Source organism: Micromys minutus (genome assembly GCF_963924665.1).
Source record: "Micromys minutus genome assembly, chromosome: 25".
Lineage (NCBI taxonomy): Eukaryota > Metazoa > Chordata > Mammalia > Rodentia > Muridae > Micromys > Micromys minutus.
In genome coordinates, this window is record NC_137960.1 from 45,664,276 (window position 1) to 45,808,454 (window position 144,179).

The window sequence follows — 144,179 nt, forward strand, 5'->3', positions numbered from 1 at the left end:
CATTAATTTATAATCTTAATGTTGAGTACATAATAAAACACAGATTAACTGATTTTTGGCTTCCTAAAAATACCACTGTAATTTAGATGTGCTAAAAGTATTAGCACAAAATCAATACTTTCCATATAAATATTTAAATTGTATGCAGAAAACGCATTAAGTATTTAGTGGGAGAAAATAAAATTGTTCTAAAGTTTCAAATTAAGTAGAGTTAATACCACAAGCAGCATGTCAGTTCTCCCTTACCTGATCTAAACATCCTAAAGCACAACAGAAAACTGGTAAAATTTTCATTAGTATAATAATTCAATAATAATTTAAGTTTCCTGTGATTGAAGAGCATAAACTGTACGTTATTGGCTTATGCTAGCATTAAAAATGTTTTTCCTTAGGTATTAACAGTTATCCCAGTGCCTGTGGTTTTAATTACATACTAATTTCACAGAGATCTATTTATAATTACTGCCTAAATGAGTAAATAAGACTGTGAGCAAAGGTATATAAAAAGTATTTCATTTAAAATATAGTTAAACATGTGAGAATCTATTCAGGATGCATCATAAAATACACATAAAAGTTCTCATAAAGGTGATATGCTATAAGCTCTTTTGGTGAGGAGAACTCAAATCTATTTTAATATCCAAAGTCTACAAGAATTGCTTTTGTCTTTCTCTAAAATGTGAACATAGTAGGGATGTTATAACATCCAGTTCTTCACAGAAGGTCTGAGGACTTAATAACAGAAGACCTTCCCTCTGTAATACTTAATACTAACTGAATGTGATATAAGAATTTCTACATTGGTTTTCCTCTTCTTTGCTAGGCAATCTGGGCCTCCATCTGCTGGTCATTTTGAGTACTCATAAACAGCTTGTCCTGCTTTTTTTTTTTTTTTCCTGTTCCTTGTTGCTCAATATTGCACAACCTACATGCTTTGTGGTTTTAATGCACAAACACAAAATAAAGCCATCAGTTTACACTTCTCTTTTTAAATACTGTGGGCTTCTCTAAAATACTGGTGTAGGGGGGACAATAGCACAGCTCACTATTTTCATCTGATCTTTCTGTGATGTTGTATAATTCTGCAAGGAGGTAGAGTCCACAGAGCAGTTTCATTTGAAGAAAAATGTCTCCAACATGGCTATAGATCCTTTGTTCTTTATTATTTTCGCCCCTGAGTTTCCTTCTAACAAAAGGGAAGATAGCCTGAGAGACTGACTACAGGACCTCAGGGGTTCCTCTCAGTTTGTAAAATCTACAGCACTATAAAACTAAGGTGAAGACAATTCCCAAGAAATATTCTACAAAACCTCTTTGTCTGATTCAGGTCCTGAAACTTCAAGCTGCAACTACGCATATTCAATAACCAAATAAGAACATTTCTGTATTATTTGTAACCAGTCTACACCAGATAAAGGAAGGAACATTTTCTCAGAGATTTGATGATATTCTGAAGATAACCTCACCATCCCTTGTTCTCAATCTTTTCCTTTTTCTCTTTGCTTATAGTTTTATTCTTTGAATAGCTTAAATCTTCCCCCTCAGATATTAAATCTCAAATCTCCTATCACTCCTTGACCCTATTTTAACATACTCTAAAATGGATTTCATAAGTTATCTGCAATGAACCATATTGTTTCATTTTGAATAATTAGATCTGACATCCATAGCCAAGGGAAATGAATAGATATTTCACTTGGAATTACTTAATTTTTTTCTTCTTTTATTTTTTGATTCTTCTCTAAGCTAGGTGAAAACTTCTATTTTTAAAGAAAATCAATCCACTTATTCTAAGGTTAAGAAAATAGATCAGTCTTGGAAAAATAGTGAGAACATGGCAATATAAGTCTTTCCTTAGAACAAACTAAATGGTCATTCTGGAATAAAGGTATACCAGTTCAATATGTATCTTTATTATATTCCAGGTTTAAATCACCAAAAAAGAACAAAGAAACATGTTGTAGAATCTACTCAAATTTAATGGCCAGGATAGTGATGTTACTCTTTCAGACTCATTAGAGTAAAAGAGTGTTCATACTCTGTACTGCTTAGCAACTTCCTGGTGATATTCCCTCTGGTAACCCTACTTAAGCTACCAAACAAATCTAGTTTCTCCTGTGTGCAGATACACATGCATCCCTGTGAACTCTTGAGTTACAGTTAGTTGCTATCTATCTCTCTTCACATCTATGTATCAGAAAAGTTGTCTATGCAATATGTGTGGTCTCAAACCTCTCTCACTTGACTTTAGCTTCTGGCTGTTAGATTTTGAGCATTCTTCTCAGGTGAACACATTTTTCCTCAGGATATCAGGGTGCTAAAGATGAATAGAAAGTTCTGTGTTCTTTAGCTTTTCAAGATCATAAAATTGGCCACCTTTTTAATTCTAATTTCAAATCCATGTCTCTAGCATTTCTACTCAATTTGAAATCCCCTTCCCTTTTGGTTTTCCTCTGGTGCTCTCCATAATCTGGCTTCATTCTCTTTCCAGGGTTGTACCTAACTTGGGTCCATGCTTTTTCATTCCCACACTGTAGTGGACTCTTAAGTTTCTTTCAGCTCTTTACCAAAATTTCCTGTGCAGAATCTATGTGTTTGCCATGTCTGCTGACTCCTGACATATGATGACATTTTTCTCTTCCTTCAGATCATATATAAGCACCATTTCCTGCATTTCTTCTCCAACCACAGGTCTACTTGTTGGATTGTATTATACAGTCCCATAGCATTCATATTTCTTCTTTGTCATACTCAGGACAACTGTACTTACTTTCTGCATACCTTTCTTTTTTTCCATACATGCCAGGAACTTGTTTTAAAACATTTACACGTCTTTAATGCTTTGTTTTTCATGCTCAGGTTGCCCCTCCACAATCTAATAGATTACAAGAAAACTGATATCTGAAGGAAGATCATTATAGTTGAAAAATAAGAAAACAGAAGTCAAAATCTTGTCTTTGGAGTTTTAAACCTAAGGCCATTAAAGTGACCTTCAGTCTTTGAGTTCACTCAACCTAATCCCAACTTCCTAAAAAACTGAAGATTTCAAGGACACAAGGAAAAGGTGAGTCAATGGAACTCACAGGTTCTGAAACATTAAAAGTACAAATGTGAAGCCTTTTATATACAGCTCTCTATTACTGGAAAAGAGATTTCCTGGTTAGTTCTAACTTGGGTCCATTATCCTCTGTGAGGATATTTGAGTACAGGGGCACCTTTATCACCAATAAGAGGTATCAGAGGAAGAATGTTCCAGAAGGTTCCCTCACAGTAGAAATATTGTGGAGGAGAGCCACTTTGGGCTGTGTAAAACGTACAGAGAGAGAGAGAGAGAGAGAGAGAGAGAGAGAGAGAGAGAGAGAGAGAGAGAGACCAGTTTCATAACATCATTTTTATAAAAATGCAGCATTAGATGGGGGAAGATCCAAAGTAAAGATTTCTTCCAGTGGGAGTTATATATCTAAGCAAGTTGATACAAGATCAGGGAAATGAACTCAAGTGTCACAAAAACCTCTCCTCTATACCTTTAACCTATCACAAACACTTATAACATAGGGGAGAAAATCGAGATTCAACTAAGACTTCTTTTAAAATAATGTCAAAACACAGGTTTGAAGCAGACAAGACACTGTAGAAAAGGGCAGTGGCGATCCTAATCAGCAGAGGTTAGAAGTAACAGCAGGAGCAATGCGTTTCTGCTTTGCTACAATTAGCTCAGGGTTCCATGGTGGCCTTACCTACTTCCTCTCATCAAAAAGAAGTGATTTCCATTCCCAAGCTTTCTTACTGGTTTTTAGATGAATATTTAATTTCATGCTTCAAGAGTACAGAAAGTGTAGGGGGAACCAATGTTGTCTTTCTGTCCCTTCTAAAGTTTGTCCGGGAAGATGTCACAATATCCCCAAGTATTTTTCATCAATAAAAAAACCTTAAGATGTAATGTTTCTGTGTTTAATTATTTTGGTTAAATGAGGTAGGTTGGGAAGTGGGTACTGCATGACTGATTACAAATCACAATTTATCTTTTAGAAGAAAAACCAGAGGCGAATTGCATATACAGGATTGTGAGCTGAGATTTACTTATCCCATTCAGACTCCATGGCAGGGACAATGTCACTGCTGTGCAGCTTTTCACATTGAGCCAACTGTTGGCTATTCAAGTCAATCAGTAAATATTTGTTGAAAGAATAATAAAATTATTAATGAGAAAGCAATTGATGACAAGAGTCAGAGAGATGCTCAATGGATAAAGGGCTTGCTGCACAAGTGTAAGGAAATAAGCTCAATCTCCCATGTCAAAACCTGAGCACTCTTAATAGGAGTCAAAAATCCCAAAGGCAGAAAAGCAAAGACATGGGGAATCATTGTGGATTTCTAGCCAATCAGTATAAACAAAACAGGGATCTTCAGATTCAGTGAGAGATGCCATCTAAAAATAAGCAATGAAGGATGACATCCATGGTCAACTTTTGTCCTCCACAGATACACATGCCAGCATTCCAACCCCCCCCCCCCACACACACACACAGAGGCACATATGCACACACTCATAACCAACCAAGCAAGAAATTAATGGATATGTATGCACAGCAGTAGACAAGTTGGTATCACATTAATGTAACATCATGACAGACTCTTGTGTTACTCACTGCGTGTTGCTGAAGCTTAGATCCTGACACACAGTGAGACAGCAAAGTCAGATTTTCTTGTATGTGCAGAGAGGCGCATGAATGTAACTAATAAACGGGAACAAAAGTAGGGTAGACGTCTTCCAACCCAAAGACTTTAACTGCTGGTGTGAGATAAAGCAAAGCTCTCATGCCTATCACGAGAGCAAAGCATGGGTGGTGGTTTCCCCATCAGTCTGGATCCACAAAATGCAGTGTGTATTTGGCAAAGGCAACACCACAGATCCTGAATTATTTGGTTTGGTTTGTGGAGATTATTTGTTTATTGGTTGCTATGTTTTTGGAGGGAGAGGGTTGGGGTTTAGATGGAAGCTGTTTGTTTTTAGTTTTGTTTGGCTTTTCCACAAGACCGTTAGTGTCCTGGAATTGGTCTTGACTCACAGAGATCTACCCACCTGCCTTCCTTCTTTCCCAAACTTAATAGTTTCTCTTCTACTTTCAGCTAATTTTTTTAAGTTTCTATATAATGGGGAAAAAAACATTTGACACTGTCTTTCTGTGCCTGGCTTATTTGACATGCTGTCATCCAATTCCATTCATGTTTCTGCAGTGGCATAATTTCATTCCTCACTATAATTAAATAACATCTTCTATCTTTATCCTCTACTTTACTGCCTAATGAAATAAGTAAATTCGAGGTATCAGCCAGCACACTTTAAAGTGAAAAGAGGACTCTGGTTTTGGTGATGTATTGCTGCGGTGAATATCAAAAGGGTGGCTACCGGTTCTCGTGTTCTTACTCTGCGCAAAGCCTCATGGGTCGGGAACCACCAAGCCGGGAGCCATGCTTTCACACACTCTCCTCTTGGGACGTAGTTACCACTCATGGCACTATAGGTATTAAGACATTGCCGTGCTCAAGGGTTTAAAATATTTATAGGTTTTCTCTGCCAACTTTCCCAGCACTGTTTTCCTATAAGACTGAGTTTTTGAACAATGCTGCTGATTATAGCCAACATTTCCGTTTAGTGATGCCAGGAATACAAGAATCAACCATTTTCAGATAAGTCCACTGGTCTGTGAGCACTCTTGGTATATGTTTCCAGGTATAGAAAATTTATCTTCTTCAACAATGGTGAGAGATGGTGATGCAATTGAGTAAGGTGTTAATTCATTACAATTCCATTTCCTATCCGGTGGACCCCTGAAAACAATCCTAAAATGTCACCATAAACACCCTTCCAGCAAGGCATTTTGACTCAAATAGTTTATGTTCAACTATACCAAGAAGAACATGATTTTAGGTACAACATACACATGACATTCCACATAGTAACATCTGGGTCTCTCTTGCTCTTTGAAATTATATCTGGGCTAAATAGTAAGTTTTCCAAATGTTTTGTTCTTTCAAACAATTAGACAAAAAAGTTGGTGTTTCTCATGGTAGCCTAGATCCAAATGGCTATAATACAGAAACATGTATGTAGCTGTTGTGTGTGTGGTAGTATCTCCTTGCAGTCTTTTTCACTGATGTGCTTTCAGACTACCCACTAGGATAGCATGGATGTGCATTCCTGATCACCATGGATTTGACTCTGTGTTTGATGACCAAATATTCAGCTCTGTACTACTTCAGCTCCACTCTGTGTCCCTTTGACCTTGGGTAATATAAACTTATTTTATTCCTTATTTCTTAAAAGGAGGCTTAATGGAACTATCAATTTTCCTATCACAAAACTTAAGGTTTTTGTCAAAAATGATTTGAAATACCACATAAAATGATATACTCATATTCCACACTACCATCTCCAAATAACTGAATTACATAAATAAAACATTACACAAAAAGTGCTTGGTTACAATTTATGGGAGGTAACTTCAACAAGAGCAGGCTCATTGTAGGAAATTCATCCTATCTCTTTTCTGATCCTCTTATTGTATACAGGTGGAGAAATTTATGTCAGTTTAAAAAAATCTATCATTGCTTCTCATAACTGAATCCATTACCCCCCCCCCACAATCCATCAGGGTAAAAACAAGAATAATAGATTACTTTGTCAGAGCCTTGAACATAAATGTCTCCAAGAATCAAACACAGTGAGTTAAACAAGTTTCAGGTGGTATTAAAGCAGAAATGGATAACCATTTTATATTTCAAAGCCAGGTCTTACTTGAAATTTATTATCAGCTACCACATAAAAGTATAGAGCATTTGAATTTGTACAATGAAGTTGGAACATTGCCCCTCATTCCTACATATCCCCCAAGCCAAATTTGTCCTGAAAAAATGAACTCAGAAAAAAGAGTTCTTTTTATTATTATTATTATTATTATTATTTCATTTTAACCAAATAGTTGTTGAATGTCTTCTTCTTGGTTACATTGGGTCAGATAATCTGAGACAAACAATTGAAGCTACCCCATGCTCTGTCAACTGATTAAAAATATTAATGGTGGTTTTGTCTTACAAATGCTTTACCTTTTTTGAGCATGTCTACAGTCTTTGAACATGATTCAGATTAAAGTCTTCAGAAATTTTGAGATGATAAATGAATGCATACATGTACATAAATTAATTCCAACAATTAATTCATCTTAAATAGTTCTGTTAATGAACACCTACCCAGGAACTAATCTCTAATTTTATTCGAATAAGCAACTTGTCCTGGAGGAGTTCCTATTTCCAGCTTCAGTGCAAACTTTCTTCTAAGCCAATCAAATTAGAACTCACATTCACTGGGCTGATTGTTGTCCACTGGCTACAAGACTGGCCACCTGTTTCTCCCCCAAAATGGGAATGTGTGTGTGTGTGTGTGTGTGTGTGTGTGTGTGTGTGTGTGTGTGTGTGTACTTGGGAAAATGCCTAAGAGTGAAGTTACCCATTTTGTCTTCTTGAATATAAGAACAAAGAGCCTCACTTACCACTGGTGGCCACCTGTGACCAGTGAAACTCAAACAATGCTTGCAGTTGATGGGAAAGTTTGATAAGATTTGAGTCTTAAGTGGTCTAATGACTAGCTACAACTGACAATTTGTCAGCACCTAGAATCACCCAGAAAGAGAGTAGTAATGAGTTTTAAATGATTCTCTATATTAGACTGGCCTGTGGGCATGTCTGTAGAGAATTGTCTTAATTAAGTTATTTGATTCTGCGCGATCCAGCCCATTGTGTGCCATTGTATTTTTCTAGGCAAAGGTGTTGCAAACTTTTTAAGAGTGTAGAAATTGACCTGAACACAAGTAAGCAAGCACGCCATGTGTGCATGTAGTTATGGCTCTCTCCCTCTCTCCTCTTAGACTGTGGATGTGATGTAGTCAGCTTCAAGCTCCTGTCATGGTGACATTCTGCTTTCATTCAATGACCCAGAATTGTAAAGTAAAATAAACCTTGTCTCCTCTAAGCTGCTTTTTGTCAGGATTTTTACCATGACAATAAAAATGAAAGTAGGCTAGTGACCACCAAACTGCTAATGGTTAGTCCCAGACATGTTTTTTAATTTCGAGGGGATCCTTGTGATCATCTAGATATTCTCTTCTTTCTTAAAGAAGGACAAAAGGTAAACTTGATTGACTCTGTTTCCTTTTGGAATGTTCATTCAGTGCTGCATATTAGAAGATCCTGGAATGTATGAAGCTGACTTTGGAGAAGTCCAATGACGCAGAACATTGCCTAAAAAAACAGGGATGCTCTTGCTTAGGTTAGAAAAAAATTAAGATACAAAAATGCATCCAGTCTCAACAGACAAAAGCTACCATTCATACCATGCCCAGACAGTATTCCCAATCTCAAGACCTGAAGCATGGCTTGTCCTGCTTTGCAGCCAATTTAAAATGGGCTTGTGTGCCAAAGGAACTTTTTATTATTACTTAGAAAGCTACAGCAATCTTCCAGCTCTCTGCTAACTTCCATAATCTACTTTAATATCTGTTTCTCAGAACTGATAGGCAAAGTGCTAGTTCCCTTACACTCCCATAAACAGCAGTTCCTCAGCTTTGCGACCTGATTTCTGACATTAAGAGATTAAAGCTAATGCAGACGATTCTCTGATGACACATACTGAGGTATAGAGAAAACTCCACCACTCCCTTCTCCAAAATGAGAATGATTCTCCTTCTTTTTCTCAACAGCTGCTTCATTTTCTTATGCATAGGAAAATATGTGCAATTACTTCAAGTACAATCAAGTCATTTAACATGGCTTTGCTATCATTGTAGTTACAGGATATTTTAAAAGAGAGAAAAAAAATAACTCAAAGCACAGGTCCTGCTGTGCAGCAAAGCAATCAAATTCCTTCATAATAACAGCCTGATGGGATTCAGCAATTTGAGGAATAATGAATAACCAGTCTGATCAGGAAACAGGAAAATGCCACAACAGTAACTGAGTAAACACTGGAATCTGTTGATTCTCTTGATCGGCATTTCAAACAATAAATAGAAACGTGAGGAGTTCTTAAAAGGAAAAAACATAACTTCATTTAGTGTGATTGATTTTACCAGGCAGTGAGGGAAAATAACACATCATCTTATACTGTCCTGCAGTGTTTCCTAGTCAATAAAATACACAGATTATCTTTTTGAAATGAAATGCATGGCCGAGTTAATCCTACCACCTGAATGTGTCAAAATAAGCTGATTTCACAGTTGGTCGAGAAGACAGTGTTTCTGGACTGATGAGTCCCATGTTTTCACATCTTCATTATATATTTTTTCTTTTTCCTGGCTGTTTAGTTTATGAAGTTATTTGTATCTGAATAGTCTGTTTCAAAGTAGTCTTCAAGTTTCCAATGCAGGGTCTCAAATGTGGGCCGTTGCTTAGGCTCAGCATTCCAGCACTCCAGCATGATGCTATAAAATTGCTGTGGACAGTTAGATGGCTGTGGTAGTCTGTAGTTTTGACTCAACATCTGAATTACTTGAGCACCTGTCATACCTAAGACATACAGAATAGAACCAGAAAAAAGTGAATAATCAGAGTCTTCAAAATATAGTTGACACTGAACTCAGGATTATAAAGAAAAAAATTTCCCTTGATGAAGCCCATCATGAGACCCACCATTTCAGGTTGTAGACATTAAACTAAAACCTGCAGCAAGGCCCATCTGTAAGACTGCAATTCAAGAGCAAAGGAGAAGTAATAAACCACTTTATTAATGCAAATTATTATCATCAAATTTTATCTATCGGGCTCCTCCAGGCACATGGTATGGTCAGCCTCATAACTCTGTCCTCTAAGTCTATGCAAAGCAGTTAAAGTCACATCGAAACAAGTGACCTGCAACAGAAAGGCCCACTTCTGAATTAATCACTCACCGCTGTAAGGCATTTTGCCATAAGTAATAATTTCATAGAGCAGGATTCCAAAAGACCACACATCAGACTTAATGCTGAATTTATTAGTTCGAATTGCTTCAGGTGCAGTCCACTTTACTGGAAGCTTTATTTCGTGTTTAGATTCATAGATGTCTTCATTATCCACCTGTTAATATACCAAGGATTCAAGCCAACATCCTGATTTGTTGCACTGCACTTGTTTATTTGTAACTTGTATCTCATGAGAGTGTTGAGGCCAGTACTCAATATGGCCTAGGTTGATTTGCATTATAATATCAAATATTGGAAACCAAACATACAAGACTGGAAAACCAGCAAAAGGTCATTAGCAAGATGTGTCTTGAGAGCCTGAGGAGCATCTTTCTTTTATATGCAGGAGAGTTTGTGATAACTTAGATTTACATAAGTCCTTTCCAAACTGAAGAAAAAGAAAGAGGAGAAGCAAAGGATGCCTGGTTTTATTTGCTCCCAGAGTGAAGAGCTATGGACTGATATTAAAACGAGAGAGATAAGTCAGTAGTGAAGAGCATTTGCTGCTCTTGACAAGAACACAGGTTTGACCCCAGCACCCAAATGGTAGCACCCAACCATATGTAACTCCACCTCCTGAAGATCTGGTACTTTCTGGCTTCTGCAGTGACATAAATGCACAGACATAAATGCATGGAAAACACATATACATAAAATAAAAATAAATAATTTTAAAGAAAAGCTGGCATTGATTATCATCTAAAGCACTTGTTAATGCCAAAAAGTGGTATGTATATAATTTAAATTAGTTTATCAGCATAGTGGCTTTCTAATTAATTTATAAAATAAAAACAGGAGAGTCTTTACCTGTTATATTTAATGTTCTACATTCATATTTTTCGTGAACAATGTGAAAATCTAAACTTAAGTTCAGATTTAAACACCTCAAATGATGTATAATTATTAGTCTCTTTGGATTAATGTTACAAAACAGGGTGAGTATGGATAAATGAAGACCCAGTGGTTTCGTGTTGGAGAGATGGCTCAGTGGACAATGTGCATTCTGAGCAAGATGAGAACATGAGTTCAGGTCAGCAGCACCCACATGAAAGTCGGGTGATGTAATACATGTGTGTAACACGGGACTAAGGATGAAGATAAAGGTGGATCCTGGAGACATGCTGGCCAGCCATTCTAGCCAAAGTGATAACTACAGGTTCAGTGAGAAATTTGCCCTATAGCAGGTGTAAGTTGGTCTCAGGAGACAGAGGGAGAGGGAGAGGGAGAGGGAGAGGGAGAGGAGGGAGAGGGAGAGGGAGAGGGAGAGGGAGAGGGGGAAGGGGGAAGGGAAGGAGGAGAGGGGAGGGGAGGGAGAGAAAGAGAGAATGAATATGAGAACAAGAAGTTGGGTGGGTAGGGAGGTGAGAGCTAGAGCTGAGAGAAGTTAGTGGGAGGTAATAAATATAATCAATATACATTATATGAAATTTTCAGAGAATTACTCAAACCATTTTATCAAGGTGTAGAAAGGATTGAAAAAGACATCTCAATATCAACTTCTGGCCTCTCCATGTACTCACACAGACAAGAGTATACATATATTATAAAACATTGTTATACCCACATATATACAAGTACACACAAAGCTGATGATTGTTGTGGAATCATGGTAGCACAGCCTTAGCCTGTTGTCAAATGAGCAAAGCTAGACACAGTCTACTGCTTTCTGTAGGAGGAATGTGGGAAAGCAAATGGATGGTGCTGGTAGCATCTGACATGTAGGACACAAATTCAACTACAAATGTAATTGCATATTTATTCATCTACATAATCACTGTTTTCTCTTGATTGCCTGCTTCCTATAAGTAGAAAGGCACTCTGTAAGATCCTACACTACTACTTGTTTTTATCAATGAACCATAGATAGACAATGTGAAAGTTTTATTTGTTTCTTTTGTGTGTGTGGCTTTGTTACTCTTACTGAAATTATTTGGAGACAAGAGCTTACTGGGGTTCAAACTGACCTCAAACCCCAAATCCTCGTGCCTCACCCTCTTGAGCATTGGGACTCTACATGTTTGGTACCACACCTAGCTGAGAAATAGTTTTAAATAATGCTCATAAACGTATCATTGTATTAACCTTTTTGCTGTTTAACCTAGTGTAAGAACTAATTAAAACAAAATTAAATCTACCTTAAAAACTCTTGCAAGTCCAAAATCTGCTACTTTATAGATATTATGTTCACCGACAAGGACATTTCTCGCAGCCAGATCTCTGTGGATATAGTTCTGGGACTCCAAATAGGCCATTCCAGAAGCCACCTGTGCTGCCATGTCTACCTGTTGAATCAAATGAATTTTTGATCCACCATCATCTAAAAGAGAGAGAAAGAATATTGAACTAACAAAACGAATTCTAAGAAATCTGATAAATCAATCATATGTATTATGATACCAATCTACAAAGAATATGGCAAAAGCATCCCAGCATCTCAACACATGTGCTAGTCTGTTTGTTTTCAGAATCACACACCATTGACGTGACTCCTCATGGAAACTGTCAATTGGGGGACATCTGTCTTTTTTAAGTATTTCCAGCATATGGAGATGGCTCAGTGATGAAAACCTGAATTTTAGATCCTCAGCACCTTTAAAAATTCTGTTCACCGTAATATGTGCCTGTAATCCCAGTACTGTGGAGGCAGAGACAAGAAGACCCCAGAGCTTCATGGCTAGTCAGTCTCACCAGTCACTGAGCAACAGACTCTATCCCAGATGATAAAGCAAACAGTTATGGAGGAAATTACTCAATGTTAACCTCTAACACAAACACACACACACGGGGGGTGGATAGGGAAGGAGAGAGAATGAGAGAGAGGCAGACACACACACACACACACACACACACACAGAGAGAGAGAGAGAGAGAGAGAGAGAGAGAGAGAGAGAGAGAGAGCGAGAGAGAGAGAGAGAGAGAGGCAGACAGACAGAGGAAAACAGAGAGATACAGAGACAGAGATCTTACAATCTGGCTCAACCAAAGAAAAATTTTGATTCTTTCTTCAGATTTTTCTTTAAAATGAGGTCATGGACAAATTTTTAAGGTTACACCACTTATCAAATATATACATTACATTTATAGTCACATGCATACTGCATTTTTAATTTCCCTCTTGGCTTAATATTCTCAGAGCATATCTCTAGGCACAGACATACCTTAAATGGCTCATTCTATGTAGCTAGGTAGAGAAATTTACATAGTATGATAGGTTTGATCATTAGTAGAAGCAGATAGTGCTACCTTTGGAAACACTGAAGTTTTATGTAATCTTTAGGTTAAACTACTATACTGTTGGCAATTATATTCAGAGATCTAGAACACTGGGGTTATTTCACAAAAGTGTAAACTCCTGTTCTCCTTGACTTCCTAAATCAAATAGTAGTTCATATAGTCATTATGCTTAGAAACAAGCCCTGACATCAGAGGAAGCTATAGCACATGAGTTAGGAAGATTACAATAACATCAGAGTATCAGACTTGAGATTAAGGCTATTCTTTATATTGTTTTGTGAATTTGAGCAATACGATTAATAGCCCTGTGCTTGAGTGTCTCCATCTACATAGTGATAACAGAAATTATCTAAGAGTATCCATCGTTAAAAAAAATTTCAAATAAATTAACACATGTAAAGCACTTGACACAATGCCAGGTACCCAAGAAGAGCCCAATAGATCCCATATGTTAATATTATCATTACACCTGTGCAAAAGTAAAGCAATTTTAATTGCCTAATGATATGTATATATATATATATATATATATATATATATATATATATATATATAGGTGATATGTGTGTGTGTGTGTGTGTGTGTGTGTGTGTGAGTGTGTGTGTAGGTAGGTGTTGCACCAACACAATATTAGTGGGAGACTATAACACCGCACTTTTATCAATGGACAGATCACAGAAACAGAAACTAAGCAGAAACACAGAAAAATTAGCAAAGGTTGAGAACCAAATGGATTTAACAGACATTTATAGCACAGTTCATCCTAAAACAAAAGAATATACCTTATTCTCAGCACCTCATGGTACCTTCTCCAAAACTGACCATATAGTCGGTCACAAAACAGACCTCAACAGGTATAAATACTGAAGTACTCCCATGCATTTAATGAGATCACCATGGACTAAGGCTGGTGGTCTTAAATGACAAAAACAAAAAACAAAAACCCCACATTAACATAAAAAACTGAACAATGTTCTACTCAAGAATAACATAGTCAAGGAAGAAATAAAGAAAGAAATTAGGGATTTTTTAAAATTTAATGAAAATGAAGGAACAACATACCTAAACTTATGGGATGCAATGAAAAACTAACAGGAAAACTTATAGCTCTGAGTGCCTCCAAAAAAGAAGAAGGAGGAGGAGTGGGAGGAGAAGAAAAAGGAGAAGGAGGAAAAGAAAACCGGAGAGAGCATATACTAGTAGCTTGACAGCACACATGAAAGCTCTAAACATAAAAGGAGCAGATACTCAAAAGAGGAATAGACAACAGGAAATAATCAAATTCAGAGCTTAAATCAACCAAATAGAAACAAAAATAACTATACAAAAAATCAACAAGAATAGGAGATGGTTCTTTGAGAAAATCAGCAAGATCGATAAACCCTTAGCCAGACTAACTAGAGGGCACAGAGAGTATTCAAATTAATAAAATCAGAAATGAAAGGGGAGAAATAACAACAGAAAATGAGGAAATTTAAGAAATCATCAGATCCTACTACAAAAGCTTATACTCAACAATACTGGAAAATCTATAGGAAATGGACATTTTCTAAACAGATACCAGGTACCAAAGTTAAACCAGGATCAAATAAACCATCTAAACAGTCCCATAACACCAAAACCTAGAAACAGTCATCAAAAACCTCCAAACTGAAAAAATTTCAGAACCAGATGGGTTCATTGCAGAATTCTATCAGACATCCATTGATGACCTAATACCAATACTCTCCAAACTATTCCACAAAATAGAAACAGAAGGATCACTATCCAACTCATTCTTCAAAGACACAATTACACTCATATCTAAACCACACAAAGATCCTACAAAGAAAGAAAAATTTAGACCAATTTCCCTTATGGACATCAATGCAGAAATACTCAATAAAATTTGTGAAACAGAATCTAAGAACACATCAAAATGATCATTCTCCATGATCAAGTAGGCTTCACCCCTGGGATACAGAGATAGTTCAACATACAGAAATCCATCAATGTAATCCACCATATAAACGAACTCAAAGATAAAAACCACAAGATCATCTCACTAGATGCTAAGAAAGCACTTGACAAAATTCAATACCCCTTCATGTTAAAAGTTTCGAAAAGATCAGAAATTCAGGGCTCATACTTAAACATAGTAAAAGAATATAAAAAACCCAGTAGCCAACAAGAAACTGAATGGTGAGAAACTTGAAAGAATCACAGTAAAACAGAGACTAGATCAGGCGGCTGACTTTCTTCCTACCTATTAAATCTAGTACTGGAAGTCCTAGCCAGAGAACTTAGCAAGAAGAAGTCAAAGAGATACAAGTCAAAAAGGAAGAAGTCAAATTATAACTATTTGCAGATGACATGATAGTATACTTAAGTAACCCAAAAATTCCACCAGAGAACTCTTACAGCTGATAAAGAACTACAGCAAAGTGGCTGGTTATAAAATTAACTCAATCAAATCAGTAGCCTTCCTCTACTAAAATGATAAACATGCTGAGAAGGAAATTTGGGAAAAGACACCCTTTACAATAGTCACAAACAATACAAAATACCTTGGTGGGACCCTAACTAAGCATGTGAATAATATCTATGACAAGAACTTCAAATCTCTGAATAAGGAAATTGAAGAAGATATCAGAAGATGGAAAGATCTCCCATGCTCATGGATTGGTAGGATCAACATTTTAAAATGACTATCTTGCTGAAAGCAAGCTACAGATTCAATGCAATCCCCATCAAAATTCCAACTCAATTCTTCATAGAGTTCGAAAGAGCAATTTTCAAATTCATTTGGAATAACAAAAAACCCAGGATAATGAAAACTATTCTCAAAAATAAAAGAACTTCTGTGAAAATCAGCATCCCTGACCTCAAGAAATATTACAGATCAAGCATCACAGATAAAAACCATGTGGTCTTGTTACAGAGACAGAAAGGGAGATCAATGGAACAAAGTTGAAGACCTAGAAATGACCCCACACACCTTAGGTCACTTGAATTTGACAAAGGAGCTAAAAACATTCAATGGACAAAGGACAGCCTCTTCAGCAAATGGTGCTGGTTCAACTGGAAGTCAGCATGCAAAGAAAGCAAATCAATCCATTCTTATTTTCTTGTACAAATCTAAAGCTGTAGTGGAGCAAAGACCTCCACATAAAACCAGGTACGCTGAAAGTATTGTAAGAGAAAGTGGGGAAGAGCTTAGGACACATAGGCACAAAGGAAATTTCCTGAACAGAACACCAATGGCTTATGCGCTAAGATCAAGAATCAACAAATGGGACCTCATGAAATTGCAAAGCTTCTGTAAGGCTACAGATACTGTCAAGAAGACAAAACAGCAGCCAAGAAATTGGGAAAGGATCTTTACCAATTCTACATCTGATAGAGGGCTAGTATCCAATATATATAAAGAACTCAAGAAGTTAGACTTCAGAGAACGAAATAACCCTATTAAAAATTGGGTACAGAGCTAAAGACAGAATTCTAAACTGAGGAATACCAAATGATCGAGAAGCACCTAAAGAAATGTTCAACATTCCTAGTCATTAGGAAAATACAAATCAAAAGAACCCTAAGATTCTACCTCACACCAATCAAAATTGCTAAGATCAAAAATTCAGGTGACAGCAGATACTGACCAGGATGTGGAGAAAAAGGAACACTCCTCCATTGTTGGTGGAATTGCAAGCTGGGACATCTACTCTGGAAATCAGTTCAGTAGCTCCTCAGAAAATTGGACAGAGTACTACCTGACAACCCAGCTATTGCACTCTTGGGCATATACCCAAAAGACGCTCTAACATATAACAAGGACACGTGCCCTATCATGTTTATGACAGCCTTATATATAATAGCCAGAAGCTGGAAAGAACTCAGACATCCTTCAACAGAGTAATGGTTACAGAAATAATGGTATATTTACACAATGGAGTACTACTCAGCTATTAGAAACAACAGCTTTATGAAATTTCTAAGCAAATGCATGGAACTAGAAACTATCATCTTGAGTGAGGCAATCTAGTCACCAAAGAATGCACACACACGTGGTATGCACTCACTGATACGTGAATACTAGTCCCAGAAAGTTCTGAATACCCAAGAAACAATTCATAGATCTTATGAAGCTAAAAAAAATAAATAATTTGAAGGCCAAAATGTGGATGCCTCAGTCCTTCTTATAAGGGAGAGCAAAACACTCTTAGGAGGAAATATAAGGTCAAATAGAGAAGCAGGGACTGAAGCAAAGATCATTCAGAGGCTGCCTCACCTGAGATCCACTCCATATAAAGCCACCAAACCCAAGCACTATTGCTGATGCCAAGGAGTACTTACTGGCAGGAACCAGATATGGATGCCTCCTCAGGGGCTCTGCAGAGTCATACAGATACAGCTGAGCATGCTTGCAGCTCACCATTGGACTGAGCACAAGAACCTCAATGAAGGAGCTGAAGAAAGGTCTGAGAAGCTGAAAGCAGATGCAACCTCATGGGAAGAACAACCTTATTCCCCAAACAACCCCCCCACAACTCTCATGGACTAAAACACCAACCACTGAACACACATGGAGAGACCCATGGCTCCAGCTGCATATGTAGCAGATGATAGTAATGTCTGGCATCAATGTGGGAAGAAGCCTTTGGTCCAGTGAGAGTGCATTTTCCTAAATTACGGGAATGCCAAGTCACTGAGGTGGAGATTGTTATTGTGAGAGGATGGACCTCTGTGGAGACAAGTGGAAACAATGAGGGGAAGGGGGGAAAGAAGGAGGGAGGGGACAGCATTTGAAATGTAAAAGAGTATCTAATTTAAAAAAGGAAAAAAAAGAAACAACAACAACAACAACAAAAATTAGCCAGCACACCAACTACAGCAACAGACATATCAAATTTTTAGATTAACAACAGACAACTGACAAAGGCTAGGAAAACAATGTCAGTACTATAGGTGGCATTAAAGCAGAAACATAGTCTCAGATTTAAGGACATGCACCTTAAATGAGTTGCTAACCTTTTCCAGTAAATTTAAAATGAAAATATTTGTTTGCCTAATGGTAAAATTAGTTAAGTTCATGTGTTAGTAATCTAGAAAAACACCTTCTAAATTGTAAGTACTAAAGCATTTTCTCTCTTTTAAAGAAATATGTGCCCCCTCCTATTGCTAGCTCATATATTTGATCTTCAATTAATCACCCAATTTAATGCACAGACCAATATGTGAACTGTTGTTTTCTATTATTTCTACTTCACTGGGCTTCTGACTACCCATAGGAACTGGCTGTAGGACAAAGATTCTAATTCAGGCATGTTTGAAACTGAAATGCTATGCTTTCTTAAAAGCTAGTCTGTGCTATCTGCCTAGACATGCCTTTTCTGTGACTCTTAAGCTCACACCAGTGACATCCCATGTTTCTGAAGAGCAACTGCTATGCAGTTATATTTGACTAAAGGGGACATTAATGAAAATAATATACCTCCCTGCTTCAGTCCTCTTAAGCAAACTTTGCATGAAAATCATAAACTATGTGTCAGGACATAATGTATCAAAACAGAAAGTGTTTGCTACTCCTTAAAGGGTACATCAATGTTTGATATTTGTAAGTATTCACTAAGCAAAAAAAAAAAAAAAAAAAAATACTGATACTTACTTTCTTTTAAGTTTCGGTAAGATGTTATTAGTGAAATTTGTGTGTAGGTACACGTATTCCATTATATTCATTTAATTACAACAGTTTTCTTAAAGGCTATATATTAAAGGGTCAATAAGTGAGCAATTAAGTCTTTATTTTGCTAGTGAAATATAGCATTTTTTCAATTTGTAGGTATTCAATACGTAAAGATTCTTTTACAAATATTAATTATAGATGAGCAATATTTGCTTTTGACCTGACTCCTCTTACATGCTTGCAGCCTAACATTGGAAAGGACATCCCACTCACAACAGTATTATCCTGTTTGTTCCATAAAGAAACTTGCATAACTTAGAGTATGCTTCTCAAATATCTTCCGTAGGAAGCAATGTAGAACTAACATCCAGCATATTTTATTTTTATAGCTCTGTGTAAACTGTCCATGTTTGTTTAAGGCTTGCATTGCTTAGACAGAGTGAGTGCAAGATAGCATTTCCCTGAGTTTTATCTGCTTCTCCGTCTTCCTCTGTCTCAATAGCACTGCCATGCAGCAGAAATGTGGTCACTTCATCATGGTGTGAACACATAGTTTACATCTTTACCTTTTTGATTAAACATTCATGTTGAGAATGAGGAATCCATGTGTTTAGACATTCTTTTTTTAAAAAAAAAAAGCACGTAAAATGTGGAATTCTAAAATATATTCTTCCACAAGATGATTTCTCTGCCTTTTACATGTTGATTCCTGTTTTCTCACATGAACATGTAAGCATGTCTTTAACCTCTTTCTAAATTATTTAAATCTTTTATTTCTTGCATCATTATCTCTATTAATATACCCAATTGACATGAAATTTGGTACTTTAAGATTTTTTTCTCAAAAAGTATATTTAATAAAATTGGTATAAATGTAAAAAATAATAAATTTCAGTAATGTATGTTTGTCATCAAATATTCTCAATGCTAAAGTACTGTAATGGGCTTCTACATTTTGAAGTTGTTACCAAAGCAAATTAGCTAAGATTAGAGAGTATAAAAGGTTTTATATAGAAAAAGAAGTCTATATTCTTTCAAATATGTTTTACATTACAATCCTACTATAAAGGGTATGGAAGGTGTTCACCAACAGGCCTAATATGAGAGGACTGGAAAGTAAGCTTTGTTATTCTGAAGAGCTCACTGGCCTAAGAACCACTTAACGTCACAGGACTTCTACGACCACCATGCACCAAAGCTACTGCAAAGTTCACCGAACTGCAGCAGTTTGTATCTTCAGAATGAAATTTATTACATCCTACCACTGAAGACTCTCTTAACATAGTGTCATGTGATCTAATGGGCTACATACAGGTAGCAGAATCCTTTTGAGATTAATTACCTCTTTGTTGATAAAGAATTAGATGTAATAAATATAAGTACATCATTCCTCTGTCTGTGATGTATTTTTGAAGATGAAGGTCTTAGTGAATATGCACCCTGTGGCCTATTCCAGAAAGTTTGTATCCCTGAGAAAAGTGCATCAACATGCCAAGTACATTCTCAAAGTTGGAGGTTTTTGATGTACCAACTACGTCTTTTCCTGCTCCTACCTCAATCTCAAAACGAGTTGCCTCCAAATCCCAATTTTATTAGTTTATAGGTGATCTTGGCTTAAATATTCAGTTAGTCACCAGGTATTAGTACACAGCCCTGTGCATCAGAGGATGCTCAAGCACTGAAACCAACAGTTTCCTATTCTTCCTATCCAACCAAGTACTCAGATGGAAATGTCTGTGCAGACTCTCAGGAACTGAGAAGTAAGCAGAGCCCAGTCTCATCTACAGGCAGAGCCTTCCACGGACTGCTGAGAATGGGTAGCAAGCACCTGTTAACTCTTTAAAAGGTCTGTTGCTATCATCAGAATCTTCACTTAGGCCTGCCTAGCTAAGCTTACACTACTTCAGATACCTCATTTGTACGTTGACACCTGAGTGGCCCCAGGACTGAATCTTGAACACCATTCAGCTGGCCCACAATCAGACAAGTGGCAGCAAACAAAGACAGCCACTCTACACAAGTGGGACAAATAAACATACCATAAATCACTACCAACAACCTAACTCCAGATGCCTAGGCTCTTTACAAAAATATATAAGAAAATCTAATGATACATCTTCTCCAAAAATTAGTATTTCCAGATTGCTAATGTTCTCTGGGAAAACAACTTAGATGATACACAGGACAATGGCTTAGAAATAACAATGATAAATATGTTCAAGAACACTAAAGAGGATAGGAGTAAACACTGTGAATAGATGAAATTAACAATACAATGAATTACATTAGGAAAGCATCTTAGATGGAAGAGCTATCAGTTGCTGAGAAATTTGAAGATGGAAATTAGACTGAGAAAACCCAAAGACAAGTGAGAGAAATCAATTGTTTCAGTGCTCATGATAGGCCTAAATATTGGGAATCACAGTTCTACATAATGTGGCTGTTATAAGTGACATTTGCAAAGTACTTTATTAGATATGACAGAAACTTTTTTTCTGCTTTGCCCTGGAATAAAATAGGAAGTGTCAGTGGATGAAGCTTACTCTTCTGTGGAGGGTCACTATTTTGAGGCTGCTAAATTTGGTGACCACATGCAAAGGAGCTAAGCACACTTCAGCTCTTCACAGCACTATGTAGGACACATCTTTGTCTCATTCTTTTTCTGTTTTGCAATTTAGAATTACCAGAGTCACAAGTCCCCTTCAAAAGCAAAGACTGCTCTCCTTGTCCTAAACCCTTCCCCCACTGTTCTCACCTGCTGGAAGGTCTATCAGCCTGGCTCTGGTAGTGAAAACCTCAGAGGGAATCTCTATTTGTCAAGTACAAATTATTCTCCTGATACTTTATCTCAACACTGAGCATCTTGTCTCACTGCTTAGTATTTTTTTGAATTATTCCTTTGTGATAAATATTGCAGAGCCCTTACTGTGACGTCAGAATCAAATGCAGGAATACAACAATATTATATTTCTGCTTTTTATCTGAAATTCTTAAGTTTGACTAGCCATAGAAGTAGCTTCAAGTAATACACACACACACACACACACACACACACACACACACACACGTGTGTGTATAAAAACTTAAAAACAAAGCCAAGGATACCTTTTTAAAAATCTTTCTTTAAAGTATTCTAGGTCCATAGAGCCCACTCCACAGAAAATATTTGTTCATGACTAATAATGTTCAATTAGCTGGTGAAGGAAACACACAAGATAGCCACTCACCTACTTCTCATACTACATTTAAGTGCTCTAATATGTCTAATGTGAACAATTAGATCGTTCACTACATAAATATTTCTGCTCATTTGGGAACAGAGAACATATTCCAGTGAACAGTAGTTGAGCTGGTCAACGTTACCACATTCATTCTTAGAGATACACACATCGCAAACATCTCTTGGGTTATAGGAGGCCTGCTAAATTTATATTTATGGGACTAGCTAAACTGAATTCCTCCTTTTATTAAATCTTCAGCTTACTTTGGAGATATTCTTGCAAACTTCCATGTCTCATCAACTCTGTAATAATATAAATTGGATCTTCTAAAGTGCAAACAGCGTAGAGCTGGATGAGCTTTGGGTGTCTCAGGCTCTTCATTATCTGAGCCTCCCTCAGGAAGTCATTTGGATCCATTGAACCTGAAACAAGAAGAGGAGGAAATCACTTTATGTCACTGAGGCATTCCTATCCCTACAGCAGCCTGGTGGGAAGCACCAAGATTGCCTGCTGCCTCTCAATAATCGAAGAGCATCAGTGCCACAAATCTTCAGCGTTATCAAAGAATGAAATCAGTTCAGCCAAGGCAACCTAATTACGACGTACGCCATTGTGTCAGGGCTATGCAGTTTATGTGCTATGATGGGTAGATGAAGAACAAGTGGTTCAGGCCTGGATGACAAATGAGAAAACAGAAAGACACTGACAGTGTAACTGATGATAGGAGAGAGGCATCTCCACAAAAGGAGAGAGCGCCCATTAACACAAATGCAGGCAGACAGAGAATGTTTAATTATTCCAGCCAGAGATCTTGGTTTTAGATCCAGAGAAGACTGACTTTTGCCCTGTCCATGTGCCCACTCTGGGAACAGCAGAAAGGAACCTTAAACCTATAACTTTGCCATATTTCTTTCCTTGAGTTTGTAGAAATATAGGGTATAAGCCAACTAAGAAATATTTAGGAACATTCCAAAAGCTAACTGTGTGCTTCACCATTTTATATATTCAATGTCAAATTTGTATCTGACCTTTTCTTCTACATTATCAATCAAGTTTCTCCATCATATTCCTAAACATTTGAGGCTCTGAAGCCTACTTTGAAAACCCATTAACAGATTGATTTTAATTGATAGTCTAACTTTAAATAAACTCTAACTCATACGCAACATATCAAAGAAAAAGGAAAAGAAAAGATGCCTGGAATTTACATTTCAACAGTAATTTTAAGTCTCTTATTTTTAGTATATAATGTTCCAAAAATATTACCATGATTGATCATATCTTGATATTCACTCAGAACATCATTCCATTCATCATCTGCTCCAAACAAAGACTTCATGGTTGACATGGAAACTCAGACTTAGATACATTTCGACACTGTAAGGGCTGCACTGTCACTTGTTTGTCAATGTGATGTTATTTTACACTAAGTAGTCAAATAGTCTACCCTTGCAAAGCCTATAAGTTCAGCCTCCAGGCTCAAAGTTGAATTTTAAAACAATTGCAGTTATACTACTGGCTCTCTTTAGAGTCTTGAGCAGGTTGACAGATCTCTCTAAACTTTGGGATAATAGCAGTACATAGCACACTTAGACCCACTAATTGCTACTGTTGTTGATGGTAGTGGTGGTGGTGGTAGCTGCAGTAGTAGTAGTAGTAGTAGTAATTTTACATACTCTGACTAATTAGGGAAACCAAACACATTAATTGTGGGGTTTGTTGGCTGGGGAAAAAGACAAGGCTGTAAAGAGGAAAAGAACTAAAGCTATTCTCTTCTCTTTTTTTAACATTGCCAATTGGCTTGTATTTGTAAGTTTAGACATATACATTTTTTTTCTTTTAATATTTGGCAATATTTTATTAAGGAAGCTATTTCTGATCTCTCTCAGTGTCAGCATTACCACTGGTCAAAAAAAGATTCAAATTTAGAATCATAGTAGAAAAATGTAGGTGGGAATAAAAGAGATACAACAAATCACATTTTATTCTCAGTGGTTAAAAATAGCCTGTATCAAATATAGATATAGTATGACCCTCTCCTCAAGTGAAAAAAAAGATTTAAAAAATATGTCTGATTCATGAAGGTTGGAATGACAAGTTCTACAGGACACATAGACAATTCCCATGCCAGACTATCTATATAGCTGAGGTTGAAGCACCATGGGAACCCTTGTAGGGTTACTTAGAACTTTCATGGCCAGGCCTATAGCTGACCAGAGGAAAGCAGTCTTTATCTCAAGCCAGCTAATGCAGCATAAAATATTAACTTTTGACTGTCAAAGCTACTGTGGGAGTTGATTTTAGGCTCATCTTTATTGTGTGGTAGTCTGCTAGGGAATAAATAGCTGCTAAGATTGATTAATGGCCCCAGTAAAGTGAAGACATTTAACCAATCACCAAATATGTTTGCTGCTATTACACTGTAAATCAATAATAATTATTCCTGTTGGGGAGTAAACTATCATGGCATTTTTGGCATAAGAAATATGACATTTTTTGTTGTTGTTCCCTTTTGACCTCCAGAACGCCTTCCTTAGAGAGCAATGTTTCAGTTCAGTTGTCAAAAAATTAGCATTTAGAAGTGCATTGCATGGTGACTATGAACCAATCAATGCTGGAACAGATTGTCCTCCCTGGCAGTCATTGGGTAGCATCTAGCCACATATAACTGTCTCTCTAATGTTTCACCCAGCAGACATGGATGCTGGAACAGAATTCCTGTATAATCATGCCTGTGATTAAGAGCTCTGCCTGGAGACGGAAACTAACACTATTAAGAACTTCTGGCATTAAGAACTTTTGTGGCCACTCGTCAAATCTGTCCTCATAAGATTCTAGCAATGGGAAACTGTTATGATTCTCACATCTCAATGAGTAAATACAGAAATTTTAATAAACTATCCAGAGGCAAAGAGATGGAGCCAAGTTTGACCTCAGATTCATCTTATCCCAGACTTCTTGCTCTGACCTGTTACATTACAATATCCCAACATTTTCAGTCCCTAGCACCCCTAATGTCTCAGCTGGTTTTCTTCACAATGCCCCATGCCACAATCAACATTTAACCCATCATTTGATTGTCAAGTTAGATCCAAACAACTGTAAGTTATTTTCCTTAGAAACTAATAGCTATCAGAGAAGATAATACAGGAGAAAGGAAAGTACTTTGTAAAGTAGCACAATCAGAATTGAGTACTGCATAACTCCTCAAATGTTGCAATCAGATCAAGTGTTGCCATCTCTCATGACCTAGTCTGGGTTGATTTTTTGTGTGGATTTCACATTTGATTATAGAAATCATCAAAACTTGGCATAGGGAAATCAAACTGGAAGTAAGCTGAAAGCTTTCTCTCCACTCCATAGCTCTCACAGTTTGGGGAGAGGATATTGTGCAGGCTGCTAGGGACGAGAACCATTCTCAATCTTGCTCAGCTGTAGACTCCACATTCTAGAATATTGACCCACCAGGTAAGATGCAGTCAAATTAGTAGTTATGATCCTTGCAGCACTATTAGAGTTAGATATGAGGTGGTCAGAACCTCATATTGTACTAACATAGAAAGTTGTTTTCACTAGGGCAATAGTAGCAAGACTATTATGGTGATAACCAGATGGTTTATCATGGGATTTGAGGCCCTGTACATGGGATGATATCTATTCTTGAACTGGGAACTTGGAATATAAACCTATGACTCTTGTCTTACTGAATCAACACGTTGTTGAGTGGCTTTCTAGATATTTATGCTTATATCTCTAGATTAGTCCTGCTCATGGCTATAGTCAGAGATGCTTCTTTATGTGGTGAGCAGAAGCTAACATAAAGACCCATAAAATATTAAAGTACTAAGAAAAAGTGACTAGTGAGAATTCACACCTAAATAGAACATGTATTATCACTCTTTACACCAAGGCTCAGGGGACTATCTAGAAGGGACAAGAAGGAAGAGTAGAAAGTAATAAAGGAGTGCAGGAGAGGCAAGAATCTTGTGAGACACTATCTTCTGGATGTTTGCTGCATGCACAAACCCAAGGCAAATGTGGTTGCCTGTAGAAGACTGCTCACAACTGTGTTTGTCAATTGCCAATCGTAATATTCTATTATGGATGTAGAAGGGTGTCATGAAGCTCCACCCCTTCCTGAAAAGCTACTGATAATTAATGGCTTCTGACACACAGAGAGAATCATTTTCTCCAGTGTTGTAGCCACTGGTAAATTTCCCATGTTTCAGGGAATATCACCCCTATCCATACTTTGCAAGCAACCTGGATTAAACTTAGTTCTTCTTCTTCATCATCATCATCATCATCATCATCATCATCATCATCATCATCATCATCATCATCATCATAAAACAAACAAGAAAAAAAAAACCAAAGTAGGGAGATACTTGTAGGAAGTAGAAGCAGTTCAACTGGAGTAATGGGGGAAATGAAAGCATGATGATGTATGTTTAAATGATTTTAAAAATACATTATACACATGTACACATGTATGGAATTGTCAAAGGATATATCAAAATGATTCACAAATATGGTGAAAAGAAAAATAATACAACACTATCAGAAGCTGAAACTCTGTGCTACTTAAACACAGCAACTTCGTGTCATATTCAAGACGTTCCTTCCAATGTCCCTCAGCTCCTCTTAGCAATTCCTTGGAATTCCCAAAACTGCCATAACACGGAGTTTGCGAAACATAGTGCTATATATGCTAATGTCTAAAAAATGCTAAATTCTTAACTCCAGTCACCAGGTGGCTTCTCTCTGGACTAAAAATAGTGTATCCAGTAGTTTTCAACCCTTGCAGTGTTATTAGAGGTAGATATGAGATGGCTAGAGACTCACACTGTGCTTCCATAGGTATAATTCAACAATGACAAATATGGGTCAAAAGCACTGGCATTTGTTAACAGTATAATAACAATAACAATATACATTTTTATGGCTGACTCTGAACCAGGAATAATGCAAAGCATCTCTGCCAATGACCTAATTTCATCTTTATAATAACTTTGCTAAAGTTGCCTTAGCATTGCTACTATCTTAATCATGGACAGCTCATCTTTAATAACGAATGCTATTCCTTGAATAATACTAGCTTGTTATCTGATTGTGTGTATGTGCATATGCATGCATGTGTGTGTGTGTGTGTAAGTCAGAGGTCAACATCAAGTGTCTTTCTCATCACTCTCCACCTCATTTTTTTAAACAAAGTCCCTTGGTGACTTGAGTTCAAAGATTCATCAATACTGGGTCCTACTGTTTCAGCGCTGGGATTTCAGGTATGCTGCTATACTTGGCTTTTCACATGGGTGCTGGGGAGAGGGGTCAAAGTATGGTCCCCACACATGTACACTAAGTATTTTACCAACTGAGCAATATCTCCAGCCCCTGCATTTGATTGGTAACGTATGTTTTGTCAGTAAATTACAAAGGAAGATGGAATTCTAATGTTTCAAAAGACAGAACTGAAGTTGCTTTAAGCTTCACTAGAATGAGACTATGCCCTTGCCTTCCTGTTTTAAACACTGTCTGTAGTTTATAGTGACCTAGGGTAGAATGATGGCAACATCTGCTTGCTGCCAGCACTGGCTGTCCTATGAAGTCTATGGCACTTACGACGGCAATCTGTAATAAAAAGGAAACTGATGTATGCCATTTAGCCTTTGACATTCTCATACCTGGCTTTAACGTTTTTACAGCCACTGAAGTGGTATTATTCCACAGACCTTCCCAAACTTCTCCAAATTGACCAGATCCCAATCGCTTCAGAAGCTGGATGGAGTTGCGATCTATCTCCCACTGGTCCACAGTTTTATATGACAAATCAAAAGGGGTTGGTACCTGGATCTGTTTTAAAGAAAAAGGAGAATACTTGTTAGAAATAAGGTGGCACTAGCTTAGAGGACGAAGATACCTATGTGAGTCTGATGATGTTAGTTTGATTTCTGGAATCTACGTGAGTTAGGAGAGCTATAACTGCACACAGCTGCTCTCTGACATCTATATGCACACTAAAGTACTTAATTGCACATGCAAACACTCACATATATAACATTGTGATCAAAAAGTGGTCTTTACTTTTTAAAGAAAATGTTGATTCTTAATACCAAGCACAGTAAATTAAAATCTGTACTGTTAAGTCTTTACACCAATCCTCTCTCATGTGTTCCGGCTCTGTGTCCATCTACCCCGCGAGCCCTCGGTGATATCTTCACAGGAATCTGCAGGAACTTCGCTCTGCCTCCTGCCTTGCTGGATCCTCTTTGTGTGACTCTGAACTAGAAAAAGCTCCCTCCATCCTAAGTCTTTCCTACACACCTTGGGTGTTCTATTTATTATATGCATCACATTTCTTTGCAAAATGAAACCATCAATCTTCAAATCCATTTTGTCATTTTTCTTTTTTTTATATTCACTCACTTACCTCAATTAATAAACAACTTTCAGGCATGGACTAGGTCCCATTCCATAAGTAAAACTGTCAAGGCCAGGTATATACCAGAGCAGTGTAACAGTTATTTGAATAGTCAACTTGATTGGACTGAGACACACCTAAGACAGTGGTTCTCAACCTGTGAATTAGGACCCCTACGGCAAACCTCTGAGTCCCAGAATATTTACACTAGTATTCATAACAATAGCAGAATTACAATTGTGAAGTACAGTGAAAATAATTTTATGGTTGGAGGTCACCACAACATGAAGAATGTATTAAAGTGTCACAGCATTAGGAAAGAGGAGTACCACGAACCTAGGAAATTAGGTAAGCAATCTTCTAGGTACATCTCTTGTGTCATTTCCAAAACTGATTAAGTCACAAGTGCTCCAGTATAATCAAGGGATGAATACTTGGTGCTTGTGTATGATGGCCTTCCTAGGCATGCTTAAAGGAAGGAGAGGGTCTGATGGGGAGTAGTGAGGTGTTTCCTCAGAGCTGTATCTCTCCTGTGGTTCCCTTCTTTTTTCTCCTTTGTACATACTTCCAGACGGCCATGAACATGTTCATCTATAAGCTCCTGGCACCATGATGTTCTGCACAGGTGTACAGACAAAATAAATCTTTCATCCTAGGTTGCTTCTGACTGTTTGATCACTGGAGCACTATGGGTAGTAAAACACATTGTCCTGTTTACTGAATATATTATGTCTCTATTGCAGCTATAAAAACTCAAATACAGTGGTCCTCAAGCTTCCTAATGCAAAGCTATGACTGTTTAATATAGTTTCTCATATTGTGTTGAACCCCAACCATAAAATTATTTTTGTGCTACTTCAAAACTGATGTTGCTACTGTTATGAATTGTAATGTATGAATCATAGCTGTGTTTTCCTATGGTCTTAAGTGATGACCCCTGTGCAAAGGTCATTCAACCTCCACTCAAAAAAGAGTCATAACCCACAGGTTGAGAACTTCTTATCTAATATAATGGCACTAAATAACTAAAGATAGTAAAGGAATCAGTGTGTCTCCTACAAAATAATTAATAAAACAAACAAACTTTCTTTTAAAATGAACATGGGATAGTACTGGCTATAATAGTTTCCCGATTCCTGCCCTAAGTAACCAAATGATTGTGTTTGTCTATGAACTGACAGCAAATGACAAATTCTTGAATGTCTGAGAAGAAAGTGTTAACTTGAATTAACTAGAACGCAGCTGAAATACTTTCACCTTTAAGCACGGCTTCTCCAGCTTGACACACAGCCCATCACTTGTTGTGGTGTAGTAGTTCACAAATTCATTCAAGGTTGAAAATGCTTTCCTCCTAGTGAGGAAAAAGCCACCTTCATCCAACCTTCTTATTCTGTAGTGTTTCACAACACCTTCATCTAAAACTAGAACACAAAACAAATCCTGTCAAGAAAGACATCACCGCACCCAAACCTTTTCTGTGGTCTTTTGTTACTGTATGAAATGAAATTTGCACAAAACTGGTATCTTTCAACTTTGTCACAAAATATATGGAATTTACAAAAGGGACACAGTCAGAATTTGTAGTGGGAAATTAGGGGAATTCGGAGATAAGACTGAAGGAAAGAGAGAACAAAAACTAAAAAGTAAGAGTAAAGTAAAACATTCCAACCTTGGAAGGCTAGAAAGCATGACTGGAGAAATCCATGAAATTAAATCTTGTTCTAGCAATGGAAGTAAGAAAATCTTGATCTAGCTCAAAAATAACATCATTCAAAGATAACAGCACAAGGTATTGAGAAAAGCCCAAGTCTCTCATGGTGGCCTTTTACCCCAGAAAATCTAAAAATGGGAAGAATGAAACAGAGTGAAGTATGAAAAGGAAGTCCACAGTGCCAGTGCAAGTCACTTTTGTAGGCACCATTCTGTGCAGACTAACAGCAGAAAGATCCAGCAGATGCTATAGAAGACATTTTAATGAGCTTAAACTATGGCTTACATGCTCCCCCGCAATATCATTTAATCCACGGGCAAATTCTACAGCATCTTTGGAAAAAGGAATCCGTATTACTCTCTGATAGTCTGAGTGAGCAGAGAAATTTTGTTCTCTCGTTGGCCACTAATCACTCGCTCTTGCTAACAATGTTTCCTCTTAGTGCAGAAACTCCTTGCTCTCTATCCAAGGTGAGATTCAGAAAAGAATTCAAGCTCAGCCTGATCTTGGGAATGCCAAGTCAGAGAGAGCTATGTAGAAGCTTCAACTCTGAGACATATAAAGGAGCCCAGAAAGACAAAAACAATTTTGCCATTAGCAATTTTTCTGGACTTGTTTTGGGTTTGTTTTACTAATGGAGTTTTAAACTGTTGATAGAAATTTCCAGCAGAGAGGAAATTTGCCTGAAAAGAGATGCAACCCAGTGGAAAACGGTGTTGACTGAGAAAGGAAATCTCAGTTCTTTAGGCCAGTCAGCTACACATGGTATTACATAACTGTAATTTTGAAACTGTTATGAATCATAATATAAATATCTGATATGTAGAACATCTGATATGTGACCACCAAAGTGGTTGAAACACACAGATGAGAACCACTCCTCTATACTGCCAGGTATCAAATAGGAGATCCAATTGTCTAAATTGTTAATAACAATAATGATATAATATATATAATATGATAATATGATATTAACACAACATCTGATTTTGGGTTAAACATATTTTCATTTCTTTTTTTAATACAAAACACAGTTGAACAATTAGCTCCCTTAAAGAAAATATCATTATCTTGAATTATAAATTTAAGTGTATAGTGTACATCTTAATACCCTTATCTGTCAAATTACCAATGCTAGTGACTAACTCTTGGGTCCAGGCTAATTAACCATCATCACCATCTCCAAGTAGAAGACTTATATTATGTTGAAAAACTTAGGTCATAATAGATTCTTGTTTCTGGATAAAAAGGCTAATGAAGAAATCAAAGAGAACTGTAAACAAAGCCATGTCGGTCCCAGTTCAGTTCTCTACAATGTAATAAAATACAAGATGTGGAAGCAAAATATAAAGTATAGCTGCAGTTTATATAACTTATTGGTCTGAAAATTTAAGCTTTGCCATTTATCAGAGAGAAAAGAGTATCAATTATGTGTGGGATGTCTAGCAAGCCAATAGATCTGTAATTGGAAATGATGAAAAGCAGTTCTTTTAATTCCCATTTTTAAACAAGATGGACCATCTCATGGCTCCAAATTGAAGTGGACTATGTATACATTAAACACAAATTTATGGATTTTTCCTTAATGGGCCACAAAAGATTGAAAGGCTTCCAAGCAAGCGATTTAAATCAATAGATGAAAAAGGAGTTAAAATACTCCATATTATTTCTTCAATCAAGGGGAAAAAACTCAATGATTAATTTAGCTGTGGAAATTTCTACTGATTATAAAGAAAGCTTGAGTCAATGTTTGCCAGATTGTTCTTAATATAGGTCTGAACTCTTTAATTTAGCCAGGTACTAATATCTTGGAATACAGGTAGAGCTTCCAACCACAGTATGAATAAAGAGGGAAGATCAAGATATAATTTAATACATGAATGAAATGAATGCCAGTCCTCCTGGGCCTTGTTGTTATCAACACTGAATTAAATGTAGACTTTAGCAAGCTCTAGAGTCCCAAATGTTTCTGCATTCATGTGCAGGTCTTTCTGATGCCAATTGCGTTCTCTCCCTGGATTGTGTACTTTGGTTTTGTTTGTCTGTAGTCTTTTCATTAAACTTAAAATATACACTGAACTTTTTGGAGTACACTTGAACTTTTTTTTCCATATGAATGCACATCCTAGCAGCTGCCTCTCTCTAGATCACCATTTAAAAGCATCAACAAGCCTGACCAGAAAATTCCACGACAAAACTAAATTTACACAATATCTGACCACAAATCCAGCCATACAAAGAATAATAGATGGAAAACCCAACACACAGAGGGAAACTACATCCTAGAAAAAGCAAGAAAATAACTAAGCAAGAAAGACACCGCGACATAATTCTACCTCTAAAAGCAAAAATAGCAGAAAACAGCAACCACTATTCCTTAATATCTGTTAACATAAATAGACTCAATCCTTCAATAAAGGTACATAAATTATCAGATTGGATACATAAAAAGAATCCAGCATTTTGCTGCATACAGGAAACTCATCTCAGAGTTAAAAACAGACACTATCTCAGAGTATAAGGCTGGGAAAAAACTTCTAAGCAAACAGCCCCAAGAAACAAGCAGGAGTGGCCATTATAAAATCTAATAAAGTAGATTTTCAACCAAAAGTTATCAAAAAATATAAGGAAGGTCACTATTACTCATTACAGGAAAAATTTATCAGGATAAATTCTCAATCCTTGACATATATGCTCCAAATATAAGAGCACCCATATTCATAAAAGAAACCCTACTAAAGCCCAAAACATACATTGCACAACACACAATTATAGTGGGAGACTTCAACATCCCACTCTCATCAATGGACAGATCATGGAAACAGAAACTGAACAAGGACACGGTGAAACTATCAGAGGTAATGAATCAATTGGAATTGATAGACATCTACAGAACATTTCACCCTAAAATAAAAGAATACACCTTCTTCTCAGCACCTCACAGCATCTTCTCCAAAATTAACCAAAAAACAAGTCAACGGTCAAAAAACAAGTCTCAGTAGATATAAGAAGATTGACATACTCCCATGCATCCTATCAGATCACCATGGACTAAGGCTACTCTTTAATAACAACAAAAACAACAAAAAACTCATATACACATGGAAGCTGAACAATGTTCTACTCAACGATATCATAGTCAAAAAGAAATAATAAAAGAAATTAAGGATTTTCTAGAATTTAATGAAAATGAAACCACAACATACCCAAACCTATGGGATGCAATGAAAGCAGTACTAAGAAAAAAAATCATAGCTCTGAAGTGCTTCCAAAAAGAAACTGAAGAGAACATACACTAGCAACTTGACAGCACAATTAAAAGCTCTAGAACAAAGAGAAGCAGATACACCCAAGAGGAGTAGACAGCAAGAAATAATCAAATTCAGAGAAGAAATTAACTAAATATAAATAAAAAGAACCATTCAAAGAATCAACAAAACCAAGAGCTGGTTCTTTGAGAAAATTAACAAAATTGATAAACCCTTAGCCAGACTAACTAGAGGGAAAAGAGGGAGTAACCAAATTAACAAAATCAGAAATAAAAGTGGAGATATAATAACTGAAACTGAGAAAACTCAAGAAATCATCAGATCCTTCTACAAAAGCCTATACTCAACAAAGCTAAAAAGTCTGGGAAAAAATGGATGAATTCCCAGACAGATACCAGATACTAAAGTTAAACCAGGATCAGATAAACCATCTGAATAATCCCATAACACCTAAAGAAATAGAAGCAGTCATCAAAAGCCTCCCAACCAAAAAAAGCCCAGAACCAGATGGGTTCAGTGCAGAATTCTATCAGACATTTTTGATGACCTAATACCAATACTCTCCATACTATTCCACAAAATAGAGTCAGATGGAATACTACCCAACTCATTTTTCGAAGCCACAATAACCCTCATTCCTAAACCACAGAAAGACCCTACAAGGAAAGAGAACTTCAGACCAATCTCCCTTATGAACATTGATGCAAAAACACTCAATAAAATCTTCCAAACTGAATCCAAGAACACATCAAAACAATCATTCACCATGATCAAGTAGGCTTCATCCCTGGGATGCAGGGATGGTTTAATATACACAAATCTATCAGCATAATCCACCATATAAACAAACTCAAAGAAAAAAACCACATGGTCATCTCACTAGATGCTGAGAAAGCATTTGACAAAATTTAATACCCCTTCATGTTAAAACTCTTGGAAAGAACAGGAATCCAAGACCCATACCTAAACATAATAAAAGCAATATACAGCAAACCAATAGCCAACATCAAACTTAACAGTGAGAAACTTAAAGCAATCCCACTAAAATCAGGGACTAGGCAAGGCTGCTCACTCTCCCCCTACCTATTCAACATACTACTGAAAATCCTGGCCGGGGCAATTAAACAGCAAAACGAAATCAAAGGTATAAAATCAGAAGAGAAGAAGTAAAAATATCACTATTTGCAGATGACATAATAATATACTTAAGTGACCCCAACTCCACCAGAGAACTTTTACAGCTGATAAACAACTTCAGCAAAGTGACTGGATATAAAATTAACTCAATCAATTCAGTAGCCTTCCTCTACTCAAAAGACAAACATGCTGAGAAAGAAATTAAGAAAAAGACACTCTTCACAATAGTCACAAACAATAAGAAATACCTTGGTGTGACTCTAACAAAGCAAGTGAAGAACCTGTATGACAAGAACTTCAAATCTCTGAAGAAGGAAATTGAAGATCTCAGAAGGTGGAAATATGTCCCATGATCATGGATTGGAAGAATCAGCATCATAATAATGGCCATCTTAACAAAAGGAATCTACAGATTCAATGCAATCCCCATCAAAATTTCAACTCAATTCTTCATAGAGTTGAAAAGGGCAATTTGTAAATTCATCTGGAATAACAAAAAACCTAGAATATCAAAATCTATTCTCAACAACAAGAAAACATCTGCAGGAATCACCATCCATGACCTCAAGCTATATTACGATGCAATTGTGTTAAAAACCACTTGGTACTGGTTCAGAGATAGGCAGGTTGATCAATGGAACAGAATAGAAGATCCAGAAATAAACCCTCATAATATGGTCACTTGATTTTTGACAAAGGAGTTGAAAACATTCAATGGAAAAAGAACAGCTTCTTTAACAGATGGTGTTGGTCCAACTGGCAGTCAGCATGCAGAAGAATGAAAATAGACCTTTTCTTATCTCCTTGTACAAAGCTCAAGTGCAAGTGGATCAAAGATTTCCACATTAAACTAGGTACACTGAAATTATTAGAAGAGAAAGCAGGGAAACTTTAGAACACATAGGCACAGGGGAAATTTTCCTGAACAGAACACCAATGGCTTGTACACTAATAATAGCTAAGAATATAGTCTTGTGGCAATTTTTGGTATTCAGAAATCATTATGTTTAATCTATACAAACCAGGAAAACTCTGTTTCCATGTTATGTTCTGTTCTACATGTACTTTATGCTTATGCTAACTAGTCAGATTTCAATTCATACTAGTTACCAGATTTTTTAAAATAATGCTGTAAGAGAAAAAATTCTACATTGTTCACATTTGCTCATTTGTTGAGGTTCTTGCTTTCGTGGGTCTTGAGCAGTTGGCTGGTGATGCTATTTCAGGTCTTCAGCAGCCTGGCATGGAGAAATTAAACAAGTGACACACATGCTTGTTGCCTGAACTTGCTTATTTTTATGAGCTGAAATAAAAATGCTTGCTATCATAAAAAGACAATTACATTAAAGACAACATCTAACTTCTTGATTTTTTAAAAAACGGTGGGAATATATAATTATTATATTCACTTGTGCTATTTGGCCTGGGGTAAATGTTCACCTGTCAACTGATTTATATACCAGAACATAGATAGCATCTGCTGAAAGATCTAAGTTAGCCTGTATGAAAAGTACAGCAAAAATTTCTTGACTGTTCAGAAAGTTCTGTTTCTGAATCTAGCTACTCTATGGACCACACCACAGGCCACCTGACTGACAGTGTGATCTAGATCATTTGCTACAGCCAGACACACTATTTGCAGTAGCTGACAGGTTCAGGGCTGTTGTGTCCTTGCCATAAGGTCTTGTTTCACCCAATCTCAAACAGTAGAAGAGGGTGGTTTAGCTTGAAAGGAATGTTGTGAGTTTATCTAATTTAAATTTATCAAAGAAAATTCTGTCTCACCTCTATCATACAGGTAGCATGCTTAATCAAACATGTTAAATAAATATAAAAGCCAAGATATGCCAAAATTAGATGTTTTGAAAGATAGGAGACCCAGAGACTAACCTCAGAACAGAACATAATAGAAGCACAAAGACATTCAGTCATTTCAATAAAAAATAACCAGCAGAGTAAGCAGACTGTTGTTTTTGAGATAAAAAATGGATGGTTAAGCAAATTATTATTTTTCAGCATGTCTTCTGGCATTTGGCATCATGTGGGCAGAGTCTTATTGCTTCTGATGATAATAATGAGTTCCCACACCACAGAAAACAACATGACTTCATGATGGGACCAAGGATTGAAAATTGAGAAGTCTATCTGCCTGACTCTTTCTTATTCTGCCCATGATTTGTTCCTTGACCTTAGGCCAAAAATTTCATTTCACTTTCCTTATCTAGAAAATGAGAATAATGATCGTATCTCTATCACCTTCAGGGATAGTTCTAGTGTCATTGTTCACTAAGAATGACAGATGTCTGCAGTGTGCGATGTGTGGGTACCACATTACAATATCAGTATAGCAAAGAGCCTAGTCAACAAATGAAAGACACTTCTGCAACAACACTTTCTACTCCTTGAACAATGATAGCTGGTTCCCAAACATGATTTGGTGGAAAAAAATTGCTAGTAATTCAAGGTGAAAGAACCTCACACTTATAAACATCCTATTTTTCTTGACTTTCAAAGATTTGTTTATAACTTTTCAAAACTATGCCAAAGGCAATCTTGACAACTCTCCCCATAAAGGTGCCTTAAAACCTAGGCTGAATTAGCTCTACTCCAATGAGAAAATGGCTTATAATTGAGTGATTATGATGTGAAATTATCAAAATACAATCATTGCTTTTTCAGAGGACCTGAGTTTGGTTCCCAGCATCCATCCTTGGTGGCTGACAATTGCCTTTAACTCCAGCTGCAAGTGATCTGAAGCTCACTTCTGGCCTCCATGAACTCCAAACAAATGGACACACATAGGTACATAGATAAAATCTGAAGGTAAATATCATATTTATTGTGTAGTAAGTTCTTACTCTACAGAAACTAGACTAGGACTGGAGAAATGAGAAAAATATATGTCTAATATATTAAGTTATATCATATAAAAGTTGTTCTCTCTTCCAGGCCAAAAATAATATCAACTAAGAAAAAAGAATATGGACAACTATCTTGTATTTTGTGTGTAATTTACCTTGTAGGTCTCCAAAACCCCCTGTTCCCAGCTAGAAACTTATTCTCAAAACCCATACCGACCAACTCTTTATATAAGTAAGTCAGTTTCCCCCTTCATTTTCAGAGTCAGCTTAGCTGACTCCTCTATTATTTAAAAATATAACGCAAGTTTTGTTGTTTGTATGTCTAATATCTAAAGTAAATGAGTATCTTTTTAATTACCAATATGTAATTTTAACATTTACTACTTTCAATGAAACTTTAATGAAAATTATCTATTGCATAACATTTCACATGACAAGAGCCTTTGATGTGTTTGGCTTTCCAACAAAACCCTCCACAAAGCAACCTGACTCTTTACTCTTCTTGGCATTCTGACCCTTCACTTGATATTATGTCTGCAATAAATCATGAAATATCAACATTCTTGAATTATACCATCCAATTTTTTTGCAGAAACTCTTTTCTCATTTTTGTTTATTTACTGGATATTCTCTGGATTTACATTTCTTATGTAAATCTTACCCCTTTCCCACATTCCCATCCCCAGTCCTATGCCTCCATGAAGGTGATCCCTCTCCTAACCACCCTCTCCCACTTCAGCACCTTGGTATTCCTCTACACTGGGAAATCTAGCCTTCACTGGACCAAAAGCCTCTCCTCCCATTGATTTCAAACAATGCTTTCCTCTTCTGCATATGCACCTGGGGCCAAGGGTCTCTTCCTGTGAACTCATTAGTTGGCCTTTTAGTCCCTGGGAGCTGTAATAGGTTTGAATGGTTGATAATTTTGTTCTTCCCATGGGGTTGCAGACCCTTTCAGCTCCTTCAGTCCTTTCTTTAGCTCTTTCATTGGTATTCTGGAGTTCAGTCTGATAGTTTGCTGCAAGCATCCTCCTCTGTATCAGTATGGCTCTGGCAGAGCCTCTGAGGAGGCATCCATATCAGATTCTTGCCAGTAAGTACTACTTGGCATCACCCATAGTGCTTGGGTTTAGTGGCTATATATAGGGTATATCCCCAGGTGAGGCTGTCTCTGGATGATCTTTTCTCCAATCCCTGCTCCTCTTTTTGTCTCTTTATTTCCTCCCATGAATGTTTGTTCTTCCTTCTAAGGACTGAGGCATACACCATCTGGCCTTTCTTCTCGTTGAGCTTCATAAAATTTGTGAATTGTTTTTGGGGTATTCTGAGCTTTTAGAGCTAGTATCCGCTTACAAGTGAGTACATACCATGAGTGTTCTTTTATGACTGGGTTACCTCACTCAGGATGATAGCTTCAAGTTCCATCTATTTGCCTAGGAATTTCATGAACTCATTGTTTTTATTAGGTTAGGTTATAATAGGACATAAAAACCATTGCTTCTACTTTTCAAAACTTACCCTACAGAAATGATACAAATATTAATATTACTTTCTTTAGTTATGCCTCTGCCCTGTAAGAGTCAAGATTTTATATCACAAAATTAATTTTTAGATAAATGTATGGGGGCTGGCATGATCTCTCAGTAGTGGGGTACCTGTTTAGAATGCATAAGCCATGGGGTCAACTGCCTACAAAATGAATAAAGGAATAAATGACATAATGCTCTAATTTTTAAAATGAGTATGTAAGTGGAGGAAGAAAATGGGACAAAGAGAAAGGAAGTAGCACAGTGATTCTGAGACTAAAGCCTACACCCATTCTCAGTGGTAAGACCTGGGTCAGAGATCTGATTCTGTTCCTTTTCAGCAGCTCACAATAAAGACAGAAATTCATTCAGATACATGATTTCCTAAAGCAAATTATCAACAATTAGATCAATAGATGTATACACACACTTACACACACACACACACACAGAGAGAGAGAGAGAGAGAGAGAGAGAGAGAGAGAGAGAGAGAGTGCTAAATATTTCTCATACAGACCATAAAGCAAACTTGAAAAATACAACAATCAATATCAGCAAAGACATTCTTAAGAGTAAGTACAGCAATACACTGCAAATGGGAGGTTCTCATAAACTCTGTTATTATGGACTAATTTGAAACCCAAAATCCAATAAAAGCTTGTATATGGGAAAATGAAACAACAGTTAATCACCAGAAAAAGGAAAAGCAATATGAGCAAGAATGTTCACTGCATCATTTTATAGGACTAAATGATTGTTAAATTGTAGCAAATCTGGGAATTGAGACTTAATTGTAGAAACTGAATAATTGTAAAAAAAAATAAGTTACTTAGCAAGAGGGGGAGATATGTATTTACTGTAATAAGTGGAATAAACTGGATATACAATTAAGAGATGATCATAATTACAGATATAAGGATACAGCTGGCAGCTCACATGCTCCAGAACCTTTTGCTACTGAAGGGATCCAGCTGAGGTTCCTTGTGGAAATCATAATTGCATATGGACAAAGATGATTAAATTTGCCAACATGAAGATTACCCCTTGATTGGTAAATGTGGGGGGTTAGTTAATCTGTTTTTCATGTCAGCTATAATAACAGGACATAGCCTTTAAAATAACAGCATGCACACAATGCTTCCAGTCTGGTTTTTTGTTGTTTTTAGAGAAACAATGAAAAATTACCAGCTTAAAACTAGTATCTCTACATTTGGTTCAAAATATTGTCTAGAGTGGCATATAATGTCCTTACAAGAAGAAACAATGAAATCTATCTTTCTGTCACATTAAAATCATAGACGTTTTCTTTTTAAAGAGCACACTGTGTCTTCTCTTCTGCCTCATCTCCCACAAAACCCCTGGCTAAACTGATTCCTAAATTTTTATCATTATCTACTATGGGAGACTCAATAAGAGCCAGTTCTAGTTTCTTCTCCTTTGATTTTATTTATATTTATCTGTATTTTACACTGTTCGAATACTGTATCTTAAATTTATCCTGGTTTGTGAATCCTCGCACAGGTTAAATAATAAACAGTGGAATAGCAGAACACACTTACCTACGTCAGGAAGAATTTCTTCTGTGACCACAAGCATGTGTCAACATGCTCAACAAATACCTTTCTAATGAAAAAACTAAGCAATAGAATAATCTGTGTTTGTTTGTTTGTTTGTTTTAGGATTTCTGCTCATTGACGTTTCAGCTCCTCAAGGTATGAGAGACCGCTTAAAGAGACAGCTTTAACTAGAGATGCTTTGAAAATCCACTATTTTGTTAGAGATGGGACATTGGAGAAACAGAACCTAATATGTGAACTGTAAAATTTTAATTGTGTTAATGAATTTTAAAATTTTTAATAATGGAAAAATGCTTAGATGTTTAGAAGGGAATACCTACATTTCTAGAGTAATGTGTGAGTTGTTTGCAGGATCCAAGTCTAACCCTGCGACATGGCTTTTGAAGGTTGACACAGTTGACAAAACCCACCAACTATCTACCACTCAAGTCAAGATTGAAGTAAAGAGATGATAATTTATTCACTTCTAGGAAGCAAGTTACATGTTCAAAGGCTCCCTGAGGGATTTTTCTACAACAAAGGTAACTCTTGGTAATTTCCCAATTATTTCTAAAACCACAGGCTTTAATTTTCCCAAAATTTTACCATATTAAATGAGGCCTCAAGCAAATATAAAGTCCTGCATTTTTTCATATATATATATATATATATATATATTTCATGTGTAAACTTAATTGACCTAAAGGACTCTTGGAGAATCTGCAAAAACATTACTTGTAACCTGTTTGGTACATAGAGCCTTTATCAATAGAATCTTGGATGCACAGAGCCAAACTGAAGGAAGCTGTCACTGGGGCCCTTGGAAAATATACTGATTCCTGATCTTTTCAGTATTATCTTTGCTTCTCAGATGCTTTAAGAAAAGTGGCTTTTCTCCAGCACATGTTCTCCCACAATGATGCTCTGCCTCGTAAACGGCCAGACCTCCATGCACCGAAATACATGAAACCATGACGCAAAACTAAAGTTAAACTTTTTCTAGTGTTTTATGTCAAAGACAGAAATATAGTTCATGCACACAGCAAATAACTTGCTTCTGTATCCAGGGCAGGTAAATATTAATGATTTGGTTTAAAACCAAACAGTGAGACTGACATCCCCAGTCTTAATCCACACCATTTTGTCCTATTGAAAAGGGGTAAGGATTTTAACGTTGATATCTCAAGTGACTACTCCAAGCTCAAAACGAGTAACTTTCCAGCTATGAGTACTGCTTAAGAACGAGATGGTTGAAAGGCAAATTTCTACCACTGATACCTCGTAAAGGAAAAGGGAGGTACCTGCTCAGCCCTCTATGAAACATTTCAGACATCTTTAGGTCCTCCTTTTTATTTAACATCTTGAGCTCCTGTAAAGCTGCCCTTGTTTATCTTTTGTATCCCTTCAGGGACTTCAAATAAAACAGGCAAATATTTAATTTAAAACTTGGCCCAAAGCCACAGACAGATTAGGCACACTGACATCAGGACTGGCGGCCTGCCTGCAGAGAACTGAGCGCCCAGGGAAGACGCAGGAGCACTTTCCCCATGGAGCCCACTGGCCTCAATCTGCACCTAGAGCTAGTGCCAGCCCATTGCCATTGGAACTCACAGATTGCCCATAGAAAGCTGAACACCGATCAGGACTGGTGGTTTGCCCACAGGTTGCTGGGCCCTCTTAAACACCTGCGCAGAGGAGTGAGTCGATGTTCCCTCCCCACTGTCTATCCAAGGAGTAGCCACCCAGAACACACAGAGCACAGGTGGAGGTGCTGCCTGAAGTGCACACGTCCAGCCCAAGGCCAGACCCTATCAGTTTCATCAGGATTGCCAGCCTGCCCACAATATGCTGGGCACCTGGAAGAGCCACAAAAGGGCTCTCACTTCTGAGGGTAGGGGCAAGTCCACTCCCCTAACCCCCTTCTCTGCCTATCTAGGGAGAGGCCTCCCAAAACTCTCAGGGTGCAGGTGCCAGTGCTGCCTAAAAACAGCCACTTCAGGCACATTGTCAGAGCATGCCCAGTTGCATCAGGACTGGACACTGCCTTTGGAACTCACAGCCTATCCAGAGAGCTGAACACCCAGGAACAGTCTCCCGCTGGACATCCACAGAAGAGACAAGCTCCAATAAGAGACAACAAGATCACCTAACATCACCAATAACAAGATAGCAAGAGGCAAGCACACAAATCTAAGAAACAGAAACCAAAACAACCTGGCAACATCAAAACCCAGTTCTCCAAATAGTGAATATCCCAACTCACCAGAAAAACAAAATTCAGACTTAAAATCATACTTCACGATGATGATGGAGATCCTCGAGAAGAACATAAATAACACACTTAAAGAAGTGCAGGAAAGCCAGGAGTACACACACAAATAAGCTGAAGCCCTTAAAGAGGAAACAAAAAAATCACTTAAATAGCTAAAGGAAAGCAAAAACAAACAAGTGGAAGAACTTAAAACAGAAATAGAAACAATGAAGAAATAACAAAAAAAGACAATGCTGAAGGTGGAAACCTAAAAACGACATCGGGAGTCATAGACACAAGCATCACCAACAGGATACAAGGGATGGAAGAGAGAATCTCAGGAGCAGAAGATATCACAGAAATGATTGGCACAACAGACAAAGAAAATGCAAAAACCAAAAAGATTCTAACTCAAAACATCCAGGAAATTCATGAAACAGTGAGAAGACCAAACCTAAAGAAAATAGGTGTAGAAGAGAGAGAAAACTCCCAACATAAAGGCCCAGTAAATATCTTCAACAAAATTATAGAAAAAAACTACTTTTCTAACCTAAAAAAAAAAAGAGAAGCCCATGAATATACAAGAAGACTATAAAACTCCAAATAGAGTGGACAAGAAAACATATTCATCCCGACACATAATAGTCAAAAAAACAATGTTCAAAACAAAGAAGGAATACTAAAAGCAGTAAGAGAAAAAAGGACAAGTAACATATAAAAGCAGAACAATCAGAATTACACCAGACCTTAAGAGAACACAAATGTCAGCCCAGGTTACTATATCCAGTAAAATTTGCAATTACCATAGATGGAGAGATGAAGATATTCCACGACAAAAGCAAATTTACACAATATCTGTCCACAAATGCAGAACTAAACAGAATAATAGAAGGAAAGCTGCATCACAAAGAGGGAAACTTCACCCTAGGAAGATCAAGAAACTAATCTTCTTGCAACAAACACCAAAGAAAAAAACACAGACATAATTCTATCTCTAACAACAAAAGTAGCAGGAAACAACAATCACTATTCCTTAATATCTCTTAACATCGATGGACTCAATTCCACAATAAAAAGAAATAGACTATCAGCCTGGATACATAAACAGGTTCCAACATTTTGTTGCATACGTGAAACTCATCTCAGCAACAAAGACAGACACTACCTCAGAGTAAAAGGTTGGGAGGGAAGTTCCAAGCAAATAGTCCCAAGAAACAAGCTGGAGTAGCTATCCTAATATCAAATAAAATAGATTTTCAACCAAAAGTTATCAAAAAGGACAAGGAAGGACAATTTTTACACATCAAAAAAATCTTATCTAGAGAACTATCAATCCTGAACATCTATGCTCCAATTACATGGGGACCCACATTCATAAAAGAAACTCTACTAAAGCTCAAACTGTAGGAAGCCGTTGGCGCCAATAGATGGCGCCAGCTTCCTGCCCATTGTTCAGCCTACAAAAACCTTTCCCCTCGTGTTGCTTGGCAACCACATAAGTCACAGCCCAATCTCGGGGCACGTGATTGAGCTACAGGAGGATGCACCAATCAGGTAGCAACACAAGTCTCTTAGGCATATATAGCAGTGCATTTCTCCCCCACGTGGAGAGATTGCAGGAGATAGTGGAGAGATTGTGGGAGACCCCACGTGGAGAGATGGCAGAGAGATCCCACGTGGAGAGAGACTGGACAGAGAGATTGCACGTGGGAGACTGCACGTGAGAGGTCGCCTATACAGTAGACCCCGGTAGGGAGTCCCCTGCTCAGAGAGAAGTTTCCTGCTCAAGAAGTCCCCTGCTCAGAGTGCTGTACAATAAAGGTTGTCCGCAGAAGAATCTTTTTGTTGTTGCACGCCTGTTCCTACCAGCGGGAAGCGTGGGCGCGTGACATCAAACCATATATTGCACTACACACAATAATAGTGTGAGACTTTAACACCCTACTCTCACTAATGAACAGATGGAAGAAAAAACTGAACAGAGACACAGTGAAACTAACAGAAGTTATGAACCAAATGGATTTAAATACACACACACACACACACACACACACACACACACACACACACACACACATATATATATATATAATATGTCAATCTAAAGCAAAAAAATATACCTCTTCTCAGCACCTCACAGCACATTCTCTAAAATTGACCATATAGCCAGTCACAAAACAGGCCTCTACAAATATAAGAACACTGAAATAATCCCATGCATCCTTTCAGACCACCATGTACTAGGCTGGTCTTCAATAACAACAAAAACAACAAAAGCTCACATATAAATGGAAGTTTAAATAATGCTCTACTCAATAATATCTTTGTCAAGAAAGAAATCAAAGACGTTAAAATTTAACAAAAATGAATGCAGAACATACCCAAATGTATGGGATGCAATGAAAGCAGTGCTAAGAGAAAAGATTATAGCTCTGAGCACTGACAGAAAACAAATGGAGAGAGCTGAAATCAACCAAATACAAAGAATCAACAAATAAAGAGCTGGTTCTTGGAGAAAATCAACAAGATTGATAAACCCTTAGCTGACTACCTAAAGGGCACAGAGAGAGTGTCCAAATTAACAAAATCAGAAATGAAAGGGGAGACATATCAACAAAAACTGAGGAAATTCAAGAAATAATCAGATCCTACTACAAAACCCTATACTCAACAAAACTAAAAATTCTAGATGAAATGGACAATTTTATAGACAAATACCAGGTACCAGAGCTGAGTCAAGAACAGGTAAAGCATCTGAACAACCCCATAACCACTAAAGAAATAGAAGCAGTCATCAAAAGCCTTCAAAACCAAAATAAAATAAAATAAAATCCTAGCACCTGATGGGTTTAGTTCATAATTCTATCAGACCTTAATAGAAGACCTAATACAAATACTCTCCAAATGATTCCACAAAAAAGAAACAGAGAGAATACTACTCAACTTATTCTTTGAAGTCACAGTAACCCTCATTCCTAAACCACACACAGACCATACAAAAAAAGAGGACTTTAGACCAATCTCCCTCATGAACATTGATGCAAAAATACTCAATAAAATTCTTGCAAACTGAATCTAAGAACACATCAAAATGATCATTCACCATGATCAAATAGGCTTCATCCCAGGGATGAAAGGATGGTTTAATATAAGAAAATCCATCAATATCATCCACTATATAAACAAACTCAAAGGAATAAAAAATACATGATACTCTCCCTAGATGCTGAGAAACCATTTGACAAAATTCAGCACCCCTTCATGTTATAAGTCTTGGAAAAATCAGAAATTTAAGGCTCATACTTAAAACATAGTAAAAGCAATATACATCAAACCAGTAGCCAACGTCAAACAAAATGGTGAAAAGCTTGAAGCAATCCCGTGAAATTAGAAACTAGATAAGGCTGTCCATGCTCTCCTTACCTATTCAGTAAAGTACTAGAACTAATAGCCAGAGCCATCAGACAGCAAAAAAAAGTCAAAGATATTATGAATTGGAAAGGAAGAAGTCAAAATATCACTATTTGCAGATGATATGATAGTATACTTAAGTGACTCCAAAAATTCCACCAGACAACTTCTACACCTGATAAACAACTTCAGAAAAGTGGCTGGATATAAAACTAACTCAAACAAATCAGTAGTTTTTCTTTACTCAAAGAACAAATAGGCTGAGAAAGAAATTAGAGAATCAGCACCCTTTAAAATAGTCACAAAGAATATAAAATACCTTTTTGTGACCCTAACCAAGCAAGTGTAGGATCTGTATGACAAGAATTACTAAACGACATTGAGATTCCATTTTACGCAGTCTGAATGCCTACCATTCAGAAAACAAATAAGAACAAATGCTAGAGGTAAAGGGAAACATTCAATGCTGGTTGTAATGTAAACTCAACTAGCCACTATGGGAAGTGGGCATACAAATGGGACTAGGACCTGATTCAAAATAACACTCCTGAGTAATTCACCCTAATGTCAGTAAGTCAAAATATCACAGAAATACTTGCACATAGATGTTTACTACAGCTCTACTTAAATTAAACAGTCAGCCTGGGTGGCTGTCAATGGAGAAAAGGTAATAAAGAAAATGTGGTATGTCTCTTTAACAAAATTTAATTGAGCCTAAAAGAAGAAAAAATTTATGTTGGATTTAGGAAAACAGAACAAACTATAGATTGTTAATGTTAAGTGCATGAAGTCAGACTTAAAACAGATGTCATATGTCTTGCTCATTGGTCATTTCACATTTTACATAGATGTATAAAACCATACATGTGTACATGGCATGAAAACAGATATTAAGGTATCCAGAGGAATGAATGTGACTGGCTAAGGTGGGCAGAGAGCAATGCAGAAAGGTGGTAGTCTAGACAGGAACATGGTCAAGCTACTTTACATATTGGTATAAAAGCATCATTTTGAAATTCATTCTATATGACCTTGTAATATACTTAGCCATGAAAGTGGCACTATTAAAAGGTGTGGCCCTGTTGGAGTATGCATGGCACTGTGGGTGTGGGCACTACAAACCTCATCCTAGCTCCCTGGAAGTTTGTGTTCTGCAGACAGTCTTCATGTAGAACTCTCGGCTCCTCCTCTACCATGCCTGCTCGGATGCTGCATGTTTCCACCTTGATAATAATAGACTGAACCTCTGAACCTGTAAGCCAGCATCAATTAAATGTTGTTCCTTATAAAAAGTTGTGTCTGATCCCAGCAATAAAACCCTAAGACAAACCTTATACCAACAAAAATTCATATTTTCTCATTCTTCAAGGTTTCCTCTTAGCTAAAATTCTGCATCTTAAAAACTAAGACATTCAAGCTAGAGCCATAGTGATCAGTGCTAAGCCTAGAGACAAGGGATCAACTTTGACTCTTGTCTCTTCCTGACTTTTTAACGCAGTGGGCATTGTGTTCCTTCAATCTTTGTTTCCCACTATCTTGCTGAGGGTACATCAGTGTTTTATCCCTGGTTCTCTCAGAAGAGTCAAATGCTTTTGTCTCCAGTCTTATTGTCCATCTTCTATCATCAACATGAATGTCTTTCCAAATATTAATTTATTGTTCTCCCCCATAATGCTCAAGCACTTCTCCACTATCTGAAGTTCAGACTCCCTAAGAGTATTATCCTCTGTACTTTCTCTGCATGGTTAAAGTGTTTACTTATAATCCCATAAGGTAATGTTGGGTTTCATATGCCTGTTTATTTGTATAAACTATTAGCTACAATGAAAATGCCTTCTGTTTATATATTATATACTAAGTAATTTTCCCAAGGCTAGACTTAGAATCTCTTCCTTCTTTAAGCTTTCTAGCTAGCCTAAAAACAGTGGCTCCCCTGACCCTGAGTCTCACACTGCACACCAGTCTCCAGGCCCTAAAGGCTAGACATTCCAGTGTTATTATATATTTTTATTGTACCTGTCCTCAGACACAGTCATTTGTATTGTGAAGATCATAACTTCATTGCTTTATTAGTCTAGTAACAACCACAAAACTGTCCCATAAATGTCACAATTACTGTTTGTTGGGTTTTTATTATATATCAAATTCAGTGCTAAGGGCTTTATATGCATAATCTCAATGAATCAGCCCTGAGGAGAAAAAAATAAAGCTAAATTAGCTTTACTGAGGTATTCAAGGTCAGTCAGGAATTATGTGCCAGAGGTGAAATTGAAGTGCATATAGGTTCAGATTGGTTGATGTTTCAAGTGTAGCATATTAGACCAACAGGAGCACAAGTATGCCAACCACATCTGCCCAAATTCCTGGCCCAAGAAGAACCTGTTCAGAGCCCTCAGGCCACAGGACCCCAGGGGCAGTCTGTTACAGGACTCTTCTGTTTTCCACCTGTGCCCAGAGCTGACCCTATGCTCTAGTTCTCTACATCCAGACACTGCTGGGAAAGAGCTGGTCCCCCAGAAGTGCTAGCATACCTGAGAGCATAGGTAAAGACCACAACTTCGGCACTGAAGGACCACCTGGATCACTCAAGACACAGGAATCAAGAAGCAGTTTGGGACAGGATACCACTGGTTTCTATTGGCAACATGTGCTGAGCCTGTGCCATAGTACTCTGTACCCAATCCCTGCAGGAAGAAAGCTGGTCCTACAATAGTGCTGACACATAGGCTTACATGAGTCCCAAACCACTGGCAGAATCAGCAAGACCAGCTAACATCAAAGATAAGCAGATGGTAAAAGGCAAGTCCAAGAACATAATCAACAGAAACCAAGGCCACTTGGCTTCATCAGAACCCATTTCAACCACCACAACAAGTCCTGGAAACCCCCAACACACAAGAAAATCAAGATTCTAATTTAAAATCACAACTCATGATGATGCTGGAAGGCTTTAAGAATGTCATAAATAACTCCCTTAAAGAAATACAGGAAGAAACAGGTAGAAGCCCTCAAAAAGAAAACACATAAAACAAAAAAGTCCCTAAGAGAATTACAGTAAAACACAGCTAAGCCTCTGAAAGAACTGAACAAAATCATCCAAGTTTTAAAAATGGAAATAGAAATAATAAAGAAATCACTAAGTGAGACAACCCTGGAGATGGAAAATCTAGGAAAGAAAACAGGAGTCAGACATAAACATCATCAGCAAAGTACAGGAGATGGAAGAGACAATCTCAGGAGCATAAGATACCATAGAAAATATTCACGCAATAGTCAAAGAAAATGCAAAATATGAAAAATCTCCTAGCCACTCCCCAAAAAAATCCAGGAAATCCAGGACAAAATGAGAAGATCAAACCTGAGGATAATAGGTATAGAACAAAACAAAGATTCCTAACTTAAAGGGTCAGTAAATATCTTCAAAAAATTAAAATTATAAAAGAAAATTTCCCTACCCTAAAGAAAGAGATATCAATAAACATACATGAAGCCTACAGAATTCCAAATAGATTGAACCAGGAAAAAAATTCCTCATGTCACATAATAGTCAAAACACCAAATGCACAAAACAAAGAAAGAATATTAAAAGCAGTAAGAGGAAAACGTCAAGTAACATAAAAGCAGACATACCAGATTTCTCAACAGAGACTACAAAAGCTAGAAGATCCTGGACAGATGTCACACATATTCTAAGTGACCACAAATTCTATCTCTGGTTACAATATCCAGAAAAACTCTCAATTACTATAGATGGAGAAAACAAAATATTCTGTGATAAAACCAAAATTACACAGAATTTTTCCAAAAATCCAGCCCTACAAAGGATAATAGATGAAAAATTCCAATACAAGGAGGGGAACTATATCCTAGAAAAAGCAAGAAAGCAATCTTCTTTTATCTAACCCAAAAGAACACAGGAACACAAAAATAATGCCACCTCTAACAACAAAAATAACAAGAAACAACAATCATTGGTTTCTAATACCTCAAACGTCAATGGATTCAATTCCCCAATAAAAAGGTATAGACTATCTGACTGGATATGTAAACAGGACGCAACATTTTGCAGCATACAGAAAACTTATATCAGTGACAAAGACAGACACTACCTCAGAGTAAAAGGGTGGGAAACAATTTTCCAAGCAAATGATCCCAAGGGAAAAAAAAACTGAAATAGCCATTCTAATATTGAATAAAATCAACTTCCAACCAAACGTTGTCAAAAATTATAAGGAAGGACATTTCATACTCATCAAAGAAAAAAGCCACCGAGATGAAATCTCAATTTTGAATTTCTATGCTCCAAATGCAAGGGCACCTGCATTCATAAAAGAAACCTTACTAAAGCTCAAAGCACATATTGATCCTCACACAATGATAGAGTTCAACACCCTACTCTCACCAATGAACAGATTATGAAAGCAGAAACTAAACAGAGACACAATAAAACCAACAAGTTATGAAACAAATGTATTTAACAGAAATCTATAGAGCGTTTCATCCTGAAACAAAAGAATATACCTTCTTCTCAGTACCTCATAAAACAGGCCTTACCAGATAAAAGAAGATTGAAATGATCCTGTGCATCCTATCAGATCACCATGAACTAAGATTGGTTTTTAATAACAGCAAAAATAATAGAAAGCCTACATACACATGGAAGCTGAACAATGCTCTACTCAATAATAACTTAGTCAAGGCAGAAATAAAGAAATAAATTACAGACTTTTTAGAATTTAATGAAAATGAAGTTACCACATACTCAACCTTATGGGACACAATGAAAGCAGTGCTTAGACAAAAAATTCATAGCTCTAAGCACCTCCAAAAAGAAAATGGATGGAGCACACACTAGCAGCTTGACAGCACACTTTAAAATCTCTGGAAAAAATAAAGCAACCAAGCCCAAAAGGAGTAGACGGCAGGAAATAATCAAACTCAGAGCTGAAATCAACCACGTAGAAACAAAACGAACTATACAAAGAATCAAGAAAATCAGGAGCTGATTCTTTGAGAAAATTAACAAGATAGATTAACCCTTAGCCAGTATAATGAGAGGGCACAGAGACAGTATTCAAATCAACAAAATAAGCAATGAAAAGAAAGACATAACAACAGAAACTGAAGAAATTAAAAAAAAAAACAGACCCCACTACAAAAGCTTATACTTAACAAAACTGGAAAATATGGAGAAAATGGACAGTTTTCTAGACAGATACGAGGTACCAAAGTTAAATCAATATCGGGTAAACCATCTAAACAGTCCCATAACTCCTAAAGAAATACAAGTCATGAAAAGCCTCCCAACCAAAAAGCCCAGAAACAGATGGGTTTAGTGCAGAAATAGCTTCCTAGAAGACCTAATACCAATACTCTCCAAACTATTCCACAAAATTTAAACAGAAGAAACACTACCCAGTTCCTTCTATGAGGCCACAATTATGCTTATACCTATACCACATAAAGACACTACTAAGAAAGGGAACTTCAGACCAATTTCCCTCATGAACATTGATGCAAAAATGCTCAATAGAATTCTTGAAATCCAAGAACACATCAAAACAACCATCCATCATGATCAAGTAGGCTTCATCCCAGGGATGCAGGGATGGATCAATACATGGAATTCCATCAATATCATCAACTATATAAACAAACTCAAAGAACAAAAACCAAATGATCATGTCATTAGATGCTGAGAAAGTATTTGATAAAATTCAGCACCCCTTTGTGTTAAAAGTCTTGCAAAGATCAGTAATTCCAGACCCATACCTAAATATAGTAAAAGCAATATACATCAATCCAGTAGCCAGCATCAAACTAAATGGAAGAAAAAAAACTTGAAGCAATCCTACTAAAATTGGAGACTAGACAAGGATGTCCACTCTCTACCTACCTATTCAATACAGTAATTGAAGTTCTAGCCAGAGCAATTAGACAACAAAAGGTCAAAGGGATACTCACTAGAAAGGAAGAAGTCAAAACATCACTATTTGCAGATGATATAATAGTATATTTAAGTGACCCCAAAAATTTCACCAGAGAACTCCTACAGCTGAAAAACAACTATAGTAAAGTGGCTGGATATAAAATTAACTTTGTTCCCTTCACTCCCAATGGAAAGACCTAATTGTTTATCACCTTGCCATCTCATACAAACTCTAAGTTGCTAACATATAAAACAGCTACTGAATCACACTCCAAATCACACGGTCAACGTCCAACCCTACTGTAAATGGGCTGAGGACCAGTAAATGATTTTAGTCTAAGTTTTGAAGAAAATTGTTTTAGTGTGCTGACTCTGGCTCAGTGATGATCTAGAGATCTTCACTGGGAACATTCTTTATATTGTAGTTCAAGAGATTTTTGGTAAACTCATTCATGGGAATTTGTGAATGGAATGTTACTTAGTGATGATAAGGAATTCTTCCTAAGTCTTTTCCCTGTGAGTTGGCATAGAGTAAGAAAGAGTCTGTTTTGGTCACCATAGACTTGGAGTGGAAAGGACCTTCTTTAAAACCTTGGGAAGCAAGGTTTTATTCATATACTCTAACTTAATTTCCTCCTCTGTAAAGCAGAATCAAAGATTCTCTGCAAGACAGTTGTGACCATTATAGTAAGGACACAAAATTGAGATTTTCTGTGCCTATTAGCCACTATAGTGCTCCAAAACCACTGGTAGCTGGCACCTCTTGAACTGCACCTTAAGCAGACACTCAAGTCTTTTCTGAAGGCCATTCTATATGAGTGGATAGGGATAGAAGAGAAACTATGATAAAGCAGGCTCACTTCTGTGTTTATATTTAAAGAATGACAGATAAAATTTCTACCTGACATTAAATCTGACCCAACTTTTCATCTTTTTTTTTTTTTTAATTTTAATGTGGAATAGGCATCAGAGAAAGCACTGAACCTAACTTCCTGCTTATGTATACCTCTCAGATTCTTCTCTTTCTAGTTGTGTAACCTTAGACAAGCTACTTCCATCTCTTCATCTCTGGGTTTCTTCATTTGTGAATTTGGAACTAAGTGCTCTTCACAGAGTTAACTGTGTCAAGACATAAAATGCTCAAGATCTGTCTGTGGTGTGCTAACTACCATGTAGCTAAATACTGGGAAAGGAAACACTGTCCATAGGAGGATCCAGCTGAAGTTATGACTACCTTCCAATCAAGAGGATTACATCCCACAATTCTGCTTTCCAGTGTCGTCCAAATCTCCAATGTAAAGAAGCAACCTCCATTTCTACTCCAGCTCAGTATTATCATGTAAAGAAAAATACCTTCCTTGACTTTGATGATTTTCTTATTTAGATAAAAGCCAGAGTAGCTCAAAAAATAAATATGTATCTCTTCTACATGAGCACCTCTCTTCTATCCCATTTGCATCTCACCTCTATTGCCAACTGGGATACATGCTCATGAGCCATGTACAGTCTTGTTTCTATTATAGCTCAGCCCTCTGATGACTTACAAGGACATAAAAGACACTAAACAAATATTTGATGAATGAGCAGAAGTTCTTTAAAGCCAGAATCATCTCTTCACTCAGGAGTCGGCTTACACTAGAGATGCAGAAAATGCCTCAGTAAAATTACATAAAAATGGAAGTATAATTTTTGCTTATTTTTCTGTTACATTTTTGCCTTTTCCATGCTTCAGTTTTCATTATTTTTGTGAACACCTGCAGGTGTTAAGGAGATAGCTCTGCAAGGAGAGGAGACAAAAAGGAAATCCCTGCCCAGCTAACAGCCAGGAAAGTAAATTTAGCCTCTGTCAGGATTGGGCTTTTAAGACAGCAAAAGGATTTCTAAGAGTCTAGTTTCTGTGCCAAAGTATCTGATAAATGAACATGAAACATGTTTTTAAATGTATTAGAAATTCTTCCTGATTGGTGGGATATTAATAAATAGCTATAAATTATCTAATATACGTGAATCACTTTAAACATACAGCTTAAAATTAGAACTATCATATTATTAAATTAAATTGTATTTATTTGTTTTCCTTTTTATGTAATGGACACATTTTGCCTGACAATCACTAGACAGAAACTAGACACCATAAGAAAATTTACATCTCTTTCAGTCTTTTGAGATAAATAAAAATATCATTGCTCCCAACTAGGTGTTTTCATTCACAGCGCAAATTTTTAGAAATGACTTTCAAATAAAATCAGATAATGTTAAGCTTCCTATAAACCACTGAGTCCTGAAGACTGAAAATACAAATAAATTACTTAGCAAAAAACAAGCGTGCATGACGATGGTTGGCAGTTTATGTACTAAAGAAAGAGCAAATTTTCAATATCTATGGCATTGGAGAATATTACAGTAAATGTGTTGGGTCATACATACACAAAAAGAAGAAAGTTTCAGAGGATCTGACACCCTCTCAGATACAGAAATGCTGGAAAAACACAAATGTGCATAAAATTACAATTAAAATAAATAAAGTAAAAGTGCTACAATGAAACCTAATACTGTATAAACTGACTTAAAAGTAATAATAAAAATAAAAGGAAAATTCAAGTGGGAGATTTATCGCTTTAAGTGAAATCATGTAAGGCTAAAATGGCAAGATTAATTATTAATTATTAACATCATTTTTCGTTTTCTTTCCTCTGTCAAAACATTCCAATATACTACTCTTTGTTCACTTTCAAGTTAATGAGCTCTTTTTTCATTAATAGTTGTAATATATATGTATATATATATATATATATATATATATATATATATATATATATATATGCATGTGTATACCCAGATATGTTCCTAAATATATCCCACTCTGTCTATATATATAATGGTACTTGTATGTATATTTTTAGGTTCTTTTGGAACTGGACAACCAATTGTTGTGTTTCTCCATGAGATATATATTTACTCACAACATTTCTTAATTGCCTATAGTTCTTTGTGTATGGTTGAGGCTTTGTGATCTTTCCTCCATCCATTTTGGCATGTATATTGTTCAGCTTCATTTTAATGAGTCATGGTGGTAAGGCTTTATGGATGTAGTTTCTGACATTACTAGGAGACAGTCTCACATCAAATTCCCTTATCCTTTGGCTCTTACAATCTTTCTAACCCTTCATTTGTGATGTTCTTGTGCCTTGAATGCTGGAATTGTTTCTGTAGATGTCTCTGTTGGGACTGGGCTACACAACTCTGCATTTTGATTGTGGTTTTCTGTAATGGTCTCCATCAATTCAAAGGCAAGTCTCCTTAATGAAGGGTAAGAACTACTACACTTGTCTCTAAACATAAGAACAAATATTTAGAGCATTGTTTGGGACTCTCAGATATTTTTAATAAGATTTGCCTATCCAGTACAGAGCAAATTAATACATTGTGATTTAAATATACATAAATGCTAATCTGTCGTTAATATAAGAGTGTTGGCTAATCATGTTTTAGAATACAAGTTGGAAAGTTCAGTTATAAGTAGCCAGAATCTGAGGCAACTGTTACTATTGAGTAAATAAAATTATCTGAAATTAAGCAGAAACAACAAAAGCACTCATTTCTTATTCTTTCTCCATTGGATGAGTGGACAGTTTCCACAGCAGGGACACTAAAGTACCCAGCCTCTAATCACATGGCTTAAATGCTTATCAACGCTTACTTTGCTAGGTGGGTGGATCTCCTACTCTACTAGCACGATCACTAGCAATAGGAGGAGCTTCTGGCAGGGTGTTGAGATCAAAGCACAGTGCATGAGTCTTAAAACTAGTAAAAAATTAAATTAAAAGAATTCAATACTTTGCAACAGATATGACCCAAAACTTTGCTTATTCTAAAACAAAAATTCATACATTGAGGCTACAAGTGCCTAAACAATGGATTTGGAGATGAAGTCTTTGGGAGATAAGTACAGGAACTCAAGAGCCTGGAGTCCCCAAATGCATTGATGAGAAGAACACAGGGCCTTCTCTCTAACAGATGAGATGCTCATCTGCATAGCAGAAAAAGAACCCTTTCTACACACTAAATATCCCAGCATATTAGATTAGATTTACTAACCACAAAGACAGTGAAAAATGAATATTTTGTGGTTTTAAATCACGTTAAGCTGACTCAAATGCTCAGTGGTTAATGTTTAAGCAGAATATGTGAAACCAATCACAAGAGACTATTGTTCTGATTTGTTCCTCTCCTAAAGGTCAGCTTTACAGAAGAGTGAGTACTACACTAATATCACCTGTCTTCAATTAGAGTCACGTTTGGTCAGATAAAAGCTGCTGTCCCATTCAGATGTAGGAAGAAAATGACATAGAAACAATTCAGGGTTATGAAATTGCTGCCACATAGCAGGGTAGCAGTAGCTGCCTTTGCAATGCAATGTCCTTCTTCTAAGGCAAGAACACATGCTGAGCACAGGCCAAAGAATCATCCCACTTTCCCCCTGACAAGCCCTCATCTACAGCCACTAACATATCTACATTACTTTTACATTCTTATAAAGGGGGGAAGGGTGGACTCTATCTAACACGGTGATTCTAACAAATCACTATGAGTGCCCATAGTTTTCAGCGCTGCTAAGAGTCTATCACTCTTCATGTGAGCCTGGGGTGATGGGCAGACTGTAAGGAGATACTGCCTTTAGAAACTGCTAGCTAGCTACTCTCAACCTATGAAGTTATTTTGAGACAAAATGTACTAAAAGATCACTTTAATTTGCCAGAACTAAAAGTTTACTATATCATGAACTACAAAGACATCAAATTTACTGACCTGCATTTGACATCCTTTTCTACTTCACTGACGTTGATTCTTGTAGAGCTCCATTCAGGGAGCAACAATGTGGCTCACTTCATGGGCTTTCTTTCAAGTAGCTCAAATTGATAATATGGAGAATATTTTAAATAAACATGGAAGGGGATTCAAAACCAAAAGAACTTATGGTTTCAACAGAGAATGACATGAGAGGAGAAAAAAGTCCTGGAAAAAAATACTGTGGCATCTAAAATTATTAACAACGAGTTTTAGTAAGAGCTTCCTCTGACACTCAGCACCCCAGAAAAGAGGAAGGTATTCTGCCTGTGTTTCTGCATCTGTGTGCACAAGCACCAATCTAAGGACTGCATAATAAAATGTTAATTTAACTTTATAGAGTATTGAAAACATTGGAAACACAACTTCTCAGTAGTAACATTAAGAAAAGGCAGCATATACCATAACTCACAGAAAAGTCACTAGCAATTCCAGTCAATGATATTTGCAATTAAGCTGAGCAACTAAATTATGACTTTAATTAAAAGGCGTTTTCTAAGATGGCACCAACATGTTTAAAATTTAATACATTCTATATGAGATAGTGGAGTTATTAACAGACGATTTCCTTTCTGCTGTGTATGCACTTTTATAAAGCAAACATCTTTAACCAATATCAAATGTTTCCGGAATCCATCCAAGTTTTATTACATAATAAATTCAAGGAGCAACTTTTTTCCCCAAATGTAACACTTGCTCATGCTCAGGATATACAATTGTATTTACTTTTATGGTTAATAGTAACATAATTAGTGACAAACTCTAGTGGCCACAGATCCACATTAATTTTCAGTGGAGAATGAATAGATAACTCAGGGTACTGCTAAGGAAGCACAGAACTTTTTGCCACGGGGCCAGAGTGACATCTGGTTGACTCAGCATCTCTGTAAAGTTTGGGAGTAATAGTGGTGATTGAACAGGATGTGTGACTTAGGTCTGAGCCATGCTTCTCTTTGTTCCTATGAACTTCAGCATAAAGAACAGAGCACATTAGTGTCTAGTGTTTTTACAAACTCTTAGGAAAATGTGGAAGGACAGAAATGCATGAAACAGAAGGAACAGCAAAGTTTCTTCTGCCCAAGGACTTTTTAATGACCACTAGGGAAAGTCCTTACACGTAGTGAAAGGACTACTCAAAAATAATAATGCTTTGTGTGTGTAAATTCACCATGTAGGATGCACTCACAGTCAACATGAATGATACAGACTAAGTCAGTAAATGATACACACAAGGTCAATTTGAAGGCTACTCATAAGATCAACATAAAGGATATACACAAGTTCAACATGGAAGATACACACTAAGTCAATGTAAAGTATACACACAAGGTCAGTGTGAAGAATACATATAAGGTGAACATGAGCCATGTACACAAGGTCAACATGAAGAATAAACATTTTTCCTGAGGGACCTTGTGTTCTCCTCAATCTCTTTATGTTGTCTTTAAGAGAGGCATTTGTAAATATGTACTCTATTAGAATTCTCTATCATCACTCAGATTAATCCTTTCTTATTATTAATATTCAGGTAATAACTTCAGACCATTCTGGCCACTTCCACATGTAGACATTATTCTTGATGAATATATATAAAGTGATACTCTTCTCACAAAGGGAGCTTTGCCGTTTATTTGATGCTTTCAGCCATGGTAATCAAATACTTGAAAGAATAAAACTGTTTGGTTCTAAAAATTATTTGTGTGTGTGTGTGTGTGTGTGTGTGTGTTTAAAAATATATATGTTCCTAGAGAAGTACATACTATGCTCCCACAAAAATGCTTCATAACCACCATAAATAACTGTTATGGACCTCTTCCATACTCTATGGGATCTATATGATAAGTACAACAACATCATAGAAAATATATTGCTCACAACTGATCTTTTTAAAAGACATCCGAAACACTTCTGGTTTTAAAAACTTAAGTGTTCTTTGCTCAATTAAAATGGCATAGCTTTTAAAAGAAACAACTAAAATATAAAGAGAGAGATTATGTGAGCTAGAGGGTTAAGAGCACTTGATATTCTTCCAGAAGACCTAGAGTCAGTTCCCAGTATACACAACAAAACTCTCAGCTGTTTGTTTCTCCACTGCCCTCTTCTAGCCTTCTTGGGCATCAGGCACATAATTGGTGCACAAACATACATTCAGGAAAAATACCCCTATACATGAAATAAACTACAAATAAAAAAATTTTTAAGAGATGATGACTACTACTAAGTGCCCCTAAACTTTTTCTAAGACCTAGAAGATCTCTTCCTTTTGTTTTATACTTTCTTTCCACAAATAAGCCTTCCTGAAATGGAAGCCTGCTGATAGCTCAGCAACTCAGCAGTCTACTGCTTACAGCCCTTTCACAACAAATTACTTAAAAACTTGGTGCCCACAGTTGCCTCAAGCTACACACATATTCTGTAGGTTTATGTCAAATCCTGTGCCTCAAGCTGCACACATATCCTGTAGTTTTATGTCAAATCATGTCAATTTATGTAAAGGTGATATATGATTGGACATGAAAGAGTTAGGCGGTGAAAGGTTGGGGAGCAGAAGTGGAGGCAGGGGGAGACTCCTGGGGAGATGGAGGCAGATGCTTATGCTTCTCTCGGCGCATCTCTTCATAGATAATGTTATTATGAATGTTTTATAAGGGATGAAATTGTACAAGATCATTTGATTTATCTAGGTGGGCAAATTATATTTTACCAATTGGATGAGAGTGTTTTGGTGTGTTCTTTAATGTGGTGACTTAATTGAGTTCAAAGAGTATACTGGCAGAACACATAAAGCTCACGACAGAGTTGGGGTATGTGTGTGTGTGGCCTGTCAACAACAAGCCAAGGGCAATTGTGTGAGGACAACATGTCAGGGTGATCGTATCCACCTGGGACATAAGAAACAGTGGTGGATGGAATGAACCGCACCTGGGTTCATAGAGGCAGCCTGGAGTGCTGAGTGGTATGGGGACTGTATGCATGTGCTCAGCTCCACACTATAGCAGTGTCAGTGGAGTGAGACCATGGAGGCTGATAAAAGGGTAAGCCATCCTTTTAATATTTACTACAACATCCCTCTTCAAAATAGCACTCACTTTAATCTATAGCTTCAGTGCCTCTCCTTTCAGCCAAGTCCTGCAGCAGATCTGAATTTTTTTGGGGTTAAGATGTGCATTGAGGCAAGCTGTGTCTTCTGAGGGAACTTTTAGGGGAAAAAAGATCCCTGCTCTACCATCTTAACCCCATGCAGGCCTAGGGATACCTGAGCATACCTATTCTTTAAGTCATATGTTTTGAGTGAAAGCACATACTTGATGAGCAACAGCTTACCAAGCCTACTAATTGCAATACAGACTACCAACACTCTGCCCCTAGAAACCAATTCCTCTGCCCAGACTTACAAAAGGGAGGTCTTTGAGGGCAGTGAGCAGACTCTCTTGAACTACATGTTTGCTCAAGACCTACAGTTACTTTCCAGAAATATCTATCTTTACTTTCTCTCTGTTTCTGGATAGATCCTTTGCTATTCTTTTTGTGCTGCCGATTCAATTCTCTGAAGAAAACATTAAGAACCTACAAGCCATCCATGTAAAGAAAGACAAGTGATAATCTTAGAGAACTTGCTTGGCTTGTCAGAGATGCCTGGCACTTGCCATCTTTCTCTTTTAATCCATATCTGATCAACTACAAATTTCTGTCAGTTCTCTCAAACAGATCCATTTCTTTCTCTCTAGTTTTCCCAGTTATCATGAAACAGGCTGGTATTTGTGGAGACAAATAGGACTACTTACGAGTTCTTTTTAGATTGCATCATAAAGAGCCCACTGGGCAGAAACCCAGCATCAACAAGGAATACACTTTACAGCAGATTGCTATGGCCCCTTCACTGCCACTTCTTAGCCAAAAAACCTTATATTTAATAGTGATGGAAAGTTCTGGAACTTTAAACAATCCTGAAATATTTGACAGTTAATCAGAATGCTTGACACTGAAGTATGTTTTAATCCCTATTCTAGGTCTACATTCTTTCTACCAAAAATAAAGGGTCCATGAAGAATGTGTTTCTAGGACACGATAGTTCACAGAGGCTAGAGTACTTCACCCCCACTTCTACCCAGATTGCCATCTACACACATTTTACTCACACTTCCCATCAAATAAACTATGATGGTTAATTTTCACTGACAACTTGGCTGAATTTAGGATTCATCAAAAAAGCACACTTCAGAGTCTGTCTGTCTGTAATACCTTTTCCAGAGATACTTAACTACATAATAAAGACACACCCTGAAAATAGAGGCAGTACCACCCCAAAGGCTGAGGTGCCAGACTAGATAAAAGATGAAACAGAGAGAGGGGGGATGGAGGGAAAGGAGGAGAAGGAGGAGGGAGAGAGAGAATGAGAGAGGGGGGAAGGGAGGGAGGGAAACAGAGACAGACAGAGAGACGGAGAGGCAGGCAGAGAGACTGAGAGGCAGAGAGATAGAAACAGAGAGAGACACAGAGAGAGAACAGGAGAGTGGAGGAAGAGAGTGGCAGCAGTCATCTCTCTCCTTTGCAGACACTATATGACCAATCACCTTATACTTTGGCCACCAGGCCTTCCCCCATCATGATGACTACCCCCTTTAAATGATAGATCACAAAAGACCTTTTCTCACTTGAGCTGCTTGTCAAGTACTTTTGTCATAGCAATTAATTAAAATCTAAAACACTATCTGTTACCCAGACCAATCATCTTCATTTTGAAATGACATTTTAGAGTAAGGTCCAATAGTTCTCAACACAGATCATCAATATTCCATCTACACACACACACACACACACACACACACACACACACACACACACACACACACCTGCACCATACACCTGTCCTACCACTCTAAAAGCACAGCTCTGGTGTCTGCCAGGAATAGTCCTGGCATCCTGTAACACAAACTGACATGGAGCACAAGGACAGCCTCTGCTTTGCCTGACAGTCTCAGGGTGACTCAGCCTCCGCACCCTGTTTTCTCAGAAGACAATGATACTACAACCATCCTCCAGACTCAGTTCCAGGGTTGCTCCTTGCTGAGCTCTGTTGCTCCCCACACCCACAACCTTGTGTACACCGTCACTGTGCCCATTCAAAGAAAAGGGGGAATGCGAAAATAAATAACATAAATATTACAGCATAGAAAATAAAAATAAATAACATCAGCTTTTGATTCCCTTGTTTGCCTTATTCCTTCAAATCTACTACTGTGTTTTTTGAGCGTATTTCAAACAGTGACTCTGATAGTCAGCCTACTACCCTGTAGACTGTTATTCATAGATGCCAAAATCAAAACTACAATGTGCAATGCAGAATTTATTCTGAAAAACTCATCTGCAGCTCAGTATTAGCCCCGAAGCACACATTCCTTAATGAGCACATCAAACAATATTACAAATGCTTTACAAGACACAAAATATTAAATGAATATTAATGGTAAAAGCAACAATAATTTCCTTTTAAGTAATTGATTGATGTGGAGAAATAGCCAAACCAGTTGATGTGTGGTCAGAATTCTATATTTTTCATCAGAAAAGCAATTCACCACCAATGACAAATAACGGCAGGGTCACGAAAGCTACCTCTCATGTGTCTAATGAAGACAGAGTCTCGAGCTACCACATATAATACGGAATATCCAAAAGCGCTGCTGTAATTCATAGCTAATTAGTGTCGCGCCTTTATGAGACATGTCATGGCCCTAAGTCTCGTTTCTGATCTCAGACCTCACAAGATCCGACAACCATGCATAGATCACAACAACCCAATTAGCACCCACCCCTACCTTCCCACTGCTTCCCAGGGCTGTCCCAGCCTCAATAAATCATTGTCCCTCATGAAGCTCTTCTTTGACAGCTGCAAGGCTTTGCTGCCCAAAGAATAAAGACAACACTTGTAAAGAAAAGTTATGCAGGAAGGACAGCGGTAGAAGGGATATTGTTTGCCTTCCTTTAATGGTGTAGTAGTCAGCAAAATTGAAGACCATCAATTCTGACTGATTAAAAAGACAACAGCAGTAAGAAATAAATGTGTGAGTGATACATCGGATGCTCCTTAGTGATAATCAGCTGTCAGCAATTGGATTGTTTGTTTGTTTGTCTCATGTGGATCTATTGAAGCCCTTTTTCTTTCTATTTTTTCATTACATAGCCTTCCTTCTCACGAATAAGAGATTTTCCCTTTCAGCAAAACATAATTAGATGCATTTACTTCATCCCCTGTGAATACACAGCAATCAGATAATTTGTAAGACTCTAAATTGTCTGACTTCCTTGAAAAAGGATCTATAATGATTTGCCAGTCTCCAAAAGCAGTTCTACAGTGCTTCCTAAGTCCATAAGCAAACTCTAGAGTGTTCACAGCTCACAGCAGCCAATATCCTTGTAATTCTCTTCTAAGCCTATAAAGCTGTTTTGTCCCACAATACTCCTTGTAAAGAATGTCTTGAATGGTCACTACAGCCCCAGCGTTATGCAAAGATATGTATGAGTCATGAGACTCTACTTCCAGTTTGCTTTCCCCTTGGAGAATTTTTTATATCTCATGTTAATTGGAAACATTTAATCTAGCTTTTCATAAACACCTACAACCAAATTGGATATATAGATAACCAAGAAAGGCAAATCATAAACGAATATAGATTCATTTAAACAAGGAATATTCTTATAGATCTTTTTATTAAGTATCTAGATTTTAAAAAGATTCGATTGTCCTCCCATAAAAATGGTCTAGTGAAAACATTAAATATTTATCTACAAAGATTCCCAGTGCATCATTCTTTACAATAGCAAAATAATTGAAAATAACAATGAATAAAACACAAAATAAGTCAAATAAAATAATAATTCTCCTCATACAAACGTAAAGTTATGTAACTTCTAAAATGATAGTATAGAATAAGTTCTAAAGAGCATGTAGAAATATTCACAGGACACTGCAAGTCAAAGGTAAGGGAAATGAAGGCTGGTTTTATATCACACACTTATGTTTGAACATATGTCCATGTATATGCATCATGCTTGTGTTAAATATAGGTGTAGATAAGTGTATACTTCATTAATTATAAGATAATCTCTATTGTATTTCCTGTGTATAGAATGTGCAAATATAAGTCTGTATACATAAATAAATGTATGTCAGTTACAGAAATGAGCATTATGAGCATATTGCAAACCAGTAACATTGTAGACTTTGTTCTTTTGAAACTTACTTTGTTTCTACAGATTTATTTCATAACCAGAACAAAATTGACTTCCATTAGATTTGCAGAAGTACAAGATAAAAGGATTTGCCTTTTAGGGCATCTTGAGTGACCAATGTCAATATTAAATAATGTCATTACTACTGTGCCAGCAACATCTCAAAAATCAGGAATGATTACATGTAGGCATATCTCAAGAATGCAAATCAAAACATCATTTTGATCCTCTTATCCATGGAGCTGAGGTTGGGTTTCATCTGATTCTAGAATGCCATATTAACTCATAAGAGCTGAAGCACAGAGCCAACACAAAACCTCTATCCCTATGCTCTTTCCCTAGGGCATTACAGTTATGTTTTTTTGTCCTAAACTGTATTTGACAACATAATGCATCCAGTAGGTTTACTAAATACATTTAATTCAGCATTTCTATTTTTTTCTAGTTACCAGATAAAGATAAGTGAAAACACAGAAGAAGAGGGGAAAGAGAAATGAGAAAGGACATAGCATTTTTGAAAATTTGTTTTTATAATAGCGTAATTTTTGCTCCGTTGTAATCATTTCTCCAAAAAAAAAAAAAAATACTTGAGTAACGTAAAATACAACCCCATGATCCCTGGGCTTTTCACTTCATATCTACAATTCATATAATGGGATCTGTTTCTAAAAATGTCTAGCAATGGGGTGTGAAGGATTGTTAAATTTTGATGTTATTCCAGAGTAGTTCCGTAGGTTTAGTTTTGGTGAAATGATGACTAAAAGGAATGATGAAAATTTGACATTAGCCTATTCAGATACATATAGCAAGTTCACGACTCAAAACTTTCAAATTCATACACCAATCAAGAGGACAATGCCCACACCTGAGAGGGAAAAGTCACCCTTCTGGCTCTCACTCTCTCTGATTAGAAAGGCCCCCGTCTGGTTTTCGGAATACCGAAGTTGCTTTTCTGCATCTGCTCTTTTGGTTGCTCCAAAAAACCACCTAGAAAACAAGAGACACATAAACCTCAATTAGCCAATCAAAGTTTGTTCTAAAAAGAACAAGAGGACATTCCAGCATCAGAAACATGTGATATACTTCAGTGAATTCATCACTGATATAAATGGTAGCTTTCTGGTAGTTGAGACGATTTTTTCAGAATGTTGGAAATCTACTCCAGGATTACTAAAAAAATACAAAGCAGAAATCTGGTCGATGCCTCTTCCATGCCCTTCCTCTCCATTAATTCTCTCTGAGATCTTGTGCTTGTATAAGCATGGACACCTCACATTAATCTCACCATCACCATCAAACATTCGACCATCCTTCCACCTGTGTGTGTGTGTGTGTGTGTGTGAGTGTGTGTGTGCCTGTGTGTATGTGTGTGTGATTGTGTGTGTGTGCCTGTGTGTATGTGTGTGTTTGTGTGATTGTGTGTGTGCCTGTGTGTATGTGTGTGTGCCTGTGTGTGAGAGAGAGAGATTATAAGACAGATAATAAGCACACAAGCTCGTGAGTGTGGCCAAATCAAGAATTACAGAGATCTTCAATGTCACACAGTCAGTATAATCTAAACGCAATTGCCAAAATTCAAACCCAAATAAGCAAATTGGTGCTAAGAATGAGTGATTTTGTCAATGATATTGGTACTATTAAAAGTTCATGTTAAACAAAATGATACATATAATGCTGCCTTCAAAATATACAACAATCTCACGAGTAGCTGTAATATAAAAGGTTGAATTTTAAAATGTTCTGAGAATACTGAGCCAGGAAAACAACCAAAAATAATCTACAAAATGCTAAGCAACACTAATGGAGAAAACCTGACGATATTTTGATTATTATTACAACATACCTTAAGCTTTAGTTCCAAAAATATACTATAAAATAAAATTAAAACACAAGACACAAACCTTTGAAAACTATTTGCAAAGTGCACAACCAAAATATGATTGGCATTCAAATTGTGTTGTGGAGTCAACATGCAATAAAAGGTAAACCTGGGGAAAACTGGCAGAATATAAGTGGGAAATTCACAGAAATAGGAAGCTCAAGAAACTAATAAAAATAGGCAGCAAAGCCTGTGCCAATCCATAACCAGGGTTTCTGTATAAAACTACAGGAAAACATGGCATACACTATTCAACCGGACAACTTCAAGTCCTTCTATTGTTAGATGTTGAAGAAGATATCAAACAACACTTATGCAAATATGGTAGCAATATAACTTGATATGACCCACTCAGAAACCAACCCGACAGCAGCTGATAGAGCGGGGTATTTGTGCGCTGCTCAGATTCACATCCACATGGTGTATATTATATGCTCAAAGATATGCAACCAGAAATTTTGCTAAAGAATTTTAGCATTGGCATATGGAAAGCAAGTGCAGGTGTACTGCTCAGTATTAGAATGCATGCTTAGCATGCTATGAGGCCTGTGTTCATCCTCAGCACCATAAAAGGAAAAGAAAGCAAAAACAAAGTTAAAATAAAAGACAGAATCTAAATATTCATGTTAGAACAAACCACAAATAAATCATAAGAAAGTTGAACAACAATTAACAACAATGTGATATTGTTTATATAAAACTTAAGCAAACATATTTTCAAAACTGTACATATTTTTATAATTATGTACATGCTTATTTAAAATAAATAGTCAAAATAGCCAAGCATTTCCAGAAATGGTTAAAAAAAAAAAAAAAAAAAAAAAAAGGTCTCCATATATTTCTAGCAAAGAAGCAACAGAGATGAAATATACTGATCAGCTTTGTGTATTTTTCTAATTCAAAGTGCATTGATCATGCATCAATTTATCTAGCAAGTTACATTTTTTAAAATTATGGTTTCTCCTATATTTTATTTCCATGTATAAATACTTCATTATACAAGTTTTATATGCATACATTACATTTGTACTTGGGATAATTACCCATAAATGATGTGTTTCTTCTGCCTAAGATACATACAAGCCAGCAGTCTGTGTAAAGCCAATGATTAAAGATAAGGCAATTTTCATTTGTCGAGAAACTATTTACTAATTTTCAGAACTTCTGTCTCAGCAATTCTGGACTTTCCAACATAGATCCAATTTAAGTGTTTGACTGAATGTATCTCTTTATGTCATACTTAGACTTTTGCTAGGTCTACTCTCATCAGGAAGGAAAGAACATAAATAAAAAGTTATTTTCTGCTCGCAGCCATACTATAATGCCATCCTTCATACTCAACGATGACGCACCTGCTGCAGGTTGTTATCTTCAGAGCATGTGGTACTGTTGAGCTTAATGGGAAGACTGTACTACAGCCCGTCTTTTGCACCTGTGAAAGCTCGCCCTTAATTTGAGGTTGAAGCTGCTGCCAGGACTGTTGCTGTCATCAGCTTTGACTTTTAGAGACCTAGTTGGCACCACTCAGGAAGAACATGCACACCTTAGGCCTGGCTGTTCACCAAAGTATTTCAACCATCTCCTAACCTGCTGTTCTTTTGGGCAATGAAAAAACAGTAAGGGCCAAGAAAAGATCTAAACATCCTAAGTCATATGAAGTGCCACAGAGAATCCTCAAAATGTGGTCTCTAGTCCAAGAATATCAGCTTTTCTCAGAACCATTAAAATGAGAAATCTCAGGCCTCACTCTGATCTACTCATGCAGAGAGTCCAGGGCATCAGGATTATAAGAAACCATCCAGATGAATTTAGAATTTGTACAAGATGCATAAAAATAAGCCAGAGTTCGACACTTAGCTGTGGAAAAAAGTTATTCAGTAAAATGAGACCCTATACATACAAACTCATATGCTCTGTTGATGCTTCATGAAAACAATATTTTTATTATATCATACCATAACATACAGTATCCAAAAGAATAAACCTGTGATAACCTGAATATGGGAGAATGAAGTGCTCCCTTAAGATTAAAATAAAGAAAATTAATGCCTGTTGGAAAAGTAAAACAAATATTACTGAAGCCTGAAATGTGTTTTACAAATAATTGTCAGGCATCTGTCATACTGACATGAGAATATTTGGATCCCAGCATCAGATTAAAATGTTAAACGTCAGGGTAATAGAAATGCTATATTTGTTTATATTTTTAAAACCAGTGTGTGTGTGTGTGTGTGTGTGTGTGTGTGTGTGTGTGCGCGCGCGCATGTTTACAGATGTGTACAAGTCTCATGATTAGTGAGACATGATGAAAGAAACAACAGGGGACCTTCAGTTTTTACTCTGTATCCTTCTTTATGGTGTGAAGATTTGTAATGAGATGTGATTGCAGAACGATTTAACATCTACTTTAATGTACTCAAAAAAGGAAGTCACTTAAGAATACACACAAAAAACTACAGTATACCAGGTGAAGATTCAAAATATTGACCATCAAAACAGAGAGATACAAGAAAAATACCAGTAGAATCAGAGAGAGGGAACTAGGGATGAAGGATGAACAGACAAACTGATGAAATATGTCAACCAGGGTGTCAAACATTAATAACTCCAGGAACATCTCAGAATCACAGTCAGCAACTTAAGAATGGGAGCATGGTCAGGAGGTGGTGCCCCATGCCTTTTGTCCCAGCACTTGAGAAGCTGAGAGAAGTAGATCTCTGAGATCAAGGACAGCCTAATCTACAAAGTGAGTTCCTGGATAGCCAGGACACACACACACACACACACACACACACACACACACACACACACACACAAAGGCACACATGCACAGTGAAAGAGAGAGAAGCAGGGCAGCATGGCCATAGGAAATTCTATTAACCCCTTGAGCCTCAACTTTATCATTTGTGAGTAGGAATTTTAGCAATGACCTTGTACTTATTGTGAGCTTAAGAGAAATCACACATGTTAGAGCTTGGTGTCCAAGCATAGTCATCCTAAGTAGCTCTGATGAGAACTAAATGAAGAGAAACAATGTATGTTTGCTTTGGATATTCTAGATTTGAAGTTATGACTGGTCCGTGGTTAATACAGGAGTGGGATCTTATATCTCTAATTGTCCCAAGTGACCCTTCATTCTTGTCCTTCTTCACAAATGCCATCTTATTAATTCAAAAAGACTAATGAAATCTGCATTATGATTAGCAAGTAATCATATATGGAAAAAAAGAGACAGCATAAAGAAAAATATAGAGGCCGGAAACATAGCTCCTCAGGTCAGAGTGCTTGTTGTACAAGCATGAAAATGTGAGTTCAAGTCTCTAGCACCTATAAAAAAATCTGGATGTGACAATGTTACTCAAGGCAGGAATGGGACAATCTCTGAGAATAGTTGACTGCCAGGTTACTTCTACTGAGAGACCCTATCTCAAGGAATAAGACAGTGCGTGTACCCATACACATTACTGCATACACCACAATACCCCTCACAGCCAACATACACTGCCAAAAAAAGCAGCATTAAAGAAAATCACATATAAATATGTTAAATAACATCACCTCTAAATACTATCATTATCAATCAAACACTTTGCCACTATGAAAACAACAAACAAACAGACATATCACCACCTTCTCTAAGAGCTCGTTATTTCATACACTAGAGTCTGAACTGCAGCAGCAACTGGGGGGAAAAGTATCTAAGTCACTCATAATCTGAACAGATGCACATAATTTTCTCCCACAATTTAAAGAGAAGCACCAGTATCAGGAACTGCTGAGAATGACTGATAAAAGTGGACCTCTAATATTTTACTCTGTGTCCCTACATGTTAAGTCGACTGTTTTACAAATACCACAGGCAGTTCCTGGTGGAGAGGGAGGAACTATGTCTCATGAGCAAACAAGGAAATGAAAGTACAGGTCAATTTGGCAAACAGGGTCCCTAAGTGGCAAGTAGGTTAGAACAATACAACAGTGGAATTAGGGTCATCATCATCATCATCATCATCATCATCATCACCATCACCATCACCATCACTATCCTCTATCTATCCATATTACAATACATGAGACCAGCCTCTTTCCCATACCAGTGTGGCTCTGGAGGCATCAGTGGCACTGTTACAAAATGCCTACAGGTTACCGGGTACACACATCCACATCTACTCACTTATCATAGCGAAACAAAGGCTTTCCACATAGAGTAACCTGGAGCTATTGTGGTTCTGTATCTCTGTATCATTCACCTGCATCTCTGTTTCAACAACCCTGCCAGGAAGGCCTCTGTCAAGTTCCTGTTCCAGCTAATCAGGCCCTGCCCCTTCCAAGAACTCTTCCTTGGCTCAATGTCCCCTTGGCTCAAGGTCAACTATGACTTCCTCTGCTTTTCAAATGGCATAATCACAGCAAAGAGAAGGTAATTCTCAAAGAGGTTACGTTGTTCATTCCTTGCTTTTCTTCTTGCCCGTCACAACCCTTCCTTCAGTCCCCACACAGATCACAGCAATATAGCACCATCTCTCTTTTTTAATCTTAATCACAACTACCTCATTATCATAAGCAGGGTCCAAGAACAGATGTCATGAAACTCAAATATAGCCTCTGCCTGCCTGTTCTTCATGCTTACATGACTGGATTTAGCCTCTGACAGTATGGCCGGCTACATCCCATCACATAGTCAAGGTTTATTATTGTTATTTGGTGAGTTGGTTGTTTTGTTTGTGTAAGTGGAATGTCAGGCCTTTGAGCATGTGGACATCAGCCAGGCATCCAACTTTGTCCCACCTACATCTGCTGTACCTCAGTGTACACTTAAACTTACTTCACCAAAGCTCCTACAGTATTCAGTGAATGCACTTCAGATTTGACACAAAGCAAGAGAAATTAGTACACCAATTTTTAATTTTCTTGTTTATTTTAGGTAGCTCACTTGTTGCTGAAGACCTCTCTATGCCAAGAACCACATATGATACCTTCCCAGACCTCTGGTGGCAAATACTGGCCATATGTCCTTTGGAGCTCTTAACAAAATACTAGATAAAACTATCAATGCATTGAACTTTGACATAGCATTTATAGTCCTGTTGACTCTGAACACTGACCTTTAGATAATGTGTTTTTATGTACTCTCCAGTGCTTGCTGAATATCTTACAGAATAAAACATCTATGTGCTAGAAGCCAATTGAGGTTCAGTTCAGATGTTAATTAGCCTTAGACCATATATTCCTATCTGACCTCCTTTTTCTTCAAAAAAGAGAATATTTGTTCAGAAACATAAAGATAAAAAAAAAAATGAGGCTGACTTCTATGTCCTTTAAAACAAGAGCCCATTGATAGCCGACATGGAAAGAATATTGATTTGAATATGTCGTTCCAGGTCAGTATTTGAGGTAAAACTTATAGTCACATTAGAAACTAGGAAGTTCATTCTTGTATCACTTGATAAAGCATTTCTTGTTGCTCTTGCATGCCTGAATAGTCAGCTCATAGGGGGAATTTTGGAGGAACTGAATTGTGTTTCCTCATTGGAGAAGAATGTTCATTAAAGAATCTTCGGGTTTTTTTGGTTTTTTGTTTGTTTTTGGTTTTTTTCAGGCCTAGGTGTTTATTTCCCCAACACATAGGATGGTTCCAAAACAGGATACTAAGGTGTCAGCACCATGGGGAAAGGGATTATTCCAGGCCTCTTAAGAATAAGAGGAACTAGGCCTTACTGTATACTGAAATTCAAACCCAAAGGCTTTAACTTTCTGTATTACACATCCAGTAGATCTTGGGAGTAAAACTAGAGCCAAGGCCATCTAAGTGACAGGTCAAAGTGACAAGAGGCCTACTCCTGTGGTCCATGAGTTTCCATCCCAAACCAATGGAAGGCGTTTTCACTTGTTATGGCCCAAAAGGACAACTAGCTCTACTCCTTTCCCTCCTCAGAAAAACAACTTGGTGACATATTTGATTCTAACCATTGTGAGTGGTAAAGAGATTGGCCTGGTTCCAACCATTATGAGGAGGTGTAAACAGCTCAGGAAGGTACTGTGCAGGTTAGGTCACAAGATGGGGTAAATGATGTCCTCAGAAGCATGTGTTTGGTGGGAGCAGTTACTAAACTTCTGGGCAACCTAGTCTAGGCTACGCAGACAGGTAGGGGAATAAGCAGTGCTCATTGTTTGGCGTTGATGATGTCCACAAATTCAGGCTTGAGAGATGTACTGCCCATGAGGAAGCCGTGCACATCAGGCTGGCATGCCAGCTCTTTTCTTTGCAGGTTGTTCCAGTCATAGAACTTCCATAAATGAGTGCACTATGCCTAAGCCACCCCATCAGAGACACTGGATTTCATCCATCCCCAGAGCTTCTCATGGACTTCCTGTGCCTGCTGAGGGGCTTCAGTCTTGCCAGTCCCAGTGGCTCATACAGGTTCATAGGCCAAAGCCACCTGCTCCAGTCTGTCACATTATCTGTGATGACCTTGGTTTGCTTGAAAACAACCTTCTCAGTGATGCCAGCTTCCCTTTTGTCTAACTTCTCTTCAATGCAGGCGATCACCTCAAGTCCCTCTGATAGGGCATCTGATTCTCTAAAAGACAAGCCTTCTTTCTGAGTGCCCCAGCACCACCCAGGAGGCTCCTAAGTCTTTGATAATGTCTGGGCTGATGTCAAAAGTGAAGGCCCCATTGGTCACGATGTAGCAGTTTTGTGCAGTCACGGCAATTTTGGGATCCAGCTTCTGCATGTGAAAGTCAATGTATGTGGCTGGCGTCGCACAAACTACCTCGGTGTCTGCTGACAATTTGGCTGCGTTCAGGGTGCAGATGAGTTCTTCCAGGCACTTCTTCCTCTGATTCATCTTCCAGTTGCCCTCAACAAAGAACTTCCTGGAAGGCACCATTGCACTAAACTCAAGTCTATGAAGGTCAGCACAAACCAAGAATCGTGTTATAATCTGAGCCCACTTCCCTCATAAGTTTTCAAGAAATACTCATCACAAAACTCACCATGGAATTAAGTACAAAGAATGCAACAAGGTTCAGATAGATAGCCCATTCCTAAACATAATGTTATTTCAGAGCCTTCCTATTTGTGTAAAAGAATGTGAAGCCTGTGAAATAACATACATCTATAATGATACACCAGTCATCAGTTCCAAAATAAATTTGCAAGTTCTAATGTGTCTCGTTAGTTTTTGCATTAGGTGTGGTCCTGTTTACTGCAGAAACTAGAAGAGTAAGTCAAGAGCATTAATCATTCATTTCTTCCTTTTGTTCCATAAAGGTCAAATGCAACTGAACTTACAGTGTTCCAGCAATGCATAATTTTACCAATTGTCACAAATATTTATACTCCTTGTCTCTTTAAGCACAGAGGACAAAGGTTGACATCAGATGCCATAATTGATTGCTCTCTACCCTGTCCATCAAGGTGGCAATCCACTGAGTGTTGCTGATCCCAAAGGGTCTCAATGTAGGTACTCTAGCTGACCAGCTGGCCTTAGAATTTTCTGGACTCTTAGGAGTTCTGGGTTTAAAGAAGCCACCTAACACTGCCTTCAGTAATGGGAATCCACTCCCTGATCCTCATGCTTGCTCAGCAAGATGCTCAACCACTGAGCCATTTCCCCAGGCTCTCAAAGAATGTGTTAAAGTTACTCCATTGTTAAGAATTCCCAGTGTTATGAATGATATCCTTGCATTTTATTTAAAGCATTGAATATACTGTAATCACATACAAAATATCCTCTTCTTTGGGAATTACCGTTAACTATACTGGTCTAAATGTTGAGGTGAGTGAGCTAATTAGCAAGCACACAGCCCCCATGAGCTCAGACATAGAAAAATTGGAGGCTTTAAGATTCGGCAGCGGTGCCTACCATGTCAACCCCTAATAAAATACTGTAAACAACTTGAAAACATTGCAACCTTTTCTTAACATAATATACCGTGTTACCTTCAGAACCAGTAATATCATTTTCTATGTACTTAATATACCAGAATGCTGATAACATCAATTTTATACTAAAATTATATACTATACTGTGAAAAGATGAGAAAGTAAATGGCCTATTAACCATTGCTTTGAGAGTCTTAAAGTATCAAGGAACAGATAACAATTTAAGTAGGAAATTAAGGGAGACATGCAACTCTAAGGACACATAGGACAATTAACAGTCTGTATGCAAGGCAGGTCAGTGATAGAAATGAACTGGAGAAAGAGGGGCTGGTTAAGAGTCCTCTGGGATAATATATGGAAAACATTCTATTTTCTACTTAGTGATCAGTGCCATGGTGAGATGGAGTGGAAAAATACTGTGGAATCAATAAAAAGGGAGATTGAACAGACACAGGTGGTTGATGGGCTGAAGGCAGCCAGAGAGTGAGGAAGCAGAAACACTGGGTGAACTCCACAGTGTACTGGAAGTTGATGGCTAACAGAGAGGAAAAAATAAGAAAGGAGATAGAGTTGAGCTTTTAAAGTCCTCTCCATGTGCAGCAGATCATGGCAAGACAGATTCAGAGCATCTTCCTGTGTGTTCCTGATGTCAAAGCAATCAGAAGAATACAAAGAGCTGTGTGGGAAAAAAATAGCTAGACTCCCAGAGAATGACAAGCCAGTGTCGAGATTCCTTAGCTACAGCTTGGACAACACCTATTGCTTCTAATTGAGGCATTGGCCGTGCCCACCACTTCATGCATTTCTATCACCAGTGTGTGCAGATGTGCAAGACAACAGAAGCTGTTTCATTCTTAGAAGAATTATTTGGTCTTTGTGATTTTTTAACCAGGAAAAGAGAGGATTCTAAATAAAAGGAACAAGAATGTTAGATGAAAATTTCATGTATACATGATGTTTAAAAAAATATTGAATTACAGTGGAATATTTGAAGTAGGGTTTTTCAGGTATCTCCTTTAAATAGATAAAAATCAAAATTTTTTTAAAAAAACTCTCTCTCTCTCTCTCCCTCTCTCTCTCTCTCTCTCTCTCTCTCTCTCTCTCTCTCTCTCTCTCTCTCTCCCTCTCTCTCTCTCTCTCTCTCTCTCTCTCTCTCTCTCTCTCTCTCTCTGTGTGTGTGTGTGTGTGTGTGTGTGTGTGGTGTATATGTATGCCTATAAGTTAAGTGTAGTGTGTGTGTTTTGTGTGTGTGAGTACTGTATGTGGTTATGTGTGTATATGTCTCAGAGTGTGTTCTAGGCAATCACAGCTGACTGACTGGTCTGAGATGAAGCTCAGGAAATACTCAGGTCCCAAAAGCAGTGATTCTAAACCATGTCACCCAGTGGCTGTACTCTGAGAAGACAACACTGCTTGTGGAAGGAAGGGCCAGAGGAATCGTCTCAGGAAACTGAAAATGTTTCTCTTCAACAGCTGTTATTATTTATTAGCAAGCCAAAGACCAGGCAGGAGATAGGATAACAGTAGCTACTTAGTAGCTTTTGACCTGTCTTTCATGACCTAGGAAAGATATTTGTAAATCTTACAGTTTCAACCCAACTGCTGTTGAAATACAGAGGCACAAAACCTGAAGAGCCAAGAGCTTTGGAAATGGGAATCAAATAGCTGAGGGGTCATGTCACCAACATGAGCAAGGTGACAAAAATGGTCACAGAATTCCATTTCCACTTCATTTCACTTTAGACTTTACAGTGTCACTTGCACTATGATCTCATTCTTGTGGTGAAGTATAGGGTGGTTAGGACAGGGAGCTGTCCATCTGGGATAAGAGGGGGCAGAGAGTGAGTGGAAAGGAACCAAATAGTAAGCAAAGCTTATGTTGGTGCATGCATGCATTTCCACACGGCCTAATTTTATTGGATATTCTCCGCATTTACGTTTCAAATGGTATCTCTTCCCCCCCCCCCCCCGTTGCATTCTCCCTCCCCCTCCCCCTTCCACTGCCTCCATGAAGGTGCTCCCTCTCCCACCTCAGTATCTTGGCATTCCCCTACACTGGGAAAACAAACCTTTGCTGGACCAAAGGCCTCTCCTCCCATTGATGTCAGACAATGCTGTCCTCTGCTGCATATGCACCTGGGGCCATGGGTCTCTTCATGTGAACTCATTGGCTGGTGTTTTAGTCCCTGGGAGCTGTGGTTGGTTTGGTTAGTTGATCATTTTGTTCTTCCCATGGGGTTGCAGACCCTTTCAACTCCTTCAGTTCTTTCTCTAGCTCCTTCATTGGGGTCCTAGTGTTTAGTCTGATGATTAGCTGCAAGCATCCTCCTCTGTATCAGTATGGCTCTAGCAGAGCCTCTGAGGAGGCATCCATATCAGGTTCTTGCACATGGCCTATTTAAACTGGGCAAACTGGGGACTAAGCAGTGTGGATTGGTCCATAAACTTTCCAGGATAGATCTGAAATAATTAACAGTTATGAGCTGCACAGAGAAACTCTTTGGGTTCTAAACTTCTTCTTGGAGAATAACACAATAGGACTTTATGATGCTGAACATTAAGCTTTATCTGCTGTTTAGCTGTTGATTTGGGTCCATACAAATCTAAATGTGAAAAGAGAAAATGGAGCTACATCAAATAAACACTTAGGCAATCTGAATGCAACAGACGATGCTGCATAAAGTGAGCGCTGACACTTCAGGAAGCTTTTTAAAACTACTGACAAGGATTTAAAATAAAACACTTCAAAGGTAAAACCAAACCATTCCTTATTCTTTCAATAAAAAAAATGATATCGTGGACCTGATGAGCTGGCTCAGCTGCCACAGGCTGAATGACCTATGTGGTTGGAAATGAAGCCTCATTCCTGTAAGGTGTCCTCTGACCTCCACACATATGCCATGTCATGGAACACTCACATGCACACACACTGTGTGTGTGTGTGTGTGTGTGTGTGTGTGTGTGTGTGTGTGTATATATATATATATATATATATATATATATATATATATATATATATATGCATATATTAAAAAGGAAAGAGCATTACAAAATCGATGTCATCTGAAGAGTGGAAAAGAATAAAACTATAGAGGGAGTGTTCAGAATGAAGTCAATCAACACTTTCTAGTTGTAACAGATGTTACTTGTCATATTCTCTAGCTGACATGGAATGATCTTTTCCGTGAGTCTACCCTCATCATTCTCTTCTGTTATGGTATGCATATGAAGTGTTTGCCTACACCTATGTTTCTAGCAGTCAAGCTAGATCCCCTTGCCTCTCAGAGCCCTGTGTTGAAAGCCTCTCACTCTTCAGAGCTCCTCTCTCCTGGTGGGGGCAGCTCGCTCAGCTCAGGGCTTTCACAGCACTTCTCGTTCCTACGTCTAGAAACGGTAAGTCAGTGGTCCACCTCTTCACATCCCCATTGCCACGGAGACACACTCCACTACGACATCACAGGCATCTGATGAAAGGAAATCTCTGTGAGTGGAAATGAAAGTCTCTCCTTACCTTGGTGCAGTATTTTGGTCTTAGTAATACAAAGATCATACAGCTTTCTTGTTAAATTTTGAATATATAACTGTATTCCTTTTTGCAAAGACAAAGTTCCCCTCATATTGCCAATGGTATAGACTCATAAGTTTTTCTGTGGGAAACTATTTTAATAGACATAGAAGTTAAATGATAAGACATAGTCTCCCTGAGTTCCCATGCATGTGCTGACCACAAACATTTGTAAGCTTTGTAGCAAAAGAATTTTTAAATAATTTTAAAGTTAAAAGTAATATATACATGTTTTGTATATATTATATTTGGAGTGGTGGCTCAGTAGTTAACAGCACTTGCTGTCTTTGTACGGGACCAAGATTCAGTGGCTTCATCGTCAGATAAGCTGAGCCCTGGATGCCAGCTTCTGTCTATGTATCCATTGCTCCTCTTTATTTCCCCACTAGCAAGAGTCATCCCCAAATCCCTGGAACCATGAGTGGACGCTTCAGAACATATATGGAAGATATAAATCCATTGAGGTACACTGTGAGCTATTGTAGTAAAGACAAAACTGTGCTCACTTATCTGTCCACATTAATACTGGGAAAACACTCAAATGGGCTGCTTTCAAAAGAAGGGCAAGAAAAAAAAAAGTAACCATGCCATGCATCATTTTGATGCCAGATAATTGGAGAAACACGTTTTAAGAGGAATGTGTTAGGAGGAAATGCTTCATAATTGACATGTGTGATCAATATGCCAGTGGCATGGATAAAACCTCATGCAGCCGCTGGAAAGGCAGAGGCTATGAGGAAGGCCCTGGGAAAGGGGAAACTGACCAAGGTACATAAATGTGCCTTCAATTACCACTTAAAACACTAGTCCTGGGGGTTTAGTTTGACAAGAAAAAAAATAGGGGTTTTCTGGTCTGTGATTTCCCCCTCTGCTCCATGTGGTCTCCACTGCACTGTACATAGTCAGTCAAAGGTTAATTTGTACCTGTGGTCATGTTATTTTCTAGGGGAAAAATGACCACAAAGGCATCAACATTTGTACAGCATTAACGTTACAAGAACAGTACAATGCAAATATCTCTAGTGCCCTTAAAGGTTGTAACACATACATTCCTTTGAACAAATAAAAGAGGAAAAAGTAAATATAACAGAAAACTAAAATAGAAAAACTAAGATAATAATAAGAAATGGCCATGGGGAAAAATAGAAAATAGAAGCTGGAAGGATTAAACGCCAGAGTTAGGGAGCATCGTTAGCATAACAGCAAGCCACTGGGTCAGAGCACTGAAAGAGGCACAGAGAGTTTCTGGGAAGATGAAATGTTAACTGTGAGCATATACATGGTCTATAAATATAAATTTAGTAAACTTGATTGAAAAGCAACCTGAGACCTGTGTTTCACTGTGGTAAATGGAGCTTTATAGAAATTATTAGGAATGATGCAGAGAGAGCTCAGTAGTTAAGAGAACTTAACCCGTGTTCTGTCTCCTGCACTAGTGGTTCACAATTGCCTTTGAGTCCAGTTTCAGGAAATCCGATGGCCTCTTCTGGAGTTCATGGGCACCAGGAATACACATGGTGGGCACGCATACATGCACACACAGGAACATATACAATAAAGTAAATCTTTCAAATGATGAGTTTTTCCTGTATGTGTGTCTGTGTGAGCGAGTCAGATGCCCTGGATTTGGAATAACAGGCAGTGTGAACTGTCATGTGGGTGCTGAGAACTGAACCTCGATTCTCTGGTAGAGCAGCCAGTGCTCGTATTCATCTCCCTAGACCCTTAACTAAATCTTTGTAAAATTACTTTTAAAAAACTAATTTATGGGGCAGGCAGTACTTTTTTGTTGAACACAGAGCATTGTTGCGACTAATCTAGGTTTGGTCACATTCTCTTGGAAACTACTGTTGCTTTTTTTTTTTTTTAAGTTGGACAGCAAAATAACCTGGACTTAAAATGCAAATTTTATATCTATCAAAGTCTGTAATGACCAACATCTCTGTTCTGTCCTTAGTTCCTATAGACAGAGGATAATGGGGGAATATGTTTAAATTCTTTATATGTCATACTCTTAAAAGAAAATGTTACATTGAAATCCATTATTTTTGCACAATGTATACTAATAAGAACTTTTAAAGCAATAGTATTCTGATATCATAGGTTTTTTTTTAATTACCCTTATGTTTCCTTAGTTTAGACATAGAAGTAGCAAGGCTGGCTTTGTTTATAAATGTACTGGATCATAGTCTGATCTCAGAAAACTTCTTCTTACAGTTTGTATCTCTGCAGACATGAGCATCTATCTGACAACCTATACACATGAACTGCCAGAAACACACACACAGATGCTGGAGAAGAGATAGACAGACAGACAGACACACACACACACACACACACACATATATATATACACACACACACACACACTGTCTTACTTAAGGTTTCTGCTATTGTAATGAAATACCATAGCCTAATGCAACTTGGAAAAGATGGGGTTTATTTGGCTTCTACTTCCACACCCCTCAGAGGAATTTAGGGGGAAGAACCTGGAAAATGGAACTGGATCCGAATCCATAAAGGAACTCTGATTACTGACTTATTCTGAATGGTTTTTCAAGTCTTGCTCATCAAGAAAATGCCCTCCAGGCCAATCTTGTGGGAGCATTTTTCTCAATTGAGAAAAGAATTCCCTAAAAACTCTAGCTCTGGCTCTAGCTAGGGTCAAGTTGGCATAAAACTCAAATGCACCATGACAACACAGAGACACTGGCTCACACACACCATCATATATTCTCTCTCTCCCCTCCACCTCTCTCTCTCACACACACATATACCATCAAACACAAAGAGACACTGCCTCACACAAACACCTCATACACACCATCACATACAGAGAGACAAAACTCCTTCAACCTCACACTCAGCACCACAAAGAGACAGTCTCTCTCTCTCTCTCTCTCTCTCTCTCTCTCTCTCTCTCTCTCTCTCTCTCTCTCTCTCTCTCTCTCTCTCTCCCACACACACACACCGTCACACACACACACACACACACACACACACCGTCACACCTTTAACTGTTCTATTATCTGTTTTTTAAGATCTTATTCTCATCTCAAGATATGCTTCTAATTGGCGGGGAAATCAGAAACTGTGTACTAAGATCAGGAACTAATAAAAATGTATTTTTTTACTTTTACTAGAAAACTGAATAAAACCTTATTTAACTATCTCTGTGGGGTATCTTTTCTGTGTTGAACTGCTTCATTGGAGCTCCTGTTGCTAATAGTTAAGTCATCACAGACTTATGTCTGATACATGGAACTTTCCACATAACCAACTTCTCTCTAGAAATAATCAAACTTACAAATTTGTGCTCATACATTTGACCTTCTAAATGACCCACACCATTCTCAGAGACAACGCCCATGCAGAGTTGTATTCTTGCTTAATATATCTGTATCTCAGTAATGTGTTTCTTATCACTAGTCTTTGAACAGTGTAATGATCTGATAGCCCAACCAAGCTAGTTCCTTAATGGAGTATGAGGAAAGTTGTTGCCACTGTTTCATGCTTTAATTCAAACTTAGCCACTTGACTGGCTATTAATTAGAATGCTTGGGATTTTATCTGATCTCTGACCTTAGTTTCCTCATCTGTAAAAATAGTACTATTAATTCTACGTGTTTTTTACCATGATGTCAATTGAGGGCAGAGCCTTCTCCATGTAAGGTAATCATTCTCTATTCCCAGTATAGACCTCTCACCAAACTATTGAAAATAAAAAAGTAGAACCCAATAGGAAAATACAAAACCACATATTGACATTTTATTGAATGCCCTTCATCCTACCAACATAACACACCAGTAGCCAAACAATGCCCAGAGAGCACTGGTCCTGTCTTTCTATGCCCTTCTATTTTTGTTTTCATGGTCATACCTACAGAAAAGTTACTTTGTCATTCTTCACAATGCTTACAAGTATCAAAAATATTTTGAATGGAAAGACTTCAACTGTGTATACCATGGTTTTCATAGTCTCTCATCCATTGATTTGTCAGCACAGGTTACAACTCTAAGACCAAGACTATTGGTACCTTTTAATAAGTGTATTGTGGGCTGGGGAGATGGCTTAGTCTGTAAAGTGCTTCTCATAGAGCAAGAAGGGCCTGTGTTTCACACCTAGCATTCATGTAGGAAGCCAGTCATGTCAATGTATGTCTGTAATTCCTGCAATGGGGAAGTGGACAAAGGTACATTCCTGCAGTTCACTGACTGCCAGCTTCACCAATGAACCCTAGGTTTACTCAGAAAGCCTATCAAAAATTAATATGGAGAAATGCTCGAAGGAGAAAGCCAGAACTGACCTCTGTCCTGTATGCAGAGAGGGAGGGGTAAGTATGGAACCAACAATTCTCTTATTAAAACCTCAACTCAGAAAGCTGGAATGAAGTCTTCCAAATCCAAGACTAGGCAAATAATTTTCTCTACTTTGAATCTGGAATATTTGACAAAGGCCTATGCTAAAGGTTTAGACTCCAGTCTGTGTGAAATAGTGGAACTTTTAAAAAGCAGAGATTCCTGGGAGTAAACTGGGTCATTGGAGATTTTCTTGAAGGGGACATTGGCACATCTCTTTTTATTTCCTGGGTACTATGTGAGTAGGTCTCGATTACTGCACTCTCATCCTGATGAGGTGTTTCACAGAGGCAAGTCAACAGAGCCAGGCTTCAATCTCCGGCTACATAAGCGGAAATAATACTGTTCATTATAAGTTGTTTGCTGGCAGATTTTTTCACCCTCACAGAAAACTGTCACAGAGAAATTATCTGTGGGAAAATAAATGTCCACACAGTAAGAAGCTTTGGCTGTCTAAATGCTTCTGTTTAAGGAGACAAAGTATAGAATGATAAAAATTAGAAAATGTGTTTACAAATCATACATCTCACAGAACAGTAATATCTAGAATTATAAGGAATTCTTCAAAGGTCAGTGGTAAAAAAATTATTCTAACATATCAGGTAAAAACATTCAGAGAGATTTCTTGGAAAGTAAAATGTGGGAAGATAAATATGTAAAGATGCTCAGTATCATTACTCATTGAGAAAACAAATGGAAATTAGGGCATGCTATCACTACAGGAGTGACTGAGGGAAAACTCCTAACTATAAAATGCTAATATGGATATAGAGAAACTATGTCATTCACTCAGTATTGGTAGGAATAAAACTAAAGAGTCATTTGTGATAATAGTATGACAGATTTTTATTAAAATAAAAGATGGAGTGACATATGGCCTAACAATAATTATACATGAGCATTTGTTTCAAAGAAATGAAATTTTATTTATGTTCACAGAAAAATCTGTAGAAAAAAATTGTTTCAGTGTCTTCATTCATAAAAACCAGAGACTGGAAACAACTCAGAGCTCTCTTTGAGAGTAAATGGTATTTATGCTATGTACATTCAAACCATGAGATACTGTGGAATAATCAAAAAGGAAGATACAAATGCATAGCCCTCCATATAAATATCCAGGAACTTTTATTGGATAAAGAAAGAAAATTCCAAATATATTATATATATTAGGTGATAGTCTTGAAACTGAGTTTATATCTCAAATAATCAAGTTCTATAGAGAGAGATGGCCTCTCTGTCCATGAGACTAATCAGTAAAAGGAAAGTTTTAAGAAAAAAAAAGATTAATTATTCTAGAAATAACTTCCAAAAGGGAAAAATGAATTCTAACAAGTGAATGGTGATGTTCAATTAAAAAGAAAAACCGTAAAGATTGAACAGTTGAGGAAGATGAGGGGGTGCAAGACATGAGATGACAAGTTCACAAACACTAGATATTGCACTTTAGGTCCAAGTTAGTATGCTGCTATGGGGCTAGAATCAAGCCTTAAAGGGCTGCCTGTGGAGCATTCTAAGCTCTTGAATACATTGCTGAAGATGTATTAGATGTGTTAGAGACTTACATGTGGTGAATCACTAACCTACTTCATACAGTCATTTAGAGACAATGAGAGAACACAGTTCTGACATTGAGCAGTGTCCAACTAATGAATATTTCGAGTTTATCTAGGCTCAGCCCTCCCCTAAAAGTTCATAGGTTAAATCGCCAGCCCTCCTCCTTAAATCAGAATATTACCCCATTTGCAATGAGATAACTAAAAATTTAATTAAGATAAAGTCATCTAAGAATATGATAGGCCCCTGACCCAATACAAGAAAATAGATTATCTTGTTATCCTACCTTAGTAGCCTATTTAACTTGTTATTTTCCTTAGTATAGTCCATAATGAGGGAAATTCCCATTTACAAACAGTCAAAGATTTAAATTTTGTTAAGAAAAATGAAGTTATAAGAAGAATATACTGAGCTAGCTATATAATGAACTTGGTAAAGAACTTGCCAGGCAAGCACAAAGGTGCGAGTTCTACCCCAAGTAGCCATACACAAAGACCAGATGTGGTGCATGGCATGGTGAGAAGGCAGACATGAGAGGCTTCCTGCCCAACCAGCCTTGCCTGTTGGTAAGGGTCACAAAGACTGTCTCAAAACCCAGGTTGGACAGAGCCTGAAGAACAATGCCTAAGATTTCCCCCATCCTATTTATTTACAAATATACACATGAGCACATACACTAGCACATATATGAGCATCTACATATATATACACACAGATATACATAAACATATTGATGAAATTCAAATTTATAAGTAAAAAAAGGGTTTCCCACTGTTAGAAAAAAGCATAATAATTCAAAATAGCGATAAGAACTTTTATGAACATATGACTATCCAGTTACTGGAAACTTTTATAAAAACAAATTTGTCAAAAGCAATAAGAAAAAGTCGCTGATAGCCTTGGGCTTATTCATTCTGACTCTGGGAATAAATGCTAACAAAATCCTAAAAAATACAGAGGGTGGAATCTTTATGTGGGAAAATAGTATTGTACTATTCAAAACACCGTAAATAATGAACAATACCCCAGAGCTTAAATCCTGTTTGTTAAAGCTCCAATAAGCTATGTTACATTCATGTGACAGGGTTATTATGAAAATTATTAAAGCAAAGATAAAGACAAAATAGCATATTAAAATAAAATGCATAAAATGTAGACTCTGCATGAAAGCCACTTGCTGTAGAGGATACCTGCACACACACAGGTCCCAGAAACACTCTTTTGTCTGTGCAGTATGTTTGATACAAAACACTTGAGGATATCTTAATAATGTTTTTGGATGTTACCATAATACAATATATAATAAAGAATAAAAGGCTATTGAGTCAATTTCTGAGATGCCGTGTATAGAGGCAGTGGCTAGATAGAATACAAATTGGATTTAAACATGAGCTTTTAAAACTGTATTTATCAGAGAAACCAGAAAAAAAATGCACCCAGAACGACATTGTTCATTGTTCACTTCCTCTCAAGTATCATTCCAGTGTGAATAAAATAACAACTCACACCACTGGCTTTATTTAATATATTACAGCTAACTGCACCCACCTCACCAAAACACCTTAGAATCAGTTACAAATAGATATAGCCTCTATTTCTCAAATTTATTGGTTATTCTCTGTATTTACATTTCAAATGTTAAACACTAACCCCCAATTTCCTCCCTCCTTCCCCTCAAACTACTTCCACAAAGGTGCTCCATCTCCCAATCACCCTCTCCACCTCAGTGCCTTGGTTGTCGATGATGTTGTTCTTTTTGTAAGGCTGCAAACCTTTCAGCTCTTTCAGTCCTTTCTCTAGCTCCTTCATTGAGGTCCCCTGTTCAGTCTGATGTTTAGCTGCAAGCATCCTCATCTATATGACTCTTGTAGAGTCTCTGAGGAGACATCTATGTCTGGTTCCTGCCAGTAAACACTTCTTGGCATCAGCAATAGTGCGCTTATGTGGTGGTTCACCAGGTGAGGCAGTCTCTGTAGATCTTTCTTTCAATCCCTGCTTGACCTTGTATTTTCTCCCCTGTTTTGTTTTCCCTTCTAAGAAGAACTGAGGCATCCATATTCTGGTATTCCTTTTCTTTTTGAGCTTTATAAGGTCTGTGGATGGTTTCTTGGGTATTCTGAGCTTTTGTGGAGAGGGGCTGGGGAGTAGTATCCACTTGTAAGTGAGTACATACTATGAGTGCTCCTTTGTGACTGGGTTTCATCACTCAGGATATCTTCAAGTTCCGTCCATTTGCCTAAGAATTTCATGAACTTGTTGTTTTTAATAGATGAGCAGTACTCCATTGTGTATATATACCAAAATTTCTGTATTCATTTCTCCATTGAGGGACATATGGGTTCTTTCGAGCTTCTGACTATTATAAATAAGGCTGCTATAAACATTGTTGAGCATGTGTCCTTGTAAGATGTTGGAATGTCTTTTGGGTATATTGCTAGGAGTGGTATAGCTGGGTCTTCAGGTAGTGCTATGTCCAATTTTCTAAAGAACCGTCAGACTAATTTCCAGAGTGGTTGTACCAGTTTACAATCCCACCAATAGTGAAGGAGTATTTCTCTTTTTCCACATCCTCACCAGCATCTGCTGTCACCCAAGTTTTTGATCTTAGCCATTCTGACTGGTATGAGGTGGAATCTTAGAACTGTTTTAATGTACATTTCCCTGATGACTAAGGATGTTGAGCATTTCTCTAGGTGCTTCTTGGCCATTTGATATTCCTCAGTTAAGAAGTTTCTGTGTAGCTCTGTACCCCATTTTTTAATAGGATCATTTCATTCTCTGGAGTCTAACTTCTTGAGTTCTTTGTATATATTGAATACTAGCCCTCTATCAGATGAAGGATTGGTAAAGATCTTTTCCCAATCTATGGGTTTCTGTTTTGTCCTTTTGACAGTGTTTGGCCTTACAGAAGCTTTGCAATTTCATGAGGTCCCATTTGTCAATTCTTGATCTTAGAGCATTAACCACTGGTGTTCTGTTCAGGAAATTTTCCCCTATGCCTATGTGTTCTAAGCTCTTCCCCACTTTCAGTTTTATTAGTTTCAATGTACCTGGCTTTATGTGGAGGTCTTTGATCCACATGAACTTGAGCTTTGTACAAGGAGATAAGAAGAGATCGATTTGCTTTCTTCTGTATGCTGACTGCCAGTTGAACCAGCACCATTTGTGGAAGAGGCTGTCCTTTTTCCATTGGATATTTTTAGCTTCTTTGTCAAAAATCAAGTAACCATAGATGTGTGGGTTCATTTCTGAATCTTTGATTCTATTTCACTGTTCTACCTGCCTGTCTCTATACCAATAGCAGGCAGTTTTTATCACAATTGATCTGTAATACAGCTTGAGGTCAGGGATAGTGATTACCCCCCGAAGATTTTTTATTGTTGACAATGGTTTTTGCTATCCTGGGATTTTTTTATTATTTCAAATGAATTTGCAAATTTCACTTTCTAACTCTATGAAGAATCAACATTGTAAAGATGGCCATCTTGCAAAAGGCAATATACAAATTTAATGCAATCTCCATCAAAATTCCAAATCAATTCTTCAGCCTATTCTTTTTGAGATAACACTGTTGTGAACTTGGTCATATTTTCTTAGGTGAGTTTAGCTTTAAATACGATGCAATTGATTGTATGTGAGTATAAAATTCATTTTAAGAAATGAGATGACATTTGAAAGGAAAATTATAGCTGTCATTCAGCTGATCTGAATTCCTGCAGAAGCCACATTTCTTGGTGTTGATTTAAATAATCTACTGTGAGCATTTACTTGTTTGTAACATTGTAAGAGAACAAATACAGCTATTTTTCAAACACACAATATGAACATAAGAAACATCATCTGGAGAGGGCTGCTTGCCCCACCCCAGCACTATTCCTCCCACTATTGTCTCACCCTGGGAAGAGCCTTCAATAAACCCTGCAAATGAAATCATATGACAGACCCTGTCTCCAGAGCCACAGTCTAAGAATGCAATGATAACTAGATAGAGTCACTTCCATGGGATAGTTTAATAAATTCGGTGATTCAGCATTGAAAGAGAAGCCTTCAATAAACATGAGGTAAACTGATGAATGTTCATAATCTACTGAGTACAGACTGTGTTTAAACAGTTTAAAATGCTAATTAATGTTGGTTAACATCAGAAGTTCTCTTAATTATAACTAAAATGTCAAGTGGCATTACAGCAAACACATACCCATTTTTATTTCATAACTTGTTTTAGTTTCTTAGGGGAGGAAGACACATCTTTCAGACAATTGTTTTGTGGGAGAACTGTAGAAGTGCCCAGGTTATTTTTGCCTTATTCAAAGCTGTTTTATAAATATTCATGATGCAATGAGTTCACTAAAAGAATCAAATCTTTCTTTAAACATATAAATATATCTAAATTTCTGGTATAAAATATACATGACTTTTTATTGATAATATAGCATTTTGTCTTGTTAGAAACACTAAAGACTATTAGACATTCAAAATTTCCCCCTTTATGATGGAAAAAAATTCATGTGTAAAAGACTGTTTTTGAGACTATGCAATGAAACATGGGCAGCCATGTTTGACACAGATGAACCCTCAGCAAAAACTAATTAAAAATTTTGGTGAGAATAGTGAGACTTCCTTATATATCAATAAAATTTAAAACTGACTGTTATCTAGTACATTAGGGTGAGAGTGTGCATACAAATACAGCAAAAGATGCTGCCTTTTGTATAAAACATTTGGGGTCACAGTGGGTTAGCATAAGCAAGGTCTCTTATCTCAACACCATTCACAAAGGCCTCCAGCTATCAAAAGGTAGTTGAGAGTTTCTATTTCTTTATGCTTATGAAATCATAAAGAAACTCTTTTCCATTTATGACTTACTGTACAATTGTTACAAAATTAATTTTTAATTAGGTCTCTGTGGCCCCTGCAAAAATAAGGGCACAATTTCTTTGTGGCAGAAATAGGAGGAGCCAAGCCTGATTGCTGATACTAAAGTTCAGAGAGGTAAATGGAAACAGAGCTTCAGTGTCTGATAAGTCACTCAGGGAGACTGGGGGCAGGGTGTACCTGAATAAGTCAGGAAGGTCCAAGAGGATTTTGAATAGAAAAGAAATTCTTAGTTTTCTGACAATTCATCTTAGGTATGGTGTAGGTTTTGTAGAGCATGGATGAATTTAAAAAAAAAAAAAGTAAAAAGCTAGCACAGTAAACCAGAACGAAAGATCAAAGGGGATCTTAATAGGGAGCAATGGTGGGTTACAAGTATGAACTAAATGAAAAAAGCAAAATGACACACTGATTGACTAGAGGTAAAATAGGAGAGGAAGACAGGGGAGTCAGAATGATTCTAGGATACCTGTCCATAACTAGCAAGAGTCTACCCACTTGCCACAGACAGAACTGAACAAGGTTGTCTCATTAGCAGTTCATAAGAGGTAAAATATACTATATAAATACATGAAATGTGCTGGCGAGTTTCATGTCAAATCAAGTCACCTGAGAGAACCTTAAATGAGTAAATGTCTCTGTAAAACGGGGCTATACGCAGGCCTATACAGCATGTTCTTAACTGGAGATTGATGGAGGAGGGCCCAGCCAATTGTGGGTGCTGCCACTCCTCAGCTGATGGTCCTGGGTTGTTTAAGAGACCAGTCTCAGAAAGCCAGTAAGCAGCACCCCACCATGACCTCTGCACAGGCTCCTGCCCCGTCCCCAGCTTGAGTTCCTGTCTTGGCTTCCCTTGATGGGGTGTGATTCAGGATGTGTAAGTCAAACAAATCTTTTTTAAACCATTTTTTTCTTTTACCAAGTTGCATGGTGTTTCATCACAACAATAGAAATCCTAACTAAGAAAATGTTTTGAAGAATTAATGCAAATATTACATTTTAAAAGATTCCCATATGTCGGTAGTTTTTTAAGGTTAAGTAATTGATTGAAGTCACTGTTTTTTTTTATAATTTTGCCAATCTTTTATATTTTCATTATGAAAACAAGACAGCACCATGAATATGGCTTAGTAGATAAAGGCAATTAATACCCAAGACTAACATCCTGTGTTTAATATCTATAACTCATGTGGAAAAAGACAAAACCAACCCCCATACAGTGCCCTATGACCACCACAGACTCTCTCTCTCTCTCTCTCTCTCTCTCTCTCTGTCTGTCTCTCTGTCTCTCTGTCTCTCTGTGTCACTCTCTGTCTCTCTCTGTATGTCTCTTATTGTCTATCTCTGTGTCTCTTTCTTTCTTTCTCTCTCTCTCTATCTCTCTCTCTCTCTCTCTCTCTCTCACACACACACACACACACACACACACACACACACACACACACACTCAAAGTATTTTTAAAGCTAAAACGTAAAAGAAAGAAATAAGACTCCTTGTTCAGACAATTTTTTCAAAGAGCTCTGCTGTTTGAGAGAGCAGTTTCATAAGCAGTAGCCAGAGGAGAAATGCAGTCAAGAATTGGTTTATAAAAGGTAAGAATATTGATTTTATTTGTCTGCTGCTGTGAGCCTTTCCATCCAGAATTTAAATTATAGCAGTGAACTTAAGAGCAGTCAAGTATTTTTATAAGAAATCAATATCCACATATCACACTTCAATTGAGCCCAGAGAATGCTTCAGAATCACATACATCCTGAATGTGCTAACAACCTTATTCTTTTCCAATCTAAACACAACTACGATGCCCTCCCACCCATCCAATAATAACACACATCCTGAACCCTCGAATAAGACTGACAGAGGACTCTTTCCAAAGACATAACGCACTGCTGTATTTGAGTTCCAAGTGTGAGAGCCTGATAGCTTGAGTGCCAGGGCTAAATGTTCCAGGTGTTGGAATCAAGAAGAGATGGGAGAAATGCCATACCACTCATGAGATACTCCATAAACTCCAAAGCTTAACCCGCTCAGTCCTTAAAAAGAATTAGTGTTAGCTGTTTTTTTAATCCCTATTGCACTGATTATTTTTCAATGTTTTTGGCTGAGCTTAACTGTCAAGGGTTTCTGTGTTGTAACAACTACCTGTGAATAAGTAGCAAGCAGGTGAACCTGTCTGTTTCTATGGTTTCTATTTATAGTAGAGCCCATTCATGGTTTATGGACACTTGCCACTTTGTAATAGAAATCTGAGCATTGTTTGCCCTCCTTCCCAGTTTCTTAAAAGTCCCTGATCCATGTCCTCATATCACCTACTTTCTCTCTTCTTCTATACCCCTTCTTTATCACAACTACCTGTAAGTTCCATTAAATGTGCTTTAACTTTGCTTTTCAATCCCAGGGAAGGCATTTGGCTAGAAAATAAACCACAGAGTGAGACCAGGCTAATATATTTGGAATGAGTTTGAGCATGAGCTTTGTTTCTGAAAATTAGATTAGTTTGTGCTGGTGGCTGGGCAAAATTTTACAGGGCAAATCATTAGCAAAGGGCTACTTGGCCCTTCTCTCACAGCAGGTTTAAATCCACAAGCTAAAAGAAGTTGTTAGAATCTGCAAGGCAGGGAGCTGGCCACTCCTGCTGCTTTCAGCAAACACATTGGCTGTCTGCTGGATCAAATTAGGCCATTCATCATTTACAGTACCCTTGCCTTCAGTGGCACAAAATCATAGAAACTACAATTTGGTTAAAATATGTCAAATGCCTAATTTGAACCATAGACTGCAGAAATGAGTTGAGATCATTCTTCTCCTAATGGCCACTGCTCAAAACTCAACCACGAAACCTGCTCAGAGGCCAGCTAGAGTGTAATATTGCAGTTAGAAATGTGAAAAACACCAAGCTTTGAGGAGGATTTTATTGTCACAACTGATGAGCAAACAGTATTTCGTAGGAGACATCGTCCCATTGTACCCGAGGAAGCTCAGCTTCTGTGAGGTTACCTTTAAAGTCAAATCAGCTTAAAATGTTTGATAAAGGAGACTGTATTTTGTCCATGAAGGAAGAATGAGAGACAGTGGGAGATGATGAACATGCATCTACCTAATTGTACACAAATGAGAAGACATGTTGCATGTTGGAATCATGCAGAAATTGATATAAACCATCTCCAATCTGTTTAACTTCTCAAAAAGCAATTTTCCATTCTGCTTAAAACATGCTTTTCGTTCTACTTACACGGCATTTCTTGGAGCTTCCAGTCATTGAGTAGCATGTATTTCATGTCTACCCCAAAGGAGATGGTCAGGACCATCTTAGTGTATTGGTGCTTTTTTCTTCTGATTTCTTAAATCCTTGGGTACCAAAGTAAGGTTGTTATCTTACTTTAGCTCTCACTATAACTCTTTTGTCTTTAGTAGCTTGGATCTATGGTAATTTTCCATTAGCCAATACAAAAGAGTTACTGTATCAATACCAATTTGCTTTAACAGGTAGTCACACCGTACAGACAGTGCCCTTTCAAGCAAGTCAGTTGTTAATCAGTGTCTACACAAGAGGGTTGCACATGCTGTAGACACTCTTTTTACTTTGGGAAGAATGAACAAGATCCAGGCAAGCAGATTAACCAAATGCCATGAAAAAGGAAGAATGGGGAAAGAACTGAGAGCTGTCAGTGACAGCGACCAGTATTATATATTCACTTTGGATGTAATAACCAAGCACAGGTTAAAATTTGCTCATTTCCTTGGTATAAGGGCTTACATAAGAACACAAGAGCTCCAGGGGTATTTAAATACAGTTAAAGTACATAATCACAGAATCCTGGGCCTCCATGAATGCCCACATCTTCCTCAAATAGCCATGTGTGTTAGACTTAGTTCCATACTTGGCACAAACTCCAGGGCAAGTCTTTTCAACTACGAACCAGTTCATGCTTTTATCTGCTTATCAATCTTTCTTGTAATCACTCTACTTCCTCATAAACTCCATCTTTATTTGCTTAGCTTAAATGTTAACTTATCTCCTTTTAGTTTGCTTACACTGCTGCTGAGCAGAGTCCTTGCTTTACTCTTACATCTTCTTTCCATTAGCCATCCTTGTTACCTGTGATTCTATCCACTGTGCACCCTTCTTGTCTTGTTCTCCTCTTTTCTCTGTGCTTTGTTTCTCTTGTAATGGACCTGGCTCTCAGTGAGAATTAGCATCCTTACTAAAGACACTCCCAGCATGATTCTATAGGTAAGCGACAAGCCAAAGGAATACAACATACATGTGCATAAACTCACAAGCTAAGAGAATGGTAAAAAGGTTATGTCAAATTCTCTAGCAGACAATGGTGTTTCCAACTGACATTGAAAAGGCAATGAAAGAAACAAAAAAGCAGAGGATGCAGAACCAAGCAAATCAACATCCAGGAAAGCAAGGTGATATGGCGAAAAGACTGAACTTCTAGCCCACGATGAGACAACCTGCCCTGATTGGTTCAGTAGTCTCTCAAATAGAAGAGAAAGACAATGCTTTAATTGTATACTTTGATGAGTATATATCTTAGCATATAAAATCTATTTATGTTTTTGCTTTAAAATATAAATTATGTTTATGCTGACAATTGTTATTTATGCATTAAGATAGATTATAATACAAATCCCTACAGAAAACAAAACAAAACAAAACAAAAAAATTAACCTCAATATAAATTTTGTATTGATGAGAAATTGTAAGCATATATTTAAAATAAAACAATTATGAACAAAAATAAACCAAATTAAGGCCAAATTCAGGTATTTTGGGTAGGCAACTGTGCTTTGTGCTTCCTGGTAACGTAGAAAACCATGGAGCATGATTTTAGTACCTGAAATAATGAACCAAATCAATTTCACAAGGGAAACACACTTTAAACCTTAATCCACAATAATTTCAGACTGCAAGCTCTTGTAATTTTAAAATTATTGAGCTCCTCATTCAAACACACCACACAAATTATATATATATATATATATATATATATATATATAATTTTATAACCTCGTGAACTATCTTAAGGTATGTAACTGGGCCTTCAGAATCTTACAGCTGTCGTGGGCTACAGGACAAGGACCCTTAGCATCGGAATGTAGAGAGAGGAATTTTAAAAATCATAGTGTATAATGACGTTGGACATTACAAAGTCATCTTAGTTTAGATCTTTCCTACTTTTTTTAGGAAAATAATAGTAAAGAACAACTTGGTAAAATCAGTATTGAGGAGGTGGAGTCTGTGCAGTTACAATATCTATGTTTAGTTTATGGGTCATCAAACTTGCTACCCTTTGATCTTATACCAAAGTTACTTTTAGTTTTTTATTGTTGCTGTTGTCTTTTTTCTCCAGAGTTATACATTGAACTTATGATCACAGGATCACAAACCAAGTGACCTGTACCGCTGAGTCATGCACCCAGTTCCAATATCTCATTATTTTTATATTCTATAATTCTCAAATAACTAAACCAAACAATATACTCACTCTAACTTCATTTTGATTGGTAGCTTTCTAAAATATGCATTCTCAAACAATATATAATTTAATTTAATGTATTTGATGACATTTTACAATTCACATATATGTATCTGTGTGTGCACATGTGTGGGTGCATATGCACATGTGTGAGTATGTATGTATAATCTGGTGCTAACACTAAGGATCTTCCTCACTCTCCATGTCATTTACTGAAGCAGGGTCTCTGTGAAGGCTTGCATATGCTTGGCCCAGGGAGTGGCACTATTAGAAGGTGTGGCCTTGTTAGAGGAAAAGTGTCAATCTGGGGGTGGGCTTGGAGACACTCCTAGCTAGCTGCCTGAGAATGTTCAGTCTGTTCCTGGCTTCCTTTGGATGAAGATGAAGAACTCTCAGCTCCTCCTACACCATACCTGCCTGGATGCTGCCATGCTCTTGACTTGATAATAATGGACTGCACCACTGAACCTATAAGCCAGCCTCAATTCAATGTTATTTATAAGACTTTCCTTGGTCATGGTATATATTCACAGCAATAAAACCCTAACTAAGACAGTCTCTCAGTCAAACACAGAGCCTATTAGGTAGCTATTTGCTCTGGGGATCCTGATCTCTGTCTTCCTCAAACTAGAGTGGCAGGTAGACGAGCAGGCTCACATTGAAGGCTGTGCATCAACCCCTTTAACCACTTACCATCTTCTGAAACTTGTTTAGCCCAATGTTATGTTTTCAAACCTTGTCCTTGCTGCTGAAAGTCATCTGAGTCATTATGTTCACCAATGGCTCATGTATCGTTGAACAAATAAACTAATATTAATCCTTTCATCAGTGAGCAGCTAAATTGATCTGGTCATTTTTTTTCCAAAAACTGAATTTCTATCAACATTTTCTATGGAAAACTAAGTTTTACTCTAAATCTGGGAGGAGGAGAACCTTAAGGAACCACTGTTAGTACTGACTTGCATGGTGGACAAACTGGAAATGATATTTATATGTCATTAGTTCAAACTTCCCTAAAATTACATACACTCTTTATATTTATTACATTTATCTTTAAAAAATTAAGTTATCAGTAAACTAGAATATAGTATATACTATGTAACTTTAAAAATGGATGTTTAGGCTTTAGAAGGAACCAAGCCATTCTCTGCTCCTCCCTGTTCCAGAGACAGCCACAACTTCTCTCACAGTGCCAGCCTCATTTCTTAGACAAGACCATGAAGGTCGTTGTAAACAGATTTGGCCATACTGGGTGCCTGGTTACTAGGGCTACCTCCAGCACTGCATTTGGCAAAGTGGAGGTTGTTGCCATCAACAACCCCTTCACCGAGGTCAACTACATGATCTACATGTTCCAGTATGACTCTACCCATTACAAATTCAATGGCACAGTCAAGACTGAGAATGGGAAGCTTGTCATCAATGAGAAATCCATCACCATCTTCCAGGAGCAAGATCCCACTAACATCAAATGGGGTGATGCTGGTGCTGAGTATGTTGTTGAGTCTACTGGCGTCTTCACCACCATGGAGAAGGCCAGGGCCCACTTGAAGGGTGGGGCCAAAAGAGTCATCATCTCTATCCTTACAGCCAATGCCTCCATGTTTGTGATGGAACCATTAGCAATATGACAACTCACTCAATATTATCATCAATACATCCTGAAACACTAGAGCCCCTGGCTAAGGTCATCCATGACAACTTTGGCATCATGGAAGGGCTCATGACCACAGTCCATGCCATCACTGCCACTCAGAAGACTGTGGATGGCCCCTCTGGAAAGCTGTGCTGTGAGAGTCGTGGAGCAGCCCGGAACATCCTGCATCCACTGGTGCTGCCAAGGTGGTGGCAAGGTCATTCCAGAGCTGAATAGGAAGCTCACTGGCATGGCCTTCTGTGTTCCTAACCACAATGTGTTTTTGTGGATTGTACATGCCACCTGGAGAAACCCATAAAGTATGATTACATTAAGAAGGTGGTGAGGCAGGCAGCTGAAGGCCCACTAAAGGGCATCCTGGTCTAAGAACCATGTTGTCTCCTGTGACTTCAACAGCAACTCCTACTCTTCCACCTTTGATGGAGCTGTCATTGCTCTCAGTGATGACTTAGTGAAGCTCATTTCTTGTTATGACAATGAATATAGCTAAAGCAAGAAGGTGGTGGACATCATGGCTTACATGGCCTCCTAGGAGTAAGAAACCACCAACTCCCCCTCCCCAGCAAGGACATTGAGAGCAAAAGAGAGGCCCTATCTCAACTCGGCCCCCAACACTGAGCATCTTCCTCACCATTTTCATCCCAGACCCCCATAATAACAGGAGGGGCCTAGGGAGCCCTCCCTATTCTCTTGAATACCATCAATAAAGTTCTGCTGTACACACACACCCCAAAAAAGAAGGAATCAACACCCCCCGTTTCTTTTTCCATGTGAAACATCGCTTCCTATGATTCATTAGTCTCCATTATCACGTACTTCTTTTGCTTTCTATTTTCTTACCAAAACCTAAATCAGTACTGTGACCTCTTATTTAAGTAAACCATTTCTTCCCTAAGGCAGCCTTCTGCTAAGACAGAGACCAGAGCATAGTGATTTAATCTCAAAACCAGTTTGGCCTGTTTTATTATGAGCTATTGTATAACACAGGCATAGAAGCACTTTTTATATTGTTTTTATCTGAAACATCATGGAATCTATTGTATCACAACTGTTGAGCCAGCAATGGCATGCCAGAGCAAAAACTAGCACAGACCTAACTTGATCTCCAGGGATTTCCAGAAAGCAGAGACTCGGAGTAAGTCGTAGGCATAAGTGCCACTTAGGCAGCCTTTTCATTTCATAGTGTTAGCTAATATACCATGGAAAAGAAATTTCCCAATGTCTAGACAAAGTACATTGCTACACATAGAAGCATTTTTAAAGTTATTAACTTGCCTTGGTATTTTCAAACAAGTACCAATCCTGACGTTGTTTTAAAAGTAATATCTGTTTATTTGCTTCTCTTCAAGATCTAACACCATGTGTACTCTTCCCACAATATGAACTCTAAAAGGGGGCTTATATAATCAGGAAACTCTACTGCATTTTCAAATGTTTGGGGGACAGCCAATCTGACAAAGGTAAAAATACACCCTCGGTCTGTTCTCATTCTATCTCAGCTGCCACATATGGAATCCACTAGACATACTGAATAGCTCCTGACTGATAACCTAGAGACAAGAAACAGGCTGTAAATCCCAACTAAACAGATATGTGAGTCTTCTTAGAGGTGGAGGCAGCTGCACTCCACTGACCCTGTGGCATATGTTTCCCTAATACGGACTCGCTGGATTGACCTAAGTCTCATACAATATTTTTATGATGAGTCAACAGGCCTAAGCCACCCAGTACAGAGCTGCAAACATAAATAGTAGTGCTCTGCTATAAATCTCTGTCTTTAGTGCACACTGTCACCATTACCTCTTTCTTTCTTGTTCACTTGACCTTTCTTTAGCTTCTGACCCAAAACCTTTTGTTTGGTATTTTTTTAACTGTCTTGAGGAAGATGACTTCAGTTTTCATCTACTATGAATCTATTGCTTTCTTTTGGTGGCATCTTCTTCCTGCATGAGTTATATTTGATTGATAACAACTATTTAGTTAGCTCACCAACTACAGGTTAGTTATTTAGGATGGGTTCCAGTCCTCCTAACTGGCCTTAATCATGATTCTACAGTTAGTTGACAAGACAGGTTGACCAGAAGGAGCTTTTCACACTTTTCTTTCACTTTCCTGGAGGTTGGTTTATGTTTTGTGCAGGGTCGCTCTAGAACTCTAAGTGCAGAAGACAAATAACAATTTGTAAATATTTAAGTCTCTACTCCTGCCACATTTGCTACTATGCCATCAAGCAAAACAAATCAACTCATACTGATTTAGGCAGTTGTTAGTGAGGCAGGAGGTTGCCTAAAAGTATGTTTTTATAATACACAACCCAAAAAGGGATTTTACCAAAATTTATACATCACTCTTGCTCAACTGACTACATATGTTTCTAAAGATTTGGTCTGTGCCTTCTTTTTGTCTCTTGAGCTTTTACACTATGGGCCTTATAGTCCTTATAAAGGCCACAGCACTCTAAAGTTCTTACTTGTCTGTATCATTATAACTTCTCCACATGAACAACTTCAAGATCCATCTTTACAGAACTAAATTGCCCCTCCATCTGGAAGTTTCTGTTTCCAGAGTTCTTCTAGATATTTCCACTGAAATGTCTTTTTGTGACTTCAAAGTTGGCATGTCAAATAAAGGCATGAAAGGGGTAAACCTGTTTTAAAATCAGTTTAATTCCGGTCCTTCTAGCCCTCTCTTCCTCATCTAATTTAGTTGAGCCTTCACTACTTACCAGATAAGACAACTCTAGAATGTATTTAATTTTAGTTTCAATTTTCCCCTGAAAACAGTGATAGAATCCAGACAGAGCTATTATGTAAGAATTAAATTGGTTTTGTATGCTTAGTATTTTGAAGATGCGTGTGCTGCGCGCGCACACACACACACACATACAACCTTTGTTATTTCCTTTGCCTTCAGGTCCTACCTTGAGCCATAGAGTTTTTCACATATTGACTCTGTTTTAATTAGTCCTAGAAATCAAAATTGAGTCCTAATAACATCTGGTTTCACAGTTAATTTAGCTTTATTTTACAAATTTACAAAAGGCTATAATAAATGTGAATGTTCTAAGATAAACTAAACTGAGTGTGTTTGGGGAAATACATTGGTAATCCTTCTCAAATGACACGTATAACTTTTTGTTCTACTACTAATCAATGCAAAATTACAGGAAAAACAGCTTTGCAAATTCTTTCAGTAAAGAACTTTTTTTGGAAAGATCATATGAGTTGAGCCTTGAAAGATCTCATTCCCTTCTAATCAAGGCTGAACTCTTTTACCTGTACCTATTCATCCATGTATTGCTTTCTGCATTTATGAATTAAACAATTATTTTTTTAAAATGTACACAACATGACAGTTTGTGCTCTCTCTGTAGCATTATTCAGCACCTATTCCAGGACACTAAAAGAAACTGCTACATTCAGAAGCTAGCTAGCTGAGCACTTAAGGCTAGATCTTGGTGTTCTCTATCAAATATAAACAATCTCATAGGCCTTCAACACCAGACAATATCATATTGTAATCATGATAAAGCAAGACAAAAAAGAAATCAAATCACTATACAACCATATTTGAACATCCACAAAAACAGACATTGTCTAATGACACAAACAACCAAATACCATGTATTCTGGCTTACTTGGATGACCACTGTTCAATTACCAACTGCATTTTCAGTCCCCAGACAGTCTTGCCTTAACATTTACTGATGCTTACACATATATGTATCCCAACTTCCTGATAGATCCCATTTAAAGCAAATCCCTCATCCTTACACCCTCCCCAAAACTACACTCTCAAATACAGGAGTCTTTTCTAAGGCTCTACTTCTGAAATAATCCATTCTTCTTTATGGTATGTTTTTCTCTGCATACCACTACAGATGCACTACTGAAGGGCCTTGCACAAAGGCATTGATATTCTCTACTTATTCTTCTGATTTCCTACTATTGAACAACTTTCTGAAAAAGAAACAGCACTGTCTTAGTATTTTTTAGCACCCAAATGGAACTTTTAATACAGTGAGCACACAGGTAATATTAGTTGAACATCAGAACTTAAAAATCATTTCCTTCTATGATCAGAAATGGCACAGGGACTAAGAAGGAAGTATTCAAATAATACCAGTCAGAAGTACCACGAAATTCAGAAATAAGTTTGGAGCAACAGCTTTGAAAAAAATCTGGTCTCATGACATAGCATTTTAATAAGTTATAATTAATATTCATAAATGTGAAATCAGATTAGCATTATAATGACCTGACACACATCAGTAGAACCTTCAAAAGAACCATATGATATTCCTCTGAACCATTTAAGTCATCTGCCAATGACCTATGCAACATTTGGTTTAGTGAAATTATGTTTTCAATATAATTCTAAATTCTTTTCAAATTATTATGTACATGAAGTTCAGAAGTTTCTAGTAATTTCATTCCTTGAATTATACTTTTCATTTTATCCTCAAAAAGGTAGAGAAATCATTAAAAGGTCTTCTACTAATTTTTTTTTCAAAACTCGATGGCAATACAAACCATCGTTTAAATTATAAAATACATGAAAACATTAAAGACATTGACTTGCAAATTAAATCAATTTTAAATACAAAATATCTCATCAAATTAACTCTTTAGAAAAAGCATGACATAACAGAAAGATCTTATACAAGGGTAGTGTCTGAATTTTGACTAAATAAGCAATAAGTTGGGTAATAGAGATCACATGATCTATATCTGCATATATGCATTTTTGCAAAATTCTGATGATCCATTAATCTTCAAAGAAATAGCCACATAAACTAATACTAAAGTTGCAGGCTTTGGGAAAATAGCTACAAGGAGCCCTGAAACTCCATTAAAGTTGCTATTAATCTGCATAACTACCTTCCCTGGAGAAAGCAGCTCAATGCTTTCAGTGGTAAGAAGTGCTAAGGATCCCATTAAAAATGGAAATCAGGGATAATGCTGTAGAGAAAGTAGCAGCTAATTAGCAAGAAAATTAGCAAAAAGAAGATAGAATTATTTTGTTTGGCAATGTTTGCCTTTTAACAGTGAAACTCTATTAATATCCACCCTAGTCAATTTTCAGCATGTATAAGCTGAAAAGTATTTCATAAACATACTAGGTTGAAATTATATATATTGACCATAAAAACTAAAATTACAAGTCTGGCTCACAACATTAAGTTTGGAAATTGGGTTTTGGTTTGCTTCCCATTTTAAAGCTCTGCCCCAATAATTTCTTTACTTTGAATATAACCAGGGTATACTTGAGTGTGTGTGTGTGTGTGTGTGTGTGTGTGTGTGTGTGTGTGTGTGTCTGTGTGTGTAATTTCTGGATATAATTTCTATGAGAGTTATCATTTCTTCCTGACTTTATATTCATTCTATGTTATAAAAAATAGTCTGTCAATCTTAGGATAGATTACCACAATTTACTGCTTTGGAGTCTGGAGATTATGCTATTATGACTGTAAATCTAACAAAAAAAATCAAGGTATGAACAACTTGCAGGGATGATGCATAGGGTCAGTGCGCTTAACATAGATCTCCCAATAGGTTTTAAAAAGTGACTCAGGCAGGATGCTCTTTTATCTGCTCTATAAGAAGACCTGAGATTTAAAGAAGCCATTTACTGAGTTATTAATTTATCCAACTAGTCTTCTTACACATGTTAAACTCAAGACAAAGGCAAGACAATGGCTTTACTTCTGACCACCTATGTTTACAGTTTACAATTATGCAGAAAACAAAGTTTCCATAATGACAAAGGGTTCTAAAACCTATAAGCAGAAACTCTTAATGTATAAAAGGCAGGGTACAACTGGAGAGGAAAGGCATATTACAGTAAGTTCTACCTCATCAGGTAATGAAGAGGAAAGAGAATAATGGGAGGGCAGAGCAGAATTGTCTGTCTAGAGATCAAACTTTTAGGTCAGCACAGCTTTGCACTAAGACTGAAAGGGTCCCAGTGTAGGACTTTTGCTATAGAGAATGTATGAGCATAGTATAAAATAGCAACTTACAGAGTGAACTATTCAGATAGAAGTAGAAAGGAAGTTTCCAAGTAACATGTTTTAAATCCTTACAATGAAGAGGTTTCTAATATTTCACCTTTTTTTAACAGAAACATGTCATAGAATGAATCCTGAGAGGAAAAAAGGGTATCCTTACTATTTCCATGTTCTATATAAGAAAGTGAGATCGGGCTATCAATGAATTGTGTAGATATGTGAGAGCTATCAATGGCTTGCTCTAGGTGACATAGGTATGTGAAATCATCCGCCTTGAAATCCAGACCTATGTCATGAAGCATATAACAGTTTGGGCAAAAAAGAACAACCAGTGTTATATAAAAATTCTACTAAACCACTGTTATATAACAATTCCACTAAACCAGTGTTTTATACTTCCACTAAACCAGTGTTATATACACTTCCACTAAACCCTGTTCCATCGATGTTTTAGTCTCACTCAGATATTTGTTTCAAGATCTGAAGTATTGATCTAAGATTTATGATAGAGACTATTACTGCAATATTGAAAGTTGGATAATCCAAAAGGATTTTCTTTTCAATTAGATGAGACTATTCCTGTTTGTTTTACCTGTGTTGGTAATCACAGGGCAAGTAAAAAAGCATAGGCAGTAGTTAGCTCTTATCTTACTGTACACAAAATTGTGTGTGAGAAACATGTTTACCTTTTACTTGTTAAAGAGAGAGAATGGGGAAGGAAAGGATGGAGGGAGGGTGGAAGGGAGGGACAGAGGGAGCAAGGGAGGGAAGGAAAAGGAGAGGAGAGAGAAAGAGATAAAAGAATCACGAAAATCTAAAGATACAACAACAAAGCAACAGAAGCTCTCAAATGAACTCATCTGGCAAAAAAAAAAAAAAAAAAAAAAAGCTACCTGGGAGTCCACCAAACTATTATTAACAAAAAATAAATTCAACAAGTTGAAATTTAGATTCAGTTCATTTAGACTCAACATTAGTATTCATGCTGTATAATTTATCTCATTCACATAGAATTATTTATTGATTGAAAGCCTGAAAAGAAAAAAATTAGTGCTTTTCCTAAATAGAAAATAGACTTGAATGAAATACTGTGAGATCTCCAAAATATTATCACCGTATACTTTTTGGAGAAAAGACAAAACCCAGCTCATCTTAATGACTGGTTCTACAGAGTTTCTCAGGTGTAATGACTGTGGGCCAGCTTAGCAACTGTAAGTCATGGTTACAGTGCTTCTCAGGTGTAATGACTGTGGGTCATCTTAGTGACTGTAAGCCATGGTACTACAGCACTTCTCAGGTGTAATGACTGTGTGCCATCTTAGTGACTGTAAGCCATGGTACTACAGCGCTTCTCAGGTGTAATGACTGTAGGCCATCTTAGTGACTGTAAGCCATGGTTACAGTGCTTCTAAGATATAATGACTGTGGGTCATCTTAGTGACTGTAAGCCATGGTACTACAGCGCTTCTCAGGTGTAATGACTGTGTGCCATCTTAGTGACTGTAAGCCATGGTTACAGTGCTTCTCAGGTGTAATGACTGTAGGCCATCTTAGTGACTGTAAGCCATGGTTACAGAGTTCCTCAGGTGTAATGTCTGTAGACCATCTTAGTGATTGGAAGCCATGGTTACAGTGCTTCTCAGGTATAATGACTGTAGACCATCTTAGTGACTGTAAGCTGCGGTTACAGTGCTTCTCAAGTGTAATGACTGTAGACAATCTTAGTGACTGTAAGCCATGGTTACAGTGCTTCTCAGGTGTAATGACTATAGACCATCTTAGTGACTGTAAGCTGCGGTTACAGTGCTTCTCAGGTGTAATGACTGTAGACAATCTTAGTGACTGTAAGCCATGGTTACAGTGCTTCTCAGGTGTAATGACTGTAGACCATCTTAGTGACTGTTAGCCATGGTTACAGAGTTTCTCAGGTGTAATGTCTGTAGACCATCTTAGTGACTGGAATCCATGGTTACAGTGCTTCTCAGGTGTAATGACTGTAGGCCATTTTAGTGACTGTAACCCATGGTTATAGTGCTTCTCAGGTGTAATTACTGTGGGCCATCTTAGTGACTGTAAGCCGTGGTTACAGTGCTTCTCAGGTTTAATGACTGTAGGCCATCTTTGTGACTGTAAGCCATGGTTATAGTGCTTCTCAATCGAGACACATGTTCTCAAGTCTCCTTTGTCAGTTATTTAAGACTCTATGAGCTCAATTTTTAATAGTCATTTCCATGTAGTTTAATTGACACCTCTCTTTATTACTTCACTATGTCTTCGTGGGTTTTCATGTCTTTTTTTTTTTATTATTATTATTACATTTGGATGCCTAACAAAACAAAAAACAAAAAAAAAAGCATTTATTCAATTTGGGATACTTAACCATTTTTCCAGTATAGTGGAAACCTGTAATTGATTTTGATTTTCCTTAAATGGTGGCAATTATATAAACATTTTCTCTGTAAAACTTAATATAAGAAGTTTCACAAGCATAGTCTATAACATGTAGAAATGAAAATCACCTTAAACTGAGACAAAACCTTTGATGTGTTAATTCCTTCAGCAACACATTTGTCATACTCCTGATTAAAACCTCAGCAGATAACAAAGGATTTGTAGATGAGGAGGAGTAGGGACCCAGAGGTGACACAGTCATGGTATGACACATAATTCCAATGTAACTTGTCTCACTTGAAATGTTGGTCCTAAAGTCTTCTCCTTGATTCATCAAAAACACTTAATTTCATGCACAATCATATGTGTTTGTGTATTTAAGATGTATTTTACTTTTGCTCATTTAAACTCCTTTTTAGTTGATTTCTAAAATTATAATATTTAAACATGTTTTGTTTTAGAAAGAACTACATGCCTATTATTTTCATCTTAACAGACGTACATTTAATATTCCCTTCATTACAGACCAATGAAAGATGTCTTTAAAACAAAGATGATAGTAACTGAGGAACATGAAAGTTGTCCTCTGGCCTTCACATGCAAATGTATATGTGCATATACACACTTATAAATACATATATGCACACAGAATATGTGCACATACACAAACTAAAAACGGAAATGTTTTATCAGTTTATAAATTTGTAGGCTCCAGACTAAGACCAAGTTGACCCCAGTGCTGTGAACGTCAGAGAGAGAAAAACAGCACAAGTGGAAAGTGGGGGTATAGCAGAACATACCACTCACATGGAGAAGGAAGAGATTGACGTCCTACAGTATTGGGGGACACCGTCTCAGTGACTGAAGGACCTGCCACTAGTCACCACTTGGTGCTCAGGCCTTTAGCACCTAGTAACCAGCATATTAGCTGTCTTTAAAAGCACCAAATTATATTTTCTAAAGAATCACTGAGAAACAAGACATCAAACATAGTGTTTGATGAATTCTAGATTGAAAATGTCAAAGAAAAGCACTCATCTCTAAGGATCTAGGTATGAATTTGAATAAAAGATAATATAAATCTAAGAGTTCTTCACATAAACCAAACTCTGTAAGAACTGAGCTATTGTATCACTTACTGTAAGATGTTCAGGAAACTTAACGCATGTCCAAGCATAGTAACAACCCTTAGTACAGTGGTTCAGTTTAACAATAGTGTGCTTCTTGTAACATCTTTCCTTCCAGGAATCTGAAAAGTTGGCGGTGGACCTGCAATAAACTGAAACCTTCGATTGATTTGCCCCAGTAAGTAATAACTTCAGAGGTGCTTAAATTGCTTTCCTACTAAGGAAAGTCAAGATCGAGACATAAACAAATAAACACTAAACAATTAGAGATTAGATGAATCTTCTTTCATTGGCTTTCCATTGCCTCCTAAGAGCCACTAAGTAAATACAGACAACAATCTCTCTTCAATTCCATTTACTGAGCTCGATTAACCACATTAATCTGAACAGAATTGAATGGGAAAACTGAAATATAGGCTAAAAACCTCAATGAAGGTGTTAAAATGTTTTTATATGATTGCTTTGATAACAAATACTGTATGAGACTCCTGGAGATCTTCACTTTGAAAACTGAGTTAAAAATCACTTCTTTTAGTGGACTAGAGGTACTTTTTGCAACCCATACCATTCAGCCAAGTGGTGACAAGAAACAGGTACCTATGTGAAACTTCCATGTGTATCTAGAAGGAAACAGATATCCTGTCTGGCAAAGACAGAGTGGAAGCCCCTCTGGATATCCTGATTCTATTGAAGCGTGCACAGTAAAGCCTACTATGGAAGGCTGAGTTAGCAGGGATGGTAACATAGTTGACAATCGGCTCCAAGAAGAAAAGTCTAATGAAAGTGAAAAAGAGTGTTCTTGGCTATAAACGAGCCCTGTGAATTGAAAAATAGCCACAATACTTGTGCTGCTTTATTTTCTGTTTCTGGACAGCAATGTAAATTAGTCCACACACTATGCCAGGCCTTTTAACCACGATATGTTCACCTTGGGATAGCTCACCTTTCAGTCCCCTTAATGGCAGTATTTGTAGTCCAAAAAGGATGAGGACGCCACATTTTAAAAAAGTAAACATTCACATATTGTTACAAAATTCTGGAGTCTGAGCAAGTCAGAGATCTTACAGAGAAATTGGAGTCCCTATGCTTTGATGAATGAGAGATATTTAAACACTGGTACATCATGAATTCAAGACATTAACATGAAAGTGTTTGTTCTGATAATATTATACTGAATGTAAAATATGCGGAATGCTTGACACAGAAGCAAAGTATTAGGAAGTACATGTAACCGGGCATTTAGTGGATGAGTAAAAGGTGCTTCCTTTCCTGTTCAGGATTACTCACCTTCATGGGAAGTTAAGTGAGAAGATCTAAACTAGCACAGAAATGAAGGTTCCTTCAAGTCATTCATTCATTCATTCACCCATTCTTTTCTTTGTCTTGAAGCCAGGTTTTACTGTGTATGTGACTGCCCCTGTGATCGCTGTGTAGCTCAGCCTGAACACTAAGATGGAGCAATCTTCCTGCCTTAGGTCCCTGGGTTACTGAAATTACAGGAAAGCACCACCCATGCCAAGCTAGGGAATCTTTTCCTTTGGTAACATCAATTCTTCCCACCAAAAGTCTAAGTCAGCTAATGTCTAGCTAGGCATAAATTATAGCCTTCTTAATTTGAAAAGTTCTTGGCACTGAAAAAAAATCTTTCTTTAGAAATATTAAGTTTGGACCCAGCAGCAATGGGCCATCGCTGCTGCCATTCTGTTGCCTGGGACAGTAATAGGCGCCCAGCTCACAAAGAAACAAACGCTATGGAGAAAGCGGAGTGGATATGACCAATTTACACAGTATGAAATTATCTAAAAATTAATAAAAATAGCATATTCAAATAATAATGGAAGAAAGTAATCGGAAAGAAAAATCTCTAGATGAGAACATAGGACACCCAACGACCTCCCGTCAGGACCCATCTTTACCATCTGCCTGTTTCCTGAAAGATGCTCCTTATAGTGAATTTCACTAGGACTCATCACCAACACTGAATCTTTACCTGCTTTCTAATCCACCAGATCCTGCATATCCATTGTCAAGATTATTTTATGTACTGCCTCATAACAAAGCCCTAACATACCCATCAATATGCCTGCTCTTTGAATGGGTGGATGGATGAATGGATAAGGCTTAAATAAATTTATAAATCTTTCCTCTTTTTGCCATTATAAATAGTAGGAATTATTGGAATACTAAATGAACTCTCTTGTGCCATTATAAACTATAGGAATTATATTCAAACTCTCTCTCTCTCTCTCTCTCTCTCTCTCTCTCTCTCTCTCTCTCTCTCTCTCTCTCTCTCTCTCTGTCTCTGTCTCTCTCTCTCTCTCTCTGGAGGAAATATTTATTTTGGCTTATGCTTACTGAAGGGTTTATTCTGCCGTGGACAGCAGGCATAGTGATTAAGTTCAGGGTGGAAAGAGCATGTGACAAACTGTTCATGTTACGGTGTCACCATAAACAGATGCAGTGCAGTGGAATAAAGGCTGGGTACACTCCTCAGAGGCCTGTCCACCACCTAGGTACAACTCCCTAAAGCTTTCACAGACTTCAAACGACAAGTCCCCACCTGGAGACAAAGATTCCGAGCCTGAACTTGCAGGCGGCACAGCCCATAAGATGTATTCAACAACATTTTGTAGTTCATTTCTCACAAGGTTAGATAATTATTTAACCAACACAGTCCGAGACAGAAAACCGGAACCAAGACAAAAAGCAATAGTAGTAAATGTGTTCATCACCAGCCCCCCTTCTAAGATCCCTTTTTCAGAATGAAATCTTAATCCTCTGTTGAAAGACATATCGCCTAAAATCCAAAAGCTATCGTAGTTTGAATAGTATGCCTCAGGATACGGAAATCCCAAGAAAGTTTTCTCTGTTATGATTTCACCAGGAAAAGAAAACCACCCTACTATTGCGCAGCTGTTTTGTCGTCTATATAAGTTAGCCCGCTCGGGAGCCTACCCGATGGAAATGGTCGTGGTCAGCTGCAGGATGCACAGCCGTAGTTTGGAATGCTTGGAAAGTTAACACTAACTAAACAAAAGGCCTCAGATTTTAGATTTGAAAGTAGGTTTAGGAGAGACTATGGCTGCCCATAAATGAAAATGTAGTTCTGTAGAAAGTGAGGCAGAGGGAGAACATTAAACGGACCACTATAATCAAAGTCATTTTAGCAGTAGTCACCTGCATGTTCTCTCTCACTTTGCGAGAAAGACATGTTTCAACCAACGGCATCTGAAATGTGTTTCTATACACTGGACCTATCTGTGATGAGAGGCCGTGTATGGGAAGCAGGGACAGCCAGGCAGTGCTCAGTATCCAACCCTGAGAGAATCAAGAAAGAAGTATGGCCTGGGATACTCACGGCTCTGCCTGGAGACTCCGGTCCTCAGCCACGTAATTGGAAGGAATGTAGCCCTGCAGCTGCTGACCTAAGCCGGTTCCCTTCTTCTCCAAATGTCTGGCCAACCACCAGCCCTCGTGCGAAGTGTCCAAGACTTGGAGTTTATCACCAGCACGGAAGCTTAGGTCCTCTGCAGTACGAGCTTGGTAATCAAACAGAGCCACAAAATACTGGCCATGGCTTCTCTCGGGCTCTTGTGATCTGGGAGCCTCTGGGGGACAGTAGGCCCCTGGATTCTCAATCACCACTGACTTGTCTGCCTCTTGGGACCAGCAGGGGAGAAAAGGCTGCAGGTACGCCCAGAGCCTCACACAGATGCTGCCCATGGTGTTCTGGCTGGTAGTTGCTGGGAGGAAAATCCTCTCCCCACAAGCTGTACAGAGCCACTGTCCTCCACTGTCCTTCCAAATCAGCTGCAACTCACCATACCGATCAGAGATAGAAAGTCCTGCCTCGGCTCTCTCCGGCAGATCGGGGCTTGACCAAGAAGACACTCACAGCTGGCTTTCTCTCTGTAGCGGCTGCCCTGGGACAAAATCAAGAGGGGACTGAGCAGGAGGTCCAGTGGGAAGGTGCTTCTTCCTGTCTGCTTGGGCACCCAACAGTAAATAAAATAAAAAGGGTTTTAGTTAAAGGGACATCTGAGAACAAAGAACAGCCACCTCTCTCTCTGTCCCAGGAAAAAGTTATGGAGAGACTAACTCCAGGCAAAAGTTCCCAGCCTGGCCTGCTGAAGCTGATCTCTCTCTGCTTCAAGCCTGCCGCTGAGCCAGTCCGGCTTTCCCCTGAGCTTTCCTTCTTGCTAATGAATAACCAGGCCGTGGAGGTTATCGCCTTTAACATCCTGAGCTGTGCAGACTGGAATAATTCCTCCTAACTTCCTGGTTTCTTTTTGTCTGATCTAAAAGGAACTCCCAGGTCAGCTTTACCCCTCCCTCCTCCCACACCCAGGATAGACCAGCCCCCTTACCAAGAAGCCAGACTCTTAAAGCAGCCAAAGCCCAGACTCTAGAGAAACAGACTAGCCCAGATGGCTATTTGTCTTGCTCTGTTCCCTACACAGAATGCAAGGCAGAGATTTAATTGCCCACAGATACAAGCAGGATTGTTTTGATACTGGTAGAGAAATTTAAAAAAAAAAAGAGAGAGATAAAACTGTATATTTAGGTATGCTCTGCCAGACATGGGGCAATTGGGAAACGGTCACTGAGACTCTATCATTTTTATTTATTTATTTTCTTTAATCACCAGGAATAGATTTTAATAGCCTTGGTAGTTTCTGGAAAAAAGTAAAAAAGCAGCTGGGTAAGATGTTGAGAACCCGAAAGGCTGCTTTTTCCCACAGCGACATCTCATTCCAGATCCCTTCAGCTGCTCTTTGGGTCCGCACACATAGGAGGAACAGGCTGATAAGAGCATCTGTAGAAATGCCGTCTGTGGAACTCGGGTCCATACTCATTCTGACTCAGTGGTGGCTGTGGTAGGTCCTCAGAACAACTGAGGCTCGGGTTAAGGTAGCCATTCTGAGGCCACCAGGCCTTGCCCTGCTTCCCCAGGCTCAGGGCCACTGTTGCCCTAGACCTCAGGAGCAACTGTGCAAGCCATCTGCAGAGACTCTGCGCTGGTAGTCAGCATCGCAAATTTCTCATGATGTGTCATTTGGTTGAAGTTAAAATGTTTGTTTCGTGTAAGGCATTTTTAAATTTATTTTCCCCCCTTGGGATTTGAGATGTGCTTGGTAATTATCAGGCTTGGCTTTCAACACGCCCGAATGCCCCAAAAATCTCTCTCTTAAAACAGTTGTTCTATATGTTGACAAAGCCTTGAGTGTAGCTAACCTAGCCCTAAGACAGTTTCAAAACCCCTGCTCTTCACTGAGCCGGGGTCCTTAGTTTCTGAGGCCAGCCTGGCATACGCAGTGAGTTAAGACATCCAGAGCAATGTAGAGAGAGATCCTGGAAGTAAATAAATAGATAAATAATAGCTCAAATAGAAAAATGGAAAGTAAAACAAGGAGACAAACAAAAAAACAGAATCATGGCCTCCCATATGCGGTTACTTGTTTCAAAGCCAGGCTACGGTAGGCAGCTCATCTCCTTAGAAAGTCCTGTGTCTTGCTTTGGGATTCCTTAATGCTCCCTAGAATCATATAGATAATCTAGAAGTAACGTTTTACAGAAGCAGGAAACACACGGGTAGGCTGGTGGGGAGGACAGATGGGTACGATGCCTGACATGTGAGCAGGAGGAACAGGGTTCAGATCCCAGTACCCAAATGGAGAAAGTCAGGCGTGATGCTTGGGAGACAGAGGCAGGAGGCAGCTGCCAGCCATGTGAAGCATTTCTGAAGAGAATTAAAGTTGAAAAGGACAAAGCAGGCCCCAGTGTCCTCTACCTTCCACATTATACACTCCCATACATGGACACATATCCACCACCACCCTCTCTCTCTCACACACACACACAATCCAAATCCTGAGACATATTTTGTTGTTTTATTTTAATAGCATGAGACCCCAAACAGAATGCACATGTAATTCCACACTTTATACTGAAACAAAAATAATGATCATGATACCATGAACCATAACAAATATTCTGTGCCAAACACTATAAACTATGAAGGTATGGTGTTTTCTTGATGCCTCTAAACATGGCTGCAGATGCATGCTGTGGTCTCTCCTGAGACATCTACATGATCTAGAAACAGAAAAAGAGTTGGGAGGTCCAGCAGGCAGAGATGGACCCAAACTCAACAGTAGGTGGATTGAAGACCCCAAACCCTTTGCTACCCTAAATTTAAATATACCTTCACTGTGACTAGGTCAAAACATTGTGAGAAAAGACAGTGACAAACAGCCCAGCGCAGCCACTGATCAGGTTAAGAAACTGAAACAGTACCAACCCCCAAGGATGTCGGGAGAGCAGTGGCCTGGGAACCAGAGCCCAGATTGAAAGGGTTTTCTCATGCTGGTGACACAAGCTCTCCTGTGCACCCGAGCTTGAAGTCTGACAGGTGGCTTCGACACACTCACTGGCTGCTGCTTTCAGCTAGTCAGTCACCTATGTCTGCTCAGACTTCCTTTTCATTTATTAAAAAAACAAAACACCAAACAAAAAAATCTCTCCGTCTAAATGACAGCTGGTCACTGAACAGAAAGTCGCAGGGTCTTCACCTTGCTCACTCCCACCCATTCTTATCTCCTACTTGTCTGAACTGTGACGTAAACAGCCAGTGGCTGTGGCAAGAGCGTGTACCGTATGCTCAACCTTGACGAGTCTGCTGTGTTCCCAGAACCACACTAGGGATGCTGTGATTCCGTATTTCAAGATCAAGGACTACAAAGGAGCTAAGTGCTTCTCCTTTGTTGTGAGAAGAAACTGGGGCTTAGAGAGGTTAAGTGGTGTGCCCAAGGGGCCAAAACCACTAAGTGGTTGAACCATGAGTAGCAAGCAGATCCTGAAAATATAAATCTTTGGCTTTGCCAACTCAATAAATAAACAAACAAACAAACAAATCAGATGCCTCACTCCCAGGCTAAATTCTCCAGCAGCCTCCAGCATGTTTGGAATGAAAAGTAAACTCAAAACACACAAAGCCCCGTTAAACTCCCCCAACATCATGGTCTCTCGCTCCTATATTTAAAACCCGTTACTCAGTTCCCAAAACTACCTGCTACCAACAGCTCCTGAGCACAAAGCCCTATTTCCTTCTCCCGCCTCTCACTTCTCTAATGACCTCCTTGTCAATTTTCCATCACCATCTTCTCTGACATAACAGGTTAGTATGTTGTGCCCCCTGAAGTCTGACACCAACATTTTACTCACTGAACCCCCCCCCCCCATTATCTGCTTTTCTCAGACTAGAACCCTGTTCTTTGAACCTGTGATACCTCCTGTAATGTCTACAGTGTAAGTGGTAAAATACTTGTGAGTGACGTAGTTCACAAGGAAGAAAAGTGAAAGATGCACAGAGAGAAGGGGGAAGGGCAGAAAGGGTGAGAACAGAAAGGAAAGAAGGAGGAAGTAAGGGGGTGGGAAATGGGTTTAATGGGTTTGAGGTGAAACAACACATTAGAAATCCCAACACAAAGTGAGAGAGAGTCTGGGGTGGGGGTGAAGATGGCCTCGGCACAGTGCAGGCTTTGAAGGTGTCTCGCTTACTTCAGGCTTTACTGAACCAGCTGCCCAGACCAGCTTTCCTTCCTCTGGCAACTGTCTCCTCTAATTCATACACCAAGCTTCCAGAATACATGAATAAAGTCCCTGTCTTGCACAGTAACCTTCAGCAGACCCTCACTACCTGGAGAAACAAAGTGGCTTGGAATCAAAGCTGAGGAATGTATGCTGTATCCAGACTTGATCAGATCAGACAGGGCCTTTCAGCATCCTGCCACATTACAGGCCCTGCCTTAGTCCTCTAGGTCAACCGAATTGGTTTATTGAGCCTCCCAGTAAACCTTATCTGTTCCCACATCTGCTCTGTCTCCTCTGACATTCTTTTGCTCAGCATTCCTTCTCCTCCCAGAAGATTCTGGCCTGCATTTCAAAGTCAGAATAAAATTCCTATTACTTCCTCAAGGCCTTCCTCTGGGCATCCCAGCCAAAACCAATTTCCCTTCCTTTGAGACTTTTCTGGCTTGCATTCCCTGCTTCCGGTAGCCACAGGCTTAAGTGAATTTAACCCTCCTCCTGCGTCTGGATTTCAGAGTGCTGTGACATCAGCTCCTACTGCTGCTGGTGTGGTTAGGCCTCAGTTCTCCACAACCATTTCTGGGCCAGTGGATGACGCATCAGTTTCTTCAGTCTCCAGGCTGTTAAAATCAATCACCAGTCAGCTGACTCAGTGGACTCCACCAGCTTTGTGTCTAAGCTCCACCCCACAGTTGCCTGGCAACAACCAAGTATATCTGAATCACTATACAAAAAGGCTGCTCAACCCCTCCTCTCTCTCTTACTCTCTTACCTTCTCTCTCCCTGCCCCTCTGGGTTTGTCCTCTCCCAGCTCCCTCTCTCTCCTTATTCCCCTCCCCATCTCTCTCCTGAGCTCAAGGCCAACCTCTACCCCTTCTCTCTCTCTCTCTCTCTCTCTCTCTCTCTCTCTCTCTCTCTCTCTCTCTCTCCCTCTCTCAATCTTTGCCTGTCTCTGTCTCTACTGCCCTCTCAACTCCCCTCCACAAGCCTTGAATAAAGCCCTCCACAAGCCCTGGTATAGTATATCTATTCTATACTATACCAGTCTATTTTATACTATACCAGTCTGTTCTATACTATATCAGTCTATTCTATACTATATCAGTCTATTCTATACTATATCAGTCTATTCTATACTATATCAGTTTATTCTATACTATACAAGTCTATTCTATACTATACCAGTCTATTCTATACTATACAAGTCTATTCTATACTATATCAGTCTATGCTATACTATACCAGTCATGTGGCAGCTCCTTCAGGGGTAAGGGATGCCTCATCATGGGCCTGAGGAGGCACTTCCTTTCCCCACACCTGATGGCACCCCCATAAAACATGTTCCTTCTCTCCTTATCTTTTTATAAAAACACAACACCAATGTTTTTGCTGACTTTGTCACTGAAATGCCAAATCTGGTTGATGCAATTTCCTTTGCTTACATTAAAGACAACAGTGAAATATGACCTGGTTAATATCCACACCATTATTCCTCTAAGAACAGTTATGTCCTCTGCTTACCCAATGCCCATTGTCTTTTTTACCTTTCTTTACTGATAATGATACATTGTGAAAAGAGCAAAGTCATTTTCTTTAAAATTCTTCTAAGTCAGAAGTGTAGAAAACAAAAGTAAGTGGAAGTCCTTATGTAAAGAGGACTTAAGCTGCTACCAGGAAAAACAGATATCCAGGGACACAGGCAAGGTATATAGGACAGACAAGAACCAATCACTGACAACAAGACCACATATAATCACAGACAACAAGATGGCAAGAGGAAAGCAAAAGAACTTACCCAATGGAAACCAAGAAAACCTGGAAAACAGAACCCAGCTCTCCTATCACAGCAAACAGAAGAATGCCAAACACTCCAGAAAAAAGAAGACTCAGAACCAAAATCATACCTCAAGATGATGATAGAGATCCTTAAACAAGAACAGTAGGAAAAGCATAAAAAAATAGATGCTTCTAAAGAAGAAACAAGAGAAACACTCAAAGAACTCAAAGAACTAGAGAAAAACAGAACCAAAAAGATGAAAAAATTGAAGAAGAAATTTAAAATGGAAATGGAAACAATAAAGAAAACACTAAAAGAGACAACCCTGGAGGTATAAAACCTAAAAAAGAAATCAGTAGTCACAGATGCAAGAATCTCCAACAGACTAGAAGAGATGGAAGAGAGACTCTCAGGGGCCAAAGACAACATTGAAAACATAGACAAAACAGTCAGAGAAGATGCAAAATCCAAAAAGCTCCTAACCCAAAATGTCCAGAAGATCCAGAACACAATGAGCAGACCACACCTAAGGATAATAGGAATAGAAGAGGGTGAAGAATATTATCTAAGAGTCACAGTAAATATCTTCAACAAAATCATAAAAAAAAACTTTCCTACCCTTAAGAATGAGATGACCATGAGAATAAAAGAAGCCTACAGAACTCCAAATAGAGTGGACCAGAAAGGAAATTCCTCCCAACACATATAGTCAAAACACCAAGTGCCCAAAACAAAGAAAGAATACTAAAAGCAGTAGGGGGAAAAGGTCATGTAACATATAAAGGCAGACCAATCAGAATCACACCCTACTTCTCAACAGAGACTATGAAAGCTACAAGAACCTGGACAGATATCATGCAGACACTAAGAGAACACAAGTGTCAGCCCAAGCTGCTATACCCAGCAAAACTCTCAATCACCATAGTTGGAGAGACTAAGATATTCCAAGACAAAACTAAATTGACACCATATCTGACAACAAACCCAGCACTACAATGAATTATAGGTGGAAAACCCAATACAAGAAGAGAAACTACATCCTAGGAAAAAGAAGAAAATACCTAAACAAGAAAAAGAAGAAAGACACACAGGCACAATTCTACCTCTAAAAGCAAAAATAGCAGGAAAAAGCAACCACTATTACTTAATATTTGTTAACATAAATGGACTCATTTCCCCAATAAAAAGACATAGGTCATCAGACCGGATACATAAACAGAATCCAGCATTTGCTGCATACAGGAAACTCATCTCAGAGAAAAAGACAGACACTACTATCTCAGAGTAAAATGTTGAGAAAAAAACTTCCAAGCAAATGGCCCCAAGAAGAAAGCTGGAGTGGCAATTCTAATATTAAATAAAGTAGATTTTTAACCAAAAGTTATCAAAAAAGATAAGGAGGGACACTTTTTAACTCATTACAGAGAAAAATTGTCAGGAGGAACTCTCAATAGTCAACATATATGCTCAAAATACAAGAGTACCCATATTAATAAAAGAAACCCTACTAAAGCTGGAAAAATACATTGCACCCCACACAATAATAGTGCTAGACCTCAACACCCCACTCTCATCATTGGACACATCATGGAAACAGAAACTGAACAAGGACACAGTGAAACTAGCAGAGGTTAGGAACCAATTGGAATTAATAGAAATCTACAGAATATTTCATCCAAAAACAAAAGAATACACCTTCTTCTCAGCACATCACCGCACCTTCTCCAAAATTGACCATATTATTGGTCACAAAACAAACCTCAATAGATATAAGAAGTTTTAAATATTTCCTTGTATCCTATCAGATCACCATGGTCTAAGGCTGGTCTTTAATAACAACAAGGACAACGAAAAGCCCATATACACATGGAAATTAAGCAATGCTCTATTAAACAATAGCATGGTCAAAGAAGAAATAAAAAAAGAATTTAAGGATTTTTTAGAATTTAATGAAAATGAAAACACCACATACCCAAACCTATGTGACATAATAAAAGCAGCACTGAAAGGAAAACTCATTGCTCTGAGTGCTTCCAAAAAGAAACTGGACAGAGCATACACTAGAAACCTGACAGCACAGTTAAAAGCTCTAGAACAAAAGGAAGCAGATACACCCAAGAGGAGATGGCAAGAAATAATCAAACTCAGAACAGAAATTGACCAAATAGAAACAAAAAGAACCATTCAAAGAATCAACAAAACCAAGAGCTGGTTCTTTGAAAAAATTAACAAGATTGATAAACCCTTAGCCAGACTAACTAGAGGGCAAAGAGAGAGTATCCTAATTAACAAAATCAGAAAGGAAAGTGGAGACATAACAACTGAAACTAAGGAAATTCAAGAAATCATCAGATACTACAAAAGCCTATATTCACAAAGCTGGATAATCTGGAGGAAATGGATGAATTCCTAGACAGATACCAGATACTAAAGTTAAACCAGGACCAGGTAAACCATCTACATAATCCCAAAACACCTAAAGAAATAAAAGCAGTCATCAAAAGCCTCCCAACAAAAAAAAATACAAAAAAAAAGAAACAAAAAAAAAAAAAAAAAACACCCAGGTCTAGATGGGTTTAGTGCACAATTGTATCAGATATTTATTGATGACCTAATACCAATACTCTCAAACTATTCCACAAAATCGAGTCAGATGAAACACTACCTAACTCATTTTTTGAGGCCACAATAACCCTTGTTCCTAAACCACACAAAGACCATACAAGAATAGAGAACTTCAGACCAATCTCACTTATGAAAATTGATGCAAAAATACTCAACAAAATTCTTGGAAACTGAATACAAGAACACATCAAAACAATCATTCACCATGATCAAGTAGCCTTCATCCCTGGGATGCAGGGATGGTTTAATATACAGAAATCCATCAATATAATCCCCCATATAAACAAACACACACACACACCAAAAAAAAAAAAAAAAAAAAACCACATGTTCATCTCACTAGATGCTGAGAAAGCATTTGACAAAATTCAAAACCCCTTTGTGTTAAAAGTCTTGGAAAGAACAGGAATCCAAGGCCCATACCTAAACATAATAAAAGCAATATACAGCAAACGAATAGCCAACACCAAACTTAATGATAAGAAACTTGAAGCAATCCCACTAAAATCAGGGACTCGACAAGGCTGCCCATTCTCCCCCTACCTACTCAACATAGTACTGGAAGTCCTGCCCAGAGCAATTAGACAGCAAAAGGAAATCAAAGGGATACAAATTGGAAAGGAAGAAATAAAAACATGACTGTTTGCAGATGACATGATAGTTTACGTAAGTGACTCCAAAAGTTTCACCAGAGAACTTCTACAGCTGATAAACAAGTTCAGTAAAATGTCTGGATATAAAATTAACTCAAAAAAAATTAGTAGCCTTCCTCTACTCAAAGGAAAAATATGCGGAGAAAGAAATTAGGGAAAATATACTCTTTACAACAGTCATATACAATATGAAATTCCTTGGTGTGACTCTAACTAAGCAAGTGAAAGGCCTGTATGACAAGAACTTCAAATCTCTAAAGAAGAAAATAGAAGAAGACTTCATAAAATAGAAAGATCTCCAATGCTCACAGATTGGAAGGATCAACATTGTAAAAATGGCCATTTTACCAAAAACAATCTACAGATTCAATGCAATCCCCATCAAAATTCCAAACCAATTCTTCATTGAGTTGGAAAGAGCAATCTGCAATTTCATCTGGAATAACAAAAGACCTAGAATAGTGAAATCCATCCTCAAAAACAAGAAAACATCTGCGGGAATCACCATCCCTGACTTCAAGCTATATTACAAGGCAATTGTGTTAAAAACTTCATGGTACTGATACAGAAATAGGCATGTGGATCAATGGAATAGAATAGGAGGTCCAGAAATGAGCTCTCACATATATGGTCACTTGATTTTTGACAAAAGAGCTGTAAACTTTCAATGTTAAAAGGACAGCCTATACAACAAATGTTGTTGGTCCAACTGGCACTCAGCATGCAGAAGAATGAAAATAGACCTTTCTTATCTCCTTGTACAAAGCTCCATTCCAAATTGATCAAAGATCTCTACATTAAACCAGGTACATTGAAACTATTAGAAGAGAAATTAGGAAAAACCTTAGAACACATAGGCACAGGAGAAAATTTTCTGAACAGTACACCAATGGCTTATGCTCTAAGGCCAAATATTGACAAATGGGACTTAATGAGATTGCAAATTTTCTGTAAGGCTAAGGACACTGTCAAGAAAACAAAACAGTAGCCAACAGATTGGGGAAAGATCTTTACCAACCCCACATCAGATAGAGGCCTAATATCCAAGGTATACAAAGAACTCAAGATGTTAGACACCAGAGAATCAAACAACACTACTAAAAAATGGGGTACAAAGCTAAATAAAAAGTTCTCAATCGAGGAATACTGAATGGCTGAGAAGCATCTAAGGAAGTGCTCAACATCATTAGCCATCAGGGAAATGCAAATTAAAACAACCCTGAGATTCCACCTCACACCAGTCAGAATGCTAAGATCAATAATTCAGATGACAGCAGATGCTGGTGAGGATGCAGAGAAAGAGGAACACTTTCCACTTTTGGTGGGGTTGTAAACTGGTACAACCACTCAGGAAATCAGTCTGGCAGTTCCTCAGAAAATCATGCATAGTACTAACTGAAGACCCAGTTATTTCACTTCTGAGCATATACCCCAGAGATGCTCCAACATACAAAAAGACACATGCACCACAATGTTCATAGCAGCCCTATTTATAATAGCCAGAAGTTGGAAAGAACCCAAATGTCCTTCAGTAGATGAATGGATACAAAAATTTTGGTATATTTATACAATGGAATACTACTCAGCTATCAGAAACAATGACTTTATGAAATTCTTAAGAAAATGAATGCATCTAGAGAATATCATCCTGAGTGAGATAACCCAGTCACAAAAGAACAAACATGATATGCAGTCACTGATAATTGGATACTAACCCCAGAAAGCTCTGAACACCCCAGAAATGACTCACAGACTATATGAAGTTCAAGAAAAACAAAGGCCAAAAAAAAAAAAAAAACAAGAAAAAGAAAAACCATTATGATTAATCTTTACACACCAAGAAAACTTTAACTATTTCCAGGTTACATCTTGTTTCACATGTACTTTATGCTCATTGTAACTAGTAAGATTTTAAGGCATACTATCAAACCTTTAAAAAATATCAAGTACTGACAAAAACATATTCATATACTTTTATGCAAAAATGCTTAAAATCTGTACATTTATGCTGGTTTTTAAAAATAAAGTTGTTCAATTTTTAAAAAAAGAGGACTTAGGGTACAGAGGCAACTAGACAACTTCTTTTTTACCTCTATATTCTCTTCCTTTTGTGAAGCACTCATTTGAGACGGGTTAGAATAGAAAAAGAAGACAAAACAAAAAACAAACAAACAAACAAAAAGCCCTCCTGGCCAGAGGATAGACTCTCTGGCCCATGTGGAGACCTGACATTGCAGGTTCTCTGAATTGTTATCTTTTGCTCAGGGACCATGCTTAGGAAGAGAGTCTCACTTTAGGCAGTGCTGAAGAAAGAGTTAAATGGCTAAAGAATAACCAGTTCTTTAATGAGATACTCTGTTTCTTGCACAGAATCCCAGCCTCTAGCAAGGGAGTGGGAAGTAGAACTCTGATAATGAGAGGGATGATTAGGTAATAAAGATGAACTTCCAAACTGGATGACTTCATCTTTTCCATGATGATGTCTTTCTCATCCTCTAGACCTTAAAAACGTCTTACAGCCTAAAACAGAGGCCTGGAGACTTTTTTTTCTTCCATGAGTACGAGAATCTCCTGCTACTAGGCCTGCATAATTAGTTCAAGGCCAGATCAAGATATGTTTACACAACAGTTGTGGGCCAATCCGCCATCCTATGTCTGTTCATCCTAACCAACCCTTAATTGGGGAAGAAAGATGACTTGAAAACTTTAAAAAATCCCCATTCCTCAAATAGAGGCTGGACTTACGACTTTCTGTGTAACCCTTCTGAGAAGCTGACCATCTTTGTCTCTGCAAGCTTGGTGTATGTATACATCCCTTCACACCTAATAAAAGTTTTTCTTTACCAGCTGATTCTGTCTATACCTGTATGGCATGTTAGAAATTTTTTCCAATATTTTCCTGCCTGAGAAAATGAACCCAATCAAGACCCATAAATGGTAACATTAGTGCACAAGCTTATAAACCATAGAGCCTTGTAGGGTTACAAGTTTTCCGGGTTTTTTTAAAAATTCACAATTGTGACTTATTTATCTTAACATTTTAGGTTCCTCACCCCATCCCAAAATTCTGTGTTTCCTTATTCCTTCTCTAAAGCACCATGTTACTTCCTTCCATGTTACTGACTTCCACCATGTTACTGACTTCAATGCCATCTTAAATGACAGAGCTATTTTTCTTCATTTCTCCATCACACTCATCACCCTCTTCCAAGCAACTGCTGATACTTACAGCTCACTTTGCCCGGGTTCTTTCTTTTAAACACTAATAAAATTTTCATGGAATTTATATTAATTCATTGTTAAATTATCTTAGTATTGAAGCAACCCTAAAGGGGGACCCTAGTTTCCCCCGAATCAAGTGCTGACTACAATCAGACATTGTGAACCATATAGTGGCCTTAAAAAAACAGAAATATCAATAGGGGTTTGGGGGTGCACATAAGTGTGGGGGTGCACACAAGTAATTACAGCTATCAGGAGGTAGGAGCAGGAGAATGAGAAGTTTTGGGCTAGCTTGGGCTATCATGAGCCTTTATCTCAAAATACATAGAAATAGAAAAGACCAAAGTATCAAAGAAACACATGCTCCTATAGCCCAGGATCATATATATTCAAACTTCTTTTCAATGTGAAAGTGATCTTCTATTTATATAAAGTATAATTATCTTAAATTTTTTATATCCAATAAAACTCATTTTGCTGATCTGAGGTGGCATTGTGGGAAGGAAAGGCAGGTGAATCTGTGAGTTCTAGGCCAGCCTGAGTTCCAGCCCAGGCAGGGCTACACAGAGAAACCCTGCTTTGAAAAACAAACAAACAGCAACAAAAACAAAAGCAAAACCTCATGTTACCTGTTTCCAACCACAGAAATGATTCCTAGGTCTTGTACCTGTGCTTTTTATTCACTCGGGATCCTGAATTCATTCAGTTAGATCTCATCTTGCTTAAAACACTGCAATCAAGTTCAAATGTATTGATCCACATAGATGCATCAAAATAAAATAGAATATGCAAAGGAAAAATGAAATGAGGAGTAGTGGAAGGAAAATGTTTTTCCCCTTCCAACTGAAACTACCTCCCCAGCTCTCTGCCTTTCATCTCTGGGAAATCCTGAGTGTTGCGTCCCAGATTTCTTTGAAGTTCATTGAGTGAAATCTGGTTTTGATTCACGCACTGAGGCTAGCCCACATAGTGTCACAGTAGCATGCCACTTGTCAAAATCCGCTGTTCCCAGCCTTCCTACACCTGACCCAATCTGGCTGATGAAGGCTTTGAGTTGTCTTTGTTTACTGAATTAGCTGCTACACTGGTGTATGTTGCTTCCCTGTGTCCCTCTGTTAAGGTGCTTTGCTAAGGCTTTTCTTCCTCTTAAACACAGAGGACAACTATGCCCTTTGCATTTTCACTTCTATTGCTGAAATTTTTCCCAGATACATTTCAATGAACTGACCTGCTGAGGTTCCAATCCACAGAGCCATACCCTGTGTGGTTGGATATAATCTAGAACAGTCCTCAACCTATGGGTCATGATCCCTTTGAGGTGGACTGACCCTTCTTTCATGGGGTCAGATATCAGATGTCCTGTGTATCAGATATTTATATTACAACTCATAACAGTAGCCAGATTATAAAGTAACAATAAAATAATTTTATGGTTGGAGGTCACCACAACATGAGAAACTGCATTAAAGGGTCCCAGCATTTGAAAGGTTGGAAACCACTCACTGTTCTAGAACATCTCACGGGAACCTCAAGTTATGTTTGGCATATTCAAAGTAACACGCAGGTTATGATTCTTTCGAATGTTTCATTGCATGTGTTCTACTTTGAGGAATGTATCCCACATTTCAGCTGTAAGAAGCATCCTCAGTGAAGATGGCAAGACTTGAGACTTGGCATCACTCAGCAGTTTCATTTACCAGTTTGCTTCTAGATAATCCCTGAGATGATGCCCTTTCTAGATAATACCTTTGGCTGTTGCCTAACAGAGTACCTGAGAGTGCTGTGTTTCTTCTTACCTTTCACCAGCTCCTTGCTTAATTGCCATTTGTGGGTCTAGACATCAACCTGATACCAGAATCTGTTAGATGGAACTGAAGAGTGTGAAAATATATTGGGGAGAGGTCAGATTGTAATTAGAGAAAAACAATGATGGAGATAATGAGAAAGACTAGACTTATCTCTCTCTCCGTTTCTCTTTGATGTTTTCACACACACACACACACACACACACACACACACACACACACACACACTCCTTGCCATCAACCACTCAATTTTCCGGGGTATTCCAAACTCTGTTCAAAATAAGAGCTGAAAAGCTATGTCTCTGTTGTAGTTGAACTCCTGTCAGAAGATTAAGTTTTAACTACCTACTATAGAAAAGACTTTTAAACATGCATTAGATTCTAGTAAATAAGATAAAATTTCAACTAGCTAATCAAAGGTCCCTCCTACTATTTGGTATCTCTGAGCAAAAAGGGGAATGGACATGTACTGCCAAAGGCAAGCAGAATGGCTTGTGGATATAAGGACCTGTCTCCCTTTGCTTCTGTGGTTCTGGATAAAATGAATGGCTGCTAGTCCTCAGCTACTTTATCTATAAAATGCTGTCCGTTTCTTTGATAAATACATACTTCATTGATTCATTGTAAAAATAAGAAAAATGAATTAAGATATATTTTTCTGCTCTCAGTTCACCTCTATTCCTTAGGGATTCACCCTATTCTTAAAGCCCTATTGTTGTGTTTTATTAAAAAAGAAAAAGAAAAGGAAAGATGGAAGGAAAGGAGGAAGGAGGGATATGCTTTGTAAAGCCAAGTATCAGGTGAGCGGGGTGCCTCAGCAGGCCTACGCTGAAGCATCTCACTCCCAGATGGAATAAAGTTTATTTAGAGTATGAAACCAGTTGGGGAGGGGGTAAGAGAGAAGAGGTGGAAAGGAGAGGAGAGGAGAGGAGAGGAGAGGTGAGGCTGGCCAGGAACACATGAAGAGAGGGGGAGGAGGAAGGAGAGAGAGAGGGAGAACGGCTTCAGGGAGAGAAGAGAGACAGAGAAAATAAGAGAGTAAGAGAATGATGTGGGAGCAAACAGCCCTTTTTTATAGTGAGCCAAGCATATCTGGTTGTTGCCAGGTAACTTTGGAGCAGAGCCTAGAAGGAATGCTAATACACATGGTCCCATAGTTTCAGCCATTCCCTTCTGGATCATCTCCATTCCTTTGTGACTCCCTGCAACCCGCAGGAACAGGTCTCAATCACAGGAACCACATTTGTCTAAGACTCAGAGTGAACAACAGCAACCAAAGAACAAAACACAGGACTCACAATGCTGCCAGGGACCAGACACTTATGGTCTCCATATGTTCCCAGAGCTAGGGGCATCCCATTGCCATCAGAATACAAAACCAGCCGACAAAAAGCTAAGCACACAGGAGCACTCTCACTCCTAAGCTCGCTGGCTCACAGGAGAGACAAGCTCCAGTCAGAGACATCAAGACAAACTAGAATCACAGATAACACGATGGCAAAAGGCAAGTGCAAAAACTTAAAGCTACAGAACCCAAGACATCCAGCAATATCAGAACTCAGTTCACCCACCACAGCAAGTAGTGGACATCCCAACACTCCAGAAAAATAAGATTTAGACTTATATCATACCTCATGATGGTGATAGAGGGTTTCAAGAAGCACATGAGTAATTTCTTTAAAGAAATACAGGAGAACACAGGTAAACAAATAGAAGGCCTTAAAAAGAAAAAAAAAAAAAAGATCACTTAAAGAGGTACAGGAAAACACTAGCAAACTGGTGAAGAAATTGAACAAATCATCAAGAATCTAAAAATGGAAATAGAAACAATAAAGAAATCACAAAAAGACACAACTCTGGAGATAGAACACCTAGAGAAGAGTCATAGATGCAAGCATCACCATCAGAATACAAGAAAAAGAAGAATCACAGGTGTGGAAGATACCATAGAAAACATTGACACAATAGTCAGAGAAAAGACAAAACGCAAAAAGCCCCTAACTCAAAACATCGAGGAAATATAGTACACAATGAGAAGACCAAACCTAAGAATAATAGGTGTAGAAGAAATTGAAGATTCCAAAATTAAAGGCCCAGTAAATACATTCAACAAATATATTCAACAAAATTATGGAAGAAAATGTCCCTAACCTGAATATAAAAATGACCACGAACATACAAGAAGCCTATAGTACTACAAATAGATTGGATCAGAAGAGAAATTCCTCCCAACACATAACAGTCAAAACACCAAATGTACAAAACAAAGAAAGAATATTAAAAGAAGTAAGGGAAAAAGATCAAGTAACACATGAAGGCAAACCTATCAGAATCACACTGCACTTTTCAACAGAGATTATGAAAGCTAGAAGATCCTGGACAGATGTCATACAGACCCTAAGAGAACACAAATGCCAGCCAATGTTACTAGATCCAGCAATGCTCTCAATTACTATAGATAGAAAAACCAAGACATGATATGACAAAACCAAATTTACACAATATCTCTCCATAAATCCAGATCTACAAAAAATAATAGATGAAAAATAGCAATACCAGGAGGGAAACTACACCCTTGGAAAAGCAAGAAAATTATCTTCTTGCAACAAACCCAAAATAACATAGCCACACAAACATAATTCTACCTCTAACAACAAAAATAACAGAAAACAACAATCACTATTTCTTAATATCTCTCTACATCAATAGACTCAATTAATCAATAAAAAGACATAGACTAACAAACTGGATACGTAAACAAGACCCAACATTTTGCTGCATACAGGAAACACACCTCAGTGACAATGACAGACACTACCTCAGAGTAAAGAGCTGAGAAAAAGTTTTCAAAGTGAATAGTCCCAAGAAACAAGCTAGAATAGCCATTCTAATATCAAATAAAATAGTGTTTCAACAAAAGGTTATCAAAAAAAATAAGAAAGGACGCTTTTACACATCAAAGGAAAAAAATCAATTAAGATTAACTCTCAATCCACTATACACATTAAAGCTGAACAATGATCTACTCAATGATAAAATGTTCAAAAAAGAAATTAAGAAATAAATTAAAAATGTAGTAGAACTTAATGAAAGTAAAAGCACAACATATCAAACCTTATATGACACAATGAAAGATGTGATAGAAGAAAAACACATAGCTCTGAGTGCCTCCAAAAAGAAACTGGAGAGAGCATACACAAATAAGTTGACAATATACCTGAAATCTCTAGAAAAAAAAAAAAACATATACACCCAAGAAAAGTGGAGGGCAGGAAATACCAAATTCAGAGCTGAAATCAACAAAGTAGAAACAAAAATAACTAAACAACAAAACCAGAAGCTGGTTCTGTGAGAAAATCAACAAGATAAACCCTTGGCCAGCATAACTAGAGGGAACAGGGTCAGTATTCAAATTCAAAAATAAAAAGGGAGACATAACAACAGAAACTGGTATTTTAAAAAATCATCAGATCATAGGACAAAAGTCTATACTCATCAAAATTGGAAAATTTGGATGAAATACAAAATTTTCTAAACAGATACCAGGTACCATAGTTAAATCAGGATCAGATAAACCATCTAAACAGTCCCATAACCTCTAAAGAACTAGAAGCAGTCATCAAAAGTCTCCCAAACAGAAAAAAGTCCAGGACCAGATGGGTTTAGTGCAGAATTCAACCAAAACTTTATAGAAATTCAAATAGCAATATTCTCCAAACTATTCCAAAAATTAGAAACAGAAGAAACACTAACCAATTAATTCTTTGAAATCACAATTAGGCATATAATTAAACCAAACATAGAGCCTACAAAATAAAAAAGGACTTCAGACCAATTTTTTTTTTCATGAAAATGATCATTCACCATGATCAAATAGGCTTTTTCCCAGGTATGCAGAGATGGTTCAACATACAGAAATTCATGAACATAATCCATGATATAAATAAACTCAAAAAAAGCACATGAGCTTCTTATTAAATGCTGAGAAAGCGTTTGAAAATATTCAGCACCACTTCATGTTAAAAGCCTTGGAAAGAGCAGGAATTCAAGGCCCATACATAAACATAGTAAAAGCAATATACAGCAAACCAATAGCAAATATCAAATGGGAGATCTTTCCATCTTCTGAGGTCTTCTTCAATTTCTTTCTTCATAGACTTAAAGTTCTTCTTCTACAGAACTTTCACTTGCTTGGTTAGGGTCACACCATGGTATTTTATATTCTTCTTATTGTGAGAAACTCAAAGCAATCCCACTAAAATCAGGGACTAGACAGGGCTTCCCACTATCCCCTTGCATACTCAATATACTACTGGAAGTCTTAGCCAGAGCAATTAAACAAAATTTTTATTTTAAAAAAAGATATTAAAGAGATACAAATTGGAAAGGAAGAAGTCAAAATGTCACTATTTGCAGATGATATGATAGTATATATGTACTTTACCCTAAAAATTTTACCAGAAAACTCCTACAGCTGATAAACTTCTGCAAAGTAGCTTGATATAAAATTCACTCAAACAAATCAGTAACCTTCCTCTACAAAAATGATAAACAGGTTGAGAAAGAAATTAGAGAATCTACACCCTTCACAATAGTCATAAAGAATATAAAATACCATGGTGTGACCCTAACCAAGCAAGTGAAAGTTCTGTAGAACAAGAACTTTAAGTCTATGAAGAAAGAAATTGAAGAAGACCTCAGAAGATGGAAAGATCTTCCATACACATGGATTGGCAGGATTAATATACTACAAATGTCCGTCTTGCCAAAAGCAATCTACAAATTCAATGCAATCCCCATAAAAATTTTAATTAAATTCTTCATAGAGTTAGAAAGAGCAATTTGCAAATTTATTTGGAATAACTAAAACCCAGGAGAGTGAAAACTATTCTCAGCAATAAATGAACTTCTCAGAGAATCACCACTCCTGACCTCAAGTTGTATTACAAATCAATTGTGGCAAAAAAAAAAAAAAAAAAACTATATAGTATTCATACAGAGATAGGCAGGTGGATCAATGGAATAGAATTGAAGATTCAGAAATAAACCCACAAACCTATGGTCACTTGATCTTTGACAAATGTGCTAAAAATATTAAATAGGAAAAAAAGACAGCACCTTCAACAAAAGGTACTGGTTCAACTGGCTGTCAGCATGTAGAAGAATGCAAATTGATCCATTCTTATCTTCTTATACAAAGATCAAGTCTAAGTGGATCAAAGATCTCCACATAAAACCAGATACATGGAATCTAAGAGAAGAGAAAGTGGGGAAGAACTTAAAACACAGAGGCACAAGGGACAATTTCCTGAACAGAACACCAATGGCTTATGCTCTAAGATCAAGAATTGACAAATGACTCCTCATAAAATTGCAAAGCTTCTGTAAGCCAAGGAGGACATTGTTAAAAGGACAAAATGGCAACCAACATTTTGGGAAAGATCTTTACCAACCTTACTTTCAATAGAGAGCTAATATCCACTACATACAAAAAACTCAAGAAGTTAGACTCTATTAAGAATCAAATAATCCTATTAAAAATGGGGTACAGAGCTAAACAAAGAATATTGAATGTTTGAGAAGCACCTAAAGAAATGTTCAATATCCTTAGTCATCAGAGAAATGCAAATCAAAACAACCCTGAGATTCCACCTCAAACCAGTTAGAATGGCTAAGATCAAAAACTCAGGTGATAGCAGATGCTGGTGAGGATGTGGAAAAAGCACTCCTCCATTGCTGGTAGGACTGCAAGCTGGTGCATCACTTTGGAAATCAGTCTGGCAGTTCCTCAGAAAATAGGACCCAGCCATAACACTCCTGAGCATATATACCCAGAAACTCAAGGACCCCAGTGGAAGGGCTAGAGAAAAGACTGAAGGAGCTGATAGGGTTTGCAACCCCATGGGAAGAACAACATTATCAACCACCAAACCCTCCAGAGCTCCCAGGAACTAAAACATAAATCAATTAGTGCACATGGAGAGACCCATGGCTTCAGTTGCATATGTAGCAGAGGATAGCACTGACTGACATCAATTGGAGAAAACGCCTTTGGTCTAGCGAAGGCTCATTTCTCCTGTGTAAAGGAGCTGAAGTGAAAGTGGGTGTTTTTGAGTGAGAGCATCTTCATGGAAGTAAGGGGAGGAGGAGGGGAATGGAATTGTGGGAGAAGGGGATAACATTTGAAATGAAAATCAGAGAATATCTAATAGAATGATAAGAAATAATAATAAATTGAAAAAAACAACCGAGACAATATTCTTCCTCCAGAAGTAAATAACCCTATTGTGTTAGGCACTGAGAAAAACAATTTAACTAACACACAAAACGTAAATTTCAAAATACCAATCATGAATATGTTCAGAGACCTTAAAGTGTATATAAATAAATGCTCTAATAAAGACCATAAAAATCAAAAACTGAATAGAATAATAAAACCAATTCAAGACATTAAAGGATACTTTAGCAAAGAAACAAAAATACTACAGAATCCCAAAGTACAATAAAACTAGAAATGAAAAGTCAGAATGGCAAACAGAAACTTCAATTGCGAGCCTCACCAACAGATTAAAAGGTACCAAAAAGAGAATTTCAGGTCTTGAAGACAAGGTAGCAGACCTGGGTAGCTCAGTCATAGAAAATGGTAATTGTTTTTAAAATCTAGGTACAATGAAACATCGAGGAAATGTGGTATACTATGAAAAGATAAAACCTATTAATACTGGTGATGGAGGAAGGAAAAGAAAACCTCAAGTCAAAGAAACATCAAAAGGAAGGAAGGAAGGAAGGAAGAAAGGAAGGAAGGAAGGAAGGAAGGAAGGAAGGAAGGAAGGAAGGAAGGAAGGTAGGTAGGTAGGTAAAGAGTTGCCCATAATCTAAATAAAGAAATGCATATCATGGCATAAGAGGTACACAGAACAGAAATAGACAAGACCAGACAAAAAGAACACAGAACATGGTCCCTCTGGAAATTTTTGTTTCTTTTGGTATTTTATCTCACTAGTTTTTGGGGGGTTTCTCTCTCTCTCTCTCTCTCTCTCTCTCTCTCTCTCTCTCTCTCTCTCTCTCTCTCTCTCTCTCTCTCTCTCTCTCTCTCTCTCTCTCTCTCTCTCTCTCTCTCTCTGTGTGTGTGGGGGGGGGAGGAGGAGGCAGAGGGATGTGGGAGAGGGGGAAGGGAGAAGGAGGGAAAGGGAGAATAAGGGAGAGAAAGAGGAAGCACCCATAGTTGTTTGGGTAGGGAAGTGGGGAGAAAATGGAAGGAGTTGGGAGAGTAGCATATAATTTATGTTTAAAGCACCTTTAAAAATATGTACCCAAAATTACATATCTTCTTCGAAGACATAATCAGTGCCAGATATATATTAGCAATCTTTACTATTTCTATAAAAATAAAATAAAATCAGACACTAAGAGGCATGGAGCACTTTATGCACCACCAAAAGTAGCCTTACAGAATTATTTTATTTTCATAAGCTATATAGAATTTTCCTCCAAATTGAAACATTTTCTCTAGGAGGAAAGGGAAACTCTAGAGACTCAGAAGTAAAGAGAATGTCCTTCTGGTGAATGACTGTAAAACCATTCTCAAGAGTGCTTCCCACTTTAGGAGCGATAACAGTGGCTGGGGTAAGAAATTAAGCAACTGACTAGAGATTTCCTGGCCCTAGAGCCATCTGCAGAGAGCTGCAGGGCTGGAGTGTTCATGAGTCATCACCATTGGTGGAGTGGACTGTTGAGCAATGAAGATGATGCTTTTGAGTCATCTTTGTCTGTCCCTGTAACCTCTCACCTATATTTGATTAGTTGGAAATAAAACAAAACCTAACAAAACACAAAACAACAACAAAAAACAAATGAACCCACAGCTTAAAAAGTCTGACTTTGTTGTAGTCATTATTTTTGTTTGTCATATGTTTCCTATCTGGGGTGAGAAGTTGTGTGTGTGTGTGTGTGTGTGTGTGTGTGTGTGTGTGTGTGTGTGTGTGTGTGTGTGTGTGTGTGTTCTGCCTAGGAAATATCTGTCACATAGTACAGTATTATTGTCCTCTACACACATAAAAGGAAAGTCCACAGAATGCCTTCAGTTCCTAAAACATTGCCAATATTATTAAACTATAGTTCTATGCTTGTGGGAAGGACCCTAGTTTGTAGAGGAAAACAACCTTAACAGACAACCTTTCTGCTTTCCTCCAGAATTTATTTACACATGAATATTTCTTCCATCATTTTTTAATTCTTAACCTTTCCAGCTATATTTCTCTCTCCATTTCTCATTACTTCTTTATTTGTATATTCCTCTCATCAAAATAACAATACATAAACTTATATAAACTGCGTAAAAAAATGATTCTATTTTATTTTTATTTGGTAATGCAATTTAGTGTAAAGATTATGAAATGCATTACCAAAATGTAAGCTTCAGAATGGTTTTCATTAACACTGAGATACATCTATTCACATCTGACAGGGCCTAATGAATTTAATAGCAAGTCAGCATAACAATCTGGGGGCCAATTATTCAATATTAGTTACCACTCTAAGCCAAGGCAATCAAACACTTTAATGATAGGAAAGAGCTTTTAAAAACAAAAACACTGGTCTTGCCTTTCAAGAGTGTTAAAAATTCTGGTACCAAAAGTATTAGGTAAGTTCCTCTTTTCCCAGAACTCTGGCTCTGAAGTAGTAGGTATGTACTGGCCCCAAGGTAGGAGGAAGGGGTAGGGCTTACTGGCCCCAAGGTAGGAGGAAGAGGTGGGGCTTTCCTTCTTTGGTTTCCACATGTCAGAATCTCCTGGATAGCTGAGAGCAAGTCTGTGTGAGCTACAGAGGTTGGCAGTATTATTAGCAAATAGACAACATACAAGTTTGTGTAAAATCCATAATTTATTAATGAAATGTTATTGATATACTTTGAAATATATATTTTTAAAAAGCTTGCTAAGGAAGACACACATCAACAAAAAAAGTAGCTAAAAGGTTGGAGGAACAATGTTTAAAGAATAGTTACAAACTATCCAAGTTAGAATAAGGGCCCCTAAGGCCTTTTATAGTTTCACACTCTCCTTACAGCTTCCCCTTCCCACTGAGGGTCTTAAAGCTCCTATATCCCACTAAGGGCTTTTGTGGTCCTGCACCCTCTAAGGAGTGCTTCAACCTTATCTGGGAAGCCCCTGGAATGCTGGAAAAGAGCCTTGATATATGACCCAGGCAGGCACCATAGTAACACTTCCTGGGGAGAAGCATCTTCTCTGTGCAGCCCTGGAATGTAGGGCTTAGGTACTTAGATGCAACCCACATTGGCAGCAGCCAGTTGATTTAAAAAGTCAACTAGACCCACCAATGCTTGAATGCCTGGTCACCCATTACTAAGTGTATAAAAACTATACTGACGGAGGGTTCTCTTCTGGATGTAAGCCACCCCAGTGCACTGGATTAATAAACCTCTTGCTTTTGCATTGATCTTCCATCTCTTGTCTCATTCATGGGAACCTCAAATAGATAAGACTCAATTTGGATCTTACAAAGTCAAACAAACAATGTAAGATTCAAAGTGTCCCAGAGAGAATCAAAACAAGAATAAAATGTTTTCATAGATAGATAGGAAAAGATTCAGTCTGGTGAGACTTAAAAGATCGAATTGAAATTTTTACTGGGGGGCCTGAGTTTCTTACCTTTGAAAGCATCCACAGTGGACATCAGCATCCACAAGCTTGATCTAGCCTATGTTTCTCTCAAATTTTAATGAGCATATGCACTGCCTGGACAACTTGTGACAATAAATGCTGAATCGGGAGATCTGGGGTGACCACTCAGGTGTTTGTTCTTCTAGCACATAAGATGTGAAGTAGAATTTAAAAATGATACAGCCAAGGGGAGAAGAGAGGGAAGTTGGTATGAAAATCAATGTCTAAGAGGTCAAGACTAAAACCCCTCACTTCTCTTTTCTGATTTATGTTTTTACTGTTCATACAACCTGAAGCACAGGCTTCCCTTTTCTGTATTGGGTCTTCTGCAAGACCCCCATAAAATTAAAATAATCTTAACCTACAGGAAAAAAACGAATATTGGTATAAAGCTAGTCAATATTTTTTTACTTTAAAAGCTATATAATAGGCTTATCTCTAATGCACAAACTTCTAAGAGTCTGGTCATTAGCAATAACATCAGCAACAAAACCAGGTTCTTTATTTATACATACATGGTTTTATATGGAAAACTTCCTAGATTTAGAATTTTCCAGTGTCCATGCCAAGCCATTGGGCAGGGCTCCAAGAGCTCCTTTGCTGAGGCCTTTCCTTGGATGCTTCATGAACTAGCTTTTTTTGTTTTGATGATGGATTATCTCTAAGTGGCCACATTCAGATTTCTACCTCCTGTGTTATTGTTTGAGTGCTCACATGTCTTTAAGCACTTCTGTTCATTCAATCCTTGATTTTAAAAGAGTTCTACGTTTCTTAGACATTTCTATCACAGAAAGACAAGGTTAAAGAAATGTTGTGCTTAGACACAGTAAATACTTTTAATATTTCAAACCTCATGAAAGCCTCTCTGGAATGCTTATGTATCTGTTATGTGCCTAGAATTTTATTAGCTAAGCTTTTCTTAGTGATTTTTTTAAAACAAGGTTTATTTTGAAAAATAACAATCTGTTATGCTGTGTTGTGCAGTTTGCTATGTAAGGCACAGCAACTCAGAGACTGCCAGTTGGTGTGTTGGGTTTGCTTTTCCTGGGTTGAAGTTAATTGTTCCAGTGAAAATTATGACATGTGTGTTACGCATGTATGTAATATGTGCTCTTCTTCATAAGAACATTACAAGGTTGGCTGTGCATGTACGTGGTTAAGAGATATTTCATACTATAAAGCATTAGACAGGTGGTAAAGAGCACTGGATGTTCTTTTGAAAGTCCCAGCTTCAGTTCCCAGCACCCACGTGGCAGCTCATAACTGCCTGTAGCTCCAGATCCAAAGGGTCTGACTCCCTCACACAGACACACATGCAGGCAAAACACCAATGCACATTTTTAAAAAGAAGCATTTAAAGCCTTGGGAATATGTGTAAGTTGTGCAATAAATCCATTCTACCACTCTAGACCTATACGTGGATGAAAGATAGAACTGCTCCCTCTTTTTTTCCTTCTCTACTTTGTTCTCCAGAAGAGGGTCCATTGTCAGCTTCTGAAGGTCATTTGCTGAAATTTAATTGCCTAGTTAGTGTCAGAGCCAATTAGAATTTTCCTCATGACAGAAACACTTATCTAGTAGTCTATCAAAAGCACTTGTGTGTAATACATCTACCGTAGAAGATTAAGTTATCTAATGGCACAGTTGAAGGAGATACACCCTGGTCACCATTATAAAGTGCTGGCCTTTTTATGTCTGTATCTATTCCCTAGTTCTTGAAGCTTATTACCTTTGCTTCGCTGCCTCAAAAAATACCTACTGGGCTTCTGCAGTGTATTAGACACTGGAAGCAAAAAATTAAATAAAATGACTAAAATATCATCTATATAAAAAACACATCAGAAATCAAAAGTGTGACTAGATTAATACCAGGGTGATATAGAAGATCCTAGGTCCTATGGCGTCAGCACTTAGACTAGGAAACACTTTAAGGACCTGCACTTTGTTGGAAGTATTCTCCAGTGACACAGAACTTTTTCTTCGTGTGAAGGCCATGGGCTCAATGTTTCACCAATAGAAAAGCAAAACAAAAGCCTAAATACATAACAAGTTTAATTCAGAATATTTCAAAGACATTAGAGGAAGTTAATATTTCCAAATTTATTCTGAGGCTAGCACTAATCTAATACCAAAACAAGTCAAGAAGATAACAAGACAAGGAAACTACAAGACAAGGTTATAGCTCTGTAGTAGCATTGATAACACTCTCCGGTCAGTCCCTGAGTGGGGGAGGGGACACTGACTTCAATGGTGCAATAAACATAGCTGTGATATAGACAAACCACAACTTGTTGTGCATCAAAGAGATCACACAAAATAGCGTAGCAGGATTCACCTAATGGATGTAAAATACACCAATCAATAAACATATATTAATAAAATGAAAGAAGTCAACATCTCAATAAGCACAAAACTCATTCAATGAAATTCAATTTTCTTTCATAATTAAAATCAACAAGGTGGGTAAACAAAGAACAAATAACATATAACAAATTTCCTAGTCACAATGAATAGTGAATAGGGAGGAGCTGAATTATGTCCTCAAAGAAACAGAAACAAAAAATTGGTGACCACATTTATCACCCTTAATTAACATAGAATTAGAAGTCATAGCCAAAGCAGTAGGTCAAGAGAAAAAGATTAAAAGCATCTAAATAAGAAGGTAAAATTATAACACTGTGCTATTTTTGTACATTGAAACCTTAAATATTCTGCAGAAACCTGCCAGAAATAAAATATAAATTCAACATTCAGTAATATTTAAAGATACAAATTCAAAGTACAACATTAGCATTATTTTATAGAATTGTATTTCAGTGGAGAGCTTGCTAATAAGGAAATCAAGAAAGAAATCCAATTCACAAATGCTACAAGTAAATTTTAAAAAGTCTGTGTCTGGCAATAAATTTTACCAAAATAGCAAAGGACATTTTACAATGAGAATTACAAACCACTGATGGAAATCTTGAAAACAAAACTAGAAACAATATAAGATTCATGAATTCAAAAAATCAAAGCTATCACATTTTTACGTTACCTAAGAGATTTATAGTCCATTTGCTGATTTAACAAATTGTCATTTTGCTATTACAAATTTCCAGTGGAATTCTTTAAATAGAAAAACAATTAGAAAACTTAAAAAGAAAAACAAAAGATTGGGCAGCAGAGATGGCTCAGCAGTTAAGAGCACTGACTGTTTTTCCAGAGGTCATGAGTTCAAATCCCAGGACCCACATGGTGGCTCAAAACCATCTATAATGGGATATGATGCACTCTCCTGGTGTGTCTGAAGACAATTATAATATACTCCTATTAAAAAATACATATTTGGAACACTTCCAAGTAGTCACAACAATCTTAATCACAAAGATCAAAACTAGAGGCCACCGGGAACAGCGGAGATCCAGGGATGCAGGCCTGGTGAGACTGCTCTGCGAGTAGCCTGAGCACAGGGAGGTCTGGGCCGAGCACGCAGAAAGTGGCCCCCTACGATTGGTTCAGGGGAGCAGGAACTCTGCCATAGAGACTTGGTTTTCACCTGGAGGGCCCGTGTGTGCAGACCAAATGCTCAGGCCATCTGCCACTGAGAACAGCAGAGATCCAGGAACTCAGGCCAGGTACACGGGAGAGACAGGAACCAATCACTGACAAGACCACATATAATCACAGACAACAAGATGGCAAGAGGAAAGTGAAAGAACTTACCCAATGGAAACCAAGAAACAATGGCAACACCAGAACCCAGCTCTCCTATCACAGCAAACAGCAGAATGTCAAACACTCCAGAAAAAGAAGACTCAGACCCAAAATCATATTTCAAAATGATGATAGAGGACCTTAAACAATAACAGGAGGAAAAGCATAAATAAATAGAAGCTTTTAAAGAAGAAACAAGAGAAACACTCGAAGAAATCAAAGAAATAGAGGAAGACAGAAACAAAGAGATAAAGGAAATGAAGAAGGAATTTAAAATGGAAATGGAAACAATAAAGAAAACACTAAAAGAGACAACCCTGGAGGTATAAAACCTAAAAAAGAAATCAGTAGTCACAAATGCAAGAATATCCAACAGACTAGAAGAGATGGAAGAGAGACTTTCAGGGGCCAAAGACAACATTGAAAACATAGAAAAAAAACAGTGAGAGAAAATGCAAAAGCCAAAAAACTCCTAACCCAAAATGTCCAGGACATCCAGGACACAATGAAAAGACCAAATCTAAGGATAATAGGAACAGAAGAGGGCGAAGAATATCAACTAAGAGGCACAGTAAATACCTTCAACAAAATCATAGAAGAAAACTTCCCTACCCTTAAGAATGAGATGACCATGAGCATAAGAGAAGCCTACAGAACTCCAAACAGAGTGGACCAGAAAAGAAATTTCTCCCGACACAAAATAGTCAAAACACCAAGTGCCCAAAACAAAGAAAGAATACTAAAAGCAGTAAGGGAAAAAGTGTGGGGTGCTGCCTGCACATTCTCCATTACAAGATGGCGCTGACATCGGCTGGAGTTAGCAGTAAACAAGTCATGTGTGCACGCCCTGGGTAACTTTCCACTCCTTGAGCTCTGCCTCTCCCGTAGCGTCATAGGGCCTGATGAGTTTCAACCAATCAGGGGGCTCCACGTCCAAGGCGAGGACTGATTCCTATATAAGAGGATGGGCTAGATAGTTCGGGGTCTTCATCTTCACTTGTTGCAAGCTTATGCTCTGCCTCTCGAGATGCATTAAAGCTTTACCACAGAAGAATCCTATTTCGTGTGCCACATCGTTCTTGCTGGCAAGACAGTTGTGCGGGACATCTGGTGCTGAAACCCGGGAACTCGACCACTCCATCGTCAGCACCACCGAAGACCCCTGTCTCTGGGCAGGGAGGATCCAGAACTACGGGGAGATAAGTTCGGCAAGGTATTTCTGACCCTGGATCTTTCTTTAATTTTGGTTTAAATCTTCCACGGCCTTGAGAAGGGTCCATAGAGGCTCTGGTCTTTGTCAGTGCAGTTTTTATTCTCTTCCTCTTAATTTCCTATTGTGTCCATCAGGGCTGGTGTTAGTTTTGTGCTTACTCGCCTTTCAGTTTCACTTTGTGCCGCGACATAGATAAGCCGCTGGCATTACATCACTGTGATGGGCTCCTCACACTCGACCGTTACAGCCCTGCAGTCAATTCTGAAGCAGAAAGATCTAGAATTGCCCCCCCGCGTCTTACAGCATTTCGTAAAAGAGGTAGAGCGTGCTGTCCCTTGGTTTGCAGTCTCTGGGTTTCTCTCACCAGCCTCATGGAAAAAATTGGGTAGAGATTTAGGCCGTGTGTAGACTGCCGGAGACCTCGGGCCCGGGACCATGGCCATTTGAACGATGGTACAAATTGTTTAAAAGATGAGAGTTGTAGGCCCGCTGTCGCTGCGGGGCAAGAGGCATTGAGTAAAGTCCAGGATAGACTATCAGAAGCCGAACAGAGCAAGAGGATGGGCGCGTGCAGGAAAAGGCACCCCCCCCCCAAGGAAAACGGACCTTCCGGTATGCTGCACAGCGGGAGAGTAGTTACCCACAAACCTTCAGATTTTCATTCCCTTATGCCCTCTAATATTAAAAAAGGGGGAGTCAGCTTGTACCCTGTAGAGGACCTTGAGGCTCTTAACATTGATAGCCCCGAGACTTCAGATGATGATGAGCGAGAAGGCTTGGACCCAAACAAAGGCAGGGTCTGGGCTTTTCCTAGGTGCTATTGAGGCAGTACGGCCCATACCATGGAAAACGGAGGATCCGGTATGGGTTCCTCAATGGCCCCTTACCTCCGAAAAATTAGAAGCTGTTACCCAATTAATTAGAGAACAACTACAATTGGGTCATGTAGAACCCTCTACTTCACCTTGGAATACCCCCATTTTTGTGATTAAAAAGAAATCAGAAAAATGGCGATTGTTGCATGACTTGAGAGCCATCAATGAATAAATGCATTTGCTTGGCCCTATACAACGTGGCCTACCGGTTCTCACGGCGCTCCCAAAACATTGGCCTTTAATGATAATAGATATTAAAGATTGTTTCTTTTCCATACCTTTACATTCTCAAGATAGGCCTAGGTTTACCTTTACCTTTCCTTCTATTAAGCAAATAGATGTTACCCATGTCTCCTCCTTTGGTAAGCTGCAATATGTACATGTATCCATTGATGTTCAGGTGTAATTGCAGCCACTCCCTTATCTGGAGAGAAGGCCTCGCATGCCTTCCAACATTGCCTAGAGACCTGGAGTGCCTGGGGTAAACCAAAGTTCTTAAAAACAGATAATGGTCCTGCTTATACCTCACAAAAATTCCAACGATTTTGTATCCACATGGCCGTGAAACATCTCACAGGTTTGCCTTACAACCCCCAAAGGCAAGGCATCATCGAACGTGCTCACCACACCCTCAAATCCTATTTAATAAAACAAAAAGGGGGAATTATGCAAGCTCTACCCCCTGTGCCTAGAACTGCAACTTCCATGGAACTATTCACCTTAAATTTTTTAAATCTTGATGACCACGGCCATACGGCGGCTGAAAGGCATTGCCTACCCATGGACAAACCAAGAGAGATGGTAAAATGGAAAGATGTCATAACTAATAAATGGAAAGGACCGGATCCTGTGTTGATCAGATCCAGGGGAGCTGTTTGTGTTTTCCCTCAGGATGAAAATAATCCCTTCTGGGTCCCCGAGAGGCTCACTCGAAAAATGGTGGAGACTCCTGATGACAGCCCTGCTCCTAATGCTTTGGAACCAGAGAGTCAGAGGAGAGGCGAGATGGGCGATTCTGTCGGCATTCCCAAAACCAATTCCAGTGGAACATGATGCTACAGTCTTCCCTAAGCTTTTCACCACCAATATCAACTTGGGTGGGGGTGGGACTCTTTAGAGCAATCCTTTGCTGTGGACTTGTGTTGCTTCTCTGGCTGGTTTGTAAGCTCAAGACCCAAACAAAAAGAGAGACAAGGTGGTTATTGCCCAAGCGCTTGTCGCTCTAGAACATGGAGCATCAGCCAATATCTGGTTGTCTATGCTTAAGCAGTAGGTCGCCGGCCAGACAGCTCTTGCACTCCTAGAACTTCGGTTCATTGCACAGGATTAAAGTGTCTGACTTGAGCAGCCCATGAGGGATGCCGAGCTAAGCATCGCACTGAGAGCCCCTCGCCTCGGGGTATCTCTGGGAGATATGTCATCTTGCATGAGGGTTGCCTTCCCCAGTGTCCCTCCCTCAGAAAAACGGCAGAGTGACAGGTCAAGAGTACTATGGGCTACAAAAAGCCTAGCAGTTACTCCTGTACATGGTCTTTATACACCTTAATGAGGATTTGACTTCTATCTCCGCCCTCCTAATATGGGTGTCCTACTTTGCTTAAAGAATAAAAGAAAGGGGGAGATATAAGGGGACGGGCTAGATAGTTTGGGGTCTTTGTCTTCACTTGTTGCAAGCTTATGCTCTGCCTCTCGAGATGCATTAAAGCTTTACTGCATAAGAATCCTATTTCCTGTGTCGCGTCGTTCTTGCTGGCGAGACGGTTGCGCCGGACAAAAAAGGTCACATAACATATAAAGGCAGACCAATCAGAATCACACCCTACTTCTCAACAGAGACTATGAAAGCTAGAAGAGCCTGTACAGAGATTATGCAGACCCTAAGAGAACACAAGTATCAAACCAAGCTGCTACTATACCCAGCAAAACTGTCAATCACAATAGATGGAGAGACCAAGATATTCCAAGACAAAACTAAATTTACACAATATCTGACCACAAACCCAGCACTACAATGAATTATAGGTGGAAAACCCAACACAAGGAGGGAAACTACATCCTAGTAAAAACAAGAAAGAACATAAGCATAGGTACTTTACCAGTGTAAAGTTGGGCCTAATGGAATGTATTTGTCATAAGAAAGTTCATGAGGAATTAAAGAAGGATCTCATGTGACTGATTAACACATACTAAAAAAAAGAAGATTTGCATAAAAATGGCATATTGATGTGATTTTAATTCATTCGGATTTTAATTACTAGATATTTCCGTGGAACTTTGGTAGGAGTGTGAAAGGGGCATTTTCCAGCATGTATTAGGATGAGAATTATGAGCCAACTGTTAATATCTATTTTTCCTTTTTAGCGTTTTTTTTTCATCATGCAACTTTTGTTCTGTGTTAGACTTTTGAATCCATTTACCAGTACTGTCCAGTATATACTTGTTATAGTAATTAATGCTTAAACATTGTGTTTAAACAGGAACTTGTGAATTTTATTATCTAGAATATATTTTGTAAACATGGTAATTTCTGGCCAACCTAATTTTCACCAAAATTGAAACTGCATGACTGAGAATCGGGCCGTGCATCCAGACTGATTCTACTAAAGCACTAATACTATAGGGCACTAGGTCTGAAGTGGCTATCAGCCTGTGTGGCATGGCCTTGTATGAGGAAACACATCATACAAGACCATGGAACTGTCCCTACTAATGCAGCCAAGGTAAAACCAGTTTAATAATGGGAAAACATGTGCAGTAGTAATTTTAACTTTAAGGGACAGTCCCCCCTTGTCACTATGGAAGCATGGGAAGTGGCAGTGATTGCCTGTACTCATAACACTGAATAGCTGAAGACAGATGAATCCATAGTTGAAAGTCATCCTTGGGGACACTGAGTGAAGGCTAATATGGCCTTCATGAGAACCTGTCTCAAAACAAAACAAAAATGATGTTGGCCAGTGCTAGTTTAACATTTAGCATTATAATAAAATTGCTATTGAAAACATGTTCAGACATATATTACTAGTAGTACATTTTATGGTTTATGAAAAGTATATTTTTTCTGCCTTATATGAATTGCAAACTTAACCCAACACTTAGGTGTAATTGTATTATATTCAAATTTCTATTTTTTCAATCAAACCTACTTCTAGTTTTATGCTTACAAATTCAAGAATGAAGCAAGATTTTCCACCACAGAAATTTTCCATACAATAAAGCTCAGTAGGATATCTGTTCTCTTCACCAATGCACCTCGCTGTCTGTTCTTAAGTGATGACAGATGTCTTGAGTATGCTGGACAAATTTCAAAACAGAGAATCAGTCAGTGATTTACAAATTGTAACTGGAAATAGAAAGATGTATTGAACGTAACAGGAACCAAAATAATCAATGTATGACAGCAATAAAGAAAAACAAAGTTAACAGACATCATCATTGAAAACACTAGATCACAAAAGCACTAAAATAAAAGATGAGATAGGAGGCACAGATAACTGATCACCACTTAAAAAGTGTTCCAAGGGTATGACAGCCCGTGGCTTCCTTTCTTTTCTTATTTCACTCTATAGGAAACAATATTTCAATGCATGTAGTAATATTGATACTGCACTTTCCCATATAATGTGTTCATAAATATTAATCAGTTCCCTTCATAACAGTATGACATAGCTAAGAATTATCCAGAGCTGACAGACTGAGAGCTTAAGATTACATTTGGCTAAGATGTTAAGGACATGAAAATTTTCAAGAATGCTAATGACAAAGTCTAAAGTCTGGGCTCCTGCCTGCTGCCACAGGGGTAAAGCTGTCTGAGAATCTTCTTGTCTCTGTCTTTTGTCTCTGTCTCTGTCCTCTCCACCAACACATAAGGAGCCAGGAGTAGAGTCCTGGCTGTACATTGGACCTACCAGGTCAACAGAGCTGATGTGGAAGATTTGTAGCTAGGCATCCAGCTTCTCCTTAGGAAGAATTAGCAACATTTCAAACCAACAATTCAGAGATTTAATGTACACAGTTCTTCTATAGATCTGCCTAGGACAAATCAAAATGGAGTTTAAGATAACATTGTTATATTCTGAAAAAGCAAAATCTAGAAAACTGGAGTGGAACCAAATGAACTTTTGAAGACATGTACCTTTATTAACTTGTTATCAGGTTTACAATGTATGTAGCATGGTAAATGGCTTGCTTACTGGAGAACAAGGGATTTCAGTGTTAAAAATGGGTAAATTCCAGGCAAATTCAAATGGCTGGCTACTACACATTGCACTGGGAAATGAGAAATGCAAATTTATGTAAATGGTGAAATGAAATCAACCAATTGTTGTGTTTTCTCAAGTATTTAGATCCACATAAATCAAAATTAGGTTTGAAGTAAAGACGTTTTATATATATATATATATATATATATATGTATATATATATATATATTTGTGTATATATATTCAATATGTAATGTATATATAAATATTAGTTAATTATATATATTAGTTGATGTATATTATAGAGTTCCATATATACATTTTGTATAGAGAGATATTTTAATATATATTAGTTGATTTCATATATAAGAACTCTCTGTATGATATTAAAACTTCCATGAGGTATGGCTGTCATTCATCTCTCCACATCTATGAGTTCTGTTTAACAGAATCCAACCAAGAAGCACAGCCATCTGATTCTACTCTTCCTGTGTCTGAACCCTTCTCTCCTTCACAGAGAGATTGTAGCAACTGGTTTGTCCACTGCAAAGCCCTCTAGATGTTATCTTCCGCATATCTGCTTCCTATTAGCAAGGTGTTTGAGGTGTCTCCTTTTGAGCATATTATCTTCAATTTGTCTTTTTCCGAAATTAGAAAAAGAAAAGAATCTTTGCCATAAAGATCAGTGTTATGATTGAGGTAGTCATTGTAAAATGCTTTTAAAGGATGACACAAAATTAGTTAATGTTTTCCTTTATTTTCATCTCCTTTGAATAGTCTGGAGTTCTTTGGTAACTTCTTTTATTGGGGAGCTAGATGTTAATCGTTTTCTCTACCTTTAACATTTAGAGAAATGCCTCCACCTTCAGATAAAAAGAAAAAATGTAGTACAATGATACTAGTGTCCTTTGCCAGCTCTCTACCATTATCAAGTGACTTTCCTTCTGAGTCTTAGAAAGACTCATTTATGACATGGCAATGATAATCTCAAAATTTAAATTATTTATTTTTGTGTATAAGCATGTTTTGTCCACACATGTGTGTGTGTAGTATGCATGTGCCTGGCAGCTGTAGAAGCCAGAAGAGGATGTCAGAGTCCCTAGACCTGGAGTCGCAGACAGTTGTAAGATGCCATGTGGGTGCTAAGAACTGAGCCCAGGTACTAGGAACTGATCCCAGGCCTTTTTCAAGTGCACTTAATTACTGAATCATCTTTCCAATCTCAATAACCCCAAATATTTTAAGTAAATACATTGCATTAGCTATTTTTCTACTACTGTGACAAAACACTGTGACCAAAGTAACCCATGAAAGAATGAGTTAGTTTAGGCTTACGGTTCCAGGGAGAAACAATAGACACAAGACAGGTATTACAGCAATGCTGATCAAGCCAATTACAAGTTTTAAGTCCTCTTTATTGATGGCCAGACAGGGCCTCTGTCTCTAAAACATCTCAAGCTCAGTTTTTAAAGGCAAAGCCCATAAAGGCCTTAATTTACATCAAAGTTAGATGAGGGTGAAAGAAACCTTGAAATGCTCCTTCCTGGAAGAGTAATTAGCTTAGATATAACATGACATGCCAATTATTTTTGCCATAACTTTTCTATTTATTTTAGATTAATTACTTTAGTTAGTTCATCTGGATCAGGGTCAAGGCCATGGGAATTTCAAATGTGTTGCTAAGACAAACATGACCATGGGGGATGGGGTGGGATTAGTCCTTAGAACTGTCTAAGCAAACACAAAATGGAATTGGAACAAGATGATGTTATGTTAGTGATCTCAGGCAA

General features: G+C 37.9%; 1 protein-coding gene and 1 pseudogene across 2 annotated transcripts; both read right to left on the reverse strand.

Moving 5' to 3' along the window:
* Positions 1 to 9,355: 9,355 nt before the first annotated feature.
* On the reverse strand, positions 9,356 to 108,771 carry FRK (fyn related Src family tyrosine kinase; the record flags this gene model as incomplete). Its single annotated transcript, XM_080937644.1, has 8 exons — positions 9,356 to 9,561; positions 9,942 to 10,107; positions 12,128 to 12,309; positions 22,370 to 22,528; positions 27,788 to 27,956; positions 29,782 to 29,945; positions 65,119 to 65,240; positions 108,407 to 108,771. The coding sequence occupies 8 exons, from the start codon at positions 108,769 to 108,771 to the stop codon at positions 9,356 to 9,358; spliced, it is 1,533 nt and encodes a 510-aa protein (XP_080793770.1).
* Positions 72,294 to 73,043, reverse strand: LOC308436650 (triosephosphate isomerase-like; annotated as a pseudogene). Its single transcript has one exon. The product of its transcript is annotated as a triosephosphate isomerase-like (transcript).
* Positions 108,772 to 144,179: the final 35,408 nt, after the last annotated feature.